This window comes from Hemicordylus capensis, chromosome 1, assembly GCF_027244095.1.
Source record: "Hemicordylus capensis ecotype Gifberg chromosome 1, rHemCap1.1.pri, whole genome shotgun sequence".
Lineage (NCBI taxonomy): Eukaryota > Metazoa > Chordata > Lepidosauria > Squamata > Cordylidae > Hemicordylus > Hemicordylus capensis.
The window spans coordinates 250,434,684-250,578,862 of record NC_069657.1 but is presented as its reverse complement, the minus strand read 5'-3'; the positions used below and the strand labels follow the sequence as shown (position 1 = coordinate 250,578,862).

Here is a 144,179-nt window from a genome sequence, read left to right as displayed (position 1 = left end):
AAGCAGCTTCCTGTGCTAATTCAGAAATAAATTCCATGGAGTTGGATGGGACTTGTTTACAGGTCAGTGTGCACAGGACTGCAGCCTTAGTAATCATCACCTGTTTACAACTGTGTGAGTCCATGCCATGGACCTGGGCATGGAGGTGGCATATGGAGGCACTAGGTTTGCCATTCCTCCAGGAGGGATAGGAAGTCAATAACAGCTGAATGGAAGAAAGCAGCATACAGCCATAAGGACTTATCAGTCACGTTTTGAGTATTCTTGGCATATAAAATGTGTATGCTTGGCATATAAACAGAGAATGAGTCTGTTTTCTGCCAATTCTCATATGAGCAACTTCTTGAGGTTCCCTTCATCCCTTACCTGACAAGGCTTTTGCAATAACTGAATACAAAAATACAGTCTACATGGAATACAAGGTGAGAGAGATATAACTCTTAGTTCTTCAAAGGATGGAGATTGTAGCCAGTAGAACAGGCTTCTAACCGTCAATAAGACTTTTGCGAAATGTGTATCACCAAACTTTGGTAATTATCCTTTATGAGCAATGGAAAGAAAGGCTTTTCAGTGCAATTAATGACCTCAGTCCAATAGGTTCTCTTTAAAAAGGGAGCATTGCTTAAAAACAGCAAACATAGCAGTTCAACATGCTCTCATTTTTTGTTGACTCGTGAGTGCATTTGCAATCTGGAGCTCATATATTTTCAGATAATAATCTTCCTTTCCAATATAAAGCTTTGTAACTTTGAAAGAAACTGAAGCAAGGTTTGGGGAGGCATTACTTTTGGTTGGTGTTAATTCCTGAGCTCCAGAGATTTATTATAGCTAAACATTTCATCAAAAGCTTTCTTTAGCTTTATATCCAGGTGAAAATTTCATCGAAAGCTTTCCTTAGCTTTGTGTGCAGGTTAAAAAAAAATGACTAGAGTGTTGGCCCCAGACTAAGGCGAACAATGCAAATGGCGACCCACTAATTCACATGGGACTATGCTGCTGCCCTTATTATTCATGCCCCCAGCCTAGGTCTACTATCTGAGAGGATAATTTTACATTGGGGTCATCCCTGCCTAACCAGAACAATGTACTACGTTGCTCGAGTGTTTTGGCAGTTAAACACTCCAGCCCATTTCAAGGATAGCTACACAGCCAGGTCCCAATGTTCTGTCACATTCTGGCCCAACAGCCAACCACTACGTTACATTAAGCCTGCCATTAGTGTAAATGGGCTGCTGCTGCTGTTTCTTCTTCATTGTTATCACCACCACCACCGCCGCCAGGATCAGGCCCCTACAGATTTGGATTGCGACAGGGTTAGTGCAACTTTAACCATATTCCCCACCATGGTCCTAATCTGGATGCCTATGCCCCATGGCTGCTATTTGCCAAAGAAAAATGTTCCCATTGCTGCCAATTACTTTACCACTTTTTAAACTAGCCAGCTATGAGTTGAAAAGGGTGGTTAAGCAGTAAATACCTACAGCTAGTTAAAAATATGGAACATATCAGATTACAGGTTGCGTATTCCTTATCCGGACTGCTTGGGACCAGAAGAGTTTGGATTTGGGGTTTTTCCAGATTTTGGAATATTTGCTCTCTCTTACAAGGCAGGGATGGAGGAGCCCCCTTTGCTGCCTCCTGCCAGGGGAAGGCCAGTTTAAGGGTTAACCTGAGGGAGTCCAGGTTCCTCGAGAGGCGACTGGGAAGAAACATTCGGCATGGGTGCCTTCCCTTCCGGCCCCTCCCCTGAGAAAGGAGCCTATGTGTCTTTTCCTGCCTGCGGGATCTGCAGCCCCCCCCCTTGAAGAAGAGAACTCTGTGGTTGCCAATGTAGGTGGGGTGTGTGGAGACCCCAGAGCCACGGGGGGAGGCGATGCAAGGGAGGAAAGCAGGGAGTGGGCTTGAGATGAAGGAACCAGGGGAGAAATGTCCTGGGTGGGCAATGAGGGGGAGGAGATGTGTGCAGCCTTCTGAAATAAGTAAGTTAATAAGTAAGTTTTGGCTGCATGTTTAAAAGCAGCACAATTGGGAATCTGTGAGCGAGTGAGCTGAGGCATTTTGTTTTTTTTGTTTTTGTTACAGCATTTTTGTTTGTTTGTTTGTTTGTTTGGATTTTGGAGCATTCTGGATTTCGGATGTCCGGATAAGAGATACTTAATCTGCAGATGTGTAAAGAAGAACAATTAAAAAATACAAAGACATTAAAACAATACCTTTATTGAAATGAAAGTTTATGAAGTTGTATGAGAGTTTTCGAGCTATATAGAACTCTTTCTGCAGACTGGGTGCAGTAAAAAATGGGACAATAGATGTTTCTGGGAAGAGGTCCAGTCTGCAGTCTGTTTTAGTCTCAAGATGACGGTGTTAACAAAAAAAAAAAAAAGTTATTGCAGATAACTTAAGTACTGTGCCAAAGTATTTAAAACGTTTCTATACAGCTTCCCCCCACAAGAAGCTCTTCAGAACTGTTTACATATCAATCATTAACTTCATAAATAAAACAATAAAACAGTACAATATTCACTTGTACTAAAGGTCTCACATTATTATTACACAGCTGCATGGAGAAGCAAATTATGAGCATAATTCTATGCATGTCTTAGTCCCATCAGTTTCAATAGGCTGTACTCCTTCAAACGTGCGCTTTGTGAACCCCACCTGGAAATACAAAAACCAGCAGTTCTCTGTCTCTAGTATCAGTGGCTGAGATGCTAACACTGCATGAGTGCTTCATACTAAAGTGCTCATGTAGCACTAGTCCCCGGGCTTCGGAAGCGCAGTCATCCTTGGGGCTAGTGCTGCGAGCACTCTGTTGTTTGAATGCAGAGTGTTAGTCAGGATATCAGCCAGTGTTTTTGTTAACCCAAGAAAAGGGTTACTATGAGTCAGGGCTCATCAAGCATTAGAAGCAAAACCTGGTTTGAATGTCAAGGACTCAGTCGCAGAAACAGAATCTTTGGTCATGAGGCAAAGTGCTTTTCTTGGCATACCTACCTCTGGCATAAAAGCAATCTACTCCAAGAATCCATTTCTGTACCAAGCTGGCTTCCATTTCAATAATGGTTATAGCAGGATCATAAAAATGTGTGCTGATGTTGCCTCTTTCCCCACTCTCTAAAGTCTGTTTTTAACAGAACTGAGTTGGTGCATTTTGATTGTTACTGTCACATCTAATCACAAGCAGGCAAGTGAGGCTCTCTTAAGAGGCCCTCCTTCTTCTGTTCTTAAACAGGAACAGATGAGAGCATTTCAATATTATTTTATGAGCTGGAGAAAAGCCTGCTTTCCCAGCAAGCTGAAGAATCCTGGTTGGGTGTTTTTTTGTTTTGTTTTTTTAGGTGACATAATCTGACTTCTGAAAAATGTCATAAAAAATAGGAAAGTCAGAATTTTAATGCACCATCAGACTGCATATTCAGAGCCAGAGCAGAAGCCTGAAATTAAATTTTGCACAGCTAGGCCCCTAATAACTCAGGCCTGAATCCTTATTCAGGGCACAGGGAAAACCTCCTCTTTCTTTTGCCTCTGGGAGGATGGAGAGGCAACATATACCTTGAAATAGTTAGTGGCTGATCTAAGAGGCAGAAGTGATGAATTTCAGGGGCTGCTTCATCCTGACTTCTGCAGCTGGGCCAACACTGGCTCTTAGATGACACTTACAGCTGGAGCATCTTCAGAACTCCATAGCAGATGCCAACAGGCAGCAGAGACAGATGATTAAGAGAGAGGAGGTGGAAGCTGGACTGCTTTGGGGTATTTCATAATTATGCAAGGTGACAAAATATGCAGTCGAAACCATTTTTACTGGAAGTGGCAAACCTTTTTGGCAGGTGTGACACAAGTCAAGTCCAAGCAATGATGGTGATTCTCTGGCACAAACTAAAGTATGAATGTAGCGCCACTAGATTCCAGTCTATTTCTAAGCACAATTCAAATCCCTGCACAGCTTAGCACCTAGGTGCTTGATGGATCAACTCCCCTCATATTGGCCTGTCCAGATCCTACAGTCATAACCAGAGTTCTATTCTGGTACCCTGAGCTTTTTCAGTGAGGCAGGTGGTGACTGGGAAGGCCCCTTTGATTGTGGCACCTCATGTCGAGAACGCCATCCTCAGCGGGGCTCAGTTGGCACTTACTCTAATACCATTCTGACCTGGGAAAGATCTTATTTCCCCAGGCCTTTAAAACTGCTATTGACTGTTCAGAGTCAATTCTTTGAAGTTCAGATTAGGATAAGGAGGCACTCCTAATATTCTCAGAAATAAGCCTGAGTTCAATAGGACCTAATGCCCAGTAAGTATACCTAGAAATGAGCTCTGTTGAACTCAACAAGACTTACTTCTCAAAATGTAAGCAGACTCTTATAATTCAAGAAAAAATTCCAGAAACATTGTCTCCTTTTCTGGCCAGATTCAGAATGGCATCTTTCCCTGGCATGCAGGTATGGCTTGTAATCTAAACTGAGATAATCACATGATCATCAATACCTATTAAGGAACTACTTTTAGCTTCAGGCCAAAGAAAAGGTGAAGGCAACAGTCATCTCTTTACTTGGCACAACAGAACACTATGCTGGCAAAACTCTTGTCATATTCGGTAACTGTAGAGAGTGCAACAGACGTGTTTAGAGATCGCACATGAGGCTGACCCTGCATTCTGCTATCATGTATCCACTAGTATTGTGAACATTAGTGGTGAAGGGGAAGCTCCACATCATCCCCATTCAAGTCCTGCATTACTTTGGGGCAGGGGGTCTTGAATTAGGCTGGTAGTATCTCCAAAAAAAAAAAAAAAAAGCACCCCTCAGGGAGAAATACTATAGGCAGAGCTTTTCCTTGCATGTAGTTGTAATGATGGGGAAAAACCCATCTCAAGAATTGCTGCTTATTTCAAAGCTATTAAAGGCACAACAGTTCTGACAGAGAAAAGAAAAGAAAACCCAACCCCTTGCAACATTTTAGTTAATATTATTCTGCTTTGAATGGTAATAATCTCTATAGGTTACACTTTAAGAAGTATCATTGTTTACTTTCAAGCCATGACAGAATGTAAGGAGCATATTAGATGCAGTATACGGAACTGGCAGACACAGAAAAAAAAATGTAAACATTTCCATGGGCTCATTTATTTGAAAAACCATTCCATGTATGGAAGCTTAAATGGAACAGAATGTTGCTCTCTTATAATAAACTACACATAAGGGAAGGCAGAATCCTAAGTTTATTCAGTTATGCAACTTCTGAACTAAAGCCGTTCAACAACTGTAAAATAATGGTCCTAAAATTAACACAAAGAAACATTAATTTCCCAGCACACTGTACTTGAAAGCCCTCTATCATCAAAATCAAACTAGTGTTATTTGTATATGGTGCAATCCTTATTCACTTTAAACGTACCGTTCCCACACTTGCTTGGACCCATACTTCTTACGCACTTGTGCAATTTGATCTTGGAAGCAGCTCTTGGGCAGACAAGGCTCAGACCAGGGGAGGCAGCAAACATTTGGTTTATCTCCTAAAGAAGACAGCAAACGAGCAAGCAAGCAAGGGGCAAAGTACAAGGAGATAAGGTTCAGACCAAAGGAACAAGCTCTATATATTCTAAATCGCTAAAAACAAAACACACACGGACACAAAATCAGATATGAAGGTAGAATGCCAGCAGGGGAGGGGGTGCTTCTCAGTGTATTGCAGAGAGTGTTGCATGTATGACTATCTGCCTGAGGGGCAGAAGTGATGGGTGTGTGCTTGGTGCAAAGAGCTCCTGCCTCTCAGGGAACAGGTTTGTTCCCTCAAAGCCACATTGGCTGACCCAGAAAAGCTCAGGGAGGCAGAGCTATGGGGGTGAGAACCTCAGGGATGTGATACAGGCATCCCACTCCCAGGCTGACAGCTCCTCTGCTGTCATGGAGAATGAAGGTCTCAGGGAAGGAGGACATCGCTCTAAGGAAGCATGCTTCCTTAGAAGGGACCCTGGGTGATGCACCCATATCCTCTCCCACAGAGGATACTCCTCAGGGGGTGGGGGGCCTCCTAGTAGTTGATGATTTGATCATTAGGGGCATAGAGAGATGGGTTTGTGACCCATTTGTAGACCGCATGGTGACTTGCCTGCCTGGTGTGAATGTTGCAGACGTCAGTGTCACCCAGCATCTAGATAGGCTGTTAGGCTGTGCTGGGGAGGAGTCAGCCGTCATAATGCACGTCAGAACCAATGATGTTGGGAAATGCAGTCAGGAGGGCCTAGAAGCCAAATTTAGGCTGCTAGATAGCATATTGAAGTTCAGGAACACCAGGGTGCTACCTGTTCCATGCGCAGGGCCAGTGAGACAGGCAGAGCTGAGGGGTCTCAATGCATCGATGAGATGGTGGTGCTGGGAGGAGGGGTTTAGATTTGTTAGGCACTGGAATACATTTTGGGGCAAGTGAAGCCTGTACAAAAGGGACGGGCTCCACTTGAACCAAGATGGAACCAGACTGTAGGTGCTGAAAATCAAAAAGGTCGCAGAGCATCTTTTAAAATGATACCTGGGGGACTGCCGACAGGAACTGGGTGGTTTTGGATTCTGCAAGCAAAATCCCCTAAGGTATGAGGGTGCAAACATTTCAGATAAACCAGAAGGGGCAGAGCAGAACCAGGAATAGAGCAGACAGAAACATGACAGCTGGCCCAAAAGCTCAAGTGATAGTAAGGGAGATAGCAAATGTCAATGCCAGGTAAGAGACTCCGCATATAAGTGTTTATATACCAACTAGTAACTTTAAGCCCGTTAAAATAACGGGCGCTAGTAGACCTTTGGGGCCAGCTAACTCTGCCTCCTCTGGCCGAGGCCGCGGCACCGCCGCCGCCTCGGCCACACCGCGTCCTCCTCCACCCGGCCGGGCCCACCGCCTCCTCTGGCCGAGAGTGGGGGCCCTTTTCTGAGAGTACTGCCCCACTCCCCCTCCCTCCCTTCTGCCGCACACTCTTGTCTCTCTTCCCCTCCACCCCACCACACTCTCTTGCCCTCCCCCTCCCCCCTTCCTCTTGCCCTTCCCCCTCCCCCCTGACCCACTCCCTCTCGCCTTTCCCTGTCTCCCCTGACCCACTCCCTCTTGCCCTTCCGCCTCCCCCTTCCCCCACTCCCTCTTGCCCCTCCCACTCCCCTACTCCCTCTTGCCCCTCTCCCTCCCCCCTGCCCCACTCCCTCTTGCCCCTCCCCTCCCCCACTCTCTCTTGCCCCTCCCCCACCCCACTCCTCTTAAGGCCGCTATATTAATGGGCTCGCTCTTTGGGGCTGGCTGTTCCCTTCTCTCTCCTGCCTCATTCTCCCTCCCCCCTTCTGCCCCACACTCTTGCCCTCCCTCCCCTCCCACCCCTCTCTCTCACCCTACCCTCCGTCAGCCTCCTGCCCCAGTCCCTCCTGCCCTCTCCTCACCCCACTCCCTCTTGCCCCTCTCCCTCCCCCCTGCCCCACTCCCTCTTGCCCCTCCCCTCCCCCACTCTCTCTTGCCCCTCCCCCACCCCACTCCTCTTAAGGCCGCTATATTAATGGGCTCGCTCTTTGGGGCTGGCTGTTCCCTTCTCTATCCTGCCTCATTCTCCCTCCCCCCTTCTGCCCCACACTCTTGCCCTCCCTCCCCTCCCACCCTCTCTCTCACCCTACCCTCCGTCAGCCTCCTGCCCCAGTCCCTCCTGCCCTCTCCTCACCCCACTCCCTCTTGCCCTTCCCTTCCCCTCCCCCACCCCACTCCCTCCTGCCCTTCCCCCTCCCCCTCTTGCCCTTCCCCCTTATCCCACTCCTTCTTGCCCTTCCCCCAACCCCCGCCCCACTCCCTCCTGCCCTCCCCCCTCCCCCACTCCCTCTTGCCTTTCCCCCTCCCTCTGACCCACTCCCTCTTGCCCTTCCACCTCCCACCTGACCCACTCCCTCTTGTCCTTTTCCCTCCCCTACTCCCACTTGCCCCTCCCCCTCTTGCCCCTCCCCTCCCTCATTCCCTCTTGCCCTTTCCCCCTCCCCCTGCCCCACTCCTCTTTAGCCCGTTATATTAATGGGCTCGTTCTTTGGGGCTGGCTGTTTCCTTCTCTTTCCTGCCCCACTCTCCCTCCCTCCCTTCTGCCCCACACTCTTGCCTCTCTTCCCCTCCCCTCCCACCCCTCTCTCTCACCCTCCCCTCCCCGTCAGCCTCCTGCCCCAGTCCCTCCTGCCCTCTCCACTCCCTCTTGCCCCTCCCTCCTCCTCCCTCTGCCCCACTCCCTCTTGCCCTTCTTCCTCCCCCTCTCACCCTTTCCGCTCCTCCTGTCCCACTCCCTCTTGCCCCTCCCCCCTGCCCCACTCCCTTTTGCCCTTCCCCCTATCCTAAAAGAGCTCACAATGCAAAAAACAAATGCAAGGGAGTCACCAGCAACAGCCACTGGAGGAATGTTATGCTGGAACGTATAGGGTTAGTTGCTCTCCTCCTGCTATATGCAAGAGAGCCACCACTCTGTCCAGTTAGCTGGGGTATACTATCACATAGAAGGACTGAAGTTGGGATGGGAACAGCCATGTTTGTTTGTTTATGTGTCCCTGATACTCCTGGTATAGAAGCTGGGCTGGCCACAACAAAAGAATTGTATTGGGGGGGGGTGAGGCAAGGGAAGGTCCCACTGCCCACACCCCACACCCTCATGCACCTTTCATTCTAATATTAGACCTCCGCCGCCGCCAAGCCCGCCGCCGGTGCAGATGACGGCGCAATAATGGGTACTGAAAGAGTGCCATGGGCAGCCGGGTGGCCGGGCGGAGAGGGCTGCCGTCGCTGTGGGTGGCCGGGCGGAGAGTTCCGCCGCTGCCCAGAGTGCCGTCCGCCGCCGCCTTTGGGCTCCTGGCCGGGCGGAGAGTTCCGCCGCTGACGCCGCCTGGAGTGCCACCCGCCAACGCCGTCTGGAGTGCCACCCGCCAACGCCGTCTCTGGCCTCCTGGCCGGCCAGAAAATCCAGCCGTTGCCGCCTTTCCATCTCCTGGGGGTCAGTCCACCCCCGCCGCTGCCTTTTCTCCTCTCCCTGCGGCGGGCCCGGCCCCACCGCTGCCGCATCCGCCCTCCCCGGTCCCCACTTTTCCACCTTTCGCACCGAGAGCCAACATGGCCGCCTGGTGCCTGCGGAGCGCATGCCCAGAACGGCCGAGGAAGACACGGGCGCAGAGACACGGGCACACACCCTGGCATCTTATTATATAGGATGCCAGAAGCTTCTGAGCCAAGATGGGCAAGCTGGAGTGCTTGGTTACTAATGAAAACATAGATATAGAGGGCATAATGGAAACCTGGTGGAATGGTGAGAACCAGTGGGACGCTGTTATTCTTGAATACAAATTCTACAGAAATGACAGGGTGGGGAGGACTGGGATGGTAGCACTGTATATTAAAGAAGGGATAGAATCCAACAGGCTAGGAAACCTAGGAGGAACAGAGTCTTCCACAGAATCATTATGGGTGACAATATGATGACTGAAAGAAAATGTATTACTAGGGACATACTATTGCTCTCCGGACCAAAACGCTGAGAGTGACCTGGAGTTGGAGAAGCAAATCAGAGGGGCGTCAAAGAGAGACAGAGCTGTAACAATGGGTGACTTAAATTACCTTCACTTAGACTGGGCAAATCCACGTTCAGGTATTGACAGCGAGGCCAAATTCCTAGACATGCTAAATGACTATGCTTTAGAATAGTTGGTCGTGTATTGAACAGTTAACATGGAACCAACCAGAGAGAAGGCAACTTTGGATTTAATCCTGAGTGGTGCCCAAGACCAGATGTAAGATGTCAGAATTGCAGAACCGTTGGGAAACAGTGACAATAGTGTGACAGAATTAAACTTCTGAGTGGAGCACTGCCAAGGAAGTCCAACACAGATCCCCAAGGATCTCTACTGGGACCAGTGCTCTTTAACTTGTTCATAAATGATCTAGAAGCTGGGGTAAGCAGCGAAGTGGCCAGATTTGCAGATGACACTAAACTATTTAGGGTACTGAGATCCAAAACATATTGTGTGGAGCTCCAAAAGCATCTCTCTGAACTGGGTGAATGAGCAACAAAATGGCAAATGCAGTTCACTGTAAGCAAGTGTAAAGTGATGCATACTGGGGCAAAAAACCCCAACTTCACATATACACTGATAGAGTCTGAGCTGTTGGTGACTGACCAGAAGAGAGATCTTGGGGTTGTGGTGGACAGCTCATTGAAGTGTTGACTCAGTGTGCGGCAGCAGTGAAAAAGGCAAATTCCATGCTAAGGATCATGAGGAAGGGCTTTGAAAATAAAAATGCTAATATTATAATGCCCTTATACAAATCTATGTTGTGGCCACATTTGGAGTACTGTGTTCGGTTCTAGTCACTATATCTTAATAAGGACGTTGTAGAACTGGAAAAGGTGCAGAAGAGGGCAACCAAGATGATCACGGGGGCCTGGAGCACCTTCCTTATTCACCTTTCAGATACTACAGCATCTGGGGATTTTTAGTTTGGAAAAGAAGTGACTATGGGGAGACATGATAGATGTGTATAAAACTATGCATGGAGTAGAGAGAGTGGACAGGGAGACCCCCCCCCCCGCTTCTCACAACACTAGTTAGTTAGTTAGTTATTTGATTTCTATACTGCCCTTCCAAAAATGGCTCAGGGCGGTTTACACAGAACCAGGGGTCACAGAACCAGGGGTCATCCCATGAAACTGAAGCCAGAATTTTAGGACCAACAAAAAGAAGTACTTTTTCACACAGTGAATAATTAATCTGTGGAATTCTCTGCCACAGGATGTGCTGATGGCCACTAGCTTGGATGGCTTTAAAAGAATCTTAGACAAATTCGCGGAGGACAGGTCTATCAATGGCTACTAATCTGTGGCTATAGGCCACTTCAAGCCTCAGAGGCAAGATGCCTCTCAATACCACTTGTAGGGGGGCAACAGCAGAGGAGAGGTCATGCCCTACTACTACTACTATGAATATTTATATACTGCTCTTCAACCAAAGTTCTCAAAGCGGTTTACATAGAAAAATAAACAATAACCCCAAGGGGCTCGCAGTCTAAAAAGAAACATAAGGTTGGCACCAGAAAGAGCCACTGGAGGGATGCTGTGCTGGGGTTAGATAGGGTCAGTTGCTCTTCCACTGTTAAATATAAGAGAATCATCACTTTAAAAGGTGCCTCTTTGCTCAGTTAGCAGGGGTGTGATCTCACCTCTTGCCTGTGGGCTCCCCAGGGGCATCTGCAGGGGCGTATCTAGCATGGGGCAGGCAGGGCATGTGCCCTGGGTGTCATTTGAAGGGAGGTGCCATTTAAATTTTTTTTAAAAAATGGCCAGCAAAAAAAAAAAAAAAAAAAAGGCCACTGCGCATGCTCATATGGTTCCTACGAGGTCCTAGAGGCCAGCGGGGGGAGGGGGAACCTTTGAAGACCCCCCTCATAACCTTTAGGAAGCCCCCTGAAGGGGCTACAGGTCAATTTTTTTTTTAAAATAATATAATATAAGTCACTGTACACATATTTAGATTGGCACTATGTACAGAGAATCAGGGCTTGTGGATATTGAGCTGAAGCTTATAAGATAGGATTGTATTCATTTGCTCTTACTTTGGTTCTTGTGATAAGTGAGTTAAATGTGATGACTTAATAATATGGCTATTAATGATGAGTTTGTCTTTGAATCAGTGTGAAATATTTAGTATTAAGACCCACTGGGAGTTTCTTGCTTTCTTTCTCTCATTTTAACTGTCTTTCTGAAAGACTAGAATATATTCCAAGCAGTGACACAGTTTACTCTGCATATCCTTTAATTATTTTCAGAGTATCTGGGAAGAGTCCAATTCTCCATTTATTTTTAAAACTTATGTAATAGTGATGGTACAATGCATAGTAGAGAATTAGACAGGCACTTCTGTTTAGTTTTCCAAGTACACCTCCACATAGTATTTGGGGATTTCATGAGCCCCAGCATACTGAAATTTGTCATTTCCCAGCATTTTTTGGTCTGGCTACATCCAATGCTAAATAGTTTTTGAAATATTAAAAGATTAATGAGCTTGACTTGTATTTTTCAGCTGATATTATGGAAAGTTATCTGAAAGATGGGTGTCAGATGTTTGGACAGGGGGCACAATTTCAGTGCTTGCCCTAGGTGCTGTTTTCCCTAGATACGCCTTTGGGCATCTGGCAGGCCACTGTGTAAAACAGGATGCCTGACTGGATGGGCCTTGGGTCTGATCCAGCAGGGCTGTTCTTATGCATGGTTATTATGAGTCCCACTGGGCAGCATCCAGATGAGTTAATTATGACTAAGCACCACTGAGATAAATGAAACAAATTTGTCATGACTAACTGAAGTCCCATTACTTTCAGTGGGACTTAGTTATGACTAACTTAGTCTGGATGTTGTCCAACTGAGTTTTATAGGATAGGACTAACTCCGAAGCAAGTGTGAGTGGGATTGCAGTCATTATTTTTGAGTGAAGGCCATCCACCAGATCAAATCAGTTTGATCTTCTGGCAACGAGTCATTCCTTCCAGGTGTACATTTGTCCCACTGTTGCATGTGGTAAAACAGGTTTTAGAAACAATACATAGTACAAAAGCTGCCTAGCACAGGTGCAAGTGGGATGAATTTATATATAGTGGGATGAATTTATATATAGTGTATGTGCAGGGTCCCTCTTTTCAAACCTTTCTTCTATTCACTGGAAAAAGCTGCCTACCTTTACTTTGTTTTTGTTTTGTTGCAAACCGGCCAGAGACGTACGTTTGGGGCAGTATAAAAATGTTTTAATAAATAATAAATAAATACCCTTACAGGCTGAAGTCCTTACAGGAACAATAAAGAACAAGGATGAATATTGTCCCGAAACTTGTCATTCTAGAATAATATAAACTTTGGCTACTTCTGTATAAATTGATGACTATATATATCTGGTTCTCTTGAGCTTGAATATAGTAAGTTTGGACATTACTGTTGCATCCCAGATTCTGAAGAAGCAATCTGCCAGGAAAGGATTCTCTTCTCCAAGTGCATCTGGATTATATAGTGCAAACAGCGCAGCCAAGTACTGCTGCAAATTTGAGATTTTATCAGTCCTGCGGTGGGGGTGGGTGGGGCGGGGCGGGGGGCACTTTGTGCCAGCAGCTGTTAGGCTGCTTCGGGCTAAATCACTGGCTCAGTTACTTTTTGGAGCCCACCTGGGACCTTATTCAAATACTGCCCGATTAGAAGTTATTCAAACGCAGTTTCTAAGAGCGGTCTTCCAGGTATCTAAAGGTGTATCTAATTCTGCCCTTAGGATGGAGATGGGACTGGATGTTGGAGTCCCACCTCCATAGTGTGGATGGAGTTCTTAGTGTGGATGGCAGTATTTAAATACTGGTTAAGACAATGTAAGTGGGTTGGCTCCTCTAGTTTTGGAGGACCAGTCTGACTCAAAGTGGTTGTTAAAGCTGAAGGGAAAACTTCTGACACTTGGACTCTCCTGTGAACTTTTAATTGCTGTTCACCCAGGCTTTTAACTGATACTGTTTTAATTGTTTTTAATGTTGTTTTAGAATATTGTTTTAAAATCTTTAAATTGTTGTGTTTTTAAATTCCTTGTTTTTGTTTTTAACTAATGTTTTACTTTTGTTTTTATCTTCTTGTAAACTGCCCAGAGACATAAGTTTTGGGTGGTATAAAATATGTAGAATAAATAATTAAATAATGAATAAATAAGAGGCACGAACCAGCTATTAGAATATTGGAGCAGCGTATTCTAGACATTGCATGATTTTATATGTTTTAAATCTTTTTAAACCTTTTCTTACTTTATAAGCATGCAATACGATCTAGGGTACTGCTATATGGTATCTAACAAGAAACATAAGATATATATTGTTGTTGTTGTTTACACAGTCAGACAGCTGTTATTGACCAGTTTGTTTTATCCAGACATCGAGTTCTTCCCAAGGACCTGGGATGGCTGAAATTTATTATCAATGTTGTTGCTGTTATTATAGATATCGTCGCAGAATATAGGCTGTTCCCAGTAAAGTTGCTTTTTGTAACTGGCTGATGGTGATTTCTGTGGCCCCTATGGTGCTGAGGTGCTCTTCAAGTTGTTTTGGAATTGCACCTAGGGCACCAATTACTACTGGGATTATTCTGGTCTTCTTCTGCCACAGCCTTTCAATTTCAGTTTGTAGATCTTTGTATTTTGTGATTTTTTCTATTTCTTTTTCTTCTATTCTGATGTCCCCTGGTATTGCTATGTTGATTATTTTAACTTGTTTTTCTTTCTTCTCGACTACAGTTATATCTGGTGTATTGTGTGGCAGATGTTTGTCTGTTTGTAGTCGGAAGTCCCATAATATTTTTGCATCTTCATTTTCTACAACTTTTTCAATTTTATGGTCCCACCAATGTTGTTATTGTTATTATTATTGTTGTTGTTATTATTAATTCGATTTCTATACCACGCTTCCAAAAATGGCTCAGGGCGGTTTACATAGAGAAATAACAAATAAATAAGATGGATCCTTGTCCCCAAAGGGCTCGCAATCTAAAAAGAAACATAAGATAGACAACAGCAGCAGTCCACACAGTGGTTGCTCAGTATCTGGCCTCCATTTGCATGGCGTTGGTGCATGTGGTTAACGATTGAGCTGCCAAACCAGCCCAGTTTGAGGTGAACCACTTCGGCACTCATGTTGCCAGATTTGGCTTATTTTCAGCCAAATTTTAGGTTACGGCCGATTTGACTCATGAGTATACCCCTTAGGTTCTGGCATCTAGTAGGCCACTCTGTTAAACAGGATTCTGGACTAGATAGGCCTCGGGCCTGATCCAACTGGGCTGTTCTTATGAGTCAGAGGTAGGGGGTCAAAGAGCAGGGCTTAGTGTAGATTTGTCCTTTGCTGAAGCAACATTGGTGTGTATAAGCATTGTTCTGCTCTTGCCTTATTCTAGTGTGGACCTGATTCCCTGGTTCTCGACTCCTGCATGCTTCTTGTAGATTTGACTCTCCAATTCCTGACCTTTGCTTGCTAACCATGACTACACTTGATGCTTTGCAGATGTGTCCTCTCGGCCTGACCTTCGCCTAGTGGTCTAGCCTTATTCATGCTTGCAGACAAGTCTATGCCACATCTCAGTGGGCCATGATACGATATACAGTGGACTTCAAATGTAATTACAGTTTCTTGGCCATCTTTATCCCTATGAAGATCTGCAATGAATGTAAGATAGAATATTCTTTGGGACAGGGTTCAATAGATGTAGGCATGATAACCTAAAAGCAGGAGATATGTCCTGCACATGGATAACTAGTTCACTGAGAACTGACCCATGCATTGTCTGAGGAAACTGTTCTCCATGTTTGATTTTGACCAGTTTGCTCTGCTCACCTTTGTTAAGATTTCCATATTTTTTATTATTATCTACCTATATATTTATTTCTCCTAGGCATGCCCGTTGCTAATCCCATGTGTGGCAGCTCTCGTGAGAGTAGCTGCCTGAGAGATAGCAATGGGGACGGGGAGACAATGAGAGTGGTGGTGGGCTGGACTGGCCACCGGGGACGGGGAGACAATGAAGCCAGTGGCGGGATGGGTGTTGGGAACAGGAGGCAGTGGTGGAGGGCTGGGCACTGGGAAAAGGAGGCGGTGGCGGCGGGCCAGGCCCCGGGAGCAGGAGGTGGCGACAGGCTGGGCAGGGTTCTGGGAGCATGAGGCGGTGACGGGCCGGCCTGGCCTGGTCGCCGGGAGGAGGAGGCAGGAGGAGGTGGCAGGCCAGCTTTCTGGTCAGCCCACAAGCCAGAAGGTGGGGGATGGGGCAGAAGTGGGCGGGGGGGGAGCAGCCGGTTGGCCAGATAGCTGGGCATGCCAGCATCGGGGGGAGCAGTGGCGGTGGGTGGGCAGATGCCCTGCACCCAGGCCAGCTAGTTTTATTTATTTAACATATTCCTATACCACCCAAAACATGCATCTCTGGGCGGCTTACAATTAAAATCATTTAAACATAAGAATCAATTAAACAATTAAAATCATTTAAACATTAAAATCATTTAAAACCCAACATTAAAATTATTAAAACTATAAATCTAATTAAAAGCCTGGGTGAATAAATATATGTTCAGTGCCTTTTAAAAAGTTGCCAGAGATGGGGAGGCTCTTATTTCAAAAGGGAGTGCATTCCAAAGCCCAGGGACAGCAAGGGAGAAGGCCTGTCCCCGAATAGCCACCAAATGATATGGCGGCAACCACAGATGAACCTTTCCCAGTGGTGTAATTAAGGGGGCAGCCAGAGCACCTGCCCTAGTCGCCACTGGGGGAGGCGCCATGCCAGTGCCTGCCACCCATGGGCAGAACTGGGGGGGGGGGCAGGCAGGGCACGTGCCCTAGGTGCCACTGAGGAGGGGGTGCCATGCCAGTTCTTGCCACCCCCACCCCATTGCCCACCTGCTCAGCCCCAGGGCCCCTCAGCCACTTGCCATTCTGCTTGCCTTGCCCTCTGGCTCCAGCCTAGGATCGGCCTAGGATTGGCAAGTCCTGCAAACTGCAGAGCTCTTCTCTCCTTGCTTCTCAGCGGATCAGTGGGTGGGTGAGGCTTCCAGAGAGGCCTCCAAGTATGCCTCCCTGAAGCCTGAACTTGGCAGTCCCCAAGCAAGCCAGGAAGGAGGCAGGCAGAGAGGAAGCAAGCCAGAAGGAGGCAGGCAGGAGGCAGACCCTCTGCCCAGACCATCCAGCACAGCTTTTGCAAGGTAGACTGTGAATTCCTTTTTGTGGTTACCCCCCCACCCTGGGTATATAGCAATCTGCTTGCCATAGGGCTTTGATATGGGGGGTGGGGAGAGACTGAGAAGTCTCTGAATATTTAATTTAAAACAGATTGGAAAAATTCTGGCTTTAAGTTTCTGGCTTTTTACTATCTAAAAAGGCCTATAAGTGGCTTGTCTCATGACAGAAAATTACAAGAACTTCTGGAACAAACAATATTATATTATATTATATTATATTATATTATATTATATTATATTATATTATATTATATTATTTCATTCATAAATGCACTTATGTTCATGTTGTTTAGCAACCCAGAAGGTCTGAGTGAGAACTGTGAGGCATGTGTTGTGGTTTTATTTTATTTTATTTTATATTTTTCTTGTGTGTGAACTGCTCTCCAATAACTTGCAGGGACTTCAGGGGAAATCTGGTCAACATGTGAATGCAGCACCTCCATTCCAGAGGAGATGTGTGTTAAAGGGCTTTAAAAGCCTTGTGTGAAAAACCTCCTGGAATCATACTTTACTGAATTTGTTCAGAATTCTGAGAAAACAAACATAGGCTCACCCAGCATGGTTGAAAGTCTCCTTTGCTAATCTGCAGCGAGGGGGCCATTTTAATAATTAGTGTTTCTAGTGTGTTCTAGGCATTAAAAGTAGCACAAATATATAGTACTCAATGTATATTGTGAAGTGTGCGTGTGTGTATTCAGTGAAATGTATTTCCAGGCAGCATACTTATCTTGAAATATCAGACATAAATCCTTGGGGGCCTGGGATGTGTGGAGGCCCTGGACTTTGAGGGTCTGGGGGCCCATTTTAAAATCTCATCTTGGCCCATTCCAACCTTGCTATGCCCCTGGCGGTCACTACACATGGGTTTCTGCACAACACCTGCACAGAAGAAACTTCCATGTAGAAAATGTGTCTCTTGTAAACTGACCCAGAATTTTCCATCCATGACTGGGATATTTGAGATTTAGAGTCAATAATAAAAGAACAGTGCACTGCTTGTGACAGGAAGGGGCAATTTACAATGATTTCTTAGTCTGGCAAGGTGTGGTTTTGGCCCTGGCAGAACTTGGCTGTCTGCTCCTGTTGCAAATGCCTCTGTCTAGTGTGGCAAACTAATGTATCCTCCTTCCTCCTGGTGTCAGAGTAAGTACTAGTGTGGTGAATGCAAATATATCCCATCATGAGCCAACAGTCATCACAAGACAAAGGCTGGCAGGAATCATTCACTGGTTTATAGGCTCTCCCCACCCGCCACCTTCTTCTTCCCCTATTTTGCTAGTGGCTATTTGGGCAGGTGATCTTCTAGGACAAAGTCATGTTTTTTAAAAAAGCATGAGATGAGACAGAAAATGACACTTGGAATCCTCACATAACTGCCGACTGTTGCTCTATGAGCCCCTGGTGGCGCAGTGGTAAAACTGCCGCCCTGTAATCAGAAGGTTACAAGTTCGATCCTGACCAGGGGCTCAAGGTTGACTCAGCCTTCCATCCTTCCGAGGTCGGTAAAATGAGTACCCAGAATGTTGGGGGCAATATGCTAAATCATTGTAAACCGCTTAGAGAGCTCCGGCTATAGAGCGGTATATAAATGTAAGTGCTATTGCTATTGCTATTGCTAAGTCTTTAACAGAGATGGCTCATGTTTTCAGGTTTTGATCAACAACCATGTCTAGATGGTACAGTGTTCCTTTTAACAGGGATTTCCAGATATTGTTGACTACAAGTCCCATCATCCCTGTTTGGACAGGGGCACAATTTCAGTGCTTGCCCTAGGTGCTATTTTCCCTAGATACGCCCCTGACTCTCCAGATGATCTTAATGGGCGATGGGGCTCATGGTGAAGAAGACATTCTCTTAAATACCCAGGGCCTAAGTTATTATATGTAATAACTAGCACCTTGTATTTTGCCCGGAAACGTATTGGCAGCGACTGTAGCTCTTTCAACACAGGAGTAATATGATCTCTTCTATATGACCCAGAGACCAACCTGGCCACCACATTCTGTACCAACTACAGTTTCTGGACTAATACAAAGGCAACCCCACAAAGAGCGCATTGCAGTAGTCCAGCCTAGAGGTTACCAGCAAATGTACCACCTTTCTGAGATCATTCATCACAAGAAATGGACATGGCTGGCGTATCAGCCGAAGCTGATGGAAAGTACTTCTGGCCACCACCTCAATCTGGGGCACCAGGGAGAGGTTCAGATCCAGAAGTACCCCCAGACTGTGTACCTGTTCTTTCTAGGAGGGTATGACCTCATCCAGAAATGGCAGATCAAAATCATCTCCTGAGTTACGACCCCACAAAATAAGTATCTCCATCTTATCTGGATTCAGCCTCAGTTTGTTATCCCTCATCCAGCCCACTACTACCATTTAGGGAGGTTATGCCTTCTCCTGATGATGTTGACATGGAGAAATAGATTTGGGTGTCATCAGCATATTGATAACACTCTGCACCAAATCTCCTGATGATCTCTCTATGTGGATTCATGTTGATGTTAAACAACACTGGAGACATTATGGAGCCCTGAGGGACACCATACGAAAGTTCAGATTTTGAAGAACAGTCTCCAAGAGACAACATCTGGAATCTGCCCGTGAGGTAGGAGCGGAACCACTGCAAAGCAGTGCCTCCCACCCCCAATCCCCTCAGACGTTCCATAAGGATACCATGGTCAATAGTATCGAAGGCCATCAAGAGATCCAAAAGGACCAACAGCGTCACACTCCCTCTGTCAATTCTCAATTGGAGATCATCCATCAGGCTGACCAAGATAGTCTCCACCCCCGTTTAGAAGAGAGATCAGCCCGCGCTGCATTGGAAGTACAGCTGGAACGGCTCTCCCTGCCTTCATGGCGGGGAGAGTTGCTCCAGCCTGTGCTGTCCAACTCAGAGTGGGCAGATCTCCCTTCCAAACGGGGCCACACGGCCCCGTTTGGAAGGGAGACCATGCCCCCGTATCTGACATCAGACACGGGAGCAGGGCCAGGGGCGGGGCCATGAGGTGCAGCAGCAGCCGCACATGGGCCGCCACCAGCCTCCTTATGCTACTGCACATGGTAGAACAGAAGCTTTTAGAGATGGGAAATGCTGTACCTTATTAGCATGAAACTCATGCTTGCTTGCACAGCCTCTGCTTTTGTTTTCATTTTGATGCCACCCTAACTTATTCCATGCCTCTCTCTGTTTATTACTTCATTTCTAATTTTCTGTCAGCAACAAACACTGTCCCCATGTTTCCCATTTGGCATATATAGCCTTGTAAAACATATTGGATATTTTAATCAGCCCTGTGTTGACACGCTGATGGATTTCACGAGCTCACTCAGAGCAGGCTTAATTAAAGTACGGATGAGGAGACCTTTAAAGAACACAGTAAATCAGTATGAAGCAAGGTTTTTCCAACCTGAATTGTTGCAAAAAACATTGAGCAAAATATTAGGATTTCAATTTTACTCTTTTTTTTAGTATAATGTGTTGTTATGTGTTTATAAAACCAGGCTTTTAGTTAAACTTTGTTAACTGTTAAGAATTTAAATATATCCACAAAAATTATGTAAATCGCTTTCAGACATTTATTGTAGGTGCTAGGTGGTATACAAATATATGAAATAAATAAATGAAATGTGTCGTCTTCCATACATGCTTCTGAAAGTTTTGTGCCTTTTAATATTGCCTTTTTATTGTACCAGCATTCTTACTATTAAGATTGTTTCCCTCATTTCAGCTTTATAATTAGGCTTCATGTGCTTTAATGGAATGTTGCCTTAAGGTCAAAATATTGTTTATTTTATTTATTTAGAAATGTTATATGCTGCCGTACTTCATACAAGAATTAATGGTGGCTTACAACAAAATTAATTTAAAAACAGAGTAGAACAGTCTCTAAAACAGTCTCTAAAATGGTAGAAGAGCAGGATAAGACAGTCATTAAAACAGGTCAATCACAAAGAAATATATAGCGTTGGAGGGAGGCCTGCTGAAATTTTAAAAAACCCTTAAACAGGGAAGGGGCAAGCCTAAGATCAAGGGACAGAGTTCCAGAGATCTGGGGCCACTACAGAGAAGGCTCACCTACGCCTCACTAACAGTCGAGCTTCAAACGGTGGTGGGATGCACAGGAGAACCTCTCTACATGATCTCATGGGCTGGGCAGAGCTATGTGGAAGTAGGTGGTCTTTCAGTTATCTTGGCCCTAAGCCATTCAGGGCTTTAAAGGTCAAAACCAGCACTTTGACTGGCACTCAGAAAAATACTGGCAAGCAGTGCAGCTGGAGCAGCCGCAGAGTGATATGACGTTGATGACAAATATTTATATACCACTTTTCAACAAAAGTTCCCAAAGCAATTTAGCGAAATGAACATAAATAAAGATGGATCCCTGTCCCCAAAGGGCTCACAATCTAAAAAGAAATGTAAGACAGACACCAGCAACAACCATTGGAGGGATGCTGTGCTGGGGCTGGATAGGGCGAGTTGCTCTCCCCCTGCTCAATAAAGAGAATAATCACTTTTAAAAGGTGCCTCTTTGCACAGTTAGCAGGGGTTATTTCAAGTTAGCGGAGTATCTAGCCCCTGCAGAACACTTGCTGCTGCAATCTGCACCAGCTGTAATTTCCAGATCGTCTTCAAGGGCATCCCCACATAAGGCATATTACAGTAGTCTTACCTTGAGGTGACAAGGGCATGAATCACTGTGGCAAGGTCAGCTTGGCTCAGGAATGAACGCAGCTGGTGCACAAGCCAAAGCACCCCTAGCCACTGTTGTTACCTGGGTATCCGAGAGCAAAGCTGGATATGACAGCACTCCCAAGCTGCAAACCTGCTCTTTCAAAGGGAGTGCAACCCATCCAGAACAGGTTGATGACCCCACTCTCATTCCATCAGATCTCTTAACCAGGAGAACCTATGTCTTCAGATTTAATTTCAGCTGAATCCTTATCTGGACACTGATTCAGGACTGTACATTGTCTCCAGCTAGGGATGGCAGTGAGATGTAAAGCTGTTTGCTCCAGCTGTTTGCTCCAACTCGGCTCAAGAGTCTGTTCTCCCAGCCAAATCCTGCTGCTGTGCCTCTGAGCCTGTACTCCCAACCGAGTCCTCCCCTTCTTCCTCTGACTCTTCTGACTCAGAGGTCTGAGCCATGACAAGAACTTCCTGTTCTGGTCAAGGTTACACTCCCCTAGAAAGAACAGGTGCACAGTTTGGGAGTGCTCTTGGACCCGGGTCTCATCCTGGTACCTCAGGTTGACACTGTGGCCGGGAGTGCTTTTTACCAGCTGCAATTGATTCAACAACTCCACCCATTCCTTGAGGAAAATAACCTGGAAACAGTGGTATACCAGCTGGTAGCCTCCAAGTTGGACTACTGCAATGTACTTTATGTAGGGCTGCCTTTGTATATAGTTTGGAAACTTCAGTTATACCAAAATTTGGCAGCCAGATTGGTCTCTGGTAGGGGTGTGCAATTTGGGTTTTGGGGTGATTCGGCTCGGACCCGAACCAAATCACCCCTGTTCTGTTTTGTGCCCGAATTTGGGTCACCCGAATCACCCTTGATTCGGTTCAGATTTGGATTTAATCCAAATCTGAATCTGAATCGATTCAGGGGGTAAAAAGGGGCCCAGGGGCAAAATTTTGGGGTGGGGTTGTAGTGCCAAATGGGTAGAGTCTACCACCCCAATTTCAGGGGGATTGGGCAAAGTCCTGATTTTTGGTGAATTTTTGAAGTTTTAGTGACTTTGGGGCAGTTCGGGGACATAGCATGGGATCTGGGCAAAAGGAGTGGGGTGGGGTGGTAGTGCCTAATGGATGCAGGCTACCACCCCAATTTCAGGGGGATTGGGCAAAGGGCTGATTTTTGGGAAATTTCTGAAATTTTCATGTCTTTGGGGCAGATTGGGGCAGAAAGTGGGGCCTGGGGAAGAATAGTGGGGTGGGGTGGTAGTGCCTAATGGGTGGAGGCTACCACCCCAATTTCAGGGGGTTTGGACAAAGGGGTGATTTTTTGAGAATTTTTGAAGTTTTAGTGACTTTGGGGCAGTTTGGGGGCAGAAAGTGGATCTGCCCCAAAAGAGTGGGGTGGGGTGGTAGTGCCTAATGGGTGGAGGCTACCACCCCAATTTCAGGGGTGTTGGGCAGCGGGCTGATTTTTTGGGAATATTTGAAGTTTTGGTGTCTTTGGGGCAGATTGGGGGCAGAAAGTGGATCTGCCCCAAAGGATTGGGGTGGGCTGATAGATAGTGCCTAATGGGTGGAGGCTACCACCCGTCCCCAATTTCAGAGTGATTCGGCAGAGGAGTGAATGCCGAAATTCGGGTGATTCAGCTCATGCCCGAAAAATATCGGGGGACATCGAGGTGATTCGGTTTGGCCCCGAATCACCCAAAATTGTTCGTTTTGGGCACAGATCGTTCTGTGCCTGAAATTTTTTGCACATCCCTAGTCTCTGGGGTATCTCAGAGAGACCACATTATGCCTGTTCTTAAACAGTTGCACTAGCTACTGATATGTTTCTGGGCAAAGTGCTGGTTATTAACTAAAGCCCTGAATGGCTTAGGTCCGGGTTACCTGAGAGAGTGCCTTTCTCTACAAGATTCCCACTGCTTATGGAGATCATCAGGAGCAGTCCATGTTCAGGTGCCTACTGACTCATCTGGTGACAATCTGGGATCGCAGGCCTTCTCAGTTGTTGGCCCTAGGTTGTGGAATGTGCTCCCTATGGATATAAGAGGATTATCTTCCTTGGAGGCCTTCAGGAGAGTCTTAAAGACTCATCTTTTTATCCTAGCTTTTAATGATATCTAGTTTTAATTTTAATTCTAAAGAGTTTTACTCTGGTTTAAATGGGTTTTTTTAAAATTTTAGCTGTTTTTTAAAACTGTTTTTATTTTAATGTATACCACCCTGAGCCACTTTAGGAAGGGCGGTATATAAAATGAATAATCAATCAATCAATCAATCAATCAATATCAAGTCAAGCCAACCAAGAAGCAAGGAGATTGCAAACCAATCTGAAGCCACTGCCAGAAAACCAACCAGCAAGGGAAAAACAGGCCTCCAAAATGGCACTCAAAATGTCAAAATTTTGAATTGAAATTGTGTTGTTCTGGTCTGAGCTCGAAACAGGCCCTTTATTTAAAGGGTGTTCTGTTTCGAGCCTGAAACACACGGCCTGTTTTGAATTCAAATGTTCTGTACATCCCTAACCTTTTGATATATTTAAATGATAATGTGGAACCAGTGCTCTAGGACACCTAGTTTGCACATTTCTTTCCACTGCATAGTAATCATTCCAATTCTGTTAAGGCCAATCATTTGATTCCTGTACAAAGCACCATCTGTTTGACCTGTTCGTGTGCAGTATAGAAATTGGTAAGGCTTTTGATGAATCAGCCAGTTTCTGATGCTGGGGCATAACTACCATTAGGCAAGGGGAGGTGGCTGCCTGGGGGCCCCCATGCCTCGAGCCCCCCCCCCCCGAGGCAAGTCACATGACTCTCCAACACCCGCAGAGCTTCGGTGCCGTGGAAAAGCCAACCCTAAGTTCAGAGTAAAGGCTGCATGCATGCAGCAAAGTCCTTGTCTGCAGAAGCAACTCTGAGCCGGGAGCGCTCTTCCCCATGGGAGGGTGGAGGGACGGGGTTAAAGTGAGGGAGTGGAGTTTTCTAGAGTAGCTAGCATAATGGGGGTGTGAGTGTGAGTGCACTATATAATGAGCCCCTGGTGGCGCATAATGAGCCCCTGGTGGCGCAGTGGTAAAACTGCTGCCCTGTAACCAGAAGGTTACAAGTTCGATCCTGACCAGGGGCTCAAGGTTGACTCAGCCTTCCATCCTTCCGAGGTCGGTAAAATGAGTACCCAGAATGTTGGGGGCAATATGCTAAATCATTGTAAACCGCTTAGAGAGCTCCGGCTATAGAGCGGTATATAAATGTAAGTGCTATTGCTATTGCTATATATTGTGAAGTGTGTGTGTGTGTGTGTGTGTGTGTGTGTGTATCAGCGAGGGGCCCATTTTAAAATTTGGCTCTGGGCCCACTCCAGCCTTGTTACGCCCCTGTTCTGATGGTTCACCTTGAAAAAGCTGTTCAGTTCTGCATAGCCTTGATGTACATAAAGGCAGCAGGGAAAGAGAAACCTGACATTTAATTAACTAGGGTAAGCAGCACTGAGGTAGGATTCTCCAGCTAGAGACAAAGCAGCCTCATACTACAGAAGAGTTAACTCACTGGCAGGATTGTTTTAACAGTTTATTCATTTATAAAATTATACACTGCTTTTTTTACCAAAACCCTCAAAACATAAGGTCCAAACCTGCCCACGGAGGGCAGTGGCTTGAGAAACAATTTAACCAAAATCTTTGTAATGCAAACTACAAATTGTATAATTGGTAATCCTATATAATAAAAGGCTAAGTGAGTGGCCGTGGCTTTGGAATGTTGGGGATCTGCGTCCCTGCCTCCCTGGGCTGTTCTGGGCCTGCGCGAAGCGCAGGCCCAGAAGAGCCCAAGGGACACAGGACCTCAGACACCAGTGTCCCACAGCCACAGGCGGCCATTAGCCGGTGTGTGGCGGCGGGGGAAAGTGGCCGAGGCGGCGGCGGAGCCGCCGCCTCGGCCATGAGCTACGGCACGGCGAGAGGAGGCCGAGACAACCAGAAGCGGCCGCCCTGAAAAAGGCGAGGGCAATGGCGGCGGGGGAAGACCGAGACGGGGGACAGGGAAGCTGGGCGAGGTGGCGGCGAAGCCGCCAACGAGGCCCCCGCCCGCTCACAGCCGTCGCCCCCGCCTGCTCACCCGCCCTCCCAGCTGCCCAAAATGAAGCTGGGCGAGGTGGCGGCGAAGCCGCCAACGAGGCCCCCGCCCGCTCACAGCCGCCGCCGCCACCTGCTCACCCGCCCTCCCAGCTGCCCAAAATCACCTTCCCCGCTCCCCCCCCAAAAGATTAAGGGCCAAAATGGCCCATGAGAAGGTCGCCGCCCCTGCCTATCGCCCTCCCAGCTGCCGAAGACCACCTTACCCGCTCCAGCCCGAGGGAAAAGAGAGGAGCTCACGAGCAGAGCTCCTCTCTGTGCTAAGTCACTGCTCAAACTGCCGCTATGGACGCAAAGGATGCCTATTGCGTCCATTGCGACAGTATGGGCAGCAGCTTAACACAGAGAGTAGCTCTGTTCCCGAGTTCCTCTCTTCTCCTTCGGGCTGGAGCGGGTAAGGTGGGCTCCGGCAGCTGGGTGCGCGGGAGGGCAATAGGTGGGGGCGGCCACCTTCTCATGGGCCATTTTGGCCGTTATTCATCCACCCCCCCCCAAAAAAAGTAAAAGCAAAATAAGGAAGAACAAAAACAGAGACAACAACAAAACAAAAAACAAAAAGAGAGAGGGGACAAGGGGGGAAAAAGAGACAGAAAGAGAGAGAGAGAGACAGAAAAGACGGGATAGAAAGCTAGCGCCCGTTATCATAACGGGCTTAAAAATACTAGTGCAAATATAAAACTTGCACTGACCAGAATGGGGATTTGAATTACAAATATCTCTATCCCATTTCCTTATTTCACATAACACAGAGAAAGAAATGATCAAAAGACCTTTAGCCTCATGTATGGAACCATCCTTTGTTTACACTTTTCTAAGTAGTGGCTATTGTATATGTAGATTGCATATGTTCAGGTCTATTACTGAGTAAATATGCATATGATTGAATAGTTAGAATAGATGAAGCCTGCTCTACTTTAAAAGGTTAGAGTGCTCTGTGCAGGTTACAAATGGGTCCAAATATATTAAAAATTACGTTCATATAGGATCTCTGTCAACTATACTGAAAAGACCTCATGAATGTTAATAGAATAGTGCAACTTGAAGCTTACTAGTCATGATTCTTGAACTTCTGGTTTTATGGTTTCTCCTATGAATCTCAACTCTCTCTCCACACGCACAATAGTTCTAGGACTCTGTCCTCAGTTCAGCTGGGTTTTCATAGTGGAGAATACTGACCATATACCCTATCCAGAACTGAGCTTCTCAGGCTCTGAGGCTGAAGAACTGTGCCAATCTGAGACGATGAGGGGAAGATGTTCTAAACTGTCTCGAAAAACTGAAAGTGAACAAATCATCAGGGAGTTATCTGCTCTTGGCTTCAGGCTTCGGGGTGAACGTTGAGCAAAGCCACTTCGAAGTACACTCATGGCATTGAGGGAAGCAGCCCCTCTCCTCTGCTCTTGGTTTTTGTTTTTGCAAGTTCACATGGCATGCTCTGTGTTTTCCTTCTAGCCAATGGGGGGGCGGGGGGAGGGAGCTCTTGCAGAGATAGATCTGAATTTCTGAAGAGAACATGCCTCTTATCATGCTAATGATTCTATGTCAGTGCCTCTCCCATTTGCTCCTGCATTTTCAGAAAAAGTAGCTTAAAACCAGCATTTAAAAAACCTAGACATACATCCAGATAAGCTAGAATTCGCTTCACAAAACCCAGTTTGTGTGTGGAGTGGGTCCAAAAATCTCAAAGGGACTTCGAGGTAGGTTTTGCTGGTGTGTGAATGCACACACTCTCTTCTGAAGGAGATTCAAGGCAGAAGCCCTGGGTGTAAAGCCTCCAGGGCCAGATGGCATCCACCCAAGAGTTCTGAAGGAACTCAAATGTGAAATTGCTGATCTCCTAGCAAAAATATGTAACTTGTCCCTACAATTAGGCACTGTACCAGAGGACTGGAAAGTAGCTAATGCAACTCTGATTTTCAAAAAGGGATCCGGGGAGATCCAGGAAATTAAAGGCCAGTTAGCTTAACTTCTGTGCCGGCCAAATTGATGGAAAGCATATTAAGGTCAAAATTATTAAACACATAGAAGAACAGGACTCACTGAAGGAGAAGCAGCATGTCTTCTGCAAGAGAAAGTCTTGCCTCACTAACCTTTTGGAGTTCTTTGAGAATATAGTGAATAAAAAAGATAGTTTTACAGTAATTCCATCAGCATTTTCCTGCTATAGGAAGTCCCAGGTATAGGAAGTCAACAGGCATGTGGGTAAAGGTGATCCGGTTCTCAAGAGCAGTCAAGACTGGGCACTGAGATGAGATTAAGAGAGTGAGCACCCCCTTAGCCCCCATACACTGATCATGTGTGCACTGATGGTTGCCTGCCCATCGCTGGGGGAATCCCCACAATGCACTGCACACTTGTGGGATTTCCAGGAGCCAGGACTACAACTCTCGGGCTCAGAGCGATTAGCCCTGCAGTGCTTCACGGAGCAGGGCTGATCATGTGGGAGTACGTGGAGTACGCTCCCATCAGGACAACAATGATCGTCTGGGGGGAAGGGAAGGCATCGGAAGCCTTCCCCCTGCCTGCCCAATAGGTTGTGTGAATGCCCCTCTTATCCCTGATTGTATGAATCAGCCATAACAGTCTATAGCTGGAGACTATCAGTGAAATTGGGGCCACCACCTACTCAACAGACACTTAGCAAATTGTCAGTGACTACAGATCTCTCTGTTTGGGGCCTGTGGAGTACGTCCTTACCCACAACTTATAGAAACAAGGCCACTGTCCTTAGTTTATTTGCTAATTAAACAGTTCATGAGAGAACTACCCACAGATCTTTCCTTGCTTCAGGTCCTTCTTCATTTGCCAAAGCAACAAGATTGATGTGGCAGCTGGATGCAGAGTGTAACAGATCCCATTTCTCTCTCCTTCTAAAAAAAATAGTTGCATTTCATACTGAATCAGCATCTTGATATGATGGGGTGACAGCACAGGGTGGGGTGGGACTATGCTAGCTGACAAGACAATATGTTTTGTTTCTTCCTACAACACAGCCACTGACAGAAAGGAAAATGCCGGCACTGTCTAATTGATTTGATGTACGCCACGTTTTACCCAGACAAATAACAGCAGATGCTGCCCTGTTCCTGCTTCTGCTGCCACCTAAACCCATTGCTGACATGTGTTGGGTGTTCATCAGGAACAGTAAGCACTTTTGACATGGAGATACATGCCTTATTTAAGTTTCTTAACAGTTGTCTTTCTAAATAAGAGCAATAAGAGTTTTCAGTTGCAATATTGAATAAAAAAGATAGTTTTACAGTCATTCCATCAGCATTTTTCTGCTATAGGAAGTCCCAGGTATGCATGTTGAATAAGGATGCTACTTGTTATTACCACTAACAGATAAAATTATATTTTAAAATGCATTTTAGTGCACTGACTGATATACAGTAGATATTTCAAGCATCCTTGTCCAATTCACATACATTGATTTTCAACAAGGTATTGGGCTTGTTTCCCAGGCTAACATGAATCATACTAGTAGAACCACTGGCATTTTCTCTCCTTTTTTGGAAGGAGGGCGAGTGGGTTTTGGGAGAAAGAAGGAAGGCGGTGAGATAAAGACAGGAGAAAAAAAGGCAGACAAAAGGTACAAAATTTTTTGCAAACTACATGATTTTTTTAAAATTGCTATTATTACTGTGGTCAGCTTACCCAGCAATTGCCAGTTGGGTTTTGAATGAAGGTACAAAAAGATGGCAAGTGACACAATTTTTAAAAATTATTGGCTGACTTCCTAACAAAGCATCCATGCTTCAAGCAGCTGCAGGGACACCACCATGAGAGCCCGTGTGCGTTCCTGTTCATTATGAATTATTAGTGCAATTGAACAATAGTGCTACAAAGTTAATATTTTGGAGTGCTCTCCCACACTGCAGAAATGCACTGTAGAAGCAGAAACACATCCTTTAAGGCAGCCAATGCTGGTGTAGTCAAAACCACTTTCAGCACCAGCTCTTGGTTAATCAGGAATCAACTGTATTACAATCAAAGACAAGCAACAACAAAATACAGGATGCCGACAAGGGTTTCCAGTTGCTCAGGAAATTGGGCATTTTGGAACTTGGATTAAAAATGATAGGAGTAGATTTAAAGATGTTATGGATGGGAATCTATGTATTGTAATCTGAATGATAATACATTAATCCAAAGATTTTCTAATATCCATTTTCTGTTTTATCTGTACTCACAGCTTCATAATTACCTATCAGAAATAATGTTATAATTTAGAAAATTAAAAACTTTTTGAATGGTGCCTTAACAGAAATGAGCAAAGAGGCATAATCAAAAATATATACAGTTTTATTGGACTTAGAAGTACTGGACTGGAGAACTAAGGATAAATGTAAATGGTATATATAACTATAATACACAGTGGGTATGTACTTGTAATATGGTGTCTAAACATTTTATTGATATAGATTATTTATTTATTTATTTATTTATTTATTTATTTAAAATAGATATATATATATATATTTTAAAAACGATGTATCGTTATTATATACCCATAAGACAACTTCAACAAATGTATATAGAAAAACTTCAGAGATCTGCTGGACAGGGGCGTATCTAGGGTGGGGCAGGCAGGGCACATGCCCCGGGCGCCACTTGAAGGGGGCGCCATTTAAATTTTTTTTAAAAATGGCTGCTGAAAACAAAATAGCCACCATGTATGCTCAAATGGCCTCTGTGAGGCCCTAGGCCACTCCAGGCCTTGCAGAGGCCATTTGAGCATGCGTGGTGGCCATTTTGTTTTCAGCAGCCATTTAAAAAAAATATATATTTTAAAAACAGCCACCACACATGCTCAAATGGTCCCTGCGAGGCCCTAGAGGCCAGCGGGGGGAGGGGGAACCTTTTCAGACCCCCACACACATGGTCTTTAGGAAGCCACCCCGCAGGGGCTACAGGTAATTTTTAAAAATATATGTGTGTGTGTGTGTGTGTCACTGTACACATATTTAGTTTGGCACTAAGTACAGAGAATCAGGGCTTGTGAATATTGAGCTGAGGCTTATGAGCTAGGATTGTATTCATTTGCTCTTACTTTGGTTCTTGTGATAAGTGAGTTAAATGTGATGTCTTAATAATATGGCTATTAATTGTGAGTTTGTCTTTGAATCAGTGTGAAATCCTTAGGATTAAGGCCCACTGGGAGTTTCTTGCTCTCTTTCTCTCATTTTAACTGTCTTTCTGAAATACTAGAATATATTCCAAGCAGTGACACAGTTTACTCTGCATATCCTTTAATTATTTTCAGATAATTATTTATTATCTGGGAAAAGTCAAATTCTCCATTTATTTTTAAAACTTATGTCATAGTGATGCTACAATCCATAGTAGAGAATTAGACTGGCACTTTTGTTAAGTTTTCCAAGTACACCTCCACATAGTATTTGGGTATTTCATGAGCCCCAGCATACTGAAATTTGTAGTTTCCCAGCTTTTTTTGGTCTGGCTACATCCACTGCTAAATAGTTTTTGAAATATTAAAAGATTAACAAGCTTGACTTGTATTTCTCAGCTGATATTATGGTAAAGTTATCTGAAAGATGGGTGTCAGATGTTTGGACAGGGGGCGCAATTTCAGTGCTTGCCCTAGGTGCTATTTTCCCAAGACACACCTCTGACTGCTGGACATGTCAGACTAACAGGGGGTACATTCACTCATATTTGCTGGGAATCTGCAACTGTAATAATGCTAGAAAAATATATTTAAGTCTGTGAAAAGTTATTGGGCATGAGATCTCACTTAATCTTGTGATAGTTTCATTGGGCTAATTTGGCCATCATGTGAAACCAGAGCACAAAAGATTGTTTTCAAATATGTTCACAACAGCTAGGATAGTGGTTGCTGAGGTTTGTGCCTTGACCCTGCTTGGCTTGTTTATGGGATGAAGATTGCTTTAGCCTTGGTGGGGGATTTAAAAATGAAAGGGGATATACCTCTTCATTTTTCTGATGGATCTCTCAGTGACATTTAATATGGTAGCCCTCACTATTGTTCTGCACCGTTTGGAATATCTGGCAGGCATCTCAAAGGGTGGGTTCCTATGGCTTCACTGCTTTTGTGTGTATAGGGAACTCAGTATGGAACACAATACAAGTAGGGTCTTCGAGTCTGATCCTGAGGACGTGGGACCAGCACTGCCTAGGCCCCAACACAGGGTTAGAGCCTGAAGGAAGCTCAAAATGGGAGCCCCCAGAAACAGCACTCAAAGTCTAAACCCCCCAAAGATCAGGCCCCTGCCATGCTTACATAGTTCCTGTAAACCAACACTAACCTTGGTGGGACTTCATAGAATGGAGATGTGTGAAAGACTCCAAGACAGAGGCTTGCCTTTAAGTGTCTCCACTCTCCAGACAAAGGCAGTGCCCAGGAAGGGCAGAGGGACTTAAGGCCTCCATATACCTCTGGCCCTTTTTGGAGCAAGGAACTATCTCTGGTGCTGTCACCAACCTGCGTTGCCCTCTACACCCTCATAGACATTCCTCTGTGGGTTCCCACCTGCAATCGGGACCCAGCAACTTCTTCAGTGTGCTATAGTAAAGGAGCCCTGATCACCTGCAAGTTTCAAGGTAGAGTAATTGCATTCAAAACTTTGAAGCCTTAAGTCACTCACGTCACCTGAGATTCTGCAGAACATAAACATTAAAGGCACAAATGTTACAAATGTACATACATTTAACAATAGATTAGCTGTCATCCACCTCTTCCACCACCACCCCTCCCCAAAGAAGCCTGTGTTTCCTGAGAAAAGAGAATGACAGTTAAGCCAATTTAAATCTGCAGTGTAGGTTTGCCCGGAGACCTAGATATATCTCAGAATATTGAAAAGGCTTCTTATATATTGGACAGTTCTTATATGTGCCTACAAAAATTTATTAACTGCAGCAATAAACTATAGCTTTTATCTTCTTATATTTCTTTATGCAGTATCGTTTGGGATTCTTATTTCTTCCCAACTGAATTGATTCCCCTCACCCCTCTTGTTAACCAGGTTTGAAATAAGTACTGTACACAACAACTAGTTCTGTGGAAAAGTTCACTGCACGCCCAGGCTCCAGAATGCCTGTGAGGAGTTGTGTCACCTTTTTGCACACAGCCGACCATATTTGTTCTCACTGCTAGGTGTACCATATTTGGCCCAATTCAAGTGCCCAATCCAAGGAACACTAGTCCACTTGTCAGCCACATTCTAAACCAACAGATGCTTCTGAAACATCAAAACAGTCCCATGTATCATGCAATTTAGTTTCAAGGTTTCGAAAGCATGAATGACAGCTTGCCTATGCCTGGAGTACCAGAGACAGCATCAAATCTTGGAACAACCCAAGTGATGTTAACCTATTGGCTAAGGGAGGCTAAATCTCAGTAGTGAAGGTAGTTCCTAACATTCCTAGCTTCCACGGATAGATTTGCCTGATGCCTTTGGAAGATAGATATGACTTCATTATTATGCTAGTGGTTTCGAAAATATGATCAGAAATGATGGCTTTCACAACAGAGACTGTTATTTTACAAGTCAATCCTGCTCTTCCTCTATGGAGTCCAGAGCAGTGTACATGGTTATGCTTATCCTCATCACAATCCTGTGAGGGAGGTTAGGCTGAGAGGTAAGTGACTGGTCCAGAATCACCCAGTGAGCTTCATGGCTTAATAGGGATTTGAACTCAGGTCTCACCAGTCTTAATTCAGCACTCTAACCATTACACCAATGGCTCATCTCAAACAGCTCAAGGTGTTCATCGATGTAGATTTGCCCCTTCTAATGTTGGAGACAAATGACTGTCCTCACAACCTTGGATAAGCTACTAGCTTTTCCAATCCAAATTGAAGCAAAATGGATCAGTGATGTGTGGGTTAAATATGTTTGGAAAAAATGTGTTTAATATTCAGCATGTACATCCTAGATATTTTCCTCCATTGTTGTAATTTACACTGTCAGAATCTAAGTATTCCAACATTTGACAGATGAAAATGCTCATACTGGCACATTACATTAAACAAGGAGGCTGCTTTTGACAGAGGCTGATAGTACGTGGTATCACACGTCTAAGTATCACATTTTATGGGTATTGGCTGATGTGTTCCACAGCATAACACAGGCAGTTCTGAGCCACCCATGTGGCTGTTCTGCGCTGCTCCTGGCAATGCAGGTTGTGTGGCTTGCACACCGAGAGGATCGGGAGTGATCGTCTGGGGGAAGGTAGATTGAACCCTGCCTCCCCCACCGCCCGCCTGCACACGCCATCATGTGAATAGCCCCAATGAATGAATGCATGCTTTATTGTGGTCTTAGACCAGCAAGAAAGAAAAACCCAAATATAATACAGAAACCCAATACCATCTTACGTTCAAAACCATAGACAGACAATAATGGGGTTAAACCCCATTAAGCTATAATACTTAATTATTAAGTATACTAAATCGAACCTTGTGAGTGGAAATCCAGGCAAAAAGTAATTTGGTGTTGGGCATATGCTATCATGCGCTTCGCCAAAACAATGGGTGATCTCAAGATAGAGAAAGAAATGAGGATCAAACTAGACATGCACGGAAACGCGTGCTAATAAGGCATGCTCCCACCTGCAAGTGTTCAGGGCCAGAGTTCTCTTGCAGGCACCCTACTCCACCCCGCCATGGCGCTGCTGCCACTGCCTCTCCTCCTCTCTGCTGCCATCATCTCTCTTCTTTCTCGCCTCTACCTCCCAGGGCACAGTTTGCCCATGTCACCAGCCCTGCCACCAAGGCTGGAGCCCACTACCCCTCTTTCCCCTTGCCTCCTCCTTCTCCCAGGGCATGATCGGCCTGCCTACCACCACAATTGCTGTAGCAGCATCAAGGGTTACCCACCTGTGGTCCTTTGCTGCCCCTGCTGCTCCAACAAAAATGACAGGATCTAGGGCTGGCCCATCGACTAGGCAGCCGCTGAGGGCACCGGTTCTTGGTGTGTGTGTGTGTGTGTGCATAAACAGTGCCAGAATGTAGCACTGCCAACTATTCTTGCTCTCCCTCTTGTATTGCACCCCTGAAGTACTAGACATTCAGTGGTGTAAGAATGTAACATGTAATACTACACCATGCTCCCCAAAGGACCTGAACATTCTGCACCTCAAAATAATAGTTTTCTTTGCTCATTGCACCTCAACCCCCGATAAAGAGTTAGTCTCATAAGCACTCCTTCTCTTCTCCTGCCTCAGCATTCATTTCCAAAAAGATAGGGTCTCAGATGGGATTTCCAAATTAACAGCACAACAGTAGCATATTTTCATCTCTGAAGTTTTAGAGTTTTGCCGCCATAATAGACTGCGAACTTTCTCACATTGTACCCTCAAACTAGAACAGGTTATATAATATAATATAATATAATATAATATAATATAATATAATATAATATAATATAATATTATACTATATTATATTATATTATATTATATTTTACATTTTATATCCCGCTCTTCCTCCAAGGAGCCCAGAGCGGTGTACTACATCCTTGAGTTCCTCCTCACAACAACCCTGTGAAGTAGGTTAGACTGAGAGAGAAGTGACTGGCCCAGAGTCACCCAGCTAGTTTCATGGCTGAATGGGGATTTGAACTCGGGTCTCCCCGGTCCTAGTCCAGCACTCTAACCACTACACCACTCTGGCTCTTAATTAGCTGATTATCCACGTGGGCTGGTCGTCTGACCAAGTGTGGCTCAAGTTAACGATGGGGCTCCACACTTGTCATGGGGGCTGTGTGCCAAGGTCAAAATTTGCCTGGGGCACCAAAAACCCTAGGACTGGCCCTGACCAACTTGCTCACCTATCTTTCTGCCACTGCCACACTTGCCTGGTTTCATCTCATCTTGGGACAGGAAATAGAGGGGACAAGTGCAATAGAGGGGAGACAATGATGGACAGATGGGTGAGTGAACCAGACAGACTATGGGTGGGGAAAGACAGATGCTAATGCAGGAGCAGTGGTGGAAGGCGAGCAGGCAGAGTGTATCCCAGGAGAAGGAAAGAGCAGGAAAGAGTGTGGGGCTGCAGCAGGCTCTGGTCCAGAGAGCAGGGAGGGCTGGTGTGGTGACATTTTGCGCCTTGCCTCAGGCATCGAAGTATATTGAGCTGCCACTCTGAGTGTGTGTGTGTGTGTGAGAGAGAGAAAAACAGCCACATGGGATGGCGGGTTTCAGTCAGCACCAGGGTGCACAGGGAAGGGCAGGTTTATTCTTTCCTCATACCCTATTTTTCCACCTGAAAGAGTGAATTGCCCCTGAAACAGTAATTTCTGCATGCAATAAGGTTAGCTTGAAGCTCTCAAATTTCTACTCTTCTCGATAAACCAGTGCTGTATTCTCTTCTATCCAGTATCTTTTGTTTTGTTGTTTAGAAGTTTGTCTCAGGGGGATCCTGTAGAGAATGTGGGTGTGGAGTCAGAAAGGAAAAGGGGAGAGGAAGGAGAAGGAGAAATGGAGCTGTTTTAATAAACTCTTAGTTAAACTAAGTCAAGACTATTTCGTCTTTATGAGGGAAGCAGCTATGAAACAACCAGCCTGGAAAAAAACAAACCCTGTTTCTCATTCCTTTAAAAAGAGCAGCAGATTAACTCTTAGAAATATGATGTTCCAAAATAACCATTTATTGACAGGTTTTCTCCACTCAGTACATGCCTTACTAAAGGTACAGTATCTGCACTGTTTGCATCAAGCAGCTTGGCATCAAGCATAAATACTTAAGTGCCTGAAAGTAATTTCTCCAGATTGCTGTAGAACAGGAAGCATTGACCTATGCTCTCTTTCCCTTTTATTTTCCACCATTCTTTACAAGGGACTGCAGAAAGACTCTGGCAGGAGCAAATTCTGCAATCTTCTGCTCAAGCAAAAATGGCACTTTATTTTTTGCCAATGGAAACATGGCAGACTTGAAAGAAAGCAAAAGGAGAATCCAAAAGGACAGAACTACACTGCTTCCAAAGGAAACATGAAACTTCACAAACCCTAACCCCACCCAAATTCCCAGGAGAGGAGAAGGAAAGAACAACATTTAATATTTAATATATTAAATTGCATATACATTAATTTTTATAATACAATATTTAATGCATTGCTATAAGGGAACACTGAGGGTAACATAAAGACTGGTACATTACACAACACAGAGAAGAGATTTTTTGTCTCTGATTTTTATCATCCAAAAAACAAGCTAAGGATTGAGGAGGCCACATGTAACACAAGCCCGCAGAAAGAAAGCATAGTGGCTTAAAACAAAAATTCTGTGTTGGGAGTCCTTACCACAAGGCTGGCAGGTGCCAACTAGGGGTGTGCAATTCGGGAATTTGGTGATTCGGTTTGGGACCCGAACCAAATCAACCCTGTTCTGTTTTGTGTCCGAATATGGGCCACCCGAATCACCCTTGATTCGGTTCGGATTCGGATTTAATCTGAATCCGAATCGATTCGGGGGGTAAAAAAGGGGCCCAGGGGCAAAATTTTGGGGTGGGGTGGTAGTGCCCAATGGGTGGAGTCTACCACCCCAATTTCAGGGGAATTGGGCAAAGGGCTGATTTTTGGGGAATTTTTGAAATTTTAGTGACTTTGGGGCAGTTCGGGAGCATAGCATGGGATCTGGGCAAAAAGAGTGGGGTGGCGTGGTAGTATTTTCTGCATGCAATAAGGTTAGCTTTCAGAGTGATTGGGCAGAGGGGTGAATTTTGGTGAATTCTGAGGTTTGTCTTCATAAGGTGAAGTGTGCTAAATTGGTTACTTCCTCATATTCATAGTAAGTGTGAAAAAGTGAAAATGGGGTCATGAGAGTTGTCTAATTGAAAAAAAAAATCTCATTTGCTATGATAGAATGAGAATTCACACCTCAGAAAAAACTTCTGAGGTGTGAATTCTCATTCTGTCATAGCAAATGAGATTTTTTTCAATTAGACAACTCTCATGACCCCACTTTCACTTTTTCACACTTACTATGAATATGAGGAAGTAACCAATTTAGCACACTTCACCTTATGAAGACAAACCTCAGAATTCACCAAAATTCACCCCTCTGCCCAATCACTCTGAAATTGGGGATGGGTGGTAGCCTCCACCCATTAGGCACTATCTACCAGCCCACCCCACTCCTTTGGGGCAGATCCACTTTCTGCCCCCAAACTGCCCCAAAGTCACTAAAACTTCAAAAATTCTCAAAAAATCAGCCCTTTGTCCAATGCCCCTGAAATTGGGGTGGTAGCCTCCACCCATTAGGCACTACCACCCCACCCCACTCTTTTTGCCCAGATCCCATGCTATGCCCCCAAACTGCCACAAAGTCTCTAAAACTTCAAAAAATCCCCCCAAATCAACCATGAACCGAATCACCTGAATTTTTTGTGCCCGAAATTCGGGTGATTCGGCTCAGGCCCGAAAAATATCAGGGGACATCGGGGGTGATTCGGTTCGGCCCCGAATCACCCGAAATTGCTCGTTTCGGGCACAGATCATTCTGTGCCCGAAATTCTTTGCACATCCCTAGTGCCAACTCAATATACACTGAAGTGGCTAAGAGCCTCATCTGGACTGTGCCATTTGGCTGAAGCCTCAGGTCTTCTTGTAGCTGTCAACAGAAAAGGGTACTCAGGTTACACCAACATAGCTATCAAGCCATCTAGCCACCAGTGGTGGCCCCAGACCTCAGGGAGCCTGTGCCGGGTGCCATTTCCCTCTAACAGGGATTCCCAGATTTTGTTACTACAACTCCCAGAATCCCCAGCTGCAATGGCTTTTTCTTGGGGATTGTGGGAGTTGTAGTCAGCAACATCTTGGAATCCTTGTTAGAGGGAACACTGGTGCCAAATGCCACTCCTTTGCATGCACCCTCCTCCCCCACCAAATGCCTCCCTCCTCATTTCCATCTCCTCTTCCTTTATGGTGTCAATAGCGGTTGCACAGTGCGCACACCCTCCTCTTTCACACATCTCTGGACTGCTTGTTTAAAGCGGAAGGCGTGGAGGAGGAAATGGGCAGTGGAGTAATGGAGACATTCTCACAGTCAGGCCTCACTCAAAGGAGGAGGCAAAAGAGGAGAAAAAAGGTAAGGGAAAGGAAGAGGACTGCCTCAGAAAGGCTCTTTGCCCAGTGCTGACTAAGACAGCACACAGAGAAAAGCTACTCTGATAGTGGTGGGGGAGATGGCAAGGGAAGCAGGAGGCATCTTGCTGACCCACTGCTACCCCAATAATCCACTGCTTGAGGATTATTCAATCACCTTGCCTCATGGAAAGACCACCCCTGATGCCACCATAGCATCTGCACTGTATCCTGCAGAGTGAACGGTAACACACAAAGCGGTTTTAAGTAGACATCTCCCTCCTCCCCAAATGCCAGCTTGAGCTGCTGAGAGAACTGATGGGCCAAATGTATAACTAATATGTCAGGGCTGCCCCTTCTCCCCATCAGGGCCGACGAGAGTGGGGAGGGAAGCTGGTACAAATTACCGGGGCCCAGTGGTCCAGAAGGGGGCCTGATGTTTCATATGTTGCCTCCTGCCACCACCCCACCCTGTGCCCACCACTGCCGCGAGGCCAAGACGCTGATCTTTAAAATAATTCTAGCCACCGTGTGTAGGGGGTAGCCGAGCACCCCCCTCCCGGTGGCAGAGGCGGACAGATCGGGAGCAGCCACTGAGCCTGACTGTCCAGCCCAGTGGCCCTTGAGAACTGTGAGGTGCTCTAGTGCGCCTGCGCAGTTTGAATAGAGTGTTGATACTCTATTCAAACTCTGCAGGCAGGCTGGAGCACCTCGCAGTTCTCAAGGGTCACTGGACTGGACAGTCAGGCTCAGTGGCTGCTCCTGCTCTCCCTCACTGCCACAGGGGGGTGCTCAGTTCACCCTCTACACTTGCACATGGTGGCTAGAATTATTTTAAAAGATCAGCATTTTGACCTCGTGGCAGCAGCGGCTGGAGTGTGGGGGGGGGGGGGGCTCACGGCAGCAGTGGCTGGGACCCCAACAATTTTTTCACTGGGGCCCGAACCCATTCTCGGTGGCTATGCTCCCCATGCCTCCAAGCTGATAAGGCATACATAGCTGATACTGTTTGTATGGTTATAATTAGTCCCCTCTAGCCTGCCATGACATAGGGCCTTGTCAAAATATCCTTCCTATTCGCTCTTCTCAGCAGCTCTCCTGACAACTTACTGGACTCTGAGTCACTTCTTACAGTAATCAGATACGGCAGTTATGTTTACATGGGCAAATCAATGAATACAGTGGCTTTTTTTTTTTTAAAAAAAATCTCTATATATAATTCTCTAAGGCATACCCATGGCTAATCCATGGGTGGCAGTGTGGCAGCTCTTGCAAGAGTTCATGAGAAGAAACACTGTGGTGATTGGGCAGTGGGGATTCCATATGCAGATAGGGAGGAGGAGCCTGTGAGAGCAGAAGCACCAAGCCTGCTCAACTTCAGCCCTCCTGCAGATGTTGGCCTACAACTCCCATAATCCCTGGCTATTGGCTACTGAGGCTGGGGGTTATGGGAGTTGTAGTCCAAAAACAGCTGGGGAGCCTAAGTTGAGCAGGCCTGAGAAGCACCATGGTGATTGGACAGTGGGGAGTCCATATGCAGATAGGGCAGAGGAGCCTGTGATGGTTAAGGTCAAGGTCAGTGGAATGCAACTGTTACTGGTCGGAAGATGTTCTTGATTGTAGAGGAGAGGAATCTATATAAATATGAAAGGATAGTGGGCAGGGGTCTGTGAAGAGAGGGGTCGTGAGGGAAGAAAGAGTCCCTTCAGGAGAAGGAGGCTGCTGTTGTGTGAATTAGATGAGGAAACAAGATCTGTTAACTCAGGAAGGGAGGGAGAGAGCAAGAGAGAAAGAAATAAAAAAAGAAGGGGGGAAGAAAAACAAGGGAAGAGTGAGTAGAGAAGAGAGAAAGAGAGAGAAAAAGGGAGAGGAAGAGAGAAAGAAGGAAGGGTGAGGGACAGACTTGAGGGGAATAAGTGGCCATGGTGGTGGCAGCAGTGAGGAAGGGCCCGGTCAACCGCTGCTCCTGTGGAGAAGAGCAGGAGCGGGGCTCGGAGGTCTCTGGGGATAGGGGGCTGCAGTTAGGTCAATAGGCGCCACAACACTGCAGCTGTTGGCCACGACCAAGAGGGGTGAGGGGGATGGAAGCAACAGGATGGAGGAGGAGGAGGAGGAGTGCAGCTCAGGTGAGGGTGGAGAGATCTCTGAGGTGAGGGGGGCTGTGGCAGGGAATGAGGGGAGCATTCAAGTACTAGTGCACAGATGCTCTGCACGGGTTATGCTAGTTTGAAGTATTCTTTATATGACCAATTCATACATAACTAGACCACTTTCTTAAATGGATACTCTTACCTAGGTACGGTGTCCATGGGAATATGCCAGCAAGCCCCGCCCCATACCTTTTACCCACACAGTCCATATCCCTGCCTCTCTCCATGAGTACAGCATTTGCTTGAAGAGACTGGGCTGGTTCTGACAATACTGTCTGTCCAGCCCCACTCCAACAAGTTCAAGATGTGAGTGTATCCCCCCTAGCACACTATTCCTCAGTTGTGAGGGGGTGAGGTTTATCTGAACTGCCACTCTACATGCACTCCAAATACATCTTTAAAGTGTAGAGGAGCAGTTCAGACATGCCCACAAGCAATTAAGGAATGGTGTGTTACTAGGAGAGGTGCACAGTCACGGCACACTCATGTGTTAATCACATGAGAGAAAGGCCAGTGTCATCTGAACCAGCTCAAATGGTTTTCCTGCACTCAGGAAAAGATTCTCCTTGCCATTAGGGATCCCGGGGGTGCCAGTGCTCCTAATCACATGTGGATTTCTCCCCAAGTACAGCATTTGTCTCTTCAGACGAACACTGTAGTCATGGTTGTGTGGTGAGGTCACTTGGTGCACTCTGGTAGGCACTCCCATGACTAGATAATCCAAACTTGCCTACCAAGCAAACAGGGCTTAAAACAGTGTTGGTACTGTTCCCCACAGTCTGATCTCATCACTCCCCAGTAACTCCTGAAGGAAAAAACTACTTGGGTTGGGCAACTGGAATGATTATTTCTACTCATGTTGCAAAGATTCATATAATTCCTTGTTCAGAAGTATAAATATTAGTGTTGCTTAACTGTAGTGGTCTGTAGTTTAGGAGTTTTGCCTCTAAGTTGCTGAAGTAGTCAAGTTAACTTTGGTCACTGAGCATGCCCTGTATGGCTGGGTTCAAATGTACAGGATAACTGTAGTTATAGCTGGCTAAGCTTGTAACTGAAATATACCTGAATGTGCAAAACCATGGTTATGGGCTGAAAGCTAACTCCAAATTGCCTCGCCGAGTGTAGTCCCAAAATGGCGCCAAAAGCCTGCACTGGGAATTCCAGAGATATCATGATCAGGGGTGAACACAATTGCAGTCAGTCCAAACAAACAGGCTCGGTTCCGAAGTCAAGGCTGCTCACAGGGCTGGTCACCGTGGACATTGTTTCCAGCACAGGTCCAGCTCTCAGGCTGCTCTAAATAGGCTGTTTGCGGAGAGTCCTGCCCATCACTGCAGCTGAGCCTTGTCAGGGAGATGCAGCCAGGTCAGAACCGGAACACCTGTTCCTTCTAGCCAGCCTTTCTCTGACCGGCGGCGTTCTTCTCTTTGAGCCTGTACTCTGGCCAAATGTCGCTGCCGGAGATCTGGGACAGGCACCTCAACTCTGGGCACCTCAAAGGCTTTATCAGGAGGAAAGAGGAAAGGAGGCAGAGGGGTCTGCAAGCCTGTCAGCCCTGGCTCTGCTAAGTCAACCAGAGTCTCAACCTGTTTCCCCTGCTTTGAGCCTTCATGTGAGGAATCCTCTTCCATGACCTCCATGGGGGTCATCACATTCTCTAAGCTTCACCGCTGACAACAGCAGTTTTGCCGCTGAAGTATTAACAGCAGTTTCATGGCCATTTCCAAACCGCAATTATAGAGACGGCAGTGCAGACCCACCCAAGGAGGCGGCGGCTCCATGCTTTCAGCACTTCTCACTGTCAGCCTCTCAGGAAACCTGCCACGCCCCTCCCGTCAGCCATGCAGCTATGGAGTTGCCAGGCTACAGGGACGCCACCATGCCCCATCCTGACCTGGCCAGCCTGACAAGCTGCACAGCCGCATGGGGGCACCCCCTATTCCAACTCCATCCCTTGCTCCCCCCCACATCTGGCAAGTGCCAGATCGATGGCATGGGATGACAGGATGGGCACTTAGTGCTTTGCTCCCTGAGACGGGAGCAACAGTCATGTATATTCACAAGCACAAACACTCCAAATGGTAGCTCGAGCAGGGCACCCCGTCACAGTGCTGGGAGGGGGGGGGTCAAATGGCTGCCGTGGGGAGCAGAAAAGGCAGAATCAATCAGGGAAGCTGAAGCAGCCAATTTCTATTTTTTACACAGAAAGGGTAGGGAAGGGGGACCCAGCGCTTTCCCTGGGTGGGGATATTTCCCTGGGTGGGGGATAGTTCATGAGAAGAACTGTCTGTGGGCACTAATTCCAGATTTACTAGATGGTACTCTAGTTACATGAGGTGGTAGTCCCATTGTGTGCTGGAGACTTAGCCCATTATCCCACAGACAGCTCTCTCGCTATTGAGAGTGGCAGACTAAAAGGGGGTAAGGGAGGATGCTCTATACAGGAAAGCTGCTGTCCGTGTCTCAGCAACTGCCACCAAGCCGCTGTCAAACCCTGTTCCCTGCCACCCGACACACCCATATATATGGGTGTGTGCCACTGCCTGTGGCCCCGAGGGGCAGCTGGAAACTGGAGCTCTCCTCTCCTGGGAATCCCCACTTGGGAGAGTTGCATACTGTGTCACACTGGGCCGGACCCAGGAATTTTGAATGGGTGTCTGTGCTGCAGCCCCCTGGCTGCACCATCCATGCACATGCTTTGAGTGGGGGGTGCTATTGGCAGGCTTTGAAAGGCAGCCCTCCAGCAGGGATTCCAGAGCAGCCTAGCTGTATACTTTTCACAGAAAGACTGGGGAAGGGGCCCCCAGCTTCATCCCCTGTCAGTAGTTCATGCCCCTCAGGCTTACTCATTATCAAGGTCACCAGGGCCAGTTTTGGGTCAACTGATAACCTTCAAGGATATAGCCACCTGACCCAGGGCTCACTGGCCAGGCATGTGAACGAAAGGCCATGGGGCACGCCCAGACAACTCGTGAGAAGGACCACTGTGGGGGAGGGAGAGAAATGACTGGACAAATCTGAAAGGATGCCAGACGGCAAAACACCCCCCTTTTCCCAGTTGAGAGTGTCAGGCCATGGGGGCTCTGAATCGAGCCAGGTTGCCACGTATAAGCGGGTCTTAGGGAGGGCTACTCCAGAGACTGCTCTCCTTGTCTTGGGTACTACAGACAGTCCCCAGCGAAACTGTGCCCCCTGCCAGCATGACCACCCATGTGCACATTTGCACCCTTGCCAGCGCCCAGGAATGGCCACCCTGCTGTCCCAATGTGGCTGGAGAACAGGGGCTCCCCTCTCTCCCGTGAATCCCCGCCCCAGCAGATCAACATATGGTGTGATGATTTCCTGATCCTGGGGATGGTGGCCAAGGTGCCTTGGAAACAAGCCTTCTTGCCTGGCCGCTCGCAACTGTGCACATGTGCTCCTTCACCTGTGGTCCCTGCAGTCAACCTTGCTGCCCCAGGGTTGGGGGAGAAGAGGAAAGCACCCTCTGCTGTGATTCCCTGCACCCGCTTATCTGCATACAATGCACAGATGGAGCAGAGCTGAGCTTTTAAAATCTGTGTAAATGTGCAGTGCTGTTGGCCCACTCAATGGCTGTGCAATGTGGCCAGGCTATGCCACATGGGGTGTGAGGATATCCTCTGGGGTGTGCAAGGCTTCAGAGAGATTTGGGGAGAGGGAGATAGTGGAGATTTTCTATTTTTTAACAGAGAAAGTTGGGATTGCCATTATGGCTGGGCCTCCTTGGGTTCATTGGTGGTTTATTTAATTAACAAATTTTATACCGCCCCAAACGCAAGTCTCTTAAGTGGATGGTTCTCTTAAGTGGGTCCCAGGGTCCCACTTAAGTTTTCTTAAGTAGGTCCCACTTGAAGACCTGGGGATAATGCCTTGGTGGGCACAACATATCCCCAGTAGACTGGCCCTCTCATGTGAGTGACAGGCCACTGGGAAGCAAGCTGCTTGCTGCGGGTTCGTGGTGGGTTTGGCTGGACTGCTCTGCCAGCGTCTCCCCTCGTGACATCTTCCCTGGTCATGTTGGGACAGACACCCCAGCATCCTTTGCCTTTCCCTATTTGCATATCCCATTCTAGCGAATGTAGGTTTCCCCCTCTTCTCCCACACTGAAAGTGGGATCCCCCCACCCCCGGGGCCCCAACCATTCCTCCCCCAAGAATTCAAGTTTCATAGTGCTTTTGGTGTGGGTGTCTACTTTGGGGCAGTAGTACCATGGCTGGCAGAAGCAGTGCTGGCTTTGTAGGGCATTGAAAGGGCTTTCAGTGCCCTTTCCCTGCCGAGGGAGGGTGGAGCGCTCTGGAAATGTTTGCACTTGGCATGCCCCTTCAAGATCATAGCCAATTGTGGCCACCCCACAGATGGGGTGATGCTTTGCCCACAGTCTGGCCATGTTGCTGGCTGGGATTGGGTTGGGAGGCCGAGTGGCAGGAATGGGATCCCCTCACCAGCAACTGCAGTTTTGCTGGCTGCAGTTTGTTACATGCCTGTGGCACGAATTGGAGTTAGGGATTGTAACCCCAGCCACGATTAACTGTGGTTATCCTGTGCATCTATGTGTTATTGGGATTATTAGAAGGAGATCTACAAACTGAACACACAGAGATGCCTACACCTTTGTTTGTAAACTTGTTTAACCAATAAAGCAACATTGTTTGGACTTCATGGTATCTGCATATTTTACAGTAATGCTTGCCTGTAAAGGAGCAAACAGTGTTTCACATCTCAGAGAGAAATTCACCCTGGAGAAATTCCAGCATTTGCTTCTGCAGCAAACAGGAAGGGTGGGGTGTGTGGATATGGAGTGTGCCAGTGCAGAGGGTGGGGCTAGTTGGCATGCTCCCATCCCCTCTATTCCTGGGTACACAATACTCAGATATTGAACACCTGGAAAGGGCTTTTGTGTGCATAGAATTGCAGTATCAGGAAGAACAGCACACCAATTGTGTTACAGTAGTGGGTGCACATAGGAGCAAGAAACAAGTAAAAAACAAACAGGACTCAAGTTAGTCATGCTATATGGTGGATTCACATTTTGTTAGTTATTAGCTGCAGAAATGTGAAAGACCTCTGCTTTGTACTTCCTGCTTCTGATGCAATTAATGCCCAAAATAGGCCTCATGTCCTTTACTTGTAGCAAGATCCTTGAGTTTCCACTTTGGACAATAAATCAGAAGCAGAAAAATGGTTCCATTTCACTCAGACAGCCTTGTTGAGGTTCATAGATGGTTGGCTTTGAATCAGACAGTTCTTTCTGGTGGCTTTTGTTGTGGGGAAAGTGGGTTTTTAAAAAAGAAATTCCAGTTGATGCTCTGGAATTATTTCAGACAGCCAGAAAACAAAAGAGTACAAGCACAGTAGCTTGCGAGCAAATGAACTGGCTCCGAAATTTCCTAGACTTCCCTGAGGTGCGGACAGAGGTTTTTCAGTTGCAACCAATTCTGACTCCTGATTATGGATAGCCATAATGAGACTGGATAATGTAGCCCTATTTTAAAACTGGGAACATTTTATTTGGGAGGCAGCTCAAACAGGTGTTGCTTTCACACACAGGGTAACTAAATGTCACATTTGAGATTAGAAAAGAATTTGTTTCCAGATCAAAATTGCTGTTAAATGGAAAGATAACCATTCAAGATCGTAAGGAAGCCTCTTTCTGCACAGTTCTTCAGAAGTCATAACCAAGGTAGCCTGATTCAGACATTATGCTGTACAAGTGTAGTGGTTAGAGTGTTGGACTAGGACCAGGGAGACCCAAGTTCAAATCCCCATTCAGCCACGAAACTCACTGGGTGACTCTGAGCCAGTCACTTCTCTCTCAGCCTAACCTACTTCACAGGTTTTTTGTGAGGATAAAAATAACCATGTACACCACCCTGGGCTCATTGGAGAAAGAGCAGGATATAAATGTAAAAGTAAAAATAAACAAACACAATAAAATATATACACTCGTCCATGCATTTGTGTGAATGACTGTACTTGTGTTTCTAGAACACAGCAAATGCATGGTATGGATATGAAGTGTACTTCTGTATTTATTACTATTATTATTATTATTATTATTACTATTAATTCGATTTCTATACCGCCCTTCCAAAAATGGCTCAGGGCGGTTTACACAGAGAAATAATAAATAAATAAGATGGATCCCTGTCCCCAAAGGGTTCACAATCTTTTTCTTCTGTACCTGTGTTAAGAAAATGATTGTACCTGTGTACACTGTGCACTCATTGTACAAGTGTTGGACATCATGTGTGAATTGGCCTATTGTAATCTCAATTTCTCATGCAGTACCTTGTCAGTAAACTAATTTGCATAATCTGCTTTCCTTGAAGTGTTCCCATGTACAACATCTACTGTGCTATCAACTGTGTTTCTGGAAGTTCCTAAAATCAATTTTCATAGGATTGAGCACTACTTTGCTCAGACCTTTCTCAAGTACTTGTAAGCTCAATCATGTGATGACATAATCCAGACATACAACTATAACTACACAAGGTTTCCCTGGCTAATAAGAAACCATTGTTTCCATTTCACTATATAGAGTAATTAATTGCATAGCATAGCCAGGAACTTTCCCAGACGGGCGGCTTTACTGCGGGAGGGAGTACCTAAAGTTAAGCTGTTTTGAGCAGTGCACCAAAGTGCTACTTTTCCAGGACGCATATAATGTGCAGTAACTGCAAATCGCTGAGAGCAAAGCTGAATAAGGCCTTTGGCTGTATGAACGGCACCTTCTATCACCGTATGTCTCTGTAAATGGTTCCCTTGTATGAATTCCTTCCCAGCCTAAGTGTAGAGAAGCTGTGTTCAACTGCTGTTTGGAAAAACTCCTGGAAGACTGCTCTGCTACAGTGATGGCTGTTGTAAATTATCACTGCATTTATCCTTCACATTTAGGATTTACATAAAAATGGACACAGATGGTACCCCTTGCATTTCATAGCCCTTTGATCCCATTGTTAGCTATTTTTGCTTATTTTTCTCCTTTTCTGTACCCATGTGTATGTACCTACACATATACAAAAAGAATCAAAGTGTGTGTGTATATATATATGTACACACACACACACACACACAAATTACAATAAAACTCTATTCTTAAGGGGCACTGTCCTGTTTAAGGGGTTATATGCACTCAGTTATTAAAATCGCATCTGTGTATGTGAGTGACATACTCATAACATAGTCTCTATAGAGGTTAAAAAGTTCAATACTCTAAAAATTCCTCAATAAAATGGGAGAAGTCCAAATTAATCTTGGGGGAGAGCATATCCTGGTTCCATCAACATCCGTATTATGTTATACTAGTATGTGTAAGCCCGTTGTAATAACGGGCTCTAGTGGGGGGGCGGTTCCCGCTGCCGCCTCGGGCGCACTCCTTGGGCCGACACCTCCGCCGCCGCCTCGGGCGCTCTCTCCGCCCGCCGTTTCTTGTGGCGGCGGCCGCCGCCATCGGAGCCAGTCGCCCAGCCACGGCCACCGCCTCCTTGGCCCGCACTCCTTTGGCCGAGGCCGCGGCTCCGCCGCCGCCTCGGCCGCACTCTCCGCCCGCCGCTTCTGCTCCTTCTGGTCTCCCGTGGCGGCGGCCGCCGCCATCGGGGCCAGTCGCCCACCGGCGGCCGGGTCCAACATGGCCGCCCATCTCCGCGCATGCCCAGAACGGGCGAAAAAGACACGGGCGGCACGGACGCACGCCCAAGGCTTTTATGGGTAAGGATTGCTATCAGCTGCCAAACGTGTTTCAACCCAAGAATGAGTCTTCTTCAGTGGCAAGCGATATCACTAGAGCGCAAAACATGTATATAAGGCTACCAGGCTAATGCCGTAAGTATAACATAAATCACCACATATAACAAAAAAGTAAACTAAATTGTAATAGTTCAAGAACACAATATAATCAGAGGCAGAAACAGTGAACCTAGATGCAGGCCAATGTTCATCTTAATATCACCATAGTAGTCTATTATTTTTCCAAAAGTATGTTTCCCCAAAGAATTACATGTAGTACTTTCTATATATCATTCACCTCCATCCAGTCTAAGGATAGGGTTCCTACTAACTGTTCCCTTCAGCTTTCTATGTTAGTTCCAATCTAAATGGCTTAAATATAGTGATAGCCTTATATACATGTTATACATACACATACACATTTGGATTCTTTTTGTGATGAATTGGTATTTTGTTGAATCTATATAGGGTTTTGTTCTTGTTGTGTCACACACACATACATACACACTTGCTAACTCAGGATAATATTTCATGCATCTGATGAAGTAGGCTCTATTCCACAAAAGCTTGTGCTAAAATTAATGTGTTAAGTCTTTAAAGCACCACAAGACTCCTCTACACACAAGCAGCCTCCTGACCTGCAACAAACTTGGTGCCATGTAGAGATAAAATCAACATAACTCTTCCTTCTGTCTTACTAGGCATCATCACGACACTATTCATATTATTTCCCTGTTCATATTAGCTGGGGATCTAAAAACAAAAACCCTATACCCTAATTGCTTTTGTTATAATCAACATTTAAGTTTGAAACACTCAACACCCTGTCAATTAGAACAAAGTTAAGATGCCCTGTGTTAAGTCAAAGTGAAACTCGTGCAAGTAATAAGGTGTTTGGGAATGATTGTCATAAATGTCAGCTTGGTGCATGACTGGACATGATGAAAGATTTTGTACTATCTTGAGCTTGATAGTACTGTGTTACTATTCCAGTCTTCAAGCCTAAAACTCATATATCAAATCAAAGCAGGTACCTTCCTCCAGCATTGACTCAACAGCACCTCAGACGCCGTTATTAATTTTTAAGACAAAAACAGTCTTCTTAAGTTCAGGAAGGGAAAGGTCTGGAATGTGGTGTGGAATGCGGTGTGGCCAGATCAAAACTTCAGAAATAAAATATATTTTCTTTGTTTTGGGGATGGTTATAAGGCAGTCAAAAGGTCCAACAGGAAAACCCAATGAGAAAGTTCATCAGAACAAACATAGAAGAGACAAAAATAAACATAATTAAATGGGGGAAGAGAAAATCTGCAAACGGATAGAGTGTACACAGATAAGTCCTCTTTAGTGATTCAAGTAGTTGATACAGTGAATCTATATACATGGGGATCAAGATCATGCCAGACAAACACACCCTCACATACATTCTTGTGTCTGGAGAGGCAAGTGTTGAACCTGGGAAGATTTTCTCCCTATGATTTGTAATGCTGGCCACCCAACCTTTTTAAAAGCAGTGCCTTAAAATAATATTATTACAGTTATATTACTCTAAAATTTCTATATCCAGGATACAAAGTTATAATTTTGAGCCATTTTGGAAGGGCGGTATACAAATCAAATCAAATCAATAAATAAATAATTTGTGAATGGCCTACAGCTTTTGGAGTCAGGTGGTATATAAATTTAAAAAATAATAATTATAGCAGTGGTACATTTCTCTGGATTACTAAACCTTCTATCACTTCAACCCCTGCTAACCTGGCAAAGAGGCACCTTTTATCATGGTGATTCTCTTTATTTAGCAGGGAGAGAGTAACTGGCCTTATTCACCCCCAGCACAGTATTTCCAGTGACTGTTGCTGGTGTCTATCTTATGTTTCTTTTAGACTGTGAGCCCTTTGGGGACAGGAATCCGTCTTATTTATTTGTTATTTCTCTGTGTAAACCGCCCTGAGCCATTTTTGGAAGGGCGGTATAGAAATTGAATAAATATAAATAAATAAATATATCTGAAGATAGATGTGTGCTTGTAATAACACCTAGTTTCAATGACAGAGACCACTACTCCATAAGTATGTGAAATGGTAGGCTCTTAATTGCTTATCCAACTCTTTATTGCTAAAGCCTTAATGTTCATGTACACACATTTATCAAGTCAGCACAAGTCAACCAAGAAGGAACACAGAATCCATGCAAAGCAGAGCACTTCAGCAAATGAGTCCAACCACATGTTTCAGATTAATGGCATCATGGAGAAACCTATACAAAGAAGATTATCTCCAGCATGTGAGCAAATCTGTGAACATTCCCAAAGCAAAATTTCCTATTCCTAGAGCAAAAATAGGGACAAATTAGAAGCTATAATTTACCAGGACAGGGACCAGAAACTAGGGACTACCCCTGGTATATAAGGACTCTTAGTGCATACAGGACATGTTATAATTGGACAGAATGCTGAGAACTGGCTTAGACCAATGGCAGGTTCAGACAGTACTCCAACCAACCCATTTAAATGCCTGGGTATGGAGTCACAAGACATGATGGTGGCCACTATCTTAGATAGCTTTGTAAAAGGTTAGACAAATAAACATGCAAGGAGAAAAAAACAACATGGTATTATTTTTGTGAATCACTTGGTATCCATTTTAACAATTAGGAAAAAAAACAAAGAACAAAGTAAAGTAGCACCTTTATTAGCAGCAACTATAATATTACAATACTGTGCCACCTACTGAGTCCTTCTTATTATCAGGTTATATGTTAAGCAAAATGTGGGGAATGGAGACAAAGTGGGACCTGGTAGAAACCCCTAGAGCCTGCAGTTTGTAACAGTCTGCTGCCAATTAAGAAAGGACTTGATTTGGTTGTCACATGCCCTCTAATCACTAGGTAGTAATACAGTGGGTATTGAAAAAAATCACCCCCTTCGATAGACCTTAAATTCTGGTTCCCTTACATCCTGAAATGAAAACACAAAGAAAATTCCCTTCACCAGCTGTACTTATCCAATGCAACCTATAACATCCAACTGAAAAACATCACAATTACAGTCCAGAAAAAGTGTCAGAAATAAAAAACAAGAATTACTGAGATTGAAAAAGGATCACCCCCCCCCCAATGTCAATGTTCTGTTGAACCACCTTTTGCTTTAATAGCAGCCTTGAGTCTGTTGGGATACTTCTCTATCAACCTTGCACATCTAGACGGAGCAATATTTGCCCACTCCTCCATACAGAACTGTTCAAGTTCGGTCACATTGGATGGTAGGTGTTGGTGGACTGCTATCTTCAAATCTGTACGCCTGGCGTAAATCCAACGCAACTCACCATCCATGTGTGTATTGTGGATGGTGAGCTGCGTTGGATTTACGCCAGGTGTACTGTTTGGTGTTGAGGCCAAATAGTTCAATCTTGGTCTCATCTGACCATAAGACCTTTTTCCATTTGGCATCAGAATCTTCAAGGTGCCTTCTGGCAAAGCTCAAATGAGCTTTAATGTGGCCTTTCTTGAGAAGTGGCTTTCTCCTTCCGACCCTCCCGAACAAGCCACATTTTTTCCACAACACACCACACCTACAGTGAAGCATGGAGGTGGCAGCATCCTGTTTTGGGGGTGTTTCTCTGCCTCAGGGACTGGGGCTCTCGTTAGGGTAGAAGAAAAAATGGATGGGGCAAAATACCGTCAGATTCTGGAAGAAAACCTGCTACCCTCTGCCAGACAGTTGAGGATGGGCAGAAGATTCACCTTTCAACATGACAACGATCCGAAGCACACAGCAAAATTGACCACACAGTGGCTGAAGGAGAAAAAAGTGAACGTCCTCATGTGGCCCAGTCAGAGCCCAGACCTAAATCCCATCGAAAATCTGTGGGGAGATTTGAAGATAGCAGTCCACCAACACCTACCATCCAATGTGACCGAACTTGAACAGTTCTGTATGGAGGAGTGGGCAAATATTGCTCTGTCTAGATGTGCAAGGTTGATAGAGAAGTATCCCAACAGACTCAAGGCTGTTATTAAAGCAAAAGGTGGTTCAACAGAATATTGACATTGGGGGGGGGTGATCCTTTTTCAATCTCAGTAATTCTTGTTTTTTATTTCTGACACTTTTTCTGGACTGTAATTATGATGTTTTTCAGTTGGATGTTATAGGTTGCATTGGATAAGTACAGCTGGTGAAGGGAATTTTCTTTGTGTTTTCATTTCAGGATGTAAGGGAACCAGAATTTAAGGTCTATCGAAGGGGGTGATTATTTTCAATATCCACTGTATCCAATTTTTATTGTTGTTGAGATCTAAAATTAATCTCAAGCATTGCTAATATAAAAGATTGCCATGGGCAGCATCCAAAGTAGTGCTCTGTCAGTGGAAACTCCATCTATGAACAGAAACAGTGTGCACTCACTCAAGGACCCTTCCACTCACATATGGACAATGGACCTCTTGCACTAGTACAACCCACCTTCCATTCACAGAAGGAGCTTTTGCTGATGGAATGTTAGTTTGAATGCTGCCTCATGTTTCTCTTTACTTCTGTTCTGAACTCTAATGCAACCAGAACAACTCCTTGCCATCTACTGAATTGCCACACCCTGAGGCTGGATTTCACAGAAACAGTAAAACATAGTTTCTGTGAAGTTCACAATATAGTTCACAACACAGGCTGAATTTCACAGTAACTATGACATTCAACAATACAAACTTAGATATTGCATTTGTTAAGATCTCCTTCTGTTTTTGCAGCCCACAAATAGTAGAAGCCCTTTATACCATATACAGATGTTTTCTTCTCAGCTGCAGTGTACATGTTGAACTGTATATGGTAGCACCATGTCCCCCCACACATTCACTGACTGTTAATTTGGCAGCATTGAAGGTTATTCTAAACAGTTTTAAGCTACCCCAGTGGCTGGTAATTGCCCAAGTGGAGTAAGTTGGGGTAGAAGGTTAGAGAGCAAAATGGAAAGTGAGAATTTCTTTCAAACTGAGAATGTATCCTATTCCTTACATTCTGTTTTGGACTTTTTCTTCCTTTGTTGCAGCTTCAACTGCCAATTAAATAATTTTGGATGAATCAGGTTCAAAAGATCAGAATCTGTTTACACAGACATCCATTCCTGACATCTTAAAAGAATGCAAGAAACCACATTACCCGTCCTCACAACTCCCATCTGGATGTTGTACAGAAAGAATCTACTTTACAACAGCATTTTGTTCTGGCATGAGTAATACTGTCCACGGACCTAGTGTGTGTTCCTCATTAGATTCCTGTTGCAGCCTGTAAGGTTTGCGAGCCAACCAAACTGTTGCAATGTAGGCCCTGGAACTGTGTATTCAACTGTTCAATAAGGCAGCCAAGATCTAGCAGTAAGGTCAAAGAGGGAGAGAGAGTTCTTTTGAAACTCAATAGTCTGTCAACAGTTCTAGTGGAGAGGGGGGAAAAGAGAGAGGGCAAACACACAGGGCTATGGATTACATGGGCAACTCCTAAGTCCCACCCCCTCAGAAAGGAAATATAGATTTTCCTCTGATTCAGCAAGTGCAAAAAGGGGATAGATATGTTTCTCCTGTGTTTCTATTGTTAACAAAATAGAAGTTGCATACATTTATTGGTTGTGCCCTTTGCTTTCTCATTAATAAATGTCTATTATAATCAACCCAGGAGTCAGGAGTCTTTTTTTTGTACAGGACAATGGCCCCTATTCATGCAACACGTGCCCAGCTGCATTTAACTGTGCTTATTATGTGTGCTAGACCAGTTGCATGTAATATTAGCATGCTAGTGACTGACGGTCTAGGTGGGTGGGTGTATTACTGGCATGCTAAAACTATATGTGACTGGGTCGGTGCACTAGTGGGGCATTTAAACATGTGGAACATTTATATGAGTAAAAGGGCTTTGCCCATTGCTTGCATTCTGTATTAAGCTGGCTTTAGTAAGATCTTGGGATATTGGCCACAATCCAACATAGATTTATGCATGTTTAAACCCATTGTTGGCTGGGGGCCATTATGTTTTCCCCATGAGAGCTGCAGCTTGAATACAAGTATACTTTGGTAACAATACTTTGGTAACTTCAGGGCATGACACCTCACATGAGGCAGTCAGGGTAACCCTATCACTCATCATGTATGGTTACATAAACTGAATGTAAGAATTCACCCATAGCCTGTAAAGGATGTTACTTGTGGAAAAGGAAGAGCTGATACACACACAGAGGTGTGTGTACACACACACACACACACACACACACACACACGTATTTAATACAAGGAAATCCAAACCATATTGGTCTATTTGATATGAACACAGTTTAAGAGAAATATGTGACTTCAGCTTGCTTATGGGAGAAAGGGCGCCTTTTAAACACTTGGCCTCAGTGCAGGTCAGCTGGATCTATGTACTGAGTTTACAGTAAATGTTGCTAACTCATTTATTTCAATGGTCAGATATAGAGCCAGTGAGGACCTAGATAAATGGGAAATGTAATGCACTTGTTACCATGTTGCTTTTTAGCAGTTGCAGGAAATTAGAAGGATAAGTATTCCCTTCTTTCAAGGTTTTTTTTTTTTTTTTTGCACTTGCATAAAGCCCCAGAGAAATAACATTGTCTAATGTGGCTTAGACAGTTTTAAGATTTGGACCTAGGAGACTAGAGTAATTTAGCCTGTTTGAAGACATTTCTGTCTCAGCCTCAGTCTCCTTCCTGTAAAATGGTAATTCTAATGACTTCTGCCTTAAGGCTGGGACAAAGAAGGCAATGCATGCAATTGTGTGTAGTCCTTAAATAGCTGATAGCATATCGAGTTTTTAAACAGTGCTTTACAATGAGATCTTAACACAAACTGTGCTTCTTCTCTGCAGTCTGCAGAATGATTTTCTGTACAGAGAACAGCAGCATAGAGAAAGATGGGCTGCAGCCTCCTCAATTTCTTCATGAACAACAAAGTGTCAGTCAGTGGTACTCCATCCTAGAGCTTCATAAGGTTCTGTGATGTAGGAGGAAAGTATTTAAAGGCCCTAAATGTGCTAGCAAATCTCAGAAACATGGCGGCAGTTAAATACAACCCTTCAAGACTTAGATTCCAGGATGCATTTTGCATAATTCATGGCACAGGGGGAAACTTGAATACTAAGAGAGCTATTTGTGAATTCCAACCCAAATGGTTTCCGTATCTTTGATTCTTGCAGAGTCTGTATGACACTAGAATTAGAATAATAATGCTTCACATTGATATAGCTCTTAATGCTGTAAGCAGTAACAAAACAAAAAAAATCACAAAAATGCAAAAAGCTCTGCAAGCACCCTGTCAAAAGCAGCTCAAAAGGCCATCTAGAGGGACAGTTAATTCAAAGTCAGGGCTGTACCTGTATTAACTATACAGTAAGGCTGGAATGAATACTCTTTTACACCAGCTCCCATTAGTCAATACTGAGTTCAGTTAAAGCAAGATGGGACCTTTAGCTTGCCAACACCATGATAAGTAGCATGTGTTGGATGACACTTGGGTATTATGTACAACAAATCAGAGTACACACAGAGGCTCCAAATAGACCTAATCAGTAGTACTAATTCTTCTGAGCCAGACAAAACATTCAGTGGGTGTTAAAGTGCTACTGACATAAAGAGAAGATTGTCTAATGGCCTGATCTTCACAACGCTCTGCTGGCATTAACCCAATTCACTTCACAAGTTCTTAACACTGGTGGAGTGCTTTGAGGATTGTGCTGTTTACTGTGAGCCAAGAACACTTCTCTAACATTATTCTGGCCAATAGCATGTCATGCTAATTCCTCAATCCATTTACAGAAACACTAGAACAACCTCCAAGTGCAGTTCTGCTATATCAGAACAAAGACTTATCCTGTCCAGCATCCTGTTTTGCACAGTGGCCAAGCAGAGCTTCTGGAAACCCCACAAACAGAAGATGAAGGCGTTTCCCTCTCTTGCAGTTACTCCCCTGAACTTTGAACCTGGAGATAGCATAAAGTCATCACCAGCACCGCTACTGTAGTCATTGATATACTTGTCTTCCATTAATGTGTCTAAACCCTTTAAAAAACCAACTACGCTAGTGGCTATCATCACATCTTGCGGCAACAAATTCCAGGGATTAATTACGCACTGTGTGAAGAGGTACTTCCTTTTGTCTGTCCTACTGTATTTACCTGAATTGAAGATGGCTCTGAATTTCAGATGACACTACCTCCTGATTTAATATCAATATCAATAATATCAAAAAACTTGGAAAAAACCTAGTCTTGGATTCAGGTAAAGACAGTAATTCTCCTTCTCGTCAGCTTCATTGGATGACCTTTGGTTCTAGAGTTGTGAGAGGAGAAAAATCTTCTCTGTCCACTTTCTCAACACCATGTATAACTTTAAAAGTCTCAGTCATGCCCCCCCCCCCCCCGATTAGAGTCCCACCCACAGATTATTTATTTATTTATTACATTTATAAACTGCCCCATCCAGAGGCTCATAGATTTTAATAAAATCTATGTTGGTTTTGCATTCCAATGTTCCTCCACAGTTATTGTTCCATGTACTGCAAGAAAAATGTTAAGACTGAAATCAAGAAACGCTGTATATTTGTACCAAACTGTAGAAGTCTGTTTTGACCAGCACATCAGTAACTCATTTAACCAATAAAAAGTGTCCATTCTTTAAAAATCTGAAATTTGAGACATGTAATATCACAGTTGCTGTGACTCTTATCAGATTCTCATGCAAGTCCGAGTTACAGTTTATATACATAACAATCTATAAATCTTGATGAGGTATAAATTTGGAGCCAGCTCTAAATAAACATTGTGAAAAGTGGGCCTGGACTAGCTTCCTGGCTCTCCCTTTTAATTTCTAGCCATCTATTCTATTGGTTCTAAGGGACGGTCAGAACAGCTTGGGCTGTATCACAAGCTGCCCACCCAGTGGGAGGGCTAGCTATCTCTAAATCAGCAAATTAAGTAGCCTTGCAACAGTGATTCTGATGGAACACCAAACCACTGCCTTGGCTGTGCTTATGTGAACTAATGCATTTCTGAAATGCCAAATATGAAAACTGTTGGGATTCGATTTTCATTTTGCTAAGCTATAGTGCATCTGGTGTTTATGGTTTAGTGTTGATGCCAGAAAGCCCCAGGAGCATCAGTCTGGGAGCATGGTCAGTATCTACCAGCTGAGCTGAACCACTGTAAATATAAAAAAGATTCACAATTCCTCCAGTTTAAGCCTCATGGGTATAGGGGCTTTTAAATTTTTTTACAGTGATATGTGTGAAGAGAAATAATATACTGAGTGATCACGAGGATCTTTCCCCCTCTCATTTTAATAGCATATCTCAAAAATGCAAAAATATGTAGGCTTTACCTTCACATATGTACAGACACAATAATGAAATATTTATTAAGAAATATTAACATCTAAAGCTGTTGTAAAAGTTGGACGCGTATGATGACCATCTGTATAAACACTGAAATGTGCATTTTAATGTTTTCCTTCCCCTATGATACAATATTGATTTGATATGGTTTTTAGATCTCTGGACTAAAGTATGGTATCTCTAAAGCCTTCAACTTAAAACGTATAATACACTTTCTATTCATAAAACAGAATTGTGCCCTTAAAAATCTACACCGCAAAGCAAGGCTGGTGCTAGAAGTTTCGGGGCCTACTGCAAAATTAGGTTGGGGGGGCCCTATGTACAGCTAATTTCCTTTAGGCTAAAGAGTGGGGAGGTTGTCGGCACTTTGATCCTCAGCTAAGTTGGCAACAATCAGAACAAATAAAAGAACTAACACCAGCCTCCAAGCAACTTCTTTCCTAGTTTTTATTAGACTCATTTCACTGCAGGGGTCATCCAATGAAGCTGATTGGTAGGAGATTTAGGATGGAGAACACGAAGGATTTCTTTACACTGTGAATCATTAATCTAAGGAATTCAGTGTGTAGAACATACACTTTGCATTCAGAAGGTCCTAGATTCAGTTTCTAGCTGCAAGGTTCTTGGGTAGCAAAGCTGGGGAGGAGTTTTGAGACTCCTGCCAGCCAGGGTAGCCAATATTGGACTAGGTGGAGAAAAGTCCTCACTCAGTACAAGGCAACTTTCTATGTCCAGGGAAAAAAGATGGGACAGTTGCTAGCCTTTGGCTGTAATAAAGATTGGCTTGACTTGGCTTCTTCTTCTTATTATTATTATTATTATATCCCGCTCTCCCTCCAAGGAGCCCAGAGCAGTGTACTACATACTTGAGTTTCTCCTCATAACAACCCTGTGAAGTAGGTTAGGCTGAGAGAGAAATGACTGGCCCAGAGTCACCCAGCTAGTTTCATGGCTGAATGGGGATTTGAACTCTGGTCTCCCCAGTCCTAGTCCAGCACTCTAAGCACTACACCACGCTGGCTTATGGGATAGAGCCCATGCTTTGCATGGAGAAATTGCCAGGTCCTGCAGCTCTTCATGGCTGGTATCATCCTCGGGTGTCCCATGGCTCCTGCTGCTCCTCCCCTCTCAGTATTGGAGGGCTAACCTGTCTGAAAACCAGTCTTGTGAGAGTAAGGTTGGAAACTCTCTCTCTCTCCCCCTCCCCTCCTGCTGCTATTCTGCACAGATCCCAGCCCAGCCCAGCACGAGCCCCGCCCCCACTGCCAAATGCTGTGGTACCCCCTGCAATGGCACTATGTTTAAACTGGCCCTGCTGCAAAGAGAGGAAAACCAAGTAAATTCCTTCTGCTTTGCATCTGCACAGGGTGAAGGAGCCAAATGAAAACTAAACACCATATGCCTCTGTTCCACATGATCTTATATCTTTTGGGAAATTTTATTCCTTCTTACAACAATATTCAAATTTAATTTTTACACGGGATACTACACCATATGGTGAATAAACTGACCTGCTAAGCATCAGAAGTTTGTATCTAAAGTTTGAAGATCTGGTTCATTGGGACAGGGCTACCTTATTTTTAAAAAATAGAAAGATCTTTGACAGTTCAAAAAAGAGAAGATTAATAGAAATACATCAATACTGAAACCACTTGTAACTATCGAACATGAGTAGATAGCAATTTCCATTAACCTGAATTTCAAAATACATGATTTCCATACCGGCAAGATAACGAATTTGCTTAGATGTAGATACTACAGATCTGTATAATGTTTCCTGCCATGCAACTCTACCTCCCATATACAATAGGATGTGATTAATCAGTGAGTGGGGCTATTCTCACGATCAGGCAAAATTGGGCTAGGGGAGCGTAGCCCGATTTTGCCTGATCGTGGGAGCCACCAGTCTCTCAGGCAAGCCCGGTGGCTCCCCGGCGGTTAACCCGCCTAAGTACCCCTCCCCTAAAATCGGGTTTGCGGAGTGAGTGTTCCGCAAACCCGGGTTTTTAAAATCGTGAGTAGCTGTGGCACGGCTCTGCGGCACGGCTACTCATGAGGAGACCCCCGGAGGGGAGGCGAAAAGCCGCCTCCCACTCCAGGGTCTTGCCAGCATGCCCTGCGTGCTTGTGCAGGGGATGCTGGAGCTTCCAGGGGCCGATTGGCCCCTGCTCCCCCAAGCCCCCACCGGCTCCATCACGGAGCCGGCAATCGTGTGAGCAGCTGATCCAGCTGCCCAGGGCTCCCGCCCTGCTCGTGTGTGGGGAGAGTGGGCTTAGCCCACTCTCCCCGCTGAGCTCCTGAAACCGGGTCTCACTAATCGTGAGACCCGGCTCATTATCTGTAAATATCAAAGCATAGTCTAATAAGCCATAATTAGGAAGCCCTCACAGACTCATATAAAGCACTCTAACTTTAATACTGACTGGGTGCTCAGACCCTCACGGTGCAGGGCAATCTCTCCCCCACCCCCCGAAGTAAGTCCCACTGTGTACAATGGGCCTTACTTTCTTGTAAGTCTGTTTATGAATTCAGTCTTGCAGTGCAACCCTATGCGTGTTTATTCAGAAATAAATTCTGCTATATTCAGTGGAATATAGTGGAACTTTAACATGACAGTTTTTCAAGTCTGTGCTGCAACGACTTATGCAGAAGAAGAGAAAGCTAATGAGTTTTATGCTCACCTCCAGTCTGAAATTGAAAGAACATGCAAGCAATATGTGCTGCTGTTGGTTGGAGACTTGAATGCCAAAGTTGGAAATGGTAAGAAGGAAAACATGGTTGGACTGTATGGCCTAGGAAATAGAAATGAAGCAGGAGACTGACTTATTAGTTTTTGCCAATCCAATCTCTTCATTGCTAACACATTCCTCAAACAGTATGTATACTGTAGTGGCACCTACACATTCCTCAAACAATATGTATACAGTACGTATACTGTAGTGGCACCTACAGTATACATACGGACATCACCAGATGCAGATCACAGAAATCAAATTGATTATATTATTGGTGCAAGGAGGTAGAATACCTCAGTTATAACAGCAACGATGTGGCCGGGGCCTGAATGTGGAACAGATCACGAACTGCTCATGTGCAAGTTCCAAGTCAAGCTACAGCGGAAAAATAAAGCTATCCAGTTTCCACAATATGATCTTGAGAATGTACTCACCATTTTCAAGGAAAACATCAGGAGCCACTTTGAAGTTCTGAACCGCATTGATCGGGAACCAGAGGAACTGTGGAATGAAATCAAAGAAGTTGTTAAGGACAAATGTGAAAAGAGACTGCCAAAGACCAAGAAACAGAAAAAAGCAAAATGGATGTCAGAACAGATGGTGGAAATTGCCAAGAAGAGGAGAGAAGCCAAAGTCAAGAAAGATAAAGACTTCAGGAAGGAACATAATAGGGAATTTCAGAAAGCTGTTAGAAGAGACAAGGAGCCATACTACAATGACATCTGTAAAGACCTTGAGTAGGGGTGTGCAAGATTCAGAGGCCCCCTGGACCGGCACAGGGGGGGCCTGTCGCTTTAAGCGGGGGGGTGGTAGTACTTACCCCCCCCGCCGCTCTTCCCCCTCCGGCGCTGTTCCGATCAAGGAATCTTCTTGGGGCGGCAGAGTTCCTCTCTGCCGCCCCTGCCTGCCCCTGTCGTTGTCTTAAAATGCCTCCAATGCTGCCCTCGTCGTTCCTAAAGCCCACAGACGAGCGCTAGCGGCGCGCATGCGCCCTGCGCGCCGCGCGCTCGTCTCTGACGCTGCTGCGCGCGCTGTGACGTATGCGGCGCCGCATACGTCACGGCGCGCGCGGCAGCGTCAGAGATGAGTGCGCGGCGCGCAGGGCGCATGCGCGCCGCTAGCGCTCGTCTGTGGGCTTTAGGAACGACGAGGGCAGCATTGGAGGCATTTTAAGACAATGACAGGGGCAGGCAGGGGCGGCAGAGAGGAACTCTGCCGCCCCAAGAAGATTCCTTGATCGGAACAGCGCCGGAGGGGGAAGAGCGGCGGGGGGGGGGTAAGTACCACCCCCCCCGCTTAAAGCAACAGGCCCCCCCTGTGCCGGACCGCCGGACCTCCGGATCGGTCCGGCGTTCTATGGAATGTTGCCGGACCGAACCGTGCACACTCCTAACCTTGAGGATGGAAATACACAGAAAAACAAGGAAAGCTTTCTAACAAGATCTCTGAACTTTATGCAGACGATGCTGAAATCCTTTCGAGGACCCCTATGAGCTTTAGAAGGGTGCTGGTGACATTGTCACAGTACTGCGAGAGTGAACAACCTGAAATATACTACCAAAAAACTAAGGTCATAGCCTTCGCCAGAAGACCTAAGACCTGCTATTGGAATATTCTTCTCAGACACAGAACTGAGCAGGTCGCCTGCTTTACATACTCGAGGGTGGTCCCCCATGCCTCTGGCTCAAGAAAGGTCCACTGTGACCATGTTGCTCTAGCGGCACAGAGGAGCTCCGCTGCCATCTTGAGGTTCCTTCGGACTTGAGGCGGCCATTATGTACCTGCAGGTGTCAAACTATATGAGGCCAAGCCGCTGGCACAATTACTATATGTTGCCCACCCAGGATCACCCTCCAATCCTGCGGCACTGGAACGTGTCCAATCTAAATTCCTAAGAGCGGCCTTACAAGTGCTGTGCTGTGTCTCCATTGCCACTCTATATTTGGAAACTGGTAGTGGAGGCCAAAGTTTGGATAACTGTTCTCAACCACTGTCTCAAACTAGCCCTTTGCCCACACAGCCTGGCCTCGCTAACCCTGAAGGACAGTTTCCAATCCTCTTGGAAACAGGCAGTCTATGACAAAGTGGCATTACTGGGCTTCTCCCCACCCCTTCTGCTTGCTGTGGGCTGTGACAAGGTGAAACTGGCCATTAAACAGAAGTGGATCTAAGTAGGGCACCTGGCTTCCTAGCCTCGAATAGTCTAAGATTCACTGTCTCCCCCTCTGCCTATTTGACATGTTGTCATGCCCTTCCTTCTGCTGTTCTGGAAGGAAAGTACAGGAAAATCCCACTCACGGAGGAGCTTTGCCCCTGTGACTCAGGGGAGATGGAAATCATTGAACATGTACTCCTCTCTTGCCACTTTTATAAGGACAGCCGAAACAGGCTCACACTCCCTCTACTCCTCAGACACCCTGGTCGCACTAGTCAAGACTACACAAAGATGTTGCTCTCAGAGGAAAATTGTACCTTCACATACAATGCTGCCAGGATCTGCATGGCAGCATGCAGGATCCGCTGGACCCTGACTGCCAGCCCATAACTCGTGTAGCAGATTTTTAACTAATGACTATTTTACTTGATTGCCCTACTTTAGTTAGTTGTTTTACTGCACATTTTAGCTATTTTGCCTTATATGCTAAATATTTTATACTTTTTACATGCCTTTACTTTTATAGATAGCTGTATATTACTATGAATCTTTATAATTAACTAGCTGACCCCACACAGAGCATCTGTGCAGTTGTGCACTGAGCCTGTGGCATCCCCCCTGCAGCCCTCTCGCTCGCTCTCCCCTCACACCTCCTCGCTCGCTCTCCCCCCGCACCTCCCTCGCTCATTCTCCCCCAGCAGCTCCCTCGCTCGCTCTCGCCCATGCACCTCCCTCGCTCGCTCTCCCGCCGCAGCTCCCTCGCTCTCTCTCCCCCCAGCAGCTCCCTCGCTCGCTCTTCCCCACACAGCTCCCACACTCGCTCTCCCCCAGGAGCTCGCTCGCTCGCTCTCCCCCAGGAGCTCGCTCGCTCGCTTTCCCCCCACAGCTCCCTCACTCACTGTCCCCCCGCAGCGTGCTTGCTTGCTCTCCCCCCGCAGCGTGCTCGCTCTCCCCCCGCAGCGTGCTCGCTCACTCTCCCCCAGCAGCTCCCTCGCTTGCTCTCGCCTGCAGCTCCCTCGCTCACTCACCCCCCGCAGCTCCCTCGCTCGCTCTCCCCCACACAGCTCCCTCACTCGCTCTCCCCCCCAAGCTCCCTCACTCACTGTGCCCCCAGAGCGCACTCGCTCTCCCCGCAGTATGCTTGCTCTCCCCCCGCAGCATGCTCGCTGACACTCCCCCGCACCTTCCTCGCTCTCTCTCCCCTGCAGCTCCCTCGCTTGCTCCCCCCGCAGCTCCCTCGCTCGCTCTCCCCCCACAGCGTGCTCACTCCCCCCTCACAGCGCGCTCGCTCTCCCCTCACAGCGCGCTCGCTTGCTCCCCCCCCCCAGCTCTCTCTCCCCACAGCTCTACCAATTGGGCGGGCCAGGGCCAGGCCATCCTGCCGCCACCTCCCACCTCCTCCTGGCTGGTAGGGATTTGCCCGCCGTCCACCCACCTCTTTTGGCCGTTGGGGCTTCGCCTGCCGGGGCTTTGCCTGCCAGCCTTTCATTTCTGCATCCCAACTGCTGCCATCATTTCTCCCCACCACCGCCTTCTCTTCCTGGCCTAACTGCCGCCATTATTTCTCTCCGCTTCAATGCTGGAACTCTTGCACGCTCTAGAGCATCTGCGTGTTAGTACTTGATTGCTCCCCTCACCTCAGAGATCTCCCCACCCTCACCTGGTCTGCATTCCTGCTCCTCCTCCATCCCGTTGCTTCCATCCTCCTCACCCTTCTTGGTCATGGCTGCAGCATTGCTGGCGCCTATTGGCCAAGCTGCAGCCCCCGATCCCCAGAGACCTCCCCACCCTCACCCGATCCCCGCTGCTGCTCCTCCCTTCAGGAGCAGCAGCAGTGGTTGACCGGGCTGTTCCTCGCTGCTGCCACCACCATGGCCACTCGTTCCCCTCAGGCTGCTGACAGGCCCAGGCCCATCCCTTGCCTGACTGCCTCCCTCTGACAATGACCTCGGTAGCCCCAAAAAGCAGCAGTGGTTGCCTGGACCCTTCCTTGCTGCCAGTGCCGCCATGGCCACTCATTCCCTTGTCAGGCTGCTGACAGGCTCAGGCCCATCCTTTGCCCTTCCTTCTGTCTCTCTCTCCCCCCCCCTTCTTTTTCTCTTTCTCTCTCCTCCACTCGCTCTTCTCCACTCTTTCTTCCCCCTTCCTTCATGTTTTTTCTGCCTCCCTCCCTCCCTGAGTTAACAGATTTTGTTCATTTACACAACGGCATCCTCCTTCTCCTGAAGGGGCTCTTTCCTCCCTCACGACCCTCTTTTTGCAGACCTGCCTGCTATCCTTTTATATCCAGAACATCTTCCAACCAGTAACAGCTGCATTCCAACTGACCTTAACCATCACAGGCCCCTCCTCCTTATCTGCATAGGGAATCCCCACTGCCCAATCAGGTGCTTCTGTTTGCAAACTCTGCATATGGAATCCCCACTGCCCAATCAGGTGCTTCTGCTTGCAAACTCAGCCAATCGCCTCCTTCCTACCACGTTGCCATGCATGGCCCGTCTTGGAGAAATAATAATATAGATAGATAGATTCTCTTAGCCAGCCATGCCAAGGGATGTGGAAGGAAGGAGGCACCTGATTGGCTGAGCTCCGGGTGGCCAGCGGGGGTGCCTGATTGGCTGGGCGCTGGTTGGTCCGGCCGCCGTGAGGTGGCGGCGGTGGCCTGGGCTGGGAGGAGGTGGGAGGCAGGAAGCAGTGGGATGGACTGGCCCTGGCCTGGGCGGCGCTGGTGGGAGTGAGTGGGGAATGCCTGTTGCAGCCTGGGGTGGGAAAGAAATGGGTGGCGGGGCACAGCCCTGGTGCCTGTTGGAGGCCACGGTGGGAGGGAAACGGATGGCAGGGCTTCCTTTTTTGCCACCCTGGAGGAGAACCGGCGGGGCCCTTTTTGGCCACCTGGTGAGGCTCTGTGCAGGTGTGTAGGGGGAGGAATGGAAGGGAGGCCATTGGAGGCTGTTGGTGGGAGGGAAACGGGCAGTGGGGCTTCTCTGTTCACTGCCCTGGAGGAGGAATGCTGGTGGCAGGGCCCTTTTTCGCCGCCTGGTGAGGCTCTGTGCAGGTGTGTAGGGGGAGGAACGGAAGGGAGGCCATTGGTGGGAGGGAAAAGCATGGCGGGGCTTCCCTATTTGCCGCCCTAAAGGAGGAAGACGGCACCAGCGCCCTTTTTGACCACCCAGTGAGGCTCTGTGCAGGTGCGGGGGGAGGAATGGAAGGGAGGCCGTTGGCAGGAGGGAAACAGGCAGTGGGGCTTCCTTGTTCACTGCCCTGGAGGAGGAAGGCAGTGGCGGGGCCCTTTTTGGCTGCCCGGTGAGGCCCTGTGCAGGTGGTGGTGGGGAACGGAAGGGAGGCTGTTAGAGGCTGTTGGTGGGAGGGAAACAGGTGGCGGGGCTTCCCTGTTCGCCGCCCGGCAGGAGGAATAGCAGCGGCTCCCTTTTTGGTCGCCCACCACCTGATGAGGCTCTGTGCACGTGCTGGGGGGGAGGAATGGAAGTGGGGGAGAGCAAGAGAGACTGGGGCAGGAGGGAGAGGGAGGGGGGAACAGTCGGCCCCAAAGAGTGCACAGATGCTCTGTGCAGGGTCGGCTAGTACCTATATATTTACCCTTGCTTTATTTTTATTTTATTATTCTGCCCACAATTTAGTCTCCCCACAATCCTATCTATGTGGTCGCTAAGAGTCAACACCAACTTGATGGCACTTAATAAATGAATCAATCAATCTTTAGTGGGCCTTTGACTCCCATATTTACCTGAGAATGAATCCTACTGGACACCACAGGACTGACTTCTTTTAAAACATAGCTCATTTCTTATTTATTTGATTTGTTTATTCGATTTCTAGACCACCCTTCCAAAAATGGCTCAGGGCGGTTTACACAGAGAAATAACAAATAAATAAGATGGCTCCCTGTCCCCAAAGGGCTCACAATTTAAAAAGAAACACAAGATAGACACCAGCAAGAGTCACTGCAGATTCTGTTCTGGGAGTGGATAGGGCTAGTTACTCCCCCCCCCCCCGCTCAATAAAGAGAATCACCATGTTTAAAGGTGCTTCTTTGCCAGGTTAGCAGGGGTTATCTGACAAATCAACAATCAGTTTGACTTTCTGGCCTTCTTTTTCTGCTCATGATATGGTAGCCTAGTGGCAACCTCTTGCTGGTAAATCTTAAGGGATCTGTAATACTGCAATATTACAATATCCAGTATTACAGTATATATGAGTTCTTGGATTGAGAATAAAAGAAGTAAATTAAACTCTGATCTACTCAACACCAGCTTTCTTCCTCAGTGTCTTCTTTTCCAGCAAATAGGTCAAATATCTTTTTTTTAAATTAAAAAAATCAAAAATCAGTTTTTCTATGCTTGTGAGGGAGCAGGCTCGTCCAGTGAGCAAAATAACCTTTCTGTATAGAGAGCTTCTTTTTTTCACTGCAGTGTTTTGAAAAGAAACGTCTCATCCTGCTTTCCCCCCATGAATATGCTTTATATTGATCCCTATGTACTTCTACCACTCACAGCGGGTATAGGGACTGTTCTAATCGGAACCGGAAGTAAGGGTGGTGTGTGGTACGCTTGTCGTTGTAGGTCTCTTTGGGCGACTGAGCGGAGTAGAGATTCTGCTGCTGTGTCAAGTGCGACGCAGGAACCTTGCCTCGCAGGAACCTTGCCTTGTTGCTATAGCAACGAATTTAGGCCGGCAGCTTGTCCCATGTCACTGCCAGAGCTGGTGAGGAAACGGCTGAGCTCGTTCAGCCAAACGGTGTTTACTGACAACAACCGCACTGGACCCGAGGACAGAGGCGGTGATGGCATTCCTGGTGAGGGTCGCTGCATTGTGCCAGCAACAAAGATGGTGGCGCCGGTGTCACGTTGGCAACAGACTGGTGGGAGGGAGCAGATGGTGGGGTGGGCGGGGTGGATCCATTCCTAGCATTGCCTGCTGCGTAACCGTGTTTAAGTTGTTTTGGAGGAACTGGCTGCATGGGTTTCATTAGGTCCGCCTCACAAAGTGCACATCTAAGAGCAGGATCTAGATCAAGCCAGGTGCTCATGGCCAAGCACCATTGACACAAATGAGAAATGACTAAATTAATTTCAGTGGGTGGTCCTGACTAACAGCCCCTGTGACTGCAGATCTCCTGCTCAAACTCCACCTCCATCATGAGAGGTTTAAACTGCAGACTTCGGGCTCTACTGACAACTTGCCCAGCAATCCTCTCCTCTCCTCGTTTTTGCTTTGTTTGACATCCAGCCCAGTGAAGAGTTTTGGGGGATTCAGAAGCTTGCTTGTGTGTTGTTTTCATTGGCCCTATGTGGCTTTTGAATTTTTCTAATGCCCAACATGGTGCCTATGATTTTTGTGTTGCCATGTAATGACATGGTGCTTTAGACCAGTGTTTCTCAAACTTTTTGGAGTCAAGGACCGCTAAATTCTTCGTGCAGAGTTTCAAGGACCGCTACATTCTTCATGCACAGTTTCCCGGACCAGCAGTTAGTAAAGGGGTTTCAAGTCTGTCTATCTATCTATCTGTCTATCTATCAGACTTCTATACTGCCCAAAACTTGCATCTCTGGGCAGTTTAGAATGAAAATAATATAAGCATTAAAATAATTAAATTTGGAATCTTTTGCAAATATGGAATATTAGGGGTTCTTAACCTTGGGTCCCTCAGTTAAACTCCCATAACCCCCAACAACAATGGCATTTGGCCATTATGGCTGGGGATTATGGGAGTAGAAGTCCACCAACGTCTGGGTACCCAAGGTTGAGAACCCCTGAATCTAAAAGCCTGGGTGAACAAATTTGTCTCCAGTATGTCTGGAGTGGAGGTGCTTGTGATTACTCAATGGAGAGGGGATGTTGGGCCATTAGAAAAATTCAAAAGCTACATGGGGCCAATGAAAACAACATACAAGCAAGCCCCACTGATGCAAGAGGGAAACAGTGTTCCCTCTCAAGGCGTCTCGACCACAACAGGCAGCTGGGTTTCAATCAACCAACCTTTGGCTGCAAACAATGAGCATGCAAGAACCAGCAGCCCTTCAAGTGGTGCCCACTGCCATACTTTTTCCTCCATGCCCCCACATCGCATACAGTTTGAAGCTGTAAAGATAGGGAATAAGATAGCTGTAGGAAGATCTCAGCAGCACGTGGAGGCAAGGCACAAGAAGGGTCCCATGCCTCCGTGATACTCTTCCTCTTCCGTGCCATGTGCAAAATTGAGGAAGTGAGTGCCTTGATTTCAGTTGGGGGGGGGTTGACTCCCAGTCAGGGACCGGCACTCAACCCTTCGGGGACCGGCAGTGGTCCAGGGACCGGTGGTTGAGAAACACTGCTTTAGACTTTAGTCTATAACTCTGGCTTTCTAGCTTCAGTGTATTTTATATGTAGCACAGGAGCTCATCTGGATGATTTGGCATCAGGAAGACAATGGGAAAGTTTCAATGTTGTGAATAACTTCTTAGTTGAATGATGCCCTTTATTTTAGATTAACCCAGCCACACTTAAATCCACAAATGAATAACCCATTTAAACAACTCTTTAAGGCCATTCTCATGACCAGCCCTACCTGGGCTAGCACTGCCCTACCGGGCATTAGAACCTGATCATCCCACTCCTCCGCCAGGTAGTGCGTGGCCTCCTGGCGAGCCCGTGCAGAAGGAGCAGCCTGGCAGTGGGGAATCCATAATGCACTGTGCTCCTCGCATGGTGCATTGTGGGATACGGGAGGATGCAGCCTATTTTCCCCACTCCCCCTCGCCACTCTGGAATTGCTCACACAATTGGGTTGTTGGGTGGGGAAGGTAGGTAATGTCCTGCCTTCTCCCCAGCCCTGGCACGAATGGTTGTGAGAATGACCTCTTTGTTACCCCTACTTACTGAGCAAAGAGTAATTTAAAAAAAAAAAAATCTGACAGCTACCATAGCATGACTTTAGCCAAGACAGTCTGATAGAATTGTTCTGCCCACAGCTGTATACAGTACGGTGTTTTGACACAAGACAGAAAATGTCTCCTCATCTCCGGAAATATGAAGAGGCACTAATTATATATACAAATATTATATATTAATACTAATGCTAATATTATATTTTGCAGTAGCAGTCCCTACTTCTTATAGCACCATCTTTACACACCATGGACAGGCATGGATCATGCTACCCTTGAACTCTGCAGATCAGTCCGATTAGGCGCAGAAATTAAAGCATGACACTTAGAATTGCAGTTTTTTGGACTGTCTCAGCCTAATGAAATGCATATTTACTTTGAATTAAGTCATAGGTGTTCAGCTGGGCTTACTCTCATGTAACTGTGCACTGGATTGCAGCCTCCAGCACATACCTCTCAAGTGGCTGATGGGTGCTCTCTCTTTTTTGTTTTTGTTTCTCCAGATAATAAAATAGTCTCCAATTTACCCTTGCAGATGTCCCTCTATTTCAACCTTTGCTTTTTCCCATTTTGGTGGCTGAGCAGTGTAGTTGTGCTGCAATTGAAGGTGAGTCCTGAAAACAACTGGTATCTAAGTTTCCCTTCTGTCCATTCTTATTTCCTTACACTTTCTGAAACAAAGAGACTGGTTATTTCTAGTTAACATATCTAGTAACAGCAGTGATGATACAGTATGATTTCCATAAAATATGTTCCAAGTGATAGCATTTGTTGCAGATGGGTTTAGAAGCATGTAAATTTCAGAAAAACAAGATTCTCAGTATGGTATGGAATTCAAGAAAGATGACTATGTACGTAAAATTACATTGCCCAGATAGTGTATTTATTTTTTCTTCCCTTCTCAATTCTAGTATTCATTCTTACCAGACTACTACAAATTCATCCTGGTGACAGTCATTATTTTATCAACTCTGATTGAGATTATCCGCCTGTACCTGGGGTATATGGGCAACCTGCAGGAAAAGGTAAGTTTGCTTCATTTGCTTTACTATCACTGTTCTAGACAATTGGATAAATTGCTTTGAACTGGATAAAACACAGGATAATTTAAAGTAAGAACTCTGTAGCATTGTGATGTTCCTGGGGCCCCTCCAAGAGTTCTTGCCTGGGCACCTGAGTGGTCACTAAGTATGCCAAATAAAATGAGTATTTGGGTGCTCTGGTTGTAACAATGAGAACAGATCCACCCTGACATATATAAATAATTGATAGTTGTCACCACCTACTGAGTTACCAGCAAAGTAGACTCTTAACCAGTGTGATTGGAGAAATCTCACTAGCCACCACTTTGCCAGTTCCCAGTCTTTGCTGACCCAACTCCCTGGAGGGTTAACACCTGCCTATGCAGTAGCTTGACTGAGAAGACAAGGCAAGAATGTGGGCTATGATACAAGGATACAGAATCTACTGAGATCAGAACATACCACATTACTTCAACCAAATAATTTTGTTGTTTTTTAAAATCTGAGCACAGAGGATGTACAATTAGAGCCAAGTACATAACCAAGGAAAAGGTTGGTGTTAATGCACCATGACTTGCCCTAGAATGGTACATTTGGCAGGCAGTTCATCTGAGGCATCTTGAAAGGTAATAGCTGACTCTGGATTCCCAAAGTTTCTCCCCACAGAAGACATAGCACAAACTCCAGGAAACATAGCTAGTTGAACTCCAACCAAAATTTTACAAGTAAACTTGTCTTTAAAAAAAATTGTCTGCCTTAAGATGTACTAGTAAGGCCCTGTACTAGGACCAGGGAGATCCGAGTTCAAATCCCCATTCAGCCATGATACCTGCTGGGTGACTCTGAGCCAGTCATTTCTCTCTCAGCATAACTTACTTCACAGGGTTGTTGTGAGGAGAAACCCAAGTATGTAGTACACCGCTCTGGGCTCCTTGGAGGAAGAGCGGGATATAAAATGTAGAATAAAAATAAATACTCCTTCTAGTTGGGGCTGATAAGATGAAACTGTTCAACCAGCAGATAAATGTTGCCTCATAGGTGTGGTGACTGTTGGACTAAAAAGAGACAAACTTACAGATAATAAAGACATTCTTTCAATTTAATATCTTGTAAGCCTAACTCTCAGTGACAGATTAGTTAATTCTTAATATAGCATAATCTTATGTAGATTACTATGTTCGGAAGCAAAACACAGAATTTAGTAGCACGACTCGACACTGGAGAGAAGACACCAGATTGATGTGCCAACTGGCTAACTAGTCCTGTTCTGTATGCACTTGTCATATGCAAGGCATATTGCAATATACAATATGGTGGCATATAAATGTGATAAATGAATGAATGAATGAATGAATAAATATAGTGGCAGAATGTATGAGCCAAATAGGCTGGCTCATATCCCTTTTTAACTCAAACTCAGTAGGTGGCCTTAAGCAAGACACTGTTCTCATAACCTCAGCTCCCACCCTCATCTGCAATAATACTATGGGCTGCACTTATAGGGCTGTAAAAGGTTCACTAAAATAATATATACTAGCCGACCCCGCACAGAGCATCTGTGCGCTCTTTGGGGCCGGCAGTTACCTCCCCCCCGCTTCTGCCCCAGTCTCTGCTTCTGGGCCCAGCCACCTCTCCTCCCCACTGTCAGTTCTGCCCCCCCTTTCTCCCCCCCCAGGCCTTGCCTCTGCGGCTGGGCCGGCCCGCCACCTCTGGCCTCCATGGCTGGGCCGCCACGGCAACCAATCCTCCTGGGTGCGCCTCAGCCAATCAGGCGCGTCTGCCACCCAGCCAATCAGCTGGGCTCTGGGACGCACATTCCAAGGCACACCCAGGAGAATTAATATAACAGACTAGTAATTTTTAGCCCGTTGTAATAATGGGCGCTAGCCTTAAGGGGAAAAGAGATTTATTTATGGCCCCGCCCCCCGAGTGCGGCCGCAAGCGGGCCCAGTCCTTTCCTGTTCGGCCGCCGCGGCTACCGCCACCTCTTGCTGAGGCCGCGGCCGCCATCGGGGCTAGTCGCCCTGCCACCACCTCACCTGCACTCTCACCGGCGTCGCGGCCGCCGCCATCAGGGCCAGTCGCCCCGCCGCGGCCACCGCTACCTTTGTCCGAGGCCGCGGCACCGCCGCCGCCTCGGCTGCACTCTCCTCCTGCCGTTGGCGGCGGCCGCTTCTCCTCGGGCTGCCGCTTCTGCTCCTCCCAGCCCTCTGACCGTAACGGCGGCCGCCGCCATCGGAGCCAGTCGCTCCGCTGCGGCCACCGCCTGGTCCAACATGGCCGCCCGTCTCTGGGCGGCCGTATCTTTTTTGCCCGATCTGGGCATGCGCTCCGCACATGCCCAGAATGGGCGAAAAAGGCACGGCCGCACGCCCAAGGCTTTTATGGTAGAGGATGAAATGTTTTGAGTGTTTGCAATATGATATATAAATGCCAAGTATGATTAAACTCAAAATTAGACTTAGAATATAAGTTTGGAAGAGAAGGATTTGAAGTGTATCTGTCAAATATGGTTAATAAGACTTTTAATATTCCATAAAAGTTTGCCATCTTTCCCTATCTGCAGTTTTAACCTCACTCTAATGTTAAGTAGAATTCTATTCAAGGTTTAATTTGCCTTGCATTATATGATTTAGTAAGTGGAGTGGGAAGCTCTGGAGCAGTATATTTCCTTAACTGCTGAAAAAACGCAGCAAATCTGATGCAGTGTGTAAGTCTATTGTGACCTACAAGTTTGGGGTACAAGGTTTTTGTTTCCACTACCTGCCACTCTGCCCAAACTATAGTCTCTTTGTTCTAGCTTTTGCTATTGGTGTAAATCCTACCTTCCTATTTTGAAAGATGCTACAAGATCAGTCCTTGCAATTGTTCTCTGAGCCCTTTTGGTCCCAATTAGGAGCAAGACAGTCGAGAATGTGATTAATACAATCTTCCCTCTGCTACTATTCATAGCAGCTAAGATGCAATACTTCTGGCTGAAAAGAGACAGACAAGCTATTTGTTTCTCCTCTTCTGCCCCTAGTTCTATTTGTGTTATATTTTCCCTGTCACTGGAACAATATAGAGGGGCTATTCACATGACCAGGTGGGCGGGGGGAAAGGCAGGATTCAACCTTCCTTCTCCCAGATGATCGAACTTGTCCCTTTTGGATATGAGCTGCGTGCCCACTTGACCCACGCTGCCCACTCTACCCATGCTGCCGGGAACAGCACTGAGTACTGTCTGTGCTGCTCCCAGCAACATGGATCAACAGAGGCTGGGACTTGTTTTCCCTGCCCCCGGATATCCCACATGGCACCACATGACAAGCATAGTGCCATGGAGGATTCCCTCATCAGACGGGCACTCTAGGCGCCTGTCTCTGTTTCGCCACAGGCTGCGTGGAGCCCGAGGAGACACAATCCCAACAGCTGGGTTAAAGGAAAGCTTGCTCTTTTAACCTCGGCTAAGGTCTGGTGTAGGGTCTGGTGCGGCACACGAGCGGCCTGGCTCAGACTAGGCTGCTCATGAGAACAGCCTTAGAGAATGGCATCTGGCTGAGACACCTGACTGAAAAGTCTGGTAATGATGCTGCACTTAGCTGGCAGGATTGAGTTGAGAGCACTAATACGGCAAGAGATTTTTGTGCAGAAGAGGAGCAGATTTCCCATAATCTGGCACTGAAAAGCTTTTCCTTGAACTTTGACTCTGAATTGATGTTTTTCAGGATTTGCTCTTTGGACACTGGTGTAGAAAGTCTGACCAATAGCTTTTCTACACCTTCATAGCCTCTGTTTGTGTTGTACCGTTGCCAGAATGATAGTGAATTGATGCCATTTCCTCCCGCTCTTCCCAGGTTCCTGAGTTAGCTGGATTTTGGCTCCTGAGTCTCCTTTTGCAACTGCCCTTAATTCTCTTCCTGCTTTTGAATGAAGGCCTGAAGATCCAGCCACTGGAGCGAGCCATCCACATCATCTTTGTAATCTTCCTTGTTTTCCAGGTCATTACTGCATTCCTAGCCCTCAAAAGAATGGTGAATCAATTGGCAACTCGCTTCCACCTTCATGAGTTTGACCGGCTAGATGAACAGTTACCCTCTGATCATCTAGCCTGGAAGCAAAGGAGGATGGATGCTCCATGGGTGGTGAGACCACCTGTGGAAGAAATTCGTTCAACAAGTGTTGGTTGGGGATCTGCAGTGAGAGCTTGATGGGCTGGAAAAGCAGGCAGCCACCTATTGATAAATGTCCCTTGGTTCCTGTTTCCTTGTTTGTGTTTTTGAGAATCCTTCTCCTGAGTTCAGCTTTTTAGAGAAAACAAGAAGGCACTCTTCCACAAGTAATCTATGAAATGAGAGTCACCTTCTGGTGTGATGCAAAACATAACATTGGACTGTGTAACCTACCTGTACTTTGCCGGCATGCCTCATGAACTGAAGATTAGATTTCTGTCCAGTCTTGCTCTTGTCTTTTTTTTTTTTAAATCCATATGGGTTTTTCCTCTGCTTTGTGGTATTTCAGTTTGTATTCATCCATGGTCATTTTTCGGTTGAGGAAAAATGTTATATCAGCATCAGAGCTCAGACTTGGTTTTTTCTCGGGATACCTGGAGTGGGAATGCCTTTTGTTTTGAAAAAACAAAATGCTTAATTTTTAAGCATGCACACATGTACATACTTAATATTTCAATAACTGTTGCAAAGAGATATTTTGTAAAATAAAGATTTTTGTAATTATCTTTTAATTGTATATGGTGATGATAGCATTTCCTGTCAAATGATGCTCTGCAGCTGGTAGCATAGCTCTCACCATGCACATTGCTTCTCTGTAACAAGAGGCACTTTGTAAAAAGGCTTCACAATTCTTCTAAAACTTAAAACAGAATTGGTCTGATGAACATCAAGGAAGTTTCATAATTACTTAGTAAGTTAAAGCAAAGGCAGAGAGGCCTGCGTTACTCAACGGGGCTATTCACACAACCGTGCGGTGGGGAAGGCAGGGTTGAACCTACCTTCTGCCAGATGATCGATATGTGTTTCTTCCGTGTGCAAGCCGCACACCCATATGACCTGTGCTGCTGGGTGCAGCGTGGCTCAACAGAGGCTGAGACTCGTTTTCCCGGCCTCTGGATATCCTACAAGGCATCACACAATGAGCACGGTGCCTTGAGTCCCTCATCTCTGTGTCTTGGGCTGCGTCAAGCCTGATGAGAGACACGTTCCTGACAGCTGGGTTAAGGAAGTGCTTGCTCACTTAAGCTTGGCTAAGAGCCGGGCTTGGGAGTGGGGTTAGGCTACTGACATAAGGAAAGATATTCAGAGTACACCCATTGGAACTACAAGGACAAAGGCAATTTAGCAAAAGATTTCAGCAGTTGCTTTTATAATTTTCTCTGACTCTGTTACCAGTGCGGCCTTCTGTTCAAGCCTTTTTCTTTTATCATGCTCAATTTGCAGCCTTGTATCCATGTACCACAGGTGCAATTCTCTGCTAATTTATTTTCAAAGCTAAATCTAACTACGAATCCATTTCATCTCAGACTTTCTTTCTGTGTCCCACACCCATCTCACCTGGGAACACTTAGTGGTCCTCAGTACCACACATTTTAAGAATTACTGCTCTAGGCTTTTTAAAAAAATGTATTTTTGTGTACAAGTCAACTTTCTCAAGCTATGGAAGGAGCTTTGAGTATTCTTGCTATCAATTTGAAACTCATCTGCACACACTTGCACTCTGGAAAATGACCAATATATGCTGTGCACTGAACAATACAAAAATCTATCCATTCTTTGATGCTTTCTATAAGTAATCCTGCAAACACACATTTTAAGTAAAGAACCCCCCCCTTTTTTTTGCTAGGGTTGATGTTATACCATCCAGCTATCTTGAAGTTTATTTTAAAGATATTATGGTGTCCCTAAGGGTCTGTCCATGAGACTCAGATAAGATAAACTCTCAGATTCATATTTTTTAATTGCATATTTTATTTGAGGGAGATTTGGTGTTCCCATTGATTAGAGCACAGCCCGGGAGATCTGTTGAGCGCTTACTTGATTTCTATGTAAATGGGTCTGATTCTTCTGTTACTCTGTCAGTGGTAATGTTTTTAAATCTTGTGATCAAGACTAAACCTGTACTAATGAGGAGGTGACAGATACCTGTTTTGGGGGCTGTGGTTGTTTGGATTGTGGATATGGTCAATGAACTAAAATGTTTGGTGATACTGAGGATCATCAATTGAGCTTGATTTAGTTAATTATCACATTTCACTTGTTAGTTGCATACTGCTGCCCTGGAATCCACTGCTAGTAACATTGCCTATGGAATTAGGAGGATCAATGCTGCCCCCTCTCTTCCAACCTGAATATCCTGAAATGTGGGTTTCTTGACTGAAAGAAACTGAGAAACTGAGTTTAATGACTGAGATTGCCCTGGGACTTGCATTTCTAGTATTGTTGAAAGCTACGAGCTTCCAAATTAAGGTTCATTAATATCACTAAGTCGGTTTCCACCTTGTAAGTATCGTGTCAGATTAATCTGCAAATTCTGCAGAGCAAAGCTAGCTCCTTTTTAAGCTTTCCATTCTCACCCACCTCCCAGATAAATTCTCAAAGCAATAAGAAATCTTTGCTTTTGCAAAGAACAGAGGCTGTTCCCATGAGTAGCCTCCTCCTGGGTGCTCCCGCGCAGCCTAACCCCACTCTGTAGCCTGGCTCTTAGCTGAGATTAAAGGCAAGAGCACACCCTTAACCTGGCTGCTGGGATTGTGTGTCTCGGGCTGCATGCAGGCTTAGAAGACACTGAGATGGCACATAGAGCACCCAACTGATGGGGGAAAGTCGTGTGGGCACATGGCTTGTGTGCCAAAGATACTAAGTTCGATCATCTGTGGGAAGTTAGGTTGAACCCTGCCTTGCCCACCTGCCCATGCGGATAGCCCAGAGCTCTCAGTACCATTTAGCAATAATTGATACTCTGGAGCTGTGGTCCCACTGCAGTTCAGTTAGCATGCCCAAGGTATACCCAAGTTCCTTTCTATGACAATATTGGTGCCCTTGTAGAATGCTGTGTTTCAAGCATTACTAATATAAATTTTGTGCAAGGTTGCCAACAATGTTCTTCCACAATTATCTTAAAATAGATTTGTGGTCTGTTCCCCACCCTGCTTCCCAGGGGGTGGGATTTATTTATTTTGTTCCACATAGGAGATTCAAAAGCCAGTTTAACTCAGGAGATTAGCATGATGGGGAAAAGTTTCAGAAGATCCTGGTTCATTCAGTAGGACCAATTTATAGGTTCATTTCTCTATTCTTGCTTATCAATAATCTTCAAGGGGCATAGCCTTTTACTGGAAAATGTTGAATTTCTCTCTTGCTGATGAGAAAAATGCAATACTGTCAAGATTTGATGCTAACCCCTGGCATGTCTTTGTGTTTCTGACCAGAAACCTGAATGAACGAATGAACATGAAGGGAAGGTATCAAGCCTCTTAGAGGAAGTGAAATAAACACACACTAATGCTCGAGAAGGCAGTATGGACAAAATTAAAGCGGGGGAACAAATTACAAAAATGAGTGATAAGAAGACACAAAAAGGATTAGACAGGCTGGTAGCAGTCAGCAAGAGCCAAATGCAACACAATCGAAACTGGGTCATTGAGTTGGGACAGCCTTAGGATATAAAAGACAGAAATGAAGGAAAGCCCTGGATTACTTTGTTCTTCAATATTGAATTTTCCCCCCAGGAGCATGGGGCATGAAATATGATAGTGATAAGCCAAGATTGAAAACACAGCTGTGAAAGAAAGAAAAGAAGTATTGAAGGGGCTGTGTGACATTTGCCATAAGGATAATTTAGTATGGTGCTAACCAACACCAAAGATAAATTGATGCAGAAATTACTTAGATACTGGGCAAAATTCAGATGAGATCCTGGCTGCAGTCCCAACCATACTTGCTAGAGGTGTGGGGAGGAAAGTCCCACTAAACTCAGTGTAATTTACTTTTGATATGTTTTAGGAAGAGCTGTTGCTAACCATTGTAGATCTGTTTTGTAAATAATGGCGGGGGAGGGGGGGTGATACTGAAAAAAATTGCCCATAGCAATCTGCTGTTAAGGTTTCTCCTTTATATGTAATAATGTATTCTGAGAGAAATTGCAACAGGACAATCTAATTTTATACACAAAATTTTGACCTTGTTTTTTCTTTTGAGCTATAAAATTATCAACAAGGGATGAAGGCACGTTCTAACCTGAGAAAACCCCTGCTAACTGAGCAAAGAGGCACATTTTAAAGTGGTGGGTCTCTTATATTAAGCAGGGGGAGAGCAACTGTCCCTATCCAACGGCCACAGCACAACGTCCTTCCAGTGGCTGTTGCTGGTGTCTACCTTATGATTCTTTTAGATTGTGAGTCCTTTAGGGATAGGGAACCATCTTATTTATATTTATTTTTCTATGTAAGCCACTTTGATAACATTTTTGAAAAGAGTGTAGTAGTAGTACAAGACCAAGACAATGCCCCTCAGCTACATGCAGAATGGGAGTTACCTTGGCTTGTTCTCACATTAGGATGTGCCAAATGAGCATCTTACTAGATGCTGCATTATGCTGATGCAACAAAATGAAGACCTCTTGCTTGGCTCCTCCTCTACCATCACCACAAAAGATCTTTGGCAATGTGCCCTTGGGTCATGGATCTTGATGTCCACCTCCATTTTCCTCAAAATCTCCAGTGACTAGTGCATGCAATTAGGGAAAGTCTACTTCTTATCAAAACATTTTCCATATGAGAAAGGTCTTCTGTGGCAAATTGTTCTGGGTCGGCTGACTGTAATCAAATAAAAGTCAGTATGGGGAAGTGGAAGGCAAATGCTGTTCTCTCTCTTCTGACTGAGTGGCTGGTTCAGAAGTCACACAGAACCATGGTTGAAGTCTGGTTCTGCAATGTCCTCAGGCCTTGGGAGCTCCTCCTCCCCTGTCGGCAAAATTGGTCTACTTCCAATTTAGGTTAAAATAAACCATGCTTGGTCATGCTCCAATCAAGGTATGAAGGAAGTTATAAATAATGTTTTGTTTCAAGTAAGTAGGTTAGAAAAAAATCAAGTTTGATTGGTTTGGGCATCATGACCAATCTTGGTTCATTCCAACTTAAATCAGAAGCAGACATTTGCATGAGCAGGGGAAGGACAAGTATGTGCTCAAGAATGTTGTGAAAGACCAGGTTTTAACTGGTTCCATGTGATATCTAAACTGGAAGCTAAATGGTACAATAGAACCCAATGGAATGTAGATGGGAAATGAGGGAATTAATGATATGTTTACTCTAAGGGACACACCTATCCTAGTTTGTGACAAGCAGACCACATATTGAGGCTGTTCTCATGTGCTCCTGGCTGGCGTTGAGGGAATCCCCACAATGCACCACACACTCACATGGTGCATTGGCTGGGGCGACACATCCTGGCCCACTACCCTCTGTGATGCCCAAGGAAGCAGCTGCTCATCTGGGCATGAGATCTCAGCATCCAGACCAATAGTGAGGCTCATCTGTGGGGGAGATAAGCTTTTTGAGGCTTCCTCCCCTGCCCCTTCAAGCCCTTTATTTATTTTTTAATTTTTTTAAATTTATTTTACATTTTATATCCCGCTCTTCCTCCAAGGAGCCCAGAGCGGTGTACTACATACTTAGGTTTCTCCTCACAACAACCCTGTGAAGTAAGTTAGGCTGAGAGAGAAGTGACTGGCCCAGAGTCACCCAGCAAGTATCATGGCTGAATGGGGATTTGAACTCGGGTCTCCCCGGTCCTAGTCCAGCACTCTAACCATTACACCACACTGGCTCTCATGGATTGTGAGAAAGCGCTAATTGAGTTCATTTCCTTCAAACAAAAAGGGGTGTGTAAGCCCTGTTTAGGTTAGCTCAGCTCTCACATGTCTGAGGGAGGAAAAGCATCAATATTTGGCGAACAATGGAAATGGGGTGGGGGGAGAGAGAGAGAGAGAGAGAGAGAGAGAGAGAGAGAGAGAGAGAGAGAATGTATACAAATAAAAAAGCCTATCATGACTTTAGGGCTACATATACAGTGTTGCAGGCTTTATAGCTATATTCTAGACCCTTTTCAATCTGGCTTCCACACTGGATTTGGGATTGAAACTGCCCTGGTTACCCTGGTGGATGACCTTCAATAGGAACTAGACAGAGAGAGGGTGAACCTGTTGGTTCCTCTGGACCTCTCAGTAGTGTTGTATACTATTGATATGGTATCCTTCTGGACCACTTCGGTATGGGGATTTGGGGTACTACATCAGAGTGGTTCTGGTCCTTTTTTGAGAGGAGGTTTCAGAAGGTGGTGCAGGGGAACTTCTTCTTGACTTCTTGGTCTTTGGCCTATGGGGTTCTACAAGGCTCAGTCTTGTCCTCCATGCTGTTTAACATCTACATGAAACTGGTGGGAGAGGTCACCAGAGGTTTCGACTGGAGTGTCATCAATATGCAGATGACACTCAGGTCTACCTCTCTGTCATCGGATCCTAGGGAGGTAGATATACTGAACCAGGGGCTGGAGATGGTGATGGGCTGGATGTAGGCTAGCAAACGGAGGCTAAATCCAGACAAGAGGGAGGTGCTGTTGGTCTGTAGGAAAGCCAGTTGGGATGGAGGGATTCAACCATATCTGGAAGGGGTTGTACTTCCCTTGAATGAGCAAATGCTCAGCTTGCGGGTGTTGCTGGACCTAGCTCTGCTTCTGGATGCTCAGGTGGAGATGGTGGCCAGGGGCGTGCTAGCTGCATCCTTTCCCATGAAGGCAGCTCTGGCCACTGTTACCCATGGCTTAGTCACGTCGCAGTTGGATTACTGCAAGGGTAGGGTTCTATCTGGAACTATTCATTTGGAACATGTTACACCTATTTTTAAAGAGTTGCACTGGCTGCCAATTTGTTTCCAGATCCAAATTCAAGGTGCTAGTTGTTATCTTTAAAGCCCTTAATGGTTTGGGCCCTGGATATCTGAAGGACCACCTGCTCCCAAAGGTTTCTGCCTGCCCAACAAGGTTATTGGAGGGGGCTCAGCTCCGTGTGCCGACATTGAAGGAGACTCAACTGTCAGGTATGCAGGACAGGGCCTTCTCTGTTGTTGCCCCCAGGCTCTGGAATGCTTTCCATTCTCTGTCCATTTTCTGAAAATGTTTTTATTCAAGTTTTTACTCTGTAGTGGTTGCCAGTCTCTCCTTTCTGGCTGCTTTGTTTTGTTCTTATAGCTGTTTTCAGTGTTTTTATGGTTTTTAATTGATTTTAATGTAATTTTATGGAATTTATTCTATTAACTTTTAAAAACTGCCTTGGGATAATTTTATGAAAGGTAGTTTATAAATCTAACAATAAATAAACAAAATATTCAGGTTATGCTACTTTAAAAAAAAGATTGCTGTGAGTTATAGGACAATGGACCAGATCACAACAATCAACATTTGGTCTAGCGAATGAGAATTAATTGAAGATAATGTAGAAGTGCAACATATTGTCATTTGTACAGATGCTGCTTAGCAGGCATTCAAACAGAAGTCATGTGATGTCTTTCCAGAAATGTGTTTGGGTTCATAAGTCATTGAGGACAATGTGATTATACTGGCATAGCCATGCTAGTATAGTTAAGATGGAAAGTAGTTTCAACATTCCCTCATTATGAACATCCTATTCCTTTTAAAATCAAAACCATTTGTGCAGTCTGCCTGTCCTCTTCCGCAAATTTGGTGAAGATCCATTGAAAAATGACTTAGAGCAGTTTAAAGTTTTTCTCTTTTGAACAGGGGTTTAAAGAGTTGGCGACATTCTTTCAGACTGAGGAAGTGGTATCTATCTATATATTTAATTCTCTAAGATGTACCCATGGCTAATCCCATGTGTGGCAGCTCTCGTGAGAGTTTGGAGAGCTGCTGGATAGCCATGGGATGGGTGGGAGGGAAGAAAATGGCAGCTGTGGCAGTGGTGATGGCCGGCCAAAGAAAATGGCCAGTGTGCGGCGACACATGAGAAGACTCCTGACTGGGAGGCTGCAGTCAGCCTCCTGGCCTCGGGAGTCTCTCCAGAATGGCGCTTGCGCGGGGCATCCTGGAACCTCCAGGGGCCAGGCAGTCCCCGATCCCCACAGTCTCCACTGGCAATGTGACAGAGTCAGCGGTCATGTGGGCAGCTGATCTCGCTGCCCAGGGCTCAGCGGCTGCTCATCTGGAGAGTGGGCTAAGCCTGCTTTCCCTGCAGATGCGCCAGAAGCTTTTCTGACTGATCATGAGAAGAGCTTCATTGTCTTTGTTGGGTTTGCTAGCTTAAGCATAATGGTGTGAATAGGTCAAGAACAACCTGTTATCTAAATGGACTGAATGGACGTGCAAGGACTTACCTGTCAGGTAAGAAGGACCCAGCAAACCAATCAGTATTTTTAATACGTGCATCTCCTGAGTTCCTATGGTCCATCCACCTCTTTTGTTAGGGAGAAGAGTACTGTTCACAGTGCCTTATCTGCTTTCTTGCTGAGATAATTAATCTTGCTCATTTGAGGCAACCAAGGAGGGAAGGAAAAGGGGTCAGTCTCTGGACAGAGACACCTTGACGTTAACTCAGCAGCTAACTCAGGTCTTCTTAGACATTCCCAACAGAAGGAAAGGTATGAGGCTAATCCCCTTTCAATTCACTTGATAGCTGGTGAACCTGGGGGCGATCGTCCCACTGCCTGCTAAGTGACCTGTCACCATATACCGACAAGCGGTGAGCCCACAGTCCTGTGAGGCTCCTGAGCATGTTAAGAGTGGGAACTACAAGCCTTTAGTCCTAGACATAAATAGATAGGCTTCTGGGAGCCCACAGAATGGCAGTACTGGCAACACCACCTGTGAGCCTTAAGTATACTAGCTTGAATTCCATGGAACAATTTTAACTTATGCTTAGATCTTCCATTGCAATCAATTGCATTTTTGCTGAAGGTTTTGTGCACTTTATTTGTACACTGCATCACTGCTGATTCCTTCAGTGCTAAGATTCATGTGGGAAACTGTCACAATGATGCAATGACCAACCCTGTCAGAAAGTGTCAATAAATGGGAGTTCTCTTTGGAAACTAATTGGGAACACAATTAATTCAGTTCCCCGGAGGAATCATCCAACTAATAGTAGTTTTATGGTACAGAAACTGTACTGCAGTCAGCCCTGAACAGCAGGCAACCTGCTAAGTGACCATGGAGATTGTCATTGCCTGTTTATGATTACATGGTTGCATTTTTAAACTAATGAACTTGGATATCTGGTAGGCAGAAAGATTGCTTTTTTAATTTTACCGTATGGCCTGTTGCCATCTTGATGTAGAGGTTTGTCATTTCTGTTACTGCTGCTGGTTAATAAAAAGCTAGCAGCTTGAGTTTTCAGTACTGGCTGACAGCCAGTTTCAAACATAAAATCTCCTCCTTATAGAGATTATTTGCTCCCCCAACAAAACAACAACAAAAGACATTTCGATCCTGCCCCTCATGCCCTAGAGGGGCTGAATTCACCTCTGTGTATGTAAACATTTTAAAAATTAATGTAGAATATGAACAAAGGAATATGGAGTGTGCATTAAAGATGCAACTGGTGATGCATAGCAACATGCTTGAGTAAAAAAAAAAGGTTTACAATTCTGTTTAGCTCCTTGGAGAAATTATAGATTTCAGCATAAGATGATTAACTACTGCAAATAACCAAACATTTACAATTTGAAAGCTAGCTTCCCCTCCCCACCCCTAAATTACAATCCACACACATTGCACTTCAGTTGTGCTTTATTTTCAGTCCCCAGACTCTTACATTACCTCTTCTCTCCCTAATATGTGTGTGGTTGAACTGTACCTTTATTAAAGTCCTGGAAACAGAGTCTCACTTCCTAGTTGCAGAGAAAGATCTGAAACCATAATGGTAACATGATTTTACAGATCAGGAATAAAAAGGACCATATACCTATATTTTAAATCTCACGATTTCCAGTTCTTGTTATGACCTTCACGTGTGGTTTGCACAGTATAATCCTAAATAAATATACTCAGAAGTAACCCCCCCTGGGTAAGTATGTTTAACATTGTAGTCTTAATTGTGCACAGTTGATGCTATTTTGAAAATAAAACTACTAATAATATAATGCCCTTATACAAAACTATGGTGTGGCCACACCTGGAGTACTGCGTACAATTCTGGTCACCACATCGAAAAAAGGACATTGTAGAACTGGAAAAGGTGCAGAAGAGGGCAACCAAGATGATCAGGGGCCTAGAGCACCTTTCTTATGAGGCAAGGCTACAACACCTGGGGCTGTTTAGTTTAGAAAAAAAGATGACTGCAGGGAGACATGATAGAGGTCTATAAAATCATGCATGGTGTGGAGAAAGTGGATAGAGAGAAATACTTCTTCCTCTCACATAACACTAGAACCAGGGGTCATCCCATGAAATTGATTGCCAGGAAATTTAGGACCAGCAAATGGAGGTACTTTTTCACACAACGCATAGTCAACTTGTGGAATTCTCTGCCATGAGATGTGGTTACAGCCAACAACCTGGATGGCTTTAACAGGGGTTTGAATAACTTCATGGAGGAGAGGTCTATCAACAGCTACTAGTTGGAGGGCCAGCCTCAAAGCCAGGATGCTTCTGAGTACCAGTTGCTGGGAGTAATAGCAGGAAAGAGGGCATGCCCTCAACTCCTGCCTGTAGGCTTCCAATGGCATCTGGTGGGCCAGTGTGTAAAACAGGAAGCTGGACTAGATGGGCCCTGGGCTTGATCCAGCAGGGCTGTTCTTATGTTCTTATGATGCTAGCTGTTCCAGAGGTCAAAGAGGTTACAACTTTACTCGCCTACCTGCCAGAAAATTCCATTTCTTAATAATGGAATACTAACTACTAATTATTTGTGAAGACATAATGCTGAACAAAATAAAGGATCTAACTGCCAGAGCACACTGCCAGAGTCAGTCCTGTTGCAATTATGTACATGATGGTTTCTGTTTCATGTTAAATACATTTAGGAGGAATATGCTGCATTGCTGAAAAATGAACAAAACAAAATTTCAGTGTGGTTAGGGCCCACTCTGAAATAGCTGAAGAGCTGCCATGTCTAGTCTGAGTTCAGGAACATAGACACCATGCCAACAGATGCAAAATATAGCAAATTATGACTAAAATATTACAGATGTGCAGAACATTTTGACAATGAAATGTTTCAACATGAAACAGGTTGTTTCAAGTGTTTCAAGCTCAAAACAAAACACCCACACAATAAAGGGCTTGTTGTTAACTCAGAGCAAAACAACCCAGTTTTGAGTTGAAATGTTTCAATGTTTCAAGTGCCATTTTGTAGGCCTGTTTTTCCTTTGCTGACTGGTTTTCTGACACTGGCTTCTAATCTCCTTGCTTCTTGGTGGGCTTATTATCATATAAATCACTTGTTGTCATGGGCAACTGTGTCCCCATTGGCTGGGGAGAGGGGGAGGGAGGGGGGCACAAAAGGAGGGAGTTTCAAAATATATAGGGACTGGGAGGCAGAGAAAGCCCTTATACTGTGCCTCTCTTGAAGATGATATATCAGAACAGAAGGAAGGAAGGTTTGATTTTGTGGTTTTCTCAGCACTTAAGATAATATGCTGTGCTATTGCTGAAATAACTATCTGGTTTTGTGGGATCTCAGATTGGCAAAGGCAGAACTTTGGTGCCTGCCTTCCTTGAATTCTGATTTGCTTTCTTTGTGAGATAGTATTGTGGCAATAAATGGACAATGCCAGTTCTCTCTCTCTCTCTCTCTCTCTCTCTCTCTCTCTCTCTCTCTCTCTCTCATTGTTGTGATGAGCTCCAAATCTGGCCTTGAGACTAACTTGTGCTTCTCTCACTGCTCTGTTCTGCTCTGCATTCTGCATTGCAAGATGTACTCAGTCAAAATGTGTCTGGAATTGTTCTAGTTGAACTTACGGCTATGCTTGCTGCTAAGTAAGGGTGCTGCTGTAGCAGCTGTTGCAATGCTAGGAAGTAAGGAGTCATAATTGTGTGTGAGAGAACAACTTGTGTCAATAATGTTACTGCAGCACAGGTACTGTGGCTGGCAGTGGATTGTGGGTCAGTGATTCTTTTTCGGCCATATTTGGACTTTGTTTGAAATGTGTGTTCTGTGATGGGTGGTACAGATTCCCTTTTACTGTGCTTCTACAGTGTTTTTCAAAGCAGAGTTGCAAAATACATTGCAAATTGTAATGTAAAACTTGTGTGCAGTGCACTCAGTGAATGCAGCTTGGTCTGGCCATACGGAACAGTGGGAATATTCAGAACACCCCACTGTTCCTCATGGGTAGCTCCTAGGGACACCAAAGTGGGTTGTGTGGCAGGGCATGATGGTTGCTACCTACCACCCAACCCAAAAAAGAAACGGGCAAGTGGATGATTTTTAACAAAAAATTAACTTTTCCCCCAAGCCCCCAGGATCCTATGGGGTTTTGGGGGAAAAGTTAAAAATTTATTTAAAATTGCTTGGTAGGGGGGTTTATTATCAGCCGATAATCGGCCAATCCCCGCCCCATTCTCTTTTCAGTTGGGGCCATAATCGGCTGATCCCCGCCCCATTCTCTTTTCAGTTGGGGCCAGGCAGTCACAGGAGTAGGAGCTCTTTCCTCCCTCCCTCCCTCCCAAAAGGAGTGGGTCTAGCGACTGGTCGCCTGAAGGGGCCGAGTAGGAATTTTTTGCTCCCAACGCATTGGCCACTGTTGGGGTTTTTTCCGCCTACTCCGTTCTGTGTTCTGGGTGCGTAATTAGAGTTAGGTTGGCCACAATGACAGTAACAGTGCGGGCGGGGTGGTAATTTGAGGGTTAGAATATTGGTGAGCACCCTTGGATATGTAAAAGGGTGATTGGTTAATTGCTCCTTTGTGGCCTGTGAGGCACGGGGAAAATGATTGCCATGAAACCTGCTTCAGGACTTCTCCAACCTTTGGGCTGCGCGGTCCGGGGTGGATGAATGCCTAAAAGTATCCAGATCCTCTCTTACAGAAGGGGGGGTTGGCTTTTGAAGGAATTGAGTGGGGCGTACCTGCCCATTCCCGAGCCAGGGTGTGTCGCCCAGTAGGGTGATGGGTAGGACTTCAGAGTTCTGACCTGCTTCTATTGGCCCGCACTGTTCTCTAAGGGTGATTAATCACCTGGTGTTCCAGTCTGCCATGCCTGTGTAATAGTTAATAAAGTTGTGGCCCTTTTAATCCATATTAACTCTATGTGTCTTCTTGAGCTGGGGTCTGGGGACAATGTTTAATTCTTGTTTTAAAATGTTTTAAAATTGTTAATTGTTGTGTAATTGCTTTTAATTTGTTTTAGCTTCTCATTGTTTTATAAGTTTGTTTTAATTGTAAACCGCCCTGAGCCATTTTTGGAAGGGCGGTATATAAATCAAATAAATAAATAAATAAATAAATAAATATTGCAGCTCCCTGCCCCTATATATATGTGTATGTGTGTGTATTTATTTATCTATTTATTTATTTGGTGGTGGTGGTGAGCTGCAATCATATATCCCCTTACTAAGCAATTTAAAATAAATTTTTAACCTTTTCCCCAAACCCCCATAGGATCCTGGGGGTTTGGGGGAAAGGTTAAAATTTTGTTAAAAATCATCCGCTTGCCCATTTCTTTTGCAGGTTAGGTGGTATATATATTCCTCCAGATGCCCACGGGGTCAATTCTGAGAAGTGGTGGTGGAGGGAGTACTTATTATTTTCCCTACCCACCTCTTTTGTGCTGCAAAGCTGCATCCTTCATTCATAGCTCGATATGTATGTTTACCCTTGCATTTCCAGTCCTGTGGTGGAAAAACCGCTACATTGTGATTGGAAGTGGGGAAGCAGTAAGCACTCCTTCCCCTACTGATATTCACTCTAGAACAGTGTTTTTGAACATTTTTTGAGTCATGGAGCAGTACATTATTCATGCACAGTTTCCCGGACCAGCAGTTAGTAAAGCTGTTGCCCCCCTCGCCATTCCCCTCACCCCTGCCCCCAGGCACGCCTACTTTTTGAGCCAGCAGGAGCTCTCTGGAGCTCATTCCCAGGCAGCCCTCACTGCCAGATAATGAGGAAGCGAAATGAACATTATCTAGCAGTGAGGGCTGCCTGCCTAGAAATGAGCTCCAAAGAACTTGCCCAGGCTCTGTGGATCCTGGGCCCCGCCCCTCTGCACATGACATCACAAATAGATGGGCAGGGCCTGGGATCCACGGAGCCTGGGTGAGCTCTCCGGAGCTCATTTTTAGGCAGGCAGCCCTCACTGCTGGATAATGTTCATTTCGCTTCCTTGAAATGAACATTATCCAGCAGTGAGGGCTGCCTACATAAAAATGAGCTCCAGAGAGCTCATGGCGGTGGCCCCCACGGGCCCAAAATTGGTTTTTTTGGGGGGTGGTTTTTATTAGTGATGCCTCATGGACCACTACCCAATGCCTTGTGGACCAGCACCAGCCCATAGACCGGCGGTTGAGAAACACTGCTCTAGTACACCTTCTGCTCAAGCATTCCATCTCAGACACTATGAATGGAGCCAGCGTGGTGTAGTGGTTAGAGTGCTGGACTAGGACCGGGGAGACCCGAGTTCAAATCCCCATTCAGCCATGAAATTAGCTGGGTGACTCTGGGCCAGTCACTTCTCTCTCAGCCTAACCTACTTCACAGGGTTGTTGGGAGGAGAAATTTAAGTATGTAGGCTCTGGGCTCCTTGGAGGAAGAGTGGGATATAAATGCAAATAACAACAACAACAACAACAACAACAACAAGCAGCTTTACTGGGAACAGCCTATATTCTGCGACGATATCTATAACAATTGACAATAAAATTCAGCCATCCCAGGTCCTTGGGAAGGACTCGATTTCTGGATAAAACAAACCAGTCAATAACACCTGTCTGACTGTGTAAACAAGAAATAACATAATAATAATTATTATTACTGGGATTGCAGGCATGGCTCCCTTATGTCCTGTTTCTGCTTATCCTTTGCTGCTAGGAGTACAAAGGATAACGACTACTATTCTATGTGGTGTAAGATAAGTGGTCATCAGCACTAGCACAGTGAAATAATAAAATCAGTCTGAAAGCTGGATTGTTTCTACATTTCTGAGCAGATCTTCTGTGCCAGGAGCTGTTCTTGTCAAGTTATTATCCCTCCCATCCTTGCCTCCTACGTCTAAGGCCATATGAACAGATAGGCTCCTTGTGAGATCGGGATACGTGCTGAAGAAGAAGACAATTATTTCTAACCATGGTTACCTGGGCAGAGAGGCACCTTTTAAAGTGGTAGCTCTCCTATTTAGTAGGGGGAGAGCAACCAACCCAATTTAATCCTAGCTTAGTATCATTCCCAGCAGCTGTTGCTGTAGTCTCCCTTGTGTTTCTTCTCAAACGGCAAACTTTTGTGTGTGACAGGGAACCATGGGCACAGCATCCATTGGACAAGGATCCATCCAACTGTCCCCAGGCCCAGAGGATTGGGGGCTCACAAGACTCGGGGTGCACCCTGCCGCGGCCACCCTTTCTATGCTGGGCGCTGGTGCCCTGCAGTTGGGGCGTGTTTGTTGCGCTTTGCACCTGCACCCTGGGAAGAAGCACGCTGGGGCTTCCTTTCTCCTCCCCCCACACTTCCTCCTCCCAACAGGCTGCCCCTTGCCTCTGCTCCACCCCCTGACTACCATGCGGGAGCCACCAGAGGAAGGGCTGCCTGGCCCCGATCCTCTGCTGCCCCCGGTGGAAGAGGACAGCGCCCCCCAGCAGCCCTGCACCTGGCCCGGCTCCACGCTGTCAAGCCAGCACTGCTGCTGGCCATGGTAGTGGCCACCCTCCTGCACCAAAAGGCTCGCCGAATGGTGAATTCAAGAAACGGGTGTAGCGTCCGGTGGGGGGGGGGTTGCCCTGCCCCTTTGTGCCTGACATCAGATGCAGGGGGCATGGCTTGGGGCTCTGGGGCATGCACATTTTGCACACGCAATAGAGGCCCTCTGGCTAAACTTTGTCCAGCCGCAGGGAACCATTTTCTTCCTTTTGCTATATAACCTGCTTTGTGAGTATATATTCTTAATGAATAATTAATCAATAATAAAAACAGACCAGCAAGGAATACAAATTGTTCTAATGTTTAAAAGCAAGGCCATTCATATTTGATAGGAAAATCTGTCCTTGAAAATATAAGAAAGCATGTCAACGAACGGAGATATTTTCAAGATCTCACATCAGAAATCATCTCTGCCTGTTCCAAGCTACAATCAAGGTTGTTAGGTCAAAGGAAAGTGTTCTGAACAATGCTACCCTATCAAAAGAAAAACACTCTTTCCTTCCCCTGTACAATCGAATTCAGAAAGCTCTGTTCACTTACCAACACTTCTGGAACAGTTCTACAGAATTTGATAGGAGTATAAAACACACACACACAGAGATAGTGGGTTTCAGGAGAAATGTGATAGGAATTTATAGAAGCTAAGTTTAAAAACATTATGAATTTAATGGATTCCTTCTTAAAAATAAAAGAATTCTCACAATGACAGAGAAACTTCTATTCACATACAAATTGCTTCATTGACTGGCAAGATTGATATCTCCTTTCAGAAGTAAAAGGGTCAAATAGTATATATCAAATACTATAGTATATGTCAAAGCTCGAATGTTTATAGTATATATCAAAGCTCGAATCCTATATCCACTTCCAAGTAAGTCAGCCCCATTGAATTTAATGGGACTGACTCAATTTTGGTTGGCTGCCCCCCATGGTGCCCCCATGTTTGTAGCATGCTATTGTTTCTCTCTTTTCTCGCAAGACAAAATTCAGTCATTTAGAGACAGAGGAGTTCTCAAAACACCATCCCGTCCAACCTGACAGCAGGTTTCCCTGTATGAATGCCATTTTTAAATAAAGTACTCAGTCTTCTCTCTTTAAAAGAATAAACCAAATAAATCCAGAAGTCCATGCTGTAATTAAAGGACACAGTCCACCTCTGGCTCCATGGGCACAGCTGTGCCTGGGTGAGAGATCTGCACAGGCCTCATCCCTCCATAGTTCATCTTCAGCAGGACATGCACTGCATCATGCTAGCCAAATACATTCCATGGGAGGTTCATCTGTGCTTCCCATGCACATTTATCTTTCTTATTATCAGCATCTTGGCTGCTATATGCACTAACTCTTAAGTGTTTATATTTTGCTGTGTTTTAGGTACTGTATTAGGGCTGGCTCACACATGCATGTTCCTCACTTGCTGACTACTGAATAAGCTAGTAATTCACATTTTGTGTAATCTGTCACCACAGGAGAGCTAGTCTTGTAGTAGCAAGCATGAATTGTCTCCTATGCTAAGCAGGGTTCTCCCTGGTTTGCATTTTAATAGGAAACTTGTGTGAGCACTGCAAGATATCCCCCTTAAGGGATGGAAAGAGCATCTGCATGCTTGCATGCAGAAGGTTCTAAGTCCCCCTCCAGGCACCTACAACATAAGGGCTGAGAGACATTCCTGCCAGCAGCCTTGGAGAAGCCAATGCCAGTCTGTGTAGACAATAACGAGCTGGATGTACCAATGGTCTGGCTTGATATATGGCAGCTTCCTATGTTCCTACCATAGATTAAAACCCCCATGTTACCACAGGAGCCATATCACATATTCGGCTGAGAGTAATCAAGTGAGCTACATGCATATCTGAACCAGCCCTAAGCATTCTAAACTCTTTCTTCAACTTCCTACTTTTGCTGCTTCTGCACCATAGTGGTGTAAACAAAACTGGACCTGGCAGGTTGGTTTGGGTTCGAACCAGACTCAAACTGGGACCCCCCGGTTTGAGTACTGGTCCTGTCGAACCAGTCACTGGTTCAATTCGAATTAGAACTGGGGTTGAACCAGCCACTGGTCTGGTTTGAATATGAACTGGGGGTTGAACTGGTTCGAATTGGTTCTGCCATAGGGAATGATGGGAATTTGGCCCATTATTCCCTATGGGTAGTAGTACCTAGGGACACCAAAATGGGTTGGGTGGTATATTGTGATGCTGGACCCAACCTGCAAAGCAATCAGGCAATCTTTAAGGAATTTTCGAATTTTCTCAGGGTCATCAGTAGGTCAACCCTTGACCAACTGATCCTGAAAAATTCAAATATTCATTAGAAATTGCCTGATTGCTTCATGGGTTGGGTGGTATGTAGCACCCATCATGACGTACCACCTAACCCATTTTGGTGTCCCTAGGCACTACCTATAGGCCAGTTCAATTTCCCATTATTCCCTATGGCAGAACTGGTACCACAAACAGTACCTCACAAAAAATGTTAATACATTTTTTTTTAAAATGGATTATATCTCAAGTCCCAGCAGAACACAACACAAAACAGACCAAAAAAGAATCACTGATCCAGATTCTGCCAACCCCACAGTGCCAGGTGCCCTGCCTGCCAAAGCATCATTGCCACAAGTTGACAGGGTTGTTGTGAGGATAAAAATAAGCATGTACACCACTCTGAGCTCTTTGGAGGAAGAGCATGATATACATGTTAAAAATAAAATAAAATAAAATAAATATAAATATTCCGTAGAAACAGCAGCAGCACCCTTTTAACAGAAGAACATAAGAACAGCCCTGCTGGATCAGGCCCAAGGCCTATCTACTCCAGCATCCTGTTTCACACAGTGGCCCATCAGGAGCCCCTGACACTGAGTGTACATCTAGAATGCACAGAGTCAGACCACCAGACAAGGTGTGTGTGTGCATTGAAAAAAGAAAACAAAATACTTGATGAGAAGTCTTCTTTCTTCTCTTTGTGCCTGCAGTAAGTTGGCCTCAGGTTGGGCTGGGCCCTGGCTGACAGCCTGCAGGCTGACACACATCAAGTAACTAGTCCAGACTAATCATGAGCCTGTGTGTGTGCGCGCGTGTGTGTGTGCTGCAGAAGCAAACAACAAAACAACCAACCAAGCCAAGCAATGTCATTTTAAAGCCAGCCAAAAAACCCACCGATACTCCACCACAGCCTCCAATGGGTGCTGGCCCAGGGGCACCAGTCCATCACCAGGTGGAGGGATGCATGCGTGTCTGCATGTGTCAGCAGCACGAACAGGAAGACTGACACATTCAGGTTGACCAGGGTCAGGGACCTGGTGTTTCAGCAGGTGGGAGGTGACCATGAGTCACTCACCCACCACATCCAGCTCAGGATAGCCCAGCAGTGGGAAGCTGGCCTTCAGGAAGATCAGCTGCTCCACCAGGCCTGCATCCGAGCATGAACGATGGAATGTCACCACACCCGGGGCCATGGAGCACAGCCTCTCACTCTGGATACTGGTCAGGAGCAGGGGAGGAGCTGTCTGGCAATAGTTGCCAAATCTGGCCAGATTTGGTGACACATTGCCCCAAACTGGATGAGATCCATCTCAGGGTTGGCTACCACCGGCCCCTGCCGGTACTGCAGAACACTCTGCACCAGTGACAGGCACAATTGCAACCTCCTGTACTCTGGCAACTCCCTTTGAACCTCAGGGTGGAATGAATGGATGGAAGTGACAGCTGTGTTGACGTTGCGAGGGACATCACGCTGCTGGACTGAGATGCAGTGCTGCTGCTGTTGGGCATGGACTGTACACTAGAAGTAGGAGCTCCAGCCTTCTCCTGGTTATTACACAGCCTGCTTTCCTCTGCCTGCCTAACCTCTTGAACCAGGAGGGCATTCCACCTGGGCAGCTCACCAGGAGTGATGGCATTGCCCTTCATGGTCGGATCACACAGGAAGGCCAAAATATGTGCTGCTGATTGAATCAATCATGTGCTGAGCTGATCCACAACTCCAGTCCTCACACTGACCTGCCAGGACATGTGCCTCCCCGGTGGTCATCTTCTCCAGAAGAAGAATGATGGGCAAAGCCTGGCTCAGTGCTGTTGCCTCGACACACAAGCTGCTTGTCTCAAGGAGAATGGCTTGAGTGCCAAAACCAGCTTGGAAATGAGCTTCCAGTCCGTGTTGGACAGGTTGCACACTCCCAAGCCTCAGTTCCTTGCCAGGGTGTGGATGGCCACCTCTTGATCCTGCAGGCACTGGAGCAAGAGTAAGGTAGAGTTCCACTGTGTCTCAGCATCTCTAGGGATGAGGTATCTAGGTAGACTGAGCTACCTCTGCCTCTCCCAGAGTAGTTGCCTGCCCTTTTGCTGCAGTGGAAATAGACTGCTTTCTTGTAGCATTTCTCCAGAAAAGCTGGAGCATGGCAGCAGCAGCCCCTGTAGAGGCGACCCCACTATGCTCCCTCACCCTTGCCTCCTTGATGCCAAGTGCATCCATCACAACCAGATGCCGAGTATGTGCCATACAGTGTATGGACACAAACTGCAGCTGGCGTACTGCCCTCAGCACCTTGGCACTGTTGTCAGTGACCATGAAGCCCCTGCAGAGGTTTGGCCACCTGGACAGTCATACCTCCACCTGGCACTTGATAATCGTCAACAGCTCATCTGTGTGGTCTGTGTCCAGTGGCTCCACATGCAGCAGAGCCCACCTGGGCTTTGCTCCACCATCTGAAACGGCTGGTCGTCCAGAGCCATCATTGCTCCAATGGCCGGGGTTAGGAGACATGCCTCTGGGTGACCAGACGGCTTGCCCACCAGATGCGCCCACTGCATGACAGGCACTGTGCCCTGCTTGAGAGCAGGAGAAGGAGTACATCCCTTGCCACTATTAGTTAAGGGCACAGTATGCGGCCTAGCCCCACCAGCAGGCGCAAGGATGCCCAGATGACCCATTGGATGTGCCTCCACATCGATGGCATCCCCAGATGCTTGGTGTCCTTTCCCCTGCTGACCTGTGCCCTGCAGTGGGTGCAGACAGCATGTTTAGGCTCACTTTGGCACCACTCAAAGTGGTCTAACACAGTGTTGCCAGTGGTCTTGGACCTGCTGGTGGCACTACTGAGCCTGCTGGTTAGCCTCCCCCAACACTCCCACCACCCTCTGTTATTCATGGCTGCAAAGGTCCAGGGGCAACAGCAATGACTTCCTCCTGCTCCAGCTCCTCCTCTGTCTCGGACTGGGCGGGGGTCACACTAAGAAAGGGGATCAGTGGGGAGGGGGAAAAACTGGCTGGGCTAGCAGCTGTCACCTCCTCCTCTGCTCCCACCAAGGGAAGAAGAGGTTCTTTCTGACAGGGCTTCCCCATACTACTTCCACCTCAGCTGCCATAGTTGGTTGTGCTGTGGGAGCAGGCATCACTGGAAATGTGGGCCTGTGCATAATGACCTCTAGGGGGACTTGGGGAGTAGGACCCTCTTGCTGCCCTCTCCCCAAACCAGCATCACCCACCCCTCTGCATGCAAGCCCCTGCCCCTTCTAAACACCCCTTTCTTCCCCAAACTAGACCCTACTTAAAAAGAAACCAAGTAACCAACTAAACACCAAAGCACCACCAAAAGCAAAGCACAAAAAGCCAAAATTACACAAAGCACAAAAACCAACCAGATCGGAACCAAAACCACACCAAAACCACTCCTCAACCTAACTAAACCAACAAGAAGACTTAAAAAACAACAGCACTAAAAACTCAATTAATAGAACTAAACGTAACCAAAGAAAAACACAAGCACCAAACCCTCCAAGAACCAAAATACAAAACTAACTAGCCAACCAGAAAAAAATTTCAAAGTGTGTGTGTGTGTGTCCTATCGGACCTCTGAAAAGTATAAGCATGCATATGTATTCAGTACTTGGTTTGGGCCCCTTTTGCAGCAATTACTGCCTCAATGCGGCGTGGCATGGATGCTATCAGCCTGTGGCACTGAGGTGTTATGGAAGACCAGGATGCTTCATTAGCGGCCTTCAGCTCTTCTGCATTGTTTGGTCTCATGTCTCTCATCCTTCTCTTGGCAATGCCCCATAGATTCTCTATGAGGTCAGGTCAGGCGAGTTTGCCGGCCAATCAAGCACAGTACACTGTATACTTTTCAGAGGTCCGATATTGTTCTATTCTACAATCCTTGTCTTCTTGGTTCCATGTAATATTCTAATTTTCTGGGATTGTGGATTTGGGGTTTTCATGAGCTGTGCGCCATGATCATCACAATTATAACAAATTAAGGCTTGACTTATCTCGCTTTGCATGTAATGCGTCTGTCTCATATATCAGTTTCACCCTTTAATTTGCATTACTGAAATTAATGGACTTTTGCACGATATTCTAATTTTCCGAGTTTCACCTGTAGCTGGCACCAAGAGATGCTGATAAGGAGTAGGGTCAGCAGAAAGACCAGACAGGAACTGGTGTCTAAGGCTCTAACTGGCACAACAGGAAAGCATATGTTTAACCACAAATGACATATATTGATAGATTTACCAATTTGCTTGTTTATTTTTAGCCTATATAAACTGGCAACTGCGTACCCCAAGTGTGCAGTGCTTGTCAGACTTCTGGCTTGTACTCTGCCTTCATGATCATGAATAAAAGCTAATTTGAGCATGCACCATCGTTGTGTTGACTTGTAAAAAGGGAAATTCTCCATCAGGCAACGCGGTCTATTGTGGGAAGCTTGTCTAATCCTCTTTAGTTCAGTTAGATGCCCCTATTCTCTGTCAATTTGATGGAAGGATGATCACAAGGGGCTGAATTAAACAGGAGGGCAAGGTTCCAGAGGATTTTCCCACAACACAGGGAGAGGCATGGCATTTAGTCAGGGAAAACACTATGGGTACGCCATAAGGTATAACTGCTGGGTAAGCCCTAGAGCATAACTGCTGTTGGTGCTGCTCCAAGCTGGCCTCTCATTGGTCATATAACCTGTAACCACAGTTATAGTGGTGGATGCCTGTAGACAACAGGACAGCCCCTTCTAACAGAGGTTTAGAGAGGTGAAACTGAGGAGTAATCCCAGGTCCAAATTCCAGTTAGGGATGTAAACTGAAACATGTGGTTTGGTTGTGAGGCTGTAGTTGCATGCATTCAGACATTGCACGAAGCTGGAGTTTCAGGTTGCCGGCAATCCTGTAACTCTGGTTTCATGCGGTCTGAATGCATGCAACCACAGCTTCACAATCAAATCACAGGGTCCAGTTTACTCCAGTTTCGTGCGATGTCAGTTAGAACTGTTTGGTTGTTTTGAAAGCTAGTGCCTGTTTGGGTGTGTGGTTCTCTCTCTCTCTCTCTCTCTCTCTCTCTCTCTCTCTCTCTCTCTCTCTCTCCATATGTGATGTTTTAGTTGCTTAATTCATCTTTAATTGTTTTTGAACTCCACCTGCTGCCTCCAGATAATCTCTTGGGCCAAACTTCTTTACCACCAGAGCACACTGTGAGGATTGTAATGTTTCTCCTCACATCCTCAACAAAACAAATGGGGTATCAGAAAATACCTTGAGGGAGAGCATGCATTTCTTCCTAATACTGCTCCTTGGATTGAACCAGAGTCACCCCTGGCCCTACCAGAAACAGAAAGAGTAAGTTACATCCGCTCAGCAGTGAGCAAGACACTCTACAGGCTTAAGATACATTCTTCTGTTCTGCATTAGTGTGAAGTGCTGTCAAATTCCCAGTTCTGAGAGTTTTGCTCCTGCTGTATAGGCTTCCAAATGCCATGAAATGTGACTCTATGGAAGCAATCATGTGTACACACACACAAAACAGGCTGCTTGCTACACATGCAAAATAAAGATTACATCCTGCTGTGCAGTTCTACAGAACTCGCAGCTTGAGAAAACCCCTTAGCTGTGTGAGTCTATCAGAAACATATTTTCATATGGCACAGAGCACATCTGAAAGAAAGGGAGGGTCTTGAAATTTGCTCCTGCTCCCGCCTCATGATTGCCAGTGCTCAATTAGTCAAACCAATCAGCAGCAGCAGTGTTTCTTATATAACACCTGCACTTTGTTAGTCTGGATGTTGGTGGTTGTATTTTGGCATGCCTTCTATCTATTTCATTTGTCAAACTGTACTTGGCATCCATGCTTTCCTAGCCCAAGCTGCTGTTAATAGGCTCCTGAAGTTTGTTTGTTTGTTTATTGATTTGATTTGATTTGATTTGTATACCGCCCTTCCAAAATGGCTCAGGGTGGTTTACAATTAAAACAAACCACCAAAACAGTAAAGAGCTAAAACAAATTAAAAAACAACATAACAATTAACAATTTAAAAACATTTTAAAACAACAATTAAACAATTATAGTATTAAACCCCCATAGGCAGAACTAGGGGGGGCAGGCAGGGCATGTGCCCTAGGCGCCACTGAGGGGGGCACACCATGCCAGTTCCTGCCACCCCCACCCCATTGCCCACCTGCCCAGCCCCAGGGCCCCTCAGCCACTTGCCTCCAGCTCCGGCCTAGGATCAGAGCAGCCTGCAAACTGCAGAGCATTTCTCTCCCCGCCTCTCAGCTGATTGGTGGGTGGGCGGGGCTTCCAGAGAGGCCTCCCAGTAGGCCTCCCTGAAGCCTGAACTCAGCAGGCCCCAAGCAAGGCAGGAAGGAGGCAGGCAGAGCAAACTGCAGCAGACGCTCCCTGCAGCAGACCAGACCATCCAGCACAGCTTTTGCAAGGTAGGCTGTGAATTCCTTTTTGTGGTTACCCCCATATATAGGGATCTGCTTGCCATAGGGCTTTGATATGGGGGGTGGGGCGAGACTGAGAAGTCTCTGAATATTTAATTTAAAACAGACCTAAAAATGTGCTGGCTTTAAAAACAAAAACTATCTAAAAAGGCCTATAAGTGGCTTGTTTCATGTCAGAAAATTACAAAAACTTCTGGAACAAATATTTATTTATTTATTTATTTATTCATTCATTCATTTATAAATACACTTATGTTCAAGTTGTTTTGCAGCTCAGAAGGTCTGAGTGAGAACTGTGAGGCATGTGTTGTGCTTTTATTTTATTTTATTTTTCTTGTGTGTGAACTGCTCTCCAATAACTTGCAGGGACTTCAGAGTAAATCTGGCCAACATGTGAATGCATCACCTCCATTCCAGAGGAGATGTGTGTTAAAGGGCTTTAAAAGCCTCATGTGAAAAACCTCCTGGAATCAAACTTTACTGAATTAGTTCAGAATTCTGAGAAAACAAACATAGGCTCACCCTGCATGGTTGAAAGTCTCCTTTGCTAATCTGCAGCGAGGGGGCCATTTTAATAATGAGCGTTGCTAGTTTGTTCTAGGCATTAAAAGTAGCAAAAATATATAGTACTCAATGTATATCACTATATACTGTGAAGTGTGCATGTGTGTATTCAGTGAAATGTATTTCCAGGCAGCATACTTATTTTGAAATATCAGACATAAATCCTTGGGGGCCTGGGATGTGTGGAGGCCCTGGACTTTGAGGGTCTGGGGGCCCATTTTAAAATCTCATCTTGGCCCATTCCAACCTTGCTATGCCCCTGATGGTCACTACACATGGGTTTCTGCACAACACCTGCACAGAAGAAACTTCCATGTAGAAAATGTGTCTCTTGTAAACTGACCCAGAATTTTCCATCCATGACTGGGATATTTGAGAGTTAGAGTCAATAATAAAAGAACAGCACACTGCTTGTGACAGGAAGGGGCAAATTACAATGATTTCTTAGTCTGGCAGGGGCTTGTTTTGGCCCTGGCAGAACTTGGCTGTCTTGCTCCTGTTTCAACTGCCTCTGTCTAGTGTGGCAAACTAATGTATCCTCCTACCTCTTGATGTCAAGTAAGCACTGGTGTGGTGAATGCACATATACCCCATCATGAGCCAACAGTCATCACAAGACAAAGGCTGGCAGGAATCATTTTACCCCCCACCCCCCACCACCTTCTTCTTCCCCTATTTTGCTAGTGGCTATTTGGGCAGGTGATCCTCTAGGACAAAGTCATGTTTTTTTAAAAAAGAATGAGATGAGACAGAGAAAATGACACTTGGAATCCTCGCATAACTCCTGACTGTTGTTCCAGGTCTTTTACAGAGATGGCTCATGTTTTCAGGTTTTGATCAACAACCATGTCTAGATGGTACAGTGTTCCTTTTAACAAGGATTTCCAAATATTGTTGACTACAAGTCCCATCATTCCTGTTTGGACAGGGGTGCAATTTCAGTGCTTGCCCTGGGCGCTATTTTCCCTAGTTACGCCTCTGTAAACCCCCCAAAATCAGGTTCTTAATTTTAAAATAAACCAGATATTAAAAACCCCAAAATTTAGGAAGCTGAGAAAGCTTGGGTGAAAAGATGGGTTTTCAGGTGTTTTTTGAAAATTGCCAGCGATGGGGAGGATTGTATCTCAGCAGGGAGCGCATTCCACAATCTCGGGGCAGCAGCCGAGAAGGCCCGTCTCCATGTAGCCACCAAACGAGTTGGCGGTAACTGGAAATAGACCTCCTCAAGTGACCTCAATGGGTGGTGGGGCTCATAATGAAGAAGTTGCTCTCTTAGATACCCAGGGCCTAAGCCGTTTAGGGCTTTGTAAGTTATAACAAGCACTTTGTATTTTGTCCGGGAACCTATTGGCAGCCAGTGTAACTCCATCAGTAAAGGAGTAATATGGTTTCTCCAAGATGACCCGGAGACCAATCTGGCTGCCACATTCTGAACCAACTGAAGTTTCCAGACTTCGTACAAAGGCAGCCCCACATAGAGCGCATTACAAAAATCAAGTCTGGAGGTTACCAACAGATGTACCACAGTTGAGGTCATTGATCTCGAGAAATGGGTGCAGCTGGCGTATCAGCCGGAGCTGAAAGAAAGCACCCCTGGCCACCGCCTCAACCTGAGAAACCAGGGAGAGGTGTGGATCCAGAAGTACTCCCAGACTGCGAACCTGTTCCTTTTGGGGAAGTGTGACCCCATCTAGAACAGGTAGATCAAAATCATCTCTAGAGTCCTGACCCCGCACAATAAGTACCTCTGTCTTATCTGGATTCTACTTCAGTTTATTCTCCCGCATCCAGCCCATTACTGCTTCCAGGCAGGCATTTAGGGAGGATATGCCAGCTCCTGAAGAGGTTGACATGGAGAAGTAGATCTGGGTGTCATCAGCATACTGGTAACACCCAGCTCCAAATCCCCTGATGATCTCTCCCAGCGGTTTCATGTAGATGTTAAAAAGCATTGGAGAAAGTATGGAGCCTTGAGGGACACCATAAGCTCAGATTTTGAAGAACAGCAGTCTCCAATCGACACCATCTTGTATCTATCTGAGAGGTAGGAGTGGAACCACTGTAAAACAGTGCCTCCCACCCCAAACCCCCTCAGACATTCCAGAAGGATACTATGGTCAATAGTATCGAAAGCCGCCGAGAGATCCAAAAGGACCAACAGAGTCACACTTCCTCTGTCAATTCCCAATTGGAGATCATCCATCAGGCCGACCAAAGCAGTCTCCATCCCATAGCCTGCCTGAAAACCAGTTTGAAATGGGTCCAGATAATCAGTTTCCTCCAAGACTGCCTGAAGCTGAGAGGCTACCACCCTCTCAATGACCTTGCCCAGCCATGGGAGATTGGAAACAGGCCTATAATTGCTCAGCTCTGAGGGATCTAATGCAGGCTTCTTTAGAAGAGGTCTAATGATTGCCTCCTTAAGACAAGGAGGCATCCTGCCCTCAGAGAAGCATTTATGATTTCCACCAGGCTGTTTACAACAAACTCCCTGCTAGATCAAGCAAGCCATGTTGGACAAGGGTCAAGAGAACAAGTGGTAAGCCTCACTGCTCCAAGCAGCTTGTCCACATCCTCAGGAGTCACAAACTGAAACTGATCCAGTCGAATCACATAAGAGGAGTCGTTGGGCACCTCCAGCTCAGACATCAAATTAATTGTGGAGTCTCCATCTAGGTCGGCCCGAATCCGAGAGATTTTATCTGTGAAAAACTCTTTAAACACATCACAGCAGGTAACTGATGACTCCAAATTCTGGTTCCGGGGGTGGTGGTTGTGGCAGATCCTAATCTCCTCACAACCCTGAACAACTCAACTGGATGTGAACTCGCAGAGGCAATACAGGCAGAAAAGAACTGCCTCTTTGCCGCACGTATTGCCTGAGCATAGATGTTTAGATGTGCTCTATGTCGCAATCTGTCAGATTCAAGTCGAGTCCACTTGCACTTCAGCCCCCGTAGATCTTCCGTATATCAAGGGGCTAAATTTGAAGCGGGTCAGAGGGGACGCTTGGGAGCAATCGTGTCTACTGCCCTGGTGAGCAAGTTGTTCCAATTCTCAACCAGGGCATCAACAAGATCACCAGCAAAGCCAACATTAAATCTCTCCAAGGCTTCTTGGAATCTTAGTGGATCCAATAACCTCGAATGGAACCGGGCCAGTTTGGTCCGGTCCATGTGGGTTCCTTCGCGCCCCACTGGCCTTCCTCATCACTGCTGCAGCCGGGTAAGTAAAGCCTTTTCGGCCCTTTCAGGCCTCCATAAGAGCGAATGGCCGCCATTTTGGTGGCCGCTGCACATGCGCAAATGCCATCTGCGAGGAACTTCAGGTACTTCATGAACTTAATTTTAAAAAAAAAAAAGTTTGCGGACTGGTCTGGGACCGGACCGGACCGGGGTGGTGGTTTCGATGGGGGCCAGACCGAACTGGCCCAGTTCCGTCGAGGCCAGTCTGACCTCAAACCAAACCAGGCCAGACAGTTCCATGTACACCCCTATTAATATCCTGTAATTCTTTGGATTCTAGTCATAGACATAACTCTCTTCCAAGCAAAGAAGCAATATCTTTGGATTTCCAGCTGATCAAACTGAGGAAGCTGTCTGGGATCCATCTTGGCAGGAAGAACCAAAGTGAATATGCATTCTGTTTATCTTCTATGGCAGATGTCACAGTGTACAAATAAGAGTATTGTTGGAGTGCATGCACTGCCTTTTCCAAGGCAATAAACATATGCTGCCATATTGTCAGTGCAAAACCTTTTGAAGACTAGTGTCTCTTTGTTGAACTGAATGTGTACCATTGTCTCTATTGATGATCTCCCAGCTGCTTTTGGGACAACTCCTTTCAGCTTTTAATGAAATAGGCCTAGTGTTCTATTGTTGAGATACAGTCACATCATTAGAAGTACAATCTGTCTGCATCTGTATCACACCATGCTGACCATGTAAATGGCATCCACACATGCACGGAGGCAGTGTGCATGTTGGGGAGAGCACTGCAGCAGCAGGTGAGCAGGTAAGGACATCCTGCACTCACTTTTAAAGGCCTCATTTGCCGCCACAGCACCTCACTTGAACTGCTGAACCAGTTCGGCTTCGAACCAGGGCATGCACCTCAGTTCATGCCCATCTCTAAAGAAAAGGAGTGGGTTATGGCTCCCAAATAAAGCAAGGGATTTTAACTGAATTTACTAATTGAATAATTGCAAATTTATCCTGTTTGAAATGTGTGTGTTTTTTATACAGAAGTATTCATTTTTATTTTTTTAGGATTCTGAGATTATTGCCTCCTCTTCACAGGCAACCTAACAGGCACAGCTTGGAAACCAAGCTGGTCCAAAACAGGCAAGTAGCTCCACCAGTCTTTAGTCCTTATGCTATTTTTTGTTTACTTTTGGTTAGTTTTTTGTGTGTTACTTTTTTCTTTTTGGTGAGTTATACTAGTATTGAAAGGAGAGGTCCTCAGCATAAGTTCTTTATACATGTGATTTATATGACTAAAATTTCAAATCAGATAAAGGATTCTCCCAAATAAATGTTGCATAGAACTGCAGCTAATTATATAGAGTTTATTCCAAGTAAAGCCTTAATGAACTCATTGGGGCTTACTCCCAGATAACTGCTATGAGCATAGGATTGCAGCACAAGGACATATCCCAGAAATGTTTATATTGTGAGAAAAGGAGAAATAAGGCTTGCGTGTGTGTGTGTGTGTACATATCTGTGAGAATTTTAATTTTTTAAAAAATTATTTTTTTAAAAAAAAAGTCCGTGGACCTGCCGGACTGGACCTAGCAGTCCGGTACCGGTGCGACGGAACCGGGTGGTGGTGGTTCGGTTCGACCATGAACCCCCGAACCCCTGGACTGAACCACCGGACTGCCGGAACGGTTCGCACATTCCTAGATCTTAAAGGGTCCTTAGACCCGCCCCACCCCAGCATTTGTTCCTTTTGGTTCCCACCAACACATGGCATACTGCATTTGAAAGGGCTTTCTAAATCATCACAGAATTTTAGAGCTGGAAGGAGCCTTGGAAATTTCTTAGTCCCACAGCTTGCTCAATGCAATGCAAGAGGGAACATCTTGGGCAGCTTGGGAACAAGGCAGTGTTTGACTGTGCTTTGGCTTCTGCCCCACCTTTTTCTCCAGGTGGGTACCATCAGGCATCAGCCTCTGCTCCTTTAAAACTCAGGCTGGGCCAAGGGCTGAAGAGGGAAGAGGGAACATCTTGGGCAGCTTGGGAACAAGGCAGTGTTTGACTGTGCTTTGGCTTCTGCCCCACCTTTTTCTCCAGGTGGGTACCATCAGGCATCAGTCTCTGCTCCTTTAAAACTCAGGCTGGGCCAGGGGCTTGAGCCTCTTGGCGTGAGCCGAAGGGCGAGAGCACAAGGGCTCTCGTCCTTGGGGCGAGCTGCCTTGGGCCTGAAGACCTTTTCCTTCTGCCTCGAAGAGTCGTCTTCCTCCAACCAGGAAGTCAGCAGAGATTGTATTGCAGTGATTGCAGAGATTGTATAAGTCTGGTCCTGGTTTTAAATTAAGCCAAGAAGCTGTGGTGGGTTAGTCTGGGGAGATGTGTCTGGGAGAGCGAAAAAGTGGGTCTGGAGTGGGGGCAGCAATATCACGGGTAGCGGGCAGAGGGAGGTATGGCGGTGGGAGTTGGGCTGGCCGTTACAGGGGAAATCGGTCCAGGCAATTGAGGCCTGTTCCTTTTTCCGGCCCCTCTCCCAACCCTCTGACCCTAGGGAGCTCTGAGAACACTCCCTCGAGGATTAGGGTGCTGCTGCTGAATGCCAGGTCAGTTAACGCAAAAACATCTCTCATCCACGATTTGATTGTGGATGAGCGTGCTGACCTGGTATGCGTGATGGAGACCTGGTTGGATGCGCTGGGCGGGGTTGGTCTCTCTCAGCTTTGTCCTCCAGGTTTCCAGATCGTGCAGCAGCCCCGCCTCGAGGGTCGGGGAGGAGGCGTTGCAGTCATCTTTCGAGAGACCTTCCCTGTTTCCAGGTGCCCGGTCAGGCCATCTCAGAATTTCGACTGTTTGTCCTTGAGGGTGGGCCTCCGAGATAGGCTGGGGATTCTGCTGGTGTACCGACCACCCCGCTGCACCTCAGTCTCCCTACCTGAGCTGGCAGGGGTGGTCTCGGAGGTGGCTTTGGGTTCCCCCAGGCTTATTGTTTTGGGGGATTTCAATGTCCACGCTGAGGCCCCCCTAGTGGGTGCGGCTCAGGATTTCATGGCCTCCATGGCAACCATGGGCCTGTCTCAATTGGTATCGGGCCCTACCCATGTGACGGGACACACTCTGGATCTGGTTTTTGCCGACCGGGAAATAAATGATCTGGAGGTGGGGGAATTTGAGATCACTCCCTTGTCATGGACAGATCATCACCTGGTGGGGTTTAGTTTGACTGCTCCGTCTGCCCTCTGCAGGGGTGGTGGGCCGATTAAGATGGTCCGTCCCTGGAGGCTTATGGATCCGCTTGGATTTCAGACGGCCCTCGGGGAGTTTCCAGTGTCCAGAGCTGGTGACCCTGTCGAGGCCTTGGTTGATCTCTGGAATGGAGAGATGGCTCGGGCTGTTGACACGGTTGCCCCCAAGTGCCCTCTCCGGCTTGGTGGAGCCCGTTCTGCTCCTTGGTTTTCCTCGGAGCTTAGGGCGATGAAGCAACTCGGACGATGGCTAGAACGACGCTGGAGGAAGAGTCGTCACGAATCCGATCAAACACGGGCTAGAGCCCATTTTAGGGACTATGCCGTGGCGGTGGGGGCGGCAAAGAAGTGCATTTTCTCCGCCTCCATTGCGTCTGCTCAGTGCAGACAAACAGCTGTTTCGTGTGGTGAAAACTTTGCTCCACACATATCCCCGGACAATGGGGGAGGAGTCATCTACGGCTCTTTGTGATCGGTTTGCCTGTCGCTTTGCAGATAAAGTCGCTTGCATCCGTGTTGACCTGGACTCCAGAGTTTCGGCAGTTCCGGCAGAGGTGCCTTTGGTACCATCTGGTCCCGTTGTGTTGGATTCTTTTCAGTTGGTGCGGCCTGAGGATGTGGACAAGATCCTGGGCAGTGTGTGGGCGACTTCGTGCGCTCTTGACCCTTGCCCTTCATAGCTAATAAAAGCTGCCAGGGAGGGGACAGGTAGATGGCTGGAGGTGATCGTTAATGCTTCGTTGAGGGAGGGCAGGATGCCATCGTGCCTTAAGGAGGCGGTGGTAAGATCTCTATTAAAAAAGCCCTCCCTTGATCTCTCCAACCTGGACAACTATAGACCTGTACCTAACCTTCCCTTTCTGGGCAAGGTGATGGAGCGTGTGGTGGCGTCCCAGCTGCAGAGGGTCTTGGATGATACGGATTATCTGGACCCTTTTCAATCTGGCTTCCACCCCGGGTATGGGACTGAGACTGCCTTGGTGGCTCTAGTGGATGACCTACGCCGGGAACTAGACAGGGGGAGTGCGTCCCTGTTGGTTCTGCTGGACCTCTCGGCGGCCTTCGATACCATCGACCATGGTATCCTTCTGGGACGCCTCTCGAGTATGGGGATCGGAGGCACTGCGTTGCAGTGGTTCCAGTCCTTTCTTGAGGGGAGGGTCCAGAAGGTGGTGCTGGGGGACTACTGCTCGGCCCCGTGGCCATTGGCCTGTGGGGTCCCGCAGGGTTCGGTCTTGTCCCCCATGCTGTTTAACATCTACATGAAGCCGCTGGGAGAGGTCATCCGGGGTTTGGGACTGAGTTGTCAGCAATATGCGGATGACACTCAGCTCTATCTCTCCTTGTCATCTGATCCTAGGGAGGCGGTGGATGTCCTGAATCGGGGGCTGGAGGCCGTGATGGGTTGGATGTGGGCTAATAAACTGAAATTGAATCTGGATAAGATGGAGGTACTGTTGGTCAGTAGGAGAGCCAATCGGGATGAGGAGATTTTACTGGTTCTGGATGGGGTTGCACTCCCCTTGAAGGAGCAAGTACGCAGCTTGGGGGTACTACTGTACCCGGCTCTGCTTTTGGAAGCTCAGGTGGAGGCGGTAGCCAGGGGTGCCTTTGCACGGCTTCGGCTGGTGTGCCAGCTGCGTCCCTTTCTTGAGAAGGCAGATCTGGCCACGGTGACCCATGCCTTAGTCACGTTGCGGCTGGATTACTGTAATGCGCTCTACGTGGGGCTGCCCTTGAAGAATATCCAGAAACTGCAGCTAGTGCAAAATGTGGCAGCGAGGGTTTTATCCGGAGCTGCCCGTTGGGAACATATCACCCCCATTTTGAAAGAGCTGCACTGGCTGCCGGTTTGTTTCCGGGTCCAATTCAAGGTGCTGGTTTTTACCTTTAAAGCCCTAAATGGTTTGGGCCCGGGGTATTTGAGGGACGACCTGCTCCCAAGGGTTGCTGCTCGCTTGACTAGGACATCTGAGGGGGCCCTGTTCCGGGTGCTGACAATGAGGGAGGCCCGGCTGTCGTGCACTCGGGACAGGGCCTTCTCTGTTGCTGCTCCTAGACTCTGGAATGCTCTCCTGGTGGTCATTCGTTCCTCGGACTCCATCATAGCTTTTAGAAAGCTTTTAAAGACTTGGCTTTTTACCCAGGCTTTTACATAATCGTTTTTTACTGCTGTTCTTGTGTGTTTTTTATCTGATAACAAGAGTTTTTATGTATGTTTTTAGCTTGATGTTTTAACTGCTTTTATTGTATGTTTTAATTTTTGTAAACCGCCTTGGGGTTTTCTTTTAACGAAAGGCGGTATAAAAATGTAAAAATAAATAAATAAAATAAACACTGCTATAGGAAGTTGCTACATCACTAGTTTTGTGATGTGCGGTGGAGGTCAACAATTTATAGCAAGCCTCTTGTGTAAGCCTAAGCAGCTATCCTATCCAAAGAGTCAGAGAGTTAATATTACTCTCAGTGACGAAAACAGGAGAGGACTTTTACCTAGCAGCATTTTACATTAGCATAAAGCAAAGGTAGTGGAAAGAGAGAGAAAAAACTGACCAATACCACTGCAGCAGCAGAAAACAATCACTAATCTATTAAAATTCTTTGAACATCCTGCCAAACTGCTGGACAAATCTGAATGATTTGTCTGTAATCTGTCTGAACAGCTTTCACCAAGGCTGCCTACACTTTTTTTTTAAAAAAAGAGGATTCTCACCCTCTTGATAATCAGGACATCAAAGACTTGAAAGAAATGAATGTTTGGTATGATACTAACTACACAACGACTGTGCTGGTATTGTTCAAGACATAAATTACAATAGAATTATTTACTAATTTTGAAAACAAGGGGAAATATGTGCTAAATATGTTGTGCCAATATTTGATGACATGAGACTGCTTGGACTGCTCAGACCTAGAGTAGAACCTTTATGGGTTTCTAAGGAGGTGATTCCATTGCAGGAGAAGCTTAAGGCACAAAATAGTAACACATGTAGCTAACAGTGGATGGATTGTTTCCCTTGTGCACATCTAAATTAACTTCAGAAAGGTTTCTGGGCATGCCAGAGTTCTCATTCAGTCGATATATACAGTAGACATAACTAGAGGAAGGTTTTTGTTTTAACGTTTTACTTTCTGTTTTTATTTTGTTGCAAACCACACGGAGACGTAGGTTTTGGGTGGTATAAAATATGTTAAATAAATAAATAAATAAAATAAAATAAAATATCAAATCACTGATGACAAATTATCGGACAATTTTTATAGGCCTGTGGGAAGTGTATCTCTTCCAAGTAGGGATGAATTGATTAGACACTAGTCTGGCTGCTTCAAGTGGTTCGACCTCAAATTGAATCACCCTTGGGGGCACTGACCAGATTTGACGTTGAATCTAATCACCCTAGATTTGAGTTCAAATTGATTCGGTGATTCGAGTCACTATTATATCCCCACAATGCCAGTTCTCCTAGTTTCTCTGCCACTCTGGTTGGTTCCTTTGTACTATTCCACGACTGGCTGGAGTGGATTCTCAGTTTGAAATAACTTCTTCATAGGGAATACCTATGAAAAAGTTATTTCACAACCGAGAATCCACAACACACAAAAATTCCTAAAAATCCACTTCTTTGCATGATTCCTTTGGGGACTGGGTGGTATTTGGCACCCATGGGACCCTGCCACCCACTTTGGTGCCCCCTAGCCCTTAAAAAGTAGGTCAAATCTATTCTAATCGAATTAAATCGGTCCCAGATTCAAGGCATCAGATTCAAGCCCAAATAGAATCACGCTGTTTTGATTTGAACTCAAATCTAATTGCAAAAATTGATTTGTGCACATTCCTACTTCCAAATACTGGAGAACCTTCTTGATGGTCTGGTACCGAAGATGTTTCAGGAGTGATCTGCCTTGGATTGTATTCTCTCTCTCTCTCTCTCTCTCTCATATAATTGGGTTATATTATGTACAAACAAAATTGATTTTATCAGCCACCATATCAGTTCACCCCCTCACCAGCATCTTTTAAATAAAGGATTGATTCTTTCTTCATAACCACTCGTGTACATTTTTATCACATTTCATCTATTCTACTCATGCACCAGCAACTTTTCAACATTAGGTTAGAAAATGAAAATGATCTTCCTGACTGTAGTAGAATCCAGTCTGATCTTGGTTTTGGAAACATGATAGTGTGAGACTGGGAGCCCAACAAACCAACATAACATGTGTTGTAAACAATGGACTGGCATCCTAAGCTGTGGCAAAGTGCCTGGAGTAAATGCTTGAGGTCTGAATAGCAGGCCATTGTTACTACTCTCTTCCCGCTTTGAACTACTACTATTACTACTACAGATATTTATATACTACTGTTCAACAAAAGTTCTCAAAGGAATTTACACAGAAAAACACAAATAAATAAGAAGGTTCCCTGTCCATAAAGGTCTCACAATCTTAAAAAACAAAATAAAAATAAAAATACTGGAGGGATGCTGTGCTGGAGATGGATAGGCCCAGTTGCTCTCCCCTTTCTAAATTAGAGAATCTTCACTTTAAAAGGCAACTCTTTGCTCAATTAGCAGGGGCATTTTGAAACTTCATATCTGATCATTGTGCTACCTAATAATCATGCATTCAGAGAAATGATGCTTTGTTCAAAACAAATCATGAGCTACTACAAGCATGTCTGTTTCCCCACCAATACTTGGTAAAATATGGTCATGTTACTATTTATGGTCATGTTTCAACAGACAAAGGGCCACTATGACAGCGTGCTACACTGCTCCAGATTTTATAAAAGTGGGAGTTGAGGTACAATTGATTAGAAACTCGTGTAACATCAGAGAAGACAGCTTGGCTGTGCCAAGCAAAGTGATAATGTCTTTGCTCCTGGATTCCTGAAACATCAAGAAAGAAAACATCAAGAAAGATGGCAAGGCACGGAACTAGTACGTCTGGGAGGCTTCTCAGAGGTCGTACTGGTAGAAAAAATGGTAGATGCAGGTCAGGTGCTGATATGCCAATAAAGAAGAGAAGAGGTAAAATTTAAGGTTCATATGTGCTACATTCTATTGGGTGGTTGTCTTATTCTTGGCAAACAGTTTGCTCAAAAGCCAATGTCTAATTGAGGATGAATGGGTTTTACTGAGTATTCGACAGAATAATACTGTAATAGTCAATACTGTTTATTTCCTCCCCCCACCTGCACAGGGTATGTACGTGTCTGTAACACATACTACTACTGGAAAGGAAGGAGACATTCCAAGTAACTGCCTTCCGCATAGTACTTAGGAATTCCATCTTTGGCACCAGTGAGTAACCACCAGGCATCTGCCATGAAAAGGGAAGTCATCGAATAAGTCACCAGTAACCTGAGGGAAGGCTGCAAAATCCAGGAGCACTCCTATTATAGGAGCTTGACATGTCTGTCTGTCAATAAACTCATGAAAACTCATGTTGTCTTTGGTGTCTCCCTAAATATTTCATTCTCTCGATCTCAGTTGTTTTCTTGTAGTTTTAACAGAGTAATTAAAAACTCAGTAACATTTGCTTAAAGGAAAAAATATTGCAATCAAATTCATTTTCTTATTATTACAAATATTTATATTATCTTTGTCTTTTGGCCACACACAAAATCTCCAAGTAGTTTATATCACAAAAAGGATTCCTGTCTCAAGTGCACTTGCAATTTAAAATTAAACACATGGGAGATGCCTGCAACAGCCATTGGGAGGTCACAACTTCAGAAGAGGCACTTTGGTTCAGAAGAAAAGATCTTTCCAGGAATTTATTCTAATGACTCAATAAAATGGCCAGACTCTTACTGTTTCCCTGCAAACAGTTTATTAGGCCTTGCTACAAATCAGAGAAAGGATGCAGCAGAAACAAGGTAATTCAGCCGGCTGAGGGTGCTCTTCAGTGAAATCTGAGGACCCTGTACAATCTAATACAATTATTTTTGTACCCCTTCTATGGACATAGCTGTTCACTTACTTCTCACTGGACCTCTCACCTAGACACAAGATTTTACATGTCCAGCCCCCAAGAATTGCCCAGATTTTGTTGTGTTCCACTATGTCAACCTGCAGGATGTCTGTAGGTTTTTTGTTCTTCTGTATCGTGTTGAAATCCCCCAAATGTTTAGTTATTAGTGTCTGTTCCTTCACTACCTGTTTGCTTTATTTATGAAATTTCCCACTCAGACACCTTCTGACACAAATTTCTGCAAGGTCACTTTTGAAGACAAGAAGTTTACATTTCTATTCATCTTTATTCAAACCTATTCAAAAGTTTGGTCAAGTCACAGTTTTCCTTATCAATAGCTATTGCTAATACACTAATAATAACAGAAATTGCACAATATAGTCTCCAACACCATACTTGCACAACAGAAGTTCTTGATGATACTAAGGGCTCCTGAGAAGTGAGCTTTTATACACTTGTGTATCATAAACTCAGACATCAAGGATATGAAAGAAGAATCCCCTTAATGAGTCTCAGTCTTCAGAATAGGGTCATCAAACTCGAGTAGATTGGTCACTTTACCCAGTAGATGTCCAGATGTTTTAAACAAAATAATCATTGGCTTTAATGGTGCCGGAAGCAGGATCAGTGTCGGATGTAGGTGCTGGAAATAGCATCAGTATTTATCTTTCACAACATACACCTTAGCATAAACCTCCGGTGTGCTACCCTTCCACATCTGGCCTGACTAAAGCTTTTTATCAGCACCATTGCTGTCCCCAGTTTCTAACTGCCCTGACAGCTCTCAACTCCATGCCATCTAAGCTCCTTTCCCCATGCTTGCCCTCCAAAATTCTCTCATGTCAGAAGAGCTGCCCCCCCCCCCATTCTGCCTGTGTAAACATCTGTCATTCCCATTGTTCTCAGGACACCGTCTTATTTGGCTAGGGCTTCACTCTTCTTTACATTTGGCCTTTTCTTTTTACGTTTCTTGATTTTTTAAATGTGTGCACACATGTTTAATACTTCTCTTAGCTGCTTTGGGATTGTGTAAAATGAAAAGCAGGGTACGCATTTTTAGAATATTGAGTGACAACAGTGCTTGCTTCTTAATTTCTCTTACATGGCCACACACACACACACACACACCCCTTGTAGTCCCAGATAGGGAGGTCCATGACTTGCATTTCATCACAAATGAATGTGACATCATTAGTCTTTGTTAACACTGCAGTTTGCTTATTAAATGGTCAAAGATGCCAGAGCAAACCACAAGCTCTGAAAGGGTCATCAAGGACAGGTGGTGCTCTCGCTGCTAAGAGCACATAAGGACACAAGGACAAGCACCTGGTCAGATTCGAATGTAGCGGGAGAAATGGCCAGATTCCAACGCAGCAGGAGCCAGAGACAAACCCTTCTCCATCGCAGGCGTCGCCGAAGGGCCAGTCAAGGAGGCAGATCTGGAAGGAGGTGGAGAAGAAGACACCAAGGCAGAGGGAGGAGAGGTAACAATCCTTATATCATCTAGGACATTGAATCTTATAACTATATACTGGAGGTGAGTTTGGTCATTAGACAATAACTAATTGGTGTTTGTCTGTTCCAGGTCAAAGATCACGTGGTCACAGCAGGGGGAGAAGGAGAAGGAGAGATAGTGAACGCGACTAAGCCCTTTCATCTTCATGGTGTCCAGTGACCTTGGTTTTAAGTCACTCATCTCACTAAAGACTCCACAAAACAAAAAACTGAAACAAAACCACTCCTGTTTGAAGACTCAGGAAGAATTACCAAAGAACCATGGAGGCTGAAACCATTTGAATCTTGTCAATAAATGCTGACATAGCATGTGTGGGTCCAAATATCATTCCATGAGGCATCATGCTATTATGAGAAGATGTAGGTGACAAAAGCAAAGTTACGAACACCACAGAGTAATGTTCAAGAGGGTTTTTAAAAAAATAGATCTTATGTAAAAGCCTTGTGGCAAAAAACAGCTCACATACCTTAAAAATACCTATTAAATTACCTAGATATGATTCAATATTCACATTCATTGTCATATCAATCACTCAGGTTCTCAGGGTAGAAACATTCCAGGTGACACAGGAGGTGAGTTTTCCAAAGCAGTAAATGGTACTGAATTCTGCAAGGATTTTCCCATACTCAAGAGCTTGGGCTCTCCCCCTGCCCCAAGTTAACATAAGAACAGCCCTGCTGGATCAGGCCCAAGGCCCATCTAGTCCAGCATTCTGTTTCGCACAGTGGCCCACCAGATGCCGCTGGAAGCCACAGGCAGGAGTTGAGGGCATACCCTCTGACTGGTAGCCATTGATAGACCTCTCCTCCATGAAGTCATCCAAACCCCTCTTAAAGCCATCCAGGCTGTTGGCTGTCACCACATCCTGTGGCAGAGAGTTCCACAAGTGGATCATGCATTGTGTGAAAAAGTACTTCCGTTTGTTGGTCCTAGACTTCCTGGAAATCAATTTCATGGAGTGACCCCTGGTTCTAGTGTTGTGTGAGAGGGAAAAGAATCTCTCTCTCCACTTTCTCCACACCATGAATGATTTTATAGACCTCTATCATGTCTCCCCGCAGTCATCTTTTTTCTAAACTAAAAAGCCCCAGGTGTTGTAGTCTTGCCTCGTACGAAAGGTGCTCTAGGCCCCTGATCATCTTGGTTGCCCTCTTCTGCACTTTTTCCAGTTCTACAATGTCCTTTTTTCGATGTGGTGACCAGAATTTTACGCAGTACTCCAAGTGTGGTCGCACCATAGTTTTGTATAAGGGCATTATAATATTAGCCATTTTATTTTCAATCCCCTTCCTAATGATCCCTAGCATGGAATTGGCCTTTTTCATAGGCCAATTGAGTCGACACTTTCAACGAGCTGTCCACCATGACCCCAAGATCCCTCTCCTGGTCAGTCACCAACAGCTCAGATCCCATCAGCATATACTTGAAGTTGGGGTTTTTCTTTCCCAATGGGCATCACCTTACACTTGCTAACACTGACCCGCATTTGCCACTTTCCCGCCTACTCCCCCAGTCTGGAGAGATCCTTTTGTAGCTCCTCACAATCCGTTTTGGATTTCACTACCTGGAAGAGTTTGGTATCATCTGCAAATTTGGCCATCTCGCTCCTTACCCCTGCTTCTAGTTATTACTTTTAACCTCTGCCATCATAAAGGCTGAGGTTGGATAAAGCCATTTAAAGGGAGAGTGGTATAGCAGCTGGAATGTTGAATTGCTGTGGTCATTCCAGGTTCATACCCACACTCAGCTGCAAAGCTCACGGAGATTTAGCATTGGGGCAAATCCCCATCTCTCAGCCTAACAAACCTCACAAGGTTGTTCAGAGACCACAACACAACTTTGACCTCCTTGGAGAAGAGTGGAATATAAATGTAACACATATTTCCTGAAGCATCACAGACTGCCCCAGCTAGTTTCATTGGAGTGAGGAAGATGAATATCCATGGACTGAGAAAAAGTTATTTTTGGGTTGCACAGAAATGGGATTCTTATTTAAGATCTAAGGATTCATTTGATTATATGAAAGCCCAGCTGGATATTTTATTGGAGTTTCATGGTTAAACTCCCAGGTCCTTTTAAAAATCAGTCACAGGTGTGGGGTTTGGATTGGCCCAGTGGCATGAAGGTAGAGGGAGTTTAACTCTTTGCCCCCGCCCCACAAAGCTCCTATTAGTGCATAACAGAAAACACACACACATACATCCAAAATATATCAACTGAATGCTTTAAAGTCTAGGCCTTGCAATCTTCTGAAATCAACATCTGTTCACTTCTTATCTCAGTTCTTAATTCTGCCTTTGTGTTGCACACACACTCACACAGACTGACAACTGTTCTTTACAAATTCAAGAAGGGGTCAAAGTAACAGATATAATAAGGATGATATCAAAACAATTCAGTCACAATTCTCATTTGTGTCTTAAGTGACATTGGCAGAATTGTACAAGGATCCAGTTTCTACAGGACAAGGAGCTAGAATTCCATATGCCTAAAACATTAAAAGCCTTATTTAAAAACCAGCAACGTAGTTTGGAGGTTGCCAAAATGTTGGGGTTCCCCCCCCCCAAATTCAATTTTTATTAATTTTTAACAATAATAACCATTAACAATCATAATAAACACAAATGGACTTCCTGCGCACCTCCCTTCATGAAATAACAACTATAAAGTTTAGCCTTATTATAATATTAATAAAAAACCACAAATTTAAACCTTTAAAATAAAAAAAAGAACCACTAATCTACCCAACCTGCATTTCAAATTTCAAATCCTGCTGTAAGATCAATAGTAGGAAAATAATTCTTTAAATACAACAAAAAAGGTCTCCAATCTTCCTTGAAACGTTCTAAGCTTTGGTCTCTTATCAATGTTGTAAGTTTTGCCATCTCTGCATATTCCAAAGGTTTTATCAGCCAATCTTCTTTTGAAGGCAGTTCATTACTCTTCCATTTCTGTGCATATATTATTCTGGCCGCTGTAGATGCATACATGAAAAGAGTTAAGTTATTTGTAGAAATTACTCCTTGTGTTATTCCTAGCAGGAAGGATTCTGGCTTCTTAGGAAATGTCACTTTAAATATTTTCTTTAATTCATTATATATCATGTCCCAATAGGCCTTAGCCTTCCCACAGGTCCACCACATATGGAAAAAAGTACCTTCAGTGTGCCCACACTTCCAACATTTGTTTGAAACATTTTTATAGATTAATGCCAGTTTTTCTGGTGTCAGATACCATCTGTACATCATTTTATAATAATTTTCCGCCAAAATGTTGGTTTATAGGTATGGAACACAGTTGGATGAGACATAAGGCAGAGGCTGACATCCAGACTAATGAAGCACCAAGGCTATGGGAGAAGCACCGGTACTTCTGAAGTGTTCAACTCACTCTGCTACATCACTGATGCTGTGGGAGAAAGGGGCAGATTTTGACCTCCTCTCCTTCCCCCCAAAGCACCTCAGCACACACCAAAAAAAATGTCCCTGAGGGTTGTGCAGCCCTCAGGGACATATTTTTGGGTGCTATAGACTGCTTCTAGGGGAATGGGGGGAGGCTGTCAAAATTTTCTGGCACTCCTGTCCCACACAAGAGTCTGGGACTCTTCAGGAGCTTTGATGCTACACCAGTGCTTCTCTTGTAACACCGGTGCTTCCTTGGTCTGGATGTCAACCACTAGGTTTTCTTAGTTCTGAGTGAATTGTACTCTTGGCCTCTCAAACAAGAGAAGTAGGTGGAAATAACCTCTGAAATGATGTTGATTTGTTGGCCAAAATGTCAACATCTACAGTGAGTTTGTTGAGACTGTAACGGTGAAACCAAGCCTGTAAGGAGAGCAGTTATAGCCATGTGTATTTAACTGAATATACAGATACCGGTGTACATATTGTGCAGTGAGCCACTCTTCCAAAAGGGATGCATGCTCACTGCGTCATTCCCAATTGGGATAAGTCACAGCCATGATGAAGTACAGCTTCAGAGACACAGAACAGCCCCCACTTTTGGAAGCTTCGTGGATGGGCTCTTGCCTGGCCTGGAAGCAGTGAGCACACATTCCTTTTGGATGGGAAGCTACCTGCACAGGACGTAAACCACCATTTAAACTGAAACAATAGAGAAAGGTGGAAATAAAAATGAGAAGCGATGGCACAGTACACAAATTCGTAATTGTATGTTAGGCATATATCTTGTTTCATCACTAGTATTGAATATTGCTGTTTCTATATATATGCTATATCTATGGTCAAAATATCTGACATGAAGTAAACATCTTCTATACACATCAGATTCCTCTTATCAATGCTTGTTAAAATATAAGATTACCATAAAAAGCAAAATGGTTTCTTTACTTTTCACAACTTGTATGAAAAGTTAGTGGACTGGATTGATCCAGAAGATAGATTGGTGGATGAACAGGCTGGATTTAGGGCCAGCCATTCTGTTATAGATTAAGTCCAGTAGCATTTGGTTGAAAAGTACTACACAAAACCAAATAGACTGTATGCTGCTTTCTCCAGGGGAAAGTTATGGTACAAACTGCTGGACTCCACAATTGACCATTGTCTTTTTCTATTAATCTATAAGATATATGAAGATTCCTCTTTGAATGTATGGTATAATTTGTTAGGACATCTTAGAAAAAAAATTTCAACCAAGAGAAGAGTCAGACAAGGCTGTATTCTGGTGCTAATGCTATTTAATTTTTATATTAATTCTCTTGTTTCCCACCTTTAGGATTTGAGATACCATCTGCCAAAGCTCACTGATAGGCATTTACTGATTCTGCTTTATGTGGATGATGCTGTTCTGTTCTTCCAAGACATTGATTGGTTTAAGGAGAGTCTTGCAGACCCTTTCTTTGTATTATTATCAGCAGTCACTAGGAAAAAAATGGTGATAAAACTAAAATAATGGCATTTTTGTAAAGACCTAAAATATGGCTGTTGCATATGTGAACCCTGCTGCAGTTAAATTATATTTAGGGGTTGAGCTGGGCCATATACAAATCCTGCAAAACTTGAAGCTCAACAAAGTTCTTGAGAAGTTTGTTGCAGACACCATGTTGTGTCACAAATGCATTATTCCGCTTGGAAGTGGGTGTCACAAAAGTAGAAGTGGGTCAGTGGCTTAGTGTTTTGAATTGTGGTTAAAGTTAAAATGTCATCCTACTGGCCTAGCTCCTTTGGCATTACTAAATTTTCATCTTCCTGGAAGCATTCATTAGAAAGGAAAATATGTCATTATGGTTTCTTCTTAGACTTTCTTTTATCAATGGGCTATAAAAGGTAAGGATGTGCACGAACTGGCGTTCAAATAATTTCAGAGGCGGGGGGTCCTTTACGGGGCAGGGATGGTGCCTTTCCCCAAAATGATTGCTGCGGAGCTACAGTGTACCTCCCTGAAGCCCCAGTCATTGTCATACCAGGAATGGCTGGTGCGCATGCGTGCCGTGCATACGTGCAGCCATTTCTGGTACGATGCTGACTGGGGCTGCAGGGAGGTATGCTGCAGCCCTGCGGCAATGATTTTGGGGAGAACGCCAGTGGGGGGAAAGTTGCGGAGCAGGTAAGAGCACCCTCCCTGCAACTTAAAGGTGCCCCCCGGCTCCCGGGAGTGCACGAACCAGTTCATGCACATTCCTTATGAAAGGGCTAGATAAATGGTTAAACAGTGAGTGGGTGATATGGAATGGCAAATAGAATTAAGCCACGTGACCACTTCCGTAGTGTTGGGCACTCAAGTTTTTATCAAGCCTGCCAGGTACCATGGTCAGATTACTGTCCCCAAAGATTATAAAGCTTTTTCGTTAGCCTGTTTAGATGCATCATGTACGGCTATGCTTGAGGGAAGTTTTAAGAAGCTTCCATATGGAGAATATCTATGTCCATGTAACACAGGAAGCGTTGAAGCAACAGCTATTTTTGTGTGTGTTATACTGCAGTTTCTGTGATATTAACTATGATATTCATAGTTATTATTTGCTGCCTTTTAGAAAAGTTTATCCAGAGTGTTCTGATAAGTTTTAAGTAAATTATCTTTTATCTGATATGAATGATATATTATCTTTAAATGTAACAAAATTTTGTTTTACAGCAGAGAAAACTCAACAGAAGATGATAAGTTGATTATAGTGTTTGTTAAATTTTAAATGTGTTGGTATATATAAACTTATAGGGAGGAGAGGTGGTCTTGTGGTAGCGAGCATGACTCGTCTCCTTAGCTAAGCAGCCCTGGTTGCATATGAAAGGGAGACTAGAAGTGTGAACACTGTATGTTATTCCCCTTAGGGGATGTAAAGAGCAGAGAGTTTCAAGTTCCCTCTCTGGCTTCTCCAAGATAGGGCTGAGAGAGGAACCTGCTTGCAACCTTGGAGAAGCCGCTGCCAGTCTGTGAAGACAATACTGAGCCAGATAGACCAATGGTCTGACTCAGTATATGGCAGCTTCCTATGTTCCTATGTAAACTGTTTGATTAGTATTAGATTAGCATTATGCTAGTATTATTTTTCTTCCTTTCTCTGGTCTGTGATTGAAATAAAGATTCTTTCTTTCTTTCTTTCTTTCTTTCTTTCTTTCTTTCTTTCTTTCTTTCTTTCCTTTTCCAGTTCTTTCCCAGCCATAGAATATAAAATAAAATAATGAAAGGTGGTGGTGGTGGCAGAGCAAGAAAATAAATTTTAAAAACATTTTATGAAATCTCAAAGTTAAATTTAAACATTAATTAAATATAATTTTATATTTAAATATAATTATTAAATATAATTATATATTTATATATAAATATAATTATTCATGAAATATTTGTTTAATTTTAATTTTAAAGTAATATATATAAGAACATGTTGAATGTTCTGATTTATTACAGTGCGATAGAACTGTGCTGCTAGAGTAATTTGCCATATATGGTCCATTACAGTGGACAGGAGGACTGGCTTGTCACAGAGGGAGAGAGAGAGAGAGAGAGACCACTGCATTTCATCACAATCCAGGAACGCGTCATGAGCCATTGTCAGGTTTCACACCAGCCTTTAAAAGGGGCAGCACTGCCAGCTCCAGGCCTTAAGCTCTGACAAGGCCATCGTCTCAAGAACAGGTGGTGCTCCAGCTGCACAGAGCTTGAAGAGAAAAGCACCATCTCCTATGGCCAGATTCAGACGCAGCCGGAGCCGGAGCCTCAGTCGCCGCCGTCGTAGGAGGCGACATGGAGGAAAGGGTGGGAAAAAGAAGGGAAGGCGCCACCGTGGCAGAAAGGGAAAAGGTAAATGTTTTATTATCCATCTTTTGGAAATAATCTTACATGTCCTATATGATGGCTTGTTCCTAATAGGACTCAGACATGAAGAGTAACCACGTGTGTTTTCTGGTCTTTCTAGGTCGCAAGCATGGACACAGGAGAAGAGGGAGGAGAGGAAAGAAAGATTAAAGGCTCCCCTCATCCCCAGCTTTGTCGGCCTCTAGAGCATCTGCCAAACAGAAAAACGAAAGAAACTTTCTCCACAGAACATCCAGGATGACTTCCCCCAGAATCAAGGAGGCTCAGACCATTTGAACGGTGCCACCTGTCAATAAAAACCTTGACATTTTGTGTGTCTTTTTTCATTAATAACGTAGCATCTATGGGGAGGGAATGGATAGCCTAGCCAGGGCAGACGTAAAAGGAAGGGGCATGTCATAGTCTGAAGCATTGGGAAACAGTTTGTTGATTGCATTCTGAAATTGTTGAAGGCAGAGACAAGATGGAAAAATGAAATCACAATAGGAAATGGTACAAAAGAAGGGGGAAAGAACATGCAAAGAATATGAAAGGAATTTTGAGTTTATTTTTTGTCTGAGTTTTTTGATCAAGTGTAGAAGATGCAGATTGAACAAAATATACTTGATGTGGGTAATTTTGGTGGGAGTGGGACAGGGAACTTGAGAACTCTTGGTACCATCTTTTATATGGGAAATCATTCATGCTATTAGCCTATTAGATACAGACATTTATTTTCCTCTGGCCCTTTTTGTAAACATGAAATTAAGGATTTAATTATTGTAATCTGAGGTTTTGTGGTATATACATCTAGATTTATAAAGTTTAGCTATCTGATACAGAGTCTTGTTCAAGCTGCCATCACACTTCACAAATATCACCCATTTGTACACAAGCAATGGGTACTTTCACAAATGTGGCAACAAACCCTGTACAAAAATATTCAAATCACAGCTTTCTCTTATACTACCATATTTACTCAAATCAAAGTCAACCCTGAATTTAAGACAATCCCCTTAAAAACACAAATATAGGTTATACTATTTACCCCAAAGGAAGAGGACCCTGAATTTAAGATGATCCCCAATTTCTAACATTGAAGGTCTTGGGAAAATCCTAGTCTTGGGTTCCGGTAAATACAGTACATGTGCTGACTGCCAAATTCAGCCTGTGAGTATAATCTAGTCACACCTCAAAAGATGTCAACTTTTACCTCATGTTTAAAAAATGTCTGAAAGCATGTAGCTGAACACACAGGCTGTCTATGAACCTCTCAATAAGGTCTCCCTCCCTTTGATATCGCATGGAGAGCCTATATGTATGCAGTACATATACAGTCTCTCACTTTTCCACCATTCAGATACATGCATGGACATTGGCTGAGGGGCCAGCGGGCACAGAAAAGGGAACAGAAGATAACCAAGCAACTATATAATGTCTTAGTAAATGAAAAGGCCTTAATATTGGAGACAGGGGTAGCAAGTTATATAAACTGAAGTTAGCTCCATGGATTGTATCTCATGTTCTGAAATCAATCACTCATGTCACTGAAATCAATCACATAGGTACATTTTTGCTTCCACAAAGACATTGGGCCTGTGATCATCACTGCGGCTAAACAACTCCATGGTAAATCAAGAGTGAACTCTAAGAATGCATAGAGATCACTGAGGCCCCTTTGCATTATCGTGGCTGGCAGAAATGCAGCCAGAATTACAGAAATGGATGCAGGTCTTTCCGAGTAATATATATTCTCATTTGTTCATGTACTTGTATACTGATCAGATGAGGTGGAAATGGCAAAGGGCTACATGAACTGGCCTCTCATTTCGTTTTATCTCATCTTATCCTCCCCTTATTCTCAACTCCTATCTCATCTTACTTTCACACATGTCATTCACATAAGCACAGGGGCATAACTATAATAGGGCAAGGGGAGACGGTTGTTTGGTGGCCCCCAGAGGCAAGTCACATGACTGACTCCCCCAGCCGAGCACCCGTCTGGGCTTCCTTCAGTTGTATTCATCTTCTGAAACTGATGTGAGTGTTAAGACCTGGAGCTACCAGAACAGCATGTCTTTCTTTAGTACCATTAAATGACTTGCATCGTCCACCATTTACAAAACCTTTTAAAAAATAATTTGGGATGATGTTCTATTGTGGCACATAGGTGTGTGTGTGTGTGTGTGTGTGTGTATGTGTGTGTGTGTGTGCTTTTTGTTACCACTATTCAGCCCTCATTTAAGATTCCTTTACTTCATGAGCTGAGCTTCAGTGAGGCGGGGTGGCATTTTAAAATCTTGTCTCTGGGCCCACTCCAACCTTGCTACGCCCCTGCATAAGCACCTTGACTGCTGCTCTTTCCAATCCATACAAACCAGCTAACCATTCTACATAATTCCATGTTTGGAATGCCCAGTGATTTTAACAGCAAACATGTATATACAAAACAACTCCTCACAGGATTATGGCGTTATTCTTCTTCACAGAGCTGCATTTTAGAGGCTGACTTGTAAAATGCTCCTTAAGCTAACCTAAGAGGCTTGTGCTTGCCTTGGGGAATTTTTGACTTCTTATCTTTGAATAGCTATACCATTCTGAATAGCTATACCATCCCCTGCCATTCTGTCAATTGGGACAGTTTGCCATGTAACATGGGGGACGACTGTTGTGGGTGGGGGAATAATCTCAAGCCCCACTGAGCTCATGGAACTAGTTTCACAGGCTGACAGCATGACTGATGAAGTGCCTGACTAATGAGGCAGAACTTTGCTCGTTAGGCAAGCACTTTGTTAATCAGATTGTCAGCCTCAGTTATCTTAGGTCCCTAACTGTGACCTAAGGTAGGCATCAGACTTTGTTAAAGAAACACTTTGTTTTAAGGGCAAGAAAGTTAGTAAAATGAATAATGCTAAAGTTGGTGCTAAAGTTTTTGCCCTGTAAATGGAGGACCATGAGCCCATCTGTGAGTGGAAGGAGCTGTTCTGTGAACATAACTCTCCTGCCAAGATGATGGAAGCTCCTTCCACTAAGGAGAAGTGATGGAAACACTAAGCGAAACCTTTGAATTCAAGCCATAGTTACATAGCCAGCAAAATCACTTGTTTTTAGGTAAGAGGAGGAGGAGTCTCTAGACTGAGGATACATTTTTATAAAACTCTGAGATGATATCATACTGTATCAATAATTGGCCAATGTAGATACATGAAAGAGAGGTATTTTTACTCTTAAACAGAGATGAATAAAAAGAATTGGTCTATTGATTCTGATATCCATAGTGTGGGATATTTAACATTAAAATTACATTTTAAATCTAGTTACATATATGCAAAATAAGTAGAACAGTGCTTAGCTTTTCCACCCATCCATATTTCATCATACTTGTGAGACAGAAGTATTTTTTGAATACTTCATGCCTTTTTGAATACTTCATGCCTTTCATGTCAACGTCTAAAAGGATGTATGTGAACATCCACATTTTTTCTTACCCATTAAAAGAAAACTGCTATCTTTGTGCTACCCTTTCTCTGATTTTCTTTATTCTTTCTTTCTTTACTTGTTTTTATTTCTAAAGCACCGTGTACATTGTACTTTACAAAGACCGAAGAACCAGGCTCCTGTCCTGAATGCCTAAATCTAAGAGAGGCACAGGGAGGGCAACAGAGGAACGGGGCGGCGGGGCAGAATTGATGCAGAGAGAGGCTGGAAGGAATAAGCAGGTATTGGTTGTGCAGACTTACCGGCTGATCCAGTGGGGGAAATTACTCACAGTAGTCCTATTGACATTAAAGGGACATTACGTGTTTCCCTTTTAAATTTCAAGGGGACTACTTTGAGTAATGTTCCTCATTGTGTCAGCTACTAAGACTTGGTTATAGTGCAGTCCAAGAAATAGAGGGTTGGAGCAAAGTCTGCATGGAAAAGGGAATTAAAGGATATAAGGAAACTGGCATCACTAAAGCATCATGGGCATTGCTTCCAGGCATAAGGGGAAACAAGAGGGAAAGGGAGGGAGCAGGGTACTTTTGAATGGCTGAGGATGGTCTAGCTGGATGAGCAAAGACACAAGTCTAGATGTGGCAGGATATGGGTGTGGGGAGATAGCTGGCGGGGGGTGGGGCAAGGCCATGGTGGGGCAAGGCCATGAGACAATGGAAGACCAACAAAGAGAAGGTTACAGTAATCAAGGCAAGAGAGGTCTGGGGTGTGCGTCACACTTCTTGACAATGAGATAGAGAGGAAGGGTTGCATTTTTATAATAATGTAAAGAGAGAAGCAATGAAAATAATGTAAAGAGCGAAGGACTGTAGCAGGGGAATGAGGCAGCAAAGGAGACCGGGCTACATGCCTGATAGGGCAGATGGTGACATTGTCAATGGTTAAGGTAAATAAATGCAGAAAGGAGAGCTTGGGAGGAAAGATGAGGAGATCTGTCTTGACATTTTGAATTTCGGATGCTGATGAAGCATTCAAACAGAAGTACCTGAGAAGCACTAGGAGATGCAAGATTGGATGGAAAGAGAAGGTTCTGCAGTGGAGAACTAGAGACTGGTATAATCTGGTAATATACAAAATGTGTGGAAGGAAAAATGGGACCTGCAAACCTTAATGCAGTGTATCATATTATATTTGGAATGTTGTATGGGGATCTTCATGAAATCTGATATTACATTCAAGATCATGGTATTGCTAGTTTAATTTCCCTTATATGGCAAATGATATAATTTTTCCATATTAGGATACACCCATTGTATACCATCACAACTGAGTTGTAGCATAATAAGCCTTTGTTAGACGGTCTCCAGCTTTCAAAAAGGCTAGTGATGACACTTCAGTTCACAAGCTCTGAAAGGCCCATCAAGGACAGGGGGGTGCTCTAGCTGTTAGCAGCTCAAAGGGGAAGAGCAAGAAGAGACATGGCAAGATTCATACCCAGCAAGAGAAGCTTGACCCATTGCCGTCGCCGGAGGCAACAAAGAGGAAGTCAACATGGAGGTGGATCTGGAAGGAGAAGGCGGCAGCAGCATGACAGAAGGAGAAAAGGTAAAGACCTTAATGTAACAACTGTAATTAATTCTAGGTAATTCCAGTCACTCTCTTTGTGACTAAGGCTGCAATTATATGCATTTATTTGGAAATAATTTGCATTGAACAAAGTGGGACTTGTGAATAAACATCCTTAGGATGAAGCCATTAGCCACATCAAGTGATCTATGATGATGTTTATCTGCCTTCCAGGTCGCAGATCTCATGAGAATAGGAGGAGGAGGACATGAATAAACTCTACCTTCAAGGTCTCCTTCACTCTTGATCTGAAAAGCTGACCTCTCTCTGCCAGACAAAAGTGAAATGAAGCAAATTTCTTGCATCAGAACATCCAAGATGCCTTCCCAGGAATCCAAAAACTTGAATTGAACAAGGCCACCTGTCAATAAATGCAACCATTTCATTTCTGTATCATGTCTCATACACCAGGTGGTGTAAATCATTACATATATATTTGTGCATATATAATACAAGTGTAATGAACCTTGTACACTAATAGTTAAAACTGTTTGGAGCACTTGGAATTAAGTTCAGAATCCATCTGAGAGCTTGATTTCTTATTGAGAGAGACAATTAATAGATAATTTTAAAACTTTTATATTGTTTTGAGCCATAATACATGTCATGCTTTGAGAATCTTAAGCATTACTGACTAGTTGAAGTCAGTGGTTCTCGTATCTGAATAAATACAACTAGAGTCGGGCATTAAGAAACAATGGTTTTGCCATAGAATATATGGAACACAGTAGCAGTTTCCAAATACCAAAAGTCTTCATAAAAAGATAGTAACCCATTTCCATACACACTAAGCAAAGTAATCAATAATTTCCGGTTTCTGCAGAAGCGATCCAGAATATGACCTTAAAGAAATATTCCTACCGTAGCTGTAAGAACTGCTGGACAACTGAAAAAGCTTTTTCTTGAAGGCAGCCTTAGAACATATATTTGAGCATTTGTGAAGAATGGTTTAATCCAAGGGACTCTGGATAGTTCAGGGTGTTTGATTAAATGATTAATGAAAATTCTCCGTAATCTATGATTCATCATAGATATATTGATGAACATCAGTTGCATCACAAATAGTGACCTCCCCAGACAACAAAGAGACTTTATTTTGAAAAAATTATGGGAGGGGGAGTTGTCTCATTCACCATAATTACAGACACTATCCATACCTCTATTGCAGGAACTGCAAGAGAGTGGCTCACACTATTAAAAACTGCAATTGATCAAACACATGCACCTGACTCAGAAGCAATGGCTAAAGCCACCACTCTCACTGACATCTTTGTGCATAAAGATGTGGCCCTTTGTGGCCCTATCTACTCCCAGCACAGTACCTCCAGTGACTGTTGCTGGTGTCTGTCTTAGGTTTCTTTTTAGATTGTGAGCCCTTTGGGGACAGGGAGCCATCGTATTTATTTATTTATTTATTATTTCTCTGTGTAAACTGCCCTGAGCCATTTTTGGAAGGGCGGTATAGAAATCAAATCAAATCAATCAATCAATCAATAAAAACAATAAGAAGGCTGTGGCAGAAGAACACCCAAATCATCCCAGTGGTAGAAGAGCACCTCAACACCATAGGGGCCACAGAAATCACCATCAGCCAATTACAAAAAGCAACTTTACTGGGAACAGCCTATATTCTGTGACGATATCTATAATAACAGCAAGAACATTGACAATAAAATTCAGCCATCCCAGGTCCTTGGGAAGGACTCAATGTCTGGATAAAACAAACCAGTCAAAACACCTGTCTGGCTGTGTAAATAAATAATACTAATAAACATCTGCAGTAGTTTCCTAAACTTAATTCCACCACTAGCAGCACGTCAGGCACTGGAGGGCAGAGAGGAAGTCACCGTGCTACTGCCACCAGTGACTGAAGTCATCAGCAAGGAGGAGGCTTTGATTGGTGGGAGAGAAGAATGGGTTTCCAAGCTCACACGTGGATTGGAGGGAGGGGAAAGGATGGTTGTGAGAGTGAAGGAGGTGGTTTCTAATTCCACCATCCCATAAGGGTCAGAGATAGGGATTGATTGGCTCAGAATAAGCGGAGCCATTTTCTTTGGCAGGGGAGGGGACTTGCTTGGCTTACTGTGACCCAATCCAAATAAAGCATGGGAGACGTTGCTCATCTTGACATGCAAGCGATGCTGCTCATCATGACAGGCATCCCTGGATCAACCAACTCCCATAGAATACTTTTCTTCTTGTTTAAAACTTTATTAGAATTTTACAAAATTTAAAACAGCATTGACTGAGAACATATTAACAAGTAATCAGAAAATATATCAGTTATGCCAATACTGTACATAAAAAGCATACTTAAAATGAAAAAAGGCATGGAACAGGACAATCCAATATCTAATCAATCAAAGCTTTCTAAATCTAACCTTGAAGTCTTGGTGTCTGGCAATAAACAGTACATAAATATATCCATTTCAAACAGCTGAAAACAGTTAATATTATCTGATAATTTATTATTTCAGTGTAAATTTTGAACAAATCTATTTTCCATCCAGACACCTTCTTGCCACTTAATACAATTAGTCAACTTCATTAAAGCCACAATGTCCCAAACTTTAATAATCCAATCATGTCAGGTAGGTGAGATTGAGTTTTCCCCCCAGTTCTTACTATCAGTCTAGCAGCAGTTAAAATGTATAGAACCATTTCCCTATCTTCAGGATATATAGATGATGTGATATTGCAGCATGGAATGGTCAATGGGTCAAAGGGTAAATGATAACCATAACATCACTAATGCTGAAAACAATCAGTTTGCAAAATTCAGCCACTACCAGACATTGTCAGAAGCTATTAATTCAATCAGGACATACATTTCACATCTCCAGCACTGATTAGCACATACTGGGGATATATTAGAGATGTGCACAAAATGAATTTTCCAATTGGTTTCAAATCTGAATCAAATTCCAAGAACTCGCTTTGAATTCAGATCAACTTTGAATCTGGTCTGAAAGTTCAGTTCTAATTAGAATAGAATTCAAATCAATTTGACCCTGTTTTGGCACCTTTTTTAACCAATCAGGGGATCTGAATGGTTTTTTAAAAATGTTGAACAGCTCTCAAATTGAATTCAAACTGAATTTCAAATATATGAATTTGAATTGAATTGCCCTTTCAAGGAGTGATTCAATTCAAATTTGAATCACTCTAATCACCTGGAATCGGGCCAGACGGATTCAGATTCAAATCAATGTGCACATCCCTAGAAAATATAAATCTTCTGAGAGTCAGATACCAGTGCATTAATTATTAATAGCTTATAACAACTCTGTTTTAAACTCACACAGAACTAATACTAAAAGCCTGCAACCAAAGAACTGACTGGATGTATGAAATTCAGTATATGTTCCCACCCCACACTGTTTCTTGTCCCTTGTTGCCTTCTTACCGTTGCCAGATCACAACACTGCAGTTGACACAGAAGAAAGTGCCATTGAAGTCAATGGGGCTTAGTATGAATTAAGTGTCAACAGGATTGCAGCCTTTGGCTTCAATCCGGTCCATACTTACTTAGGATTAAGCCTCATTGAATTCAGTGGAACCTACTTCTGATGAACATACATATTGATTGGCCTGCACAGTGGCAATCCTAAACATATCTATGTGGAAGTCAATCCCATTGTAATCAGGGAGCCTACTTTTGTTTAAATGTACTTCCGATCAGAATGCAAAAATGCCTCTGAGCAGAGAAGAGGCATATGTCTAATGCACATTTTTCCTGGAGTTGCAAAACATAGCTCAGAAACCCTATTCCTGAGGGGGAAACTGGGACAGCTCCCAGACTGTGCTGAATCCCAAGTGATTAGGCTTTTAATTATTATGGTGTAAATTACTTAACAAGTTGGTACTTTTCATGGCAATTGTTATCACATGACAGTAACAAAACTCTCGCTGAATTTCACAGTCACTATGGCAGCTGCATAATTACAGACTTTATGCAAAACGTGCATCTAAAACGGAAAGTAAATGGTTGGAACAAGAGCTTGGGAGTTTCAGTAAGATCTAGCGCACTAAGCCAGATCTTTAGTTCCATCTATCAAGTATTGTACCCTGGTGGTTATTGTGATTGAAATTTTATTTTATTCTTGGGGGAAATGTGCAAGTAATATAAAACAGTTATGAAAGGATTGGTTTATCTGTTCTTTATTTTTTAATCTTATTATTTATTATATTATTTTTAGCAACCAGAGGTTTATACACACTTCTAGCACAAGACTTAAACAAACCTCTGTACCTGGTCTCCCTAGTACAGTATTGCCGATTTAGTCATTGGATTTAGCCTTAAAGCATGCGATTCAAAATCATTCTGTTTCAGCCATTTTCTCTGTTGGCTGCAATTATGGCAGTGAAGCCTCTGTCTCTGATTGGGTGAACCATGTGATAGTATAGAATATCTTTCCAACTGTTAACAGAACAAAGCTGTCAGAATGCTTGCAGTCCACATTCTGTCATGGAAACGGAGTATGTCAGTATGATTGGAATTAAAACCTCTCATTCTAAGGGTGAGAGGAGGTACTAAGGACAGGAGCAATTTTGTGGGTCAGGCTGAAAACTGGAAGAAGTTCCAGGCAGTGGGAAAGTTTGTATTCTATCCAGTATCTTTTATGCTCTGTTGTTTAGAAGTCTGTCCCAGTGTAGATCCTGTAGAGAGTGTATGTGTGGGGGTGGGGGTGGAGTTAGAAAGGAAAAGGGAAGGAAAGGAGGAGGAGAAAATGGAGTTGTTTCTGAATAAACTCTTAGTTATTTAACCCCTGCTACGTGCGCAGAGGCACTTTTATAAACATGGTGATTCTCTTTATTTAGCAGGGGGAGAGTAACTGGCCCTGTCCATCCCCAGCACAGTACCTCCAGTGACTGTTACTGGTGTCTATCTTATGTTTCTTTTTAGATTGTGAGCCCTTTGGGGACAGGGATTCATTTAATTAATTAATTATTTCTCTATGTAAATCACTTTGGAAATGTTTGTTGAAAAGCAGTATATAAATATTTGTTGTAGTAGTAGTAAAATCTATACAAGATTACAGTAATCTCTTGCCAACCGTGGGTTTCCCAATCGCAGGTTTGAGTATCCGCAACCGGGAAATTGTGGCAGGTCTCGTCAACCACGACCTGAGTATCTGCAGTTTGGCAAGATTTTTTGTTCAATTTTGGGTCATCCCCCCCCCGATTTCTGGGAGTCAGGGGGTCATTTTCAGGGTTCCCCTTCACTCCTCTTACTGACTCCTTGGGATTTGGGGGAATTTTTTCCTATTTTCCCCCTATATATTTTGCCATCTTTTTTCGACTGTGTTTCCCTTAACCCCGTTTGCCATTGCTTTCAATGGCTTGCCAACCACGAGGTTTTTCTGGAACGGAATCCTTGCAGTTGGCAAGGGATGACTGTCCTTTGTGTTTGTGAGGGAAGCAGCTATAAAACAGAAAGCTAAGAATCACAGAGTCCAGAAACAACATGTGAGTTGCCAAATGTTACTTGTACAATTCATCTGATACTAGAAATAAGCAGCTGCTTGGATTTCTAGGGGTGAGGTTCAGCTATTTCAGCCTGAGGATGTATGGACAAGGTGCTTGGAGCAATGCAGTCTGCCATCTGATTGCCAGTTTTCACCTTACCAGGAAGGGCTGATCAGCTGGATCCAGGAAGTGAGGAATGCTTCCTTGAGAGATAGCTGAACCCAACAATTTTGAAAGCTATGGTTTTGGGACCACCTTCTCTGAACCTGAAGATCATTCCAACTTTCAACCTGCCTCAAATCTCCCTCTTTGGGGACAAAGGGGCCTCTAAACTCCAACACTCTTGGAGGATACTGACTTGGGCCTGGAATGGAGAGATGCATTTTGTTCCTGTCTGCCTGATTAATTTCAAAAGGTGGTGCTGGAGGCCCTTTACTCTGTCCCATGGCAACTGCACTTTGTGTGAATCAATTTGTGGGAAATAAGTTTCAAAAAAGCACTAGATATCTATTTTGAATAAACAAACCAATATGAAGTACCACAGACCTCTATTCTGTTCTCCATGCTACTTAATATTTGCATGTAATTGCTGGGACAGAGGTGATCAATATTATGATGCTTCATCAGAATCAGGTGAAGTTGTGGAAGTGCTGAACAGGAGCCTGAAGTCCAGTAACAGGTTGCCTGGCAGTTAATACATCCAGACAAGACAGATCTAGGTAGAGAGTTTTATTGATCTGAGAGGTGGTATGCTATTTCTTTGGGTTGGAATTGCACTCCCCCTCCCCTGAAGGATCAAGTCTGCAGCTTGGTGTTGGGGGAGGGCTGCAGTACTGTTAGATCAGGCCCTTACTTTGGATGTTCTGGTGACCTCCATGGCCAGGGGCGTATCTAGGGTAGGGCAGGCAGGGCACGTGCCCCGGGCACCACTTGAAGAGGGGGCGCCATTTAAAATAAATTAAATTAAATTAAAAATGGCCACCAAAAACAAAATGGCCACTGTGCATACTCAAATGGCCTCTGTGAGGCCCTAGGCCATGCCAGGCCTCGCAGAGGCCATTTGAGCATGCATGGCAGCCATATTGTTTTCAGCAGCCATTATATATATATATATGTCAGGGTCTCGATCAGACTTGGCTGCATGCTGTCGACATATAGTGACGAATGTTGTTTTTCAGCAGGGAGTAGCCGACTGATGACATGATTTATAGTGCAAGCCACGAGAGCTCCCAGCTGGCAGGGATTTAAGGCTTATCAGCCCTCTGCAATAGGCGTTTGCTTTTCCTAATAGTCTCCAACTGATCCCTGCGTCTCGTGACACACCGCTATTGGGAGGTCAGCAGGGGTTGGTTGCATAACTCTTCTTCCGATTGGTCTTTCACGATTTCTGCTGCCTCAGGTTGTTGTGCCTGCTCAGAGTCATTATCCACAGCTGTTTCATGAACACTGACAGCCGGGCTCTGCCCCTCAGACACTCTTGCATCGCCTGGAAAGTTGACAGCTTCCCCTTCCTCCTTGCTGTTGGAGATAGAGGGTGTGAAAAGCCACCACACATGCTCAAATGGTCCCTGCAAAGCCCTAGAGGCCAGCGAGGGGAGGGGGAACCTTTGCAGACCCACCCCACAGCCTTTAGGAAGCCCCCAAGGGCTACAGGTATTTTTTAAAATTTAATATAATATGTCACTGTACACATATTCAGTTTGGCACTATGTACAGAGAATCAGGGCTTGTGAATAATGAGCTGAAGCTTATGAGCTAGGATTGTATTCATTCGCTCTTACTTTGCTTCTTGTGATAAGTGAGTTAAATGTGATGTCTTAATAATATGGCTATTAATGGTGAGTTTGTTTTTGAATCAGTGTGAAATCCTTAGTATTAAGGCCCACTGGGAGTTTCTTGCTCTCTTTCTCTCATTTTAACTGTCTTTCTGAAAGACTATAATATATTCCAAGCAGTGACACACTTTACTCTGCATATCCTTTAATTAATTTCAGAGTATCTGGGAAAAGTCAAATTCTCCATTTATTTTTAAAACTTATGTAACAGTGATGCTACAATGCATAGTAGAGAATTAGACATTAGTTTTCCAAGTACACCTCCACATAGTATATGGGAATTTTATGAGCCCCAGCATACTGAAATTTATAGTTTTCTAGCATTTTTTGGTCTGGCTCCATCCACAGCTAAATAGTTTTTGAAATATTAAAAGATTAACGAGCTTGACTTGTATTTCTCAGCTGATATTATGGTAAAGTTATCTGAAAGATAGGTGTTGGATGTTTGGACAGGGGGCGCAATTTCAGTGCTTGCCCTAGGCGCTATTTTCCCTAGAAACGCCTCTGTCCATGGCACAAGGTGCCTTCTGCCAGCATAGACATCTTTCCTGGAGAGCAATAGTCTTGCCTCGGTTGTTCAGGGTCTGGTAACATCCAGACACAATTACAGTACAGCAGTACATTGTAGGGGAGGGAGTGGGGGCTGCCCTTGAATACGATTTAGAAACTTTAGTCGATCACCTGGAGACCATTTTGTCAAATGACCTCTGTGGAAAAAAGAGACCTGGTGCCAGTTTTTGTGTTTAAAAATAATTATTTGTCCTCTTGTGTTAGCATTTATTTGAAAAGACCAGCCCAAGAATTGTTCAAGGTGTGAAGCTTTAGGTAAAGGTAAAGTTGTGCCATCGAGTCGGTGTCAACTCCTGGCGACCACAGAGCCCTGCGGTTTTCTTTGGTAGAATACGGGGGGGGGGGGTTACCATTGCCTCCTCCCATGCAGTAAAGCTTTAGGTAGCTTATCAGAAATGGCCAGGTGCCAATATGGCTTTGGTCTCCACTATATTCCCCGCCTCCGCTTTTTTTTTTTTTTTTGCTGCTTCTACACTATTTTCTGTGTCCTTTTCTTACTACCCAAATTCAAATTGTATCCCACAATTTGGATGTTGCCTGCTTGGGAAAGTGTATTAATGATTGGTTTTCTGCCTCAGAGCCTGCTTTATGCAATTTGTTGCCCTTACATGACCAGTAACACTTTTGACCTAAATGCAGCAAAAGTTGCAGAGAGTTACTTTATGTCATGTTAATCACCATAACATGTTATATGTTTAGAGAAATCCAAAAGCAGGGCCATAATCTGTGCTTATTGAACTGTTTGTTTTGAAACGATAGCATCTAAACTCCAGCATCTGTGATTGTATTGCTCAGAATGTGGTTTATGTCAGCATCCTAATACACAGCTGGGAGGAGCTGAGGACTGGAGGTGCAGCCAAAGGCCATTAAATCTGGCACAGCTGAATCTTTTAGCAATGCCTTCTCTATTAGCATTCAATATTCATTCTGCTTTGCAGCAGCTATACAATAGGAAACAGCCACACACACAAACATTCTTGGAGAACTCTTGCCCTCCCTCTAGTGGTTGATGTATGACAGGCAAGTCTTTTCCTCATACAGAATACAGCCTTTTCGTTCAATCAAGTGTCCGAACATTGAACTAAAATGCTGGATAAATACCCAGCTGTCAGACTAAACAGCATGAATCACCACATAAATGCCATAGGATATATACCACATGAATGATTGATTGATTAAGTGCTGTCAAGTTGGTGTCGACTCTTAGCGACCACATAGATGGATTCTCTCCAGGATGATCGGTCTTCAACTTGGTCTCTCAGTGGTGCATTCATTGCTGTCGTAATTGAGTCCATCCACCTTGCTGCTGGTCATCCTCTTCTCTTTCCTTCAACTTTCCCCAGCATTATGGACTTCTCAAGGGAACTGGATCTTCACATAATGTGTCTCAAGTATGATAGTTTGAGCTTGGTCATTTGTGCCTCAAGTGAAAATTCTGGATTGATTTGTTCTAGGATCCATTTGTTTGTTTTCCTTGCTGTCCATGGTATCCTCAAAAGTCTTCTCCAGCACCAAAGGCTCTTGCTGTTTATTTGGTTTTGTAGTAACTGATGCAGTTTCACTTTAAGTAAATGTGCACTTGTGCAGGTTAGAATAGAATAGAATAGCCCTGGGACAAAAAAGTGAAGATGGGCCCCTTCTTATTCAGAGAGGCAGGGGGAGCAAAGATCAAGCAGGGGCCCTGGGACATCCCCCCCACCAGTCCAGTTATAACTATGCCCCTGTATTTGAGTGCATTTATACGTTTACTAGTGTGCCTTATTGCTGTATCAACTATTTCTATTGCAGCCTTCCCACCAGTACTTAAAGAACATTAGCTATGCTGATACTCCATGCGCCAGCAGTTTAGCGCATATATTAGAAGTTTAATGGATGAAAGTGCCACACATCTGAAGGCTCAGAAATCTAGGTGTGGCACATCTAAAAGGCTCAGAAATCTAGGTGTGGCCAGCACCAACCCGTTCCTGGATAACGGCTGTTCCTCTAGAGCAGTGTGCTTTAAGGGGGATTGTGTAGAGCTATCTGGCCTTCCAGTGCAGAAGCATGGCAGGGATTCCAGTTTAAAGTGCTTGCATCTTCCCTTAGCAGCCATTTGGAAGGCAGCATCCTAAATCACCCACCCAACACAGGATTAAACACTCATTTTTTTTGAGTCTAGTAGGAATGTTTCCCCCCAGTTGGCCTAGGAGAGCATGCTTTTTCCACTTACTCTCCTTTATTGATAGTTTGGGCTATGGCAATTTGATTGGATCTGATTTGGTCAATAATGCAATAATTGTCATCACCGCAGTAAGTTTCAGTTTAGGTTGGGGGACAGTGAGAAGAGAGGCTTAAGGGACACTGGTGAGCACCCTGAGGCTCTATAGTGATGAAGGGAGGCTCATTCCCTTCAGGGGATGACCTGAGCAGGAGGTCACCTTGGGTACCAACAGCCTCATTGTCCCAAAAGCTCATGGGACACCAAGTTTGACCCAGATGTACACTCATGCAATGGCGCTTGCACAAAGGTTCTTCTCTACCCTACCCTCCCTCCAAAGCTGCTTCTGAAGGTCAGGAGACCATTGGGAACAGTACAATATGCAACATAGGGGGTATTTCAAAAAACCAAGTGTAAGTACCCTCCACAAGTAGAAACACCCAAGTCAGAATCCAACCTATTCTTAGAAGCCTCCTAGGACACCTTTAAATTTGGTTGGCATTGAGGGGCAGGGACCCGTTTTAGGACTGATCCAACACTTTAACAGGATGGAGGTTGCCCAGGCAAGACAGACAGTAAGAAGACATTGCTTCCTTGCTTTCATTTTAGGCAACCTCACTGAGGGGAAGAGGTAGTGATTATCTGTTACCTTTCAGATTCCTTAGTTATTAGGTGGTGGGGCAAAAGACAAACTGTGCAAAAGACAACCTTCTGAAGACAATGACTTATTGTAGATTGCTAAGTATGAGTACAATGCTTAAACAGTATTGATATAGTGTTTTGTAGAGTGTTTAGAGCATTCCAATACTTTATCCCTGTGATTACAACCGCTATATAATGGAAGCTTGGTTAGTATCATTACCCAAATACAGTGGTCCCTCGACTTACGAACTACTCGACATCTGAAGTTTTCGACTTACGAACGACAAAAATGACCGGAAGTCGTTGCTGGTTTAGATGCGGCTTCCTCAACTTACGAATTTTTAGATGCGGTTTCCTCGACTTACGAATGTTTCCAGACCTCCGTGGGTGCGCTTTTCAACTTACGAAAATTTCGACCTACGAACGTGCGTTCGGAACGGATTAACTTCGTAAGTTGAGGGACCACTGTATACTAGGGGTGGTGGTGCTTGAGAAATAGTAGCTTGCCTAATCACTAGTGAGTACATAGCTAACATGGGATTTAAACAAGAGTCTTCCTGGTTCACAACTCACTCTCTCAACCAGTAGGCTCAAGTAGCTCTAATACAGTAGGCTTTTAGGTCGTATTGTTTTTTCTTATGATCTAGTTCCTGGCCAGTTCTCACATTACTACATAAAGATTCACAATCCCATTAAAGTGAAGGCAAACCACACAAGACTGGCTGTGCCAGAACATATCTTAGCCCCAATATGTTCATTAGAAGTCAGTAATTTTTCCAGATGCTGAAAAGAGAAAAGGAATTTAGAGTCAATCCTCAGTTATGCTTAAACTGCACAATGCCGAGGCATGAGCCATATTTACATATAACTATGTGGATATGGCACTTTCTTTGGCTGCTGATGCTCCCCCACCTTTAGCATATGAGGTTTAAAGAGATTTTTCTGCATCCCCAGTGTGACATTTTCTTCCAATGAATTTTGTTAGTGTCATGGAGGTGGAGCCAGAACTTTCACAGTAAGAGATTCTAACTTGCCTTTTTTGGCATTCTCGTATAGCACATTCTAAACTAACCCGAACCTCATTCCTAAGGCCTTACAAACAATTCTAAACTTCCTAAGCCAGGGTGGCTTTTGTTTGAGTGACACATTCCAGAAATACATTTGTTAGTGAAAGTTAGTTGTGCTGTTGAAATAGCACCAATGGAATGATTTAATTCAGTCAGGACTCATTTGTTCCACTGATTTCAATACACAACTAACTTTCTTTAGATGGAATTCAGGAGCTTCTAGCACTCCGCTGTAGGAGTGTCTTAAAGTACAAAGTAATGAAATGAAAACTGAAATCACACACACAGAACTTTCCCCAAGAATATATTCCAGTCGCATGAGCAAGCTTCATATGAACCTTGTGCACTCAAAAGGTCCAATGTCATGCACTTGGAAACAATAGGCTTAAGGGTGCTTATAGCCACTTGATGAATCCAAACATTGTAGACACCCTTCAGACAATCACGCTTCTCAAGAAAGCAGATCTGGCCATGGTTACCCATGCCTTAGTCACATCACAGCAACACACGCTACACAGAGCTGTCTGTGAATATTTGAAGAATATTCAGAAATGCCAGTTGGGTGCAAAATGTGGCAGCTAGAGTTCTTTCTGGAGCCTCTCACTGGGAGCATATTATACCCATTTTGAAAGAGCTGCAGATTTGTTTCCAGATCCAATTCAAAGTGCTGGCCATCACCTTTAAAACCCTTGATGCTTTGGGGCCTGGATACCTGAAGGTATCCAAGTAATTACGATCTGTACTGCTGGTTGTTTGAAATGGGATTTTACTGTTGTATTTTAACTTGCTAACTGCTGGGATAAATTTATGAAAAGCAGTATAGAATTCCAATTACAATAAAAAAGAAATGCATTTAGACACAGGAATGCCAAAGATTCCTACCGATGCAAGGATAAGTGGGAGAGCTATGATATTCAGATACATACATCTTTGAATGAAAGTAGTAACATTTGTAAATAGCAGCATGAAAATGTGAAGCCCAGTTCAGAATGTCTTAACATTTGGGATGTAGACACATCTACATAATGTGTAGTGCTGAAATGACAAAGGTGACATCCATAAGCAAAACAAAAAAACAAAAGTTGGCCAAGAAGAACAAAAAGATCCACAAATTACATGAACAGATTCTGATGCATTATACACATGGTTGTTTTTGTTATACAGCATTTCAACAGTGACTATGCCCTGTCATAGAGCAATGGCATTAAGCTTGAATCTGGTCATGTGACAAGGCTGGGGATTAAATCCTAGTTTCTTGCCAGCATTCCCCTATGTCAAAGCTTTATTAGGTTTCATTAGCTGCAACATACCATCTGTTAAATACTACAATGATTCCCACAGAGACTAAAACTTTGAGCTCAAAAGTCTGCTTAGCATATTGCCTTCATGATAGGGAGAAGCACAATGATTTGCAGAAAAGCTCTGCAGTATCCCTATAATGTCCAGTCATGAACCTTAGTGCCTATCTCCAATGATGTCCCAACGGTCATGAGTGCTGTCATGAGTTAGCAAGCAATCTGGTGTGCTCTACCCTAGAGACATCCTTAGCAGGCAATCTAGTGTGCTCTACCCTAGAGACATCCCATTGTACAGGAGCCCTGATTGGGTGCCATACACATTTCATGTTTTTGCTATATGAATCCAGTTTATCTTCAACAATTATGCTTGCTGTGTAAAGTGGGGTGGTGTTCCCATTCTTGGCAAAGCTCCACCCCAGATGAGCACTCCTAATATGATACAACACAAAACCGGAAGTTGACGGACCCGCATTTTCAATATTAAACTGTAAATCCGGAACATTTGTCCAACCACGGTTCAGCAACCCCTGGTTCTAGGAGAGGGGAGTCCCTCCCTGCTGCTCGGTTGCTGAGGTAAATATCAGCAAGCTCCACAGCCAGACTGTGGGCAAAATGTCAGCATGTCAGCAGAGTGGCCATGATTGGCCATGATCTTCTGTGCTGATCTTTGATCATAATAAACTGAATTGAATTGGCCATTATCTTGAAAGGGGTGTGCCGAGCGCGATTGTGTATTTTCAAAGCTGTCCGCCCACCCTTGGCATGGAAAGGGCAACTTCAGCACCAAAGTTCAAAAGCGTCAATGCTTTTTCTATCTTGCTTCTTCAAAGTCTAGCTTTTGCATCCATAGAGTGTCATGGGAAAAACCATTGTCCGAATGATTCTAATCTTTGTAGGTGTAGACGTCATAACATCTAAATCTCCTTTCCAAGGCCTTTATTGTAACCCTACCAAGTGCTAGTCTGCAGCGTATTTCTTGACTGCTGGATCCTTTACTGTTGATGGTTGAACCTAAAAGGCAGAAGCTATCCATCACTTTGATGTCTTCATTGTCAGTTCTGAAGCTGGTTGCTGTACCCCTTGTCATTAGTTTAGTCTTCTTTACATTTAGTTTTAGTCCCATTTTTTCACTGTGCTCCTTCACTTTCTTTACTAAAGCTTGCAGATCATCCACATTCTCACCTATCAGAGTGGTGTCACCAGCATATTGCAGGTTATTGAAGTCTCTTCTTCCAACTTTAAAACCCCGCTCATCTTCCAACCCTGCTTCTCCCAGTATATGTTCAGCATATAAACTGAATAAAGAAGGAGAAAGTATACAGCCTTGTCTTACTCCTTTGCCGATCTGGAACCAGTCTGTTTCGCCATGTTCCGTCTGGACTATGGCTTCCTGTCCTGTGTATAGGTTTCTCAAGAGAACAATGAAATGTTCTGGGATGCCCATTTTCCTAAGGATGTTCCACAACTTGACATAGTCAATGCAATCAAAAGCTTTTCTGTAGTCAATAAAGCACATATCAGCTTCTTTCTGACATTCTTTGGCTTTCTCAGGTTAGCATAAAGAAAATGGTCACCATACGGAGGCTGCCTACCAAACCAGCTTCCTGTGCTGTTACTAGACCCATTATCAGCATTACAGCAGTAAATGTTGGAGATACAGCTCAAGGAGCACCAACTCTTTATACCTTCTTCCCTATTATTGACCACTAGGGACACTGGGAATAGCAATTGTAAGGAAGGGTCTTCCTCTTTGTTTCTCCACTCTTGTTGTTTCTCTCTCTGCTCTGGCTGTTTCTTTCTCTGCTCTGGTTGGTAGACTGATACTCTCAGTTCTCCCCATCCATACCTTCTTTGTTGCATTTTTACTCCTTCCTTGTCCTGCTTTCACACTATGAAGACAGAAAGCTGAGAGACACAGGCCTCTATCCAAGTATGTAACTTCCATAATAAACCTTTACAAGTATTTGAACCTTACAGTAAATGTCTGTCTCAAGATACTCTTAATCGACTTGTTTCTTCTCACACATGCTTACTCTGTTGTAACTGAGATCACTGAAAACCCTTCCTTACAACACTAAACTGGTTTAAAAGTCATTCTGCCCAATTAATGAATGATGTAGATTGGGGTGGGGTTCTAGGGCTTCTCACCAAGGGAATAGAAATGTGCAGTATAAACACTCCCCAAGAAGCAAGCGATTCAGGTACAGTGGTTTGCTACCGCAGTCAGAGATTTTTGGCATATCTCTTCCAGTGTTCCTTCTAACAGGAATTCCCAGACGTTAATTACAACTCCCAGAATTTCCAGCTGCAATGACTTATGCTTGAGGATTCTGGGAGTTGTAGTCAACAACATCTGGGAATCCCTGTTAGAGGGAATACTGATCCCTTCACCACCACCACCCCCTTTTAGGGTTATGGCAGTGATGTGAAGAAAATCCCCCACTTCCTGTAGTGACCTGCTTGCACAAGAAGAAGAAGAAGAAGAAGAAGAAGAAGAAGAAGAAGAAGAAGAAGAAGAAGAAGAAGAAGAATTTGATTTCTATACTGCCCTTCCAAAACTGGCTCAGGGCGGTTTACACAGAGAAATAATAAATAAATACGTTGGATCCCTGTCCCCAAAGACCTCACAGTCTAAAAAGAAACATAAGATAGACACCAGCAGCAGACACTGGAGGTACTGTGCTATGGGTGGAGAGGGCCAGTTACTCTCCCCCTGCGAAATAAAGAGAATCACCATGTTCAAAGCTGCCTCTTTGCCAAGTTACCAGATTGAAAATGGCCTCCACGTGGCAGCTGTTTTGTGGGCTGCAGCCCTAGGTGAGCTCTTGATTTGCTTCTCCCCCAGTCTCCACTGCCCTAGATAACATCCCACAGCACAGTAATTAACTGCACTCACTGGTTCTACAATAAACCTGCCAGTGACGCATGTGGTGGTGTACTTGGTTCCCAGACTATCAACAGACATCTCTTGGAAAGCAGCTGGAAACACAACTGACAGCAGGCTGAAGCACATTTATTCTGTGGCATAGCAAGAGACTGCCTGAGCAAATTGCCATGTCACACAATGCTTCATCTCTGCACTCAGGCACACTCACAAGGAAGGGAACATGCCCATTTTTAAAAATTCTTGGCTGGAGCCCTTGGCAGCCCCTTTTCCTGTTTATACTGAGGAAGAAAATTTGTTCATTAACCTCTCAGTGTTAACACAGAGATGTGACAGCAACAGCCTAGAAAGCCAGGGTTTTTGGCAGTGTGTCACAACAAGAACCTGCTCCATCCTCTGCTGCATTAGACAAAGCTCTCCTGAACACAGTTGATATTACATGAGATTCTCCCTATGTAAGGCTAAATTGACAGCAAAACAGATTGAAGAACAGCTATTCCAACTACACTGTACTTAAACTGCGTTCTGAATTGGCATGCCCCCACAAACAAAGAGGCAGTGGTCAACATGTTGTACAGGGCAGCGCTGACATTTCAGACCCACCGGGGTTGCTATGCACGTGAAAGCCAACTCCCGAGTTTCTAACCCACCAGGGCTGCTGTGTATGAAAAAGCCAGCCCCATTGCTCTGTTTCCACTGGAAAGCATGGAAGCTGTGCAAGTGCCCACACAGTTTTAAGTTGTTGCACAAGTGCACACCCTGGCAGGTCAGAAAAACACCAGCCTTGTGTTGTGCAATGTCAGCTATTTTAGGTACCTCACTGAAAAATTGCCTTTGATGTACTGAAAACTACGAATAAAGCGAACTGAACACTAAGGAGATTAGGGGGAAATGTCATCTCTCTTTTTATTTCTTAACTTTGGAGGTTACTATTCAAGCCACATCTATCTAAACCAGGGCTGCTCGACTTTGGCCCTCCTGCAGATGTTGGCCTATAACTTCCATTAGCCCTGGCTATTTCCACTGTGGCTGGGGATTATGGGAGCTGTAGTCCAAAAACACCGGGGGGGGGAGGTTAAGTTGAGTAGGCCAGATCTAAACACACATACAACTGGGAAACAGAGATAACTGAAAGCAAATGTGTGTGCTTTATTAAGTTCTCATCTACTTAAATATGACTCTGTTCATTATAAACATTATAACAATTAGGCTTCTTGAGAGAAATTCATACATTACATTCAACACTCATACAAGCTGTGTACAGCACACACATGCACAGTTCTATATGTACAGGTGGACCTCGCTATATGCGGATCAAACACCAACCAAAATGGGGCTAATTTAACATATCTGCGGTTTAGAGATGGCCGGAAATGACCTTGGGGGTGGGGTGATTTCTGGCTGCCATTTTTATGAAGAGGAAAATCATGGGGAAATGCAGCAATTCAGACTCCTGTGAGGCACTGCTGGGCAGCAGGACGCCTGCAGAGAACAATAGGGCACTTTATTTGGCCCATTTTAAAGTTTTATGGCCATTTCCCCTGCAATTTCCAGGCCTCTGGGAACCTAACCCCTAGGATCCCAGAGACCTAATAACTCAGTATTCACGGTTTCCTTATCTGCAGTAAGGAGAACAGAACCCCCACAAATACTGAGGTTCATCTGTACTAACAGTTACAAGTTGGGCTGGTTTGGACAATATTTTTCCAGCCCATACAATTAAAGAAGGGCATGCTGAGAGCACACCCACTATAATGTATTTCACGGGTGTCACAACAGCCCCTCAACGCATTTGTTTAACCCATGGCAGGGGGGCTATTTCTCTGACCTCTATGCACAATCCAAATACTATTTTAAACTAGTATTTCAGTCATGTGTAGAGCTGCTGCTTACATTAACAGCCTCCTCCCACATGATAAAGGAATATTCTGGGGGGCGTTGGGATGTCCATGAAAGACATCATAATGAGTGCACTCTTAGTGCATCCCTCTATTTTTTAAATTTAGAACACTTATATATTGCTAATTATGCAATTTACAAATTGAGAGTTAAACACACCCACAAAACAACAATGGAACTAATTAATTGATGGGTCTAAAGTGTATTG

General features: G+C 44.8%; 1 protein-coding gene and 6 long non-coding RNA genes across 9 annotated transcripts; 6 read left to right on the top strand and 1 right to left on the bottom strand.

Moving 5' to 3' along the window:
• The first annotated feature begins 65,760 nt into the window (after nucleotides 1–65,760).
• On the top strand, nucleotides 65,761–75,466 carry TMEM17 (transmembrane protein 17). Of its 2 annotated transcripts, none has more exons than XM_053284340.1 (5): nucleotides 65,761–65,892; nucleotides 67,418–67,650; nucleotides 70,225–70,328; nucleotides 70,633–70,746; nucleotides 74,724–75,466. In XM_053284340.1, exons 1-5 carry the CDS (start codon nucleotides 65,765–65,767, stop codon nucleotides 74,931–74,933), a joined length of 789 nt encoding a protein of 262 aa, XP_053140315.1. In that variant the 5' UTR covers nucleotides 65,761–65,764; the 3' UTR covers nucleotides 74,934–75,466. The 2 variants fall into 2 exon arrangements, with proteins under 2 accessions (XP_053140315.1, XP_053140314.1); XM_053284339.1 differs by having other exon boundaries at nucleotides 65,764–65,892; nucleotides 74,580–75,466.
• Nucleotides 75,467–84,328: 8,862 nt separating this feature from the next.
• On the bottom strand, nucleotides 84,329–98,181 carry LOC128339854 (uncharacterized). Its single transcript, XR_008313262.1, has 2 exons — nucleotides 98,116–98,181; nucleotides 84,329–84,652 (listed from the first exon to the last, which is right to left on the bottom strand). It is a non-coding gene; the product is annotated as an uncharacterized LOC128339854 (long non-coding RNA).
• Nucleotides 98,182–99,194: 1,013 nt separating this feature from the next.
• LOC128339847 (uncharacterized) lies at nucleotides 99,195–104,211 on the top strand. 2 transcript variants are annotated; one of them, XR_008313257.1, is made up of 4 exons: nucleotides 99,195–99,294; nucleotides 102,936–103,095; nucleotides 103,396–103,499; nucleotides 104,139–104,211. It is a non-coding gene; the product is annotated as an uncharacterized LOC128339847 (long non-coding RNA). The 2 variants fall into 2 exon arrangements; XR_008313256.1 differs by lacking the exon at nucleotides 99,195–99,294 and having other exon boundaries at nucleotides 101,788–103,095.
• Nucleotides 104,212–107,658: 3,447 nt separating this feature from the next.
• On the top strand, nucleotides 107,659–111,749 carry LOC128339845 (uncharacterized). The gene is made up of 2 exons (XR_008313254.1): nucleotides 107,659–111,333; nucleotides 111,506–111,749. It is a non-coding gene; the product is annotated as an uncharacterized LOC128339845 (long non-coding RNA).
• A 1,474-nt stretch (nucleotides 111,750–113,223) lies between these two features.
• On the top strand, nucleotides 113,224–114,103 carry LOC128339844 (uncharacterized). Its single transcript, XR_008313253.1, has 2 exons — nucleotides 113,224–113,763; nucleotides 113,865–114,103. It is a non-coding gene; the product is annotated as an uncharacterized LOC128339844 (long non-coding RNA).
• Nucleotides 114,104–120,661: 6,558 nt separating this feature from the next.
• Nucleotides 120,662–121,377, top strand: LOC128339843 (uncharacterized). Its single transcript, XR_008313252.1, has 2 exons — nucleotides 120,662–121,052; nucleotides 121,168–121,377. It is a non-coding gene; the product is annotated as an uncharacterized LOC128339843 (long non-coding RNA).
• Nucleotides 121,378–125,168: 3,791 nt separating this feature from the next.
• Nucleotides 125,169–126,503, top strand: LOC128339846 (uncharacterized). The gene is made up of 2 exons (XR_008313255.1): nucleotides 125,169–126,089; nucleotides 126,285–126,503. It is a non-coding gene; the product is annotated as an uncharacterized LOC128339846 (long non-coding RNA).
• Nucleotides 126,504–144,179: the final 17,676 nt, after the last annotated feature.

Excerpts from the sequence above, each read along its gene's own strand:
- TMEM17 (XM_053284339.1), top strand. The coding sequence starts at position 65,765 with ATGGAAGGGAGGCCATTGGAGGCTGTTGGTGGGAGGGAAACGGGCAGT. Across the intron at positions 65,893-67,417 it reads CCTGGTGAGGCTCTGTGCAG|GTCTCTTTGGGCGACTGAGC; the intron begins GTGTGTAGGGGG and ends TTGTCGTTGTAG. Across the intron at positions 67,651-70,224 it reads AGGCGGTGATGGCATTCCTG|ATAATAAAATAGTCTCCAAT; the intron begins GTGAGGGTCGCT and ends TTGTTTCTCCAG.